Source organism: Saccostrea cucullata, unplaced genomic scaffold, assembly GCF_032062105.1.
Source record: "Saccostrea cucullata isolate Sc308-1 unplaced genomic scaffold, CSIRO_AGI_Scuc_v1 ctg454, whole genome shotgun sequence".
Classification (NCBI taxonomy): domain Eukaryota; kingdom Metazoa; phylum Mollusca; class Bivalvia; order Ostreida; family Ostreidae; genus Saccostrea; species Saccostrea cuccullata.
The window spans coordinates 296805-422062 of record NW_026933264.1 but is presented as its reverse complement, the minus strand read 5'-3'; the positions used below and the strand labels follow the sequence as shown (position 1 = coordinate 422062).

General features: G+C 33.9%; 3 protein-coding genes across 3 annotated transcripts; 2 read left to right on the top strand and 1 right to left on the bottom strand.

Annotated features, from left to right (window-relative positions):
- The first annotated feature begins 3820 nt into the window (after positions 1-3820).
- LOC134237802 (uncharacterized) lies at positions 3821-7857 on the top strand. Its single transcript, XM_062719946.1, has 2 exons — positions 3821-3992; positions 7017-7857. The coding sequence occupies exons 1-2, from the start codon at positions 3821-3823 to the stop codon at positions 7802-7804; spliced, it is 960 nt and encodes a 319-aa protein (XP_062575930.1). The 3' UTR covers positions 7805-7857.
- Positions 7858-33033: 25176 nt separating this feature from the next.
- On the top strand, positions 33034-73390 carry LOC134237809 (uncharacterized). The gene is given in 56 exon segments (XM_062719955.1): positions 33034-33159; positions 39580-39667; positions 47035-47199; positions 47595-47732; positions 48057-48179; positions 48429-48530; positions 49041-49163; positions 49411-49514; positions 49629-49795; positions 50177-50282; positions 50441-50642; positions 50975-51146; positions 51388-51514; positions 51746-51892; positions 52243-52402; positions 53414-53607; positions 53831-53969; positions 54178-54334; positions 54433-54539; positions 54725-54898; positions 55142-55239; positions 55480-55591; positions 55754-56005; positions 56269-56414; positions 56624-56834; positions 57193-57357; positions 58492-58649; positions 58782-58928; positions 59349-59526; positions 59771-59920; positions 60141-60266; positions 60818-60981; positions 61106-61248; positions 61494-61660; positions 61813-61962; positions 62251-62370; positions 62681-62806; positions 62996-63213; positions 63566-63673; positions 63878-64048; positions 64477-64653; positions 64874-65045; positions 65316-65528; positions 65661-65785; positions 65787-65868; positions 66507-66620; positions 67025-67147; positions 68284-68379; positions 68819-68877; positions 69138-69255; positions 69435-69545; positions 70030-70155; positions 70303-70467; positions 70672-70893; positions 71375-71574; positions 72511-73390. Coding segments are annotated over 55 exon segments (7935 nt in total). The 5' UTR covers positions 33034-33159; positions 39580-39606; the 3' UTR covers positions 72565-73390.
- A 4637-nt stretch (positions 73391-78027) lies between these two features.
- LOC134237827 (uncharacterized) lies at positions 78028-118094 on the bottom strand. The gene is made up of 5 exons (XM_062719973.1): positions 118026-118094; positions 117177-117330; positions 81290-81534; positions 78571-78714; positions 78028-78216 (listed from the first exon to the last, which is right to left on the bottom strand). Exons 1-5 carry the CDS (start codon positions 118087-118089, stop codon positions 78035-78037), a joined length of 789 nt encoding a protein of 262 aa, XP_062575957.1. The 5' UTR covers positions 118090-118094; the 3' UTR covers positions 78028-78034.
- Positions 118095-125258: the final 7164 nt, after the last annotated feature.

The window sequence follows — 125258 nt, the reverse complement described above, 5'->3', positions numbered from 1 at the left end:
TGCTTTAATTTAAAGTGCAAAAAATTAGCACTTTTCTATATAATATTATAGTAAATGTAACTGTTAGTAGAGACAGACCCTTAAAAATACCTGGACGGTAGATTTTCCCCAAACTTGGCCTGTACACTGAAGTCAATGATACAAAAATAAACTCTTTATTGTTCTTTTCACACAATAAAACCCTAGTCGGTCCCCTTAATGCAATGTTTCTTGTACCTCTACATTTTCTTGTGCCTTTACGAGGTTTGATCCCGGTATTTAAAGTCTTAAACTTTTTTGTCAAGTATATTTTAAGTTTCTACACACATCGTTTACTTGAAAAAAAAATCAAAAGATATAAATGAGGTCAATATGCTCCTTTTGGCGTTTCAGTACATTTAATATGACCTTTTGGCACTGAAATTTGAGTCTTAAATAACAATAAATCTTCGACATCCAAATATAAATAGGTCCAAATAAACTATTAATTTTTAGCCGGGCTTATTGAAAGCAATTGATGTGATCCTGTTCAAATGTTAACCCAATAGATTTTAAAGTTACTTACAACCGCTTTTGAGGTATATAAAACAAGTTTTATCTATATGAAATAATTTATTGTTTGAAAACTTCATATGTAATTAGCGTTTTTTGATAAATATATTCTCTACACATGTAAAACAGGAGAGGGAACCAGACTAGCCTGTTTGTTTACATTCAGCTGAGATTAATTCTGATTCTGACAAAATGGTGCATTAGGATTGAAAAACTCACTGTCAGTGTCTTATCATTTACATGTATATTGTAAAAATAATTTTTTCATCAGAATATAAACGTGATTCATGTAAGAAATCCATTCTACTCTATAAATGAGCCCGGCTCTCTGTACTTCTGAGTACTTTGATTTTTTTATGACACTTTAATATTGCCATCAGCGAAAAGTTTTAAATTGCTTCGCATAATCAATTAATTGACCTTTTTCAGTCAAAAATGTCATTTTTCTGACATCGAAAATGTAACAAGCAAGAAAATTATTTTAAAGTCTGAATTTAGTGAATTTAAGCAGATTGATCAAAGTTATCTAATATATTAAGAAAAGAAAAACAAAAGGGTGATTAATGGCGTAAATTTTAGATATTACTAAAAAGATGTTAACATAAACTTTATGCTAAAATTGGTTCAATTTTTTCCTGGACGATATATTCACTATATTTGTCACAATATAATGAAAAAAATGATCAGATTTAATTTATGAGATATTTCAGAAGCAATATAAAATATTTCAATGCATAAAAAAGTTCTGTGTGCATTCAGCATGGAAAAATAGGAATCTAAACTTAACAATAGTGTATATGTTTTAAAAGGGAAAAAATTGATCATCTTCTTCTAAAAAAAAATCCGCCATAAAATATTGTTGTTGGGTAGTTTTGTTGTTTTTTGTTCATTTGATGTAGTCTAATTTTCATCGTAGCAATTGCATTTTAATGCAGAACTTGAAAAATTAAAGATGATGCAATAGGTGAACCTCTTTAAGTTTAATAAGTAAATAATATAACATTTAAGCCTTTCATACATTGGTCTTGGCATTTAGACGTTGACAGAGGTGTGGCACGATGTCCCTCCTAGGCGATGCCGAGCAAAGGCCTAAATTTGCAGCCCTTCACCGGCAATGGTGACGTCTCCATATGAGTGAAATATTCTGGAGAGGGACGTTAAACAGTATACAATCAATCAATCGTACATTGGTTTAGTCATGATGAAGCCAGTCAGAGTTATGTCATTTATTGATTTAATTATATCTCTACCAACAGACAAGGTCTTTATTTGTCAAATTTTTTTTATTTCCAAAAGGAGATATATTCATAAAATTTTTTTTTAAACATGAACTGAGGAAAAAAACAAAATGAAAAGAAAATGTTGCCTGAAGAAATATATGCATTTTGTTGCTTATGTGTATATTTTTTTTGCATACTAAATGTTGGCCTTAGGCAATTCACAGGCCTAATTAAAATTTGTATTAAAGTATCTGACACTGATATACATGTATATATGTATTTGAAACTTGAGAAAATTACATCAGTCGTGACATGATTGTGACAGGATACTAAACCTTTGTTCTTTCATAATGTTTAAAAACTGTTGAACATAATTTATCAACATAATTTATCAATATATGTAATAGATAAGTCAGTCTTTATCTGGTTGTTTAAATACACTGTCCAACTTCCGTCTGTCTTCTGTCTATATACATGTATAAACTTTTCACATTTTTTCTTCTCCTGACTCCTGAATCAAATAGGTTGCATGATTTCAACCAAACTTGCCACAAAGCATCCTTGGATAAAGGGGATTCAAGTTATTTAAGTAAAGGACAATGCCCTCTTTCAAGGGGAGATTAGTGAAAACTTGGTGATGTCATCTTTTCAAGAACCACTATGTCAGCAAAAAAAGAAACTTTAGTGGAAGCATTCTCAGGTAGTCTTCAAGTTTGTTCAATTTATGATCCCCTGGTGCAGGACAGGCTTCTAGCTACACCACAATGGACAATGAACAAAGTTTTACGAAGGAATATACAGGGAAAATCTTTAAAAATCTATTCTTTGAAAACAACAGTACCATGATTGGTCATATTTATATGGAAACATCCCCAGGGAGTGTAGACTATTGCAGCTTTTTATTTAAAAGTCAATTCTACTTCTGTACCAAATCATACTTAAACCAGACCATACTATATGAAGAAAAGAGGTTTAAAAGTACGGGGGTATTTAGCAGTAAATTATATTTCTCACAATCAAGGCCATGACGTTCAATGAAATAAAAAAATGTTTATCATGTTTATATAAAAGTTATGTATCTAAGTGTAATCTACCTTTTTGTTAAGTTTTATTTTTCACATTAGAACAAAACTGAAGGAGGAGTAGAGTTATGAATTTATTTTACTGAATTTTCTAATTGAAAATAGATGAAAACTTTAAGCAATGTTGCATATTATAAGGATATTTAAAAGAGGCATCTTTTTTAGTAACTTTGACGATATCATTTATTGGCCCTCACTGTCGTTAAAGGGAGGGGACATTAAATCTCATTTGCCTGTCCCTCAATGAGTCTGTCACTAAAACTTTTATTAACCTTGGTCATTTACTTTTGAATGAGAGGAGATCGGGCTTTCATATTTCACATATATGTACATTACCTGTGTCAAAACCTTTCCAAATGTACAATTTATTTTGACCTCTTGACCTTGAAGTTTGGCCTACTTTCAACAATTTTAACATTACTTTAAATTGGTCATTACTTTTAAAAGAGAAAAGATAGGGCTTTCTTATTAAATATGTATATTGCCTGTGACAAGACCTTTCTGAATATACAAATACTATGATTATTTTTTTATCCTTTTTTTACCTTATCCTTCATGTTTGACATAATTCTTAACAACTTTTAAATGACATATGATAAGGCGTTCATATGTGAACAATATGCTATAAATACTGGCATCCCATCCAATAAGATTATACTCAATGTGGGGGACCACAATTCTTTGAATTTGCTTGTTGAAATTAAAAACTAATGTTAGGAACCGTTCATTGAAATTATAAACTGATACATTGTATACAGAGTTACGTACTAGTATCTTAGTATAGCTTAGTGCCAAATCATGCTAAGAGCAGATAAAAATGAAAGAATTTTTTAATTTTTTGTTCAGTTTACAGACAGATAGGCAGGCAGCTAGAAAGACAAAGGGGCTGACAACAGACACATTATTACAATTGTTTTACTAGCTCTCTTCAGTAGCACTAAATATATTTAGTTATATTTACTGATAAATCCTCTATAAACATACCTTATGTACAGTGGAGAGTTTGAAAAAAGTCCTATAAAATGCACAGTAGTTCTGACTCCATTTATGTATAATTTTAGATTAGCTGAACAGCTGAATGTACACAGAAAAATAACTGGAGGTCAATGTATACTGGAGTTTCCTGGTGGATATCCTCATGCAGTTTCTCTGACAGATGGTGAGGTGTAAAATAGCCATGCATTTTAAAATACTGTCGATTAATGAACTATGGCAAAATCTTAGCAACTACTTTGATTTTCATAAAATGAATCAGATTTTTTTTAAAAAAATTTTGTAGTTTGAATGTTCTAATAGAGGATATTCAATGTTTTGTAGCTAGATTTGGAATTTATTTCACGAATCGAACAGGATTTGATGCATTCTGTTTTTATTTGTGTGATATGAGTAAATATATTTTTAAAATGTGATGTTCCCATATGATAGCATTTGGAGAAAGTTGAAATTTCTTAAATGCAAGTCAAACTCCAACGTCAAAAATTAAAAAATGTTGTAACCCGTAGAGGACTTTTTCTCAATGACAGTGGCAGATCCAGGAATTTCGTAACAGGTGGGATGGGGGGGGGGGAGTCCGGAGGGCTGCACTGCAGGAATCAATGCTAACTAAACATAGTTGCCAGCAGGACTAGCAAGTTCTTATTTCTACTGCAACCCTCTTCATGTATTAGTTGTCCAGCAGCCAGAGGCTGCTGGCCGAGTCACGAAACGACAATGTTGACAAATTCTTACAAATAAGAGATATTTTTTCCTTCATTTTAGGATAATGGACATATAAATTTTATAAACAAAAAAATTCAAAGGGGGGGGGGGGGGGGGGTGGGGCATGCCCGGTGCGCCGGCCCTGGATCCGCCTTCCAATGAATATATCTTTAGAATATACAAATCCAAACATTAACCATTAAAAAGTTATGGTGAAGGATTAATTTCTTTTTTTTACAAAAATGTGGTCCAAACTTAGATGTCAAGGTCAAAGGGTCAAATTAAAGATACCCATGGGAAGACCTTGTCATAAGAAATAGTTACATATCTGTCAAATATTAAAGCCCTAGCACCACTATAATAAGTTATGGTCAAGGTTAAATTTCTTCAAGAGTAGATCCAACTCCATTGTAAGAATCAAAAGTTCTAAATTGTTGATATCCAAATTTAAGAAGGCCTTATCTTGTCATATAGGAATACCCCTGTATAATATGATGACCCTTGCACTGACTGCGTAAAGTTATATTAAATGTTTGAGTTTTTTTTTAAAAATGGGTCAAATTCCTAGGTCAAAGGTACCCCTGTTCATTACCTTTTGATTTCACATTTGTCTATGTCATTTCTTAATGGAGTAACAAAGATTATATCTATGACATCTTTGAATGGGTATGAAATGCTATTGCTCAGTCATTTTGAGAATGAAAATTTTACAAATAGGAAATTTAGACCTACTTGAGAAAGAGCAGCTTATGTGAATAAATAAATGTACCACTCATAGCTACTATTCACACAAAGTTTATGTTGTGAGTTCAATTCTTAATAAGCTGGAAGTCCACTTTTACTTGTGAATTCTAAGCACTTCAAGTTACTCTTTCATGAAATATATGGAGATAACAAACACTATACAAAATCATAGAGATTCAAGATTTTTTGAGACTTAAAACTGTATTCACTATTTTATACATTAGTGTAGAGATTTAGCGGTGAACAATGTAAGCAATATAAACAATATAAATATTATAATGTTATGACCCCATTTTAGCAGTAGTATTTGTTTATTGATTTATTTATTGTTGACATTGTTTAAATATTGAATGCAAATATTTATGGGAATAATAATGGTTAATAATTATTCCTGAGATATATGGGAGATTCATATTTGTCATATGTATTGACATTTACTTTAGTGCAGTACTGTACTAAAGTAAATGTCAATACATATGACAAATATAAATCTCCCATATATCTCAGGAATAATTATTATACAAATATGGACTCAATGTAGGTCAATATGCATTTACAATGACCCAGGATGACAGATATTGACCGAAGATACATGTAGTATATCGACCGAGGGCGCTAGCCCGAGGTCGATATACTTCATGTATCTGAGGTCAATATCTGTCATCCTGGGTCATTATAAATGCATATTGACCGTGCATTGAGTCCATATTTATTATATTATATAAATAATAATTTCCCAAATTTATTAGTGCAGTGTATATCATCCTATTATTTACAGAGATAGTATTAACCATAAATAAGTTGAATGTAAATGTTTCAGAATTCATTGAATATTACTCAGAGGAAATTGTTTCTGCAATAAATTTCCCATATCATAATAATGACACAAGATATCTATCTCCGAATAACCGCGACACAGAGTAACCCCTCCCCCAGATTGAGAATCGCTCTCGTTTACACTTGCAGACGAAATGCACTGACAAAATAGATATCCTATGTCTTCTAAGAACAGATACAATCTTACATGGCATGCTTGTCAATATTTTCTTTAGTCTTCGTAATCGCGTAAACAGCGTTAAAACTCTGCTCGCCGAGTTGAAATGTCGAACTCAATCATGAAATGGTATGCGCGTACTATTCCCGAAAAATATTCACAAATATCCTAGTAATTGTTTTGTATTATCAGTCTCAAGTTCTGTATATGTTTTAAATTTTCCTCATCTACAACTTGCGAACTTCCATGTTTGTCTAAAGCGAAAGTGAAAACGAGGCAGCTCGTGCGAGTCATTATTCGCTTTCAGCGGTCGTTATTAAAAAATAAGTACTTCGTATTGACCAATCAGATTACCGGATTTCACAAAGTTATATAATATTAACCATTATTATTCCCATAAATATTTGCATTCAATATTTAAACAATGTCAACAATAAATAAATCAATAAACAAATACTACTGCTAAAATGGGGTCATAACAATAATGAAATGGTTAATATTCAAGTGCACAGGCATTTGAAACATACATTTTATTTTTTTTAAGTTCTCAATAAATATCAAGATCTGAAATTTCTTTCTTTCTTGTCTGAGAAGTCAGGCTTGACCTTAATATATGAGCCTAAACTGTTGTCTAGCTTCAAATTTAACCTTTCTCTTTAAAAAGATTTTGAACATGGACCAATTTCCGTCTCTTAAAGCATTATGGTCTTTCGTACCCCTGTTTTTGTTGATTGATTACTTTTTTAGATTGGAATCATACAATCCTACAATTGTTGAGGTTCATCGAGTTCACTGGAATGGTCAGTATTAATCCTTGGCCAGAAGACAATGCCTCTTTTATAGACTATCATATAATATTTGATAGCTTGTATGTTTTCATTGGATCATTAAAATTGGTAGTTGACCAATCGTTCTACCTGGAAGAAAATATAAAAAAGTCTCTCACAGTGTTAGCTACATTAGATTACGTGGGTAAAACTTCATATTGTGAATCGAAAATACTTCAGTCTAGGGGTATTGATAAAGAAGTGGTCAAATACTCACATCAAAGCGTAAGGGTGGATCCAAAAACAAGACAACCATTGGAGTTTCCATCTTTTTGGAGGGAAAAGTACAAAAAATATGCCACAGGATTGCCATTCATTATGAAAAAAATAACTAGGCCAGAAATCTGTGTTATAGAGTACCATTATAAGATTCAAACTTGTGATATAGATGAACAGAACCATACAAATAATCTTGCTTATCTAAGAATTTGCTTTGAGAGCTGCAAAAGAGGGGCCATGAAAAGAAGGTATAAATGCTTTTCACCTGAAATGTTTAAAAATGGATTAAAGGAACTCCAAATAAGATACGAAAACGAGGCTCTTTTGGGTGAGGAGATCATAGTTTATGTTTGGGAAGCAACAGGAAGAATTGATCAACTGTTCTTCGAAATTGTTAAAGGTTTGGATGTGTGCATTCAAGCAAGCATAACATTTCATGAAACACCAATAAACAATCCAACTGAGGTAGTAAACAAATGTAACTTATGATGAGAATATGTCATATTTATTGTATTGTAATTCTTTTACATTAAAGTAATGAAAAAATCTTCAATGAGTTATGTCTGTTTAACATTTCACGATTTTAAATCTTTAGAGCCATTGAATGAAATGCAGGTATATGGAGACAAAGAACAGCTTGAATACTGTTCTTATTCTTAAAAGTCCATTTAACAATACGAAATAGGAGCAGAGCAAACACGGGCCTCCAAAATATCAGAGGTGGGATCAGGTTCCATGGAGGAGTAATGAAAAAATCTTCAATGAGTTATGTCTGTTTAACATTTCACGATTTTAAATCTTTAGAGGCATTGAATGAAATGCCGGTATATGGAGATAAAGAACAGCTTGAATACTGTTCTTATTCTTAAAAGTCCATTTAACAATACAAAATAGGAGCAGAGCAAACACGGGCCTCCAAAAGAGGTGGGCTCAGGTTCCATGGAGGAGTGAGCATCCACTGCTGACCGGTCACACCTGCCGCATGCTCCTTTTCATGATCGGGAAATAACGGAAAAATCAGTAGACAATTCAATGTGTATATAATGGCTCAACAATTAGCATGAAAAACGACAATCAGCATTTTATATAATGATAAATGTATTTGCCTACAAGGTCATTGTATCGAATATAAAATTTACGCAATTAAACGAGACTGCTGATATTCTTGTTACAGCAACTTGTTCGTCAATAACTGACTTCTTCTTAAAAATTGTTCATATGCAGAGCATACTCTTGCATATCAAATCAACTAAGAGATCAAACACCTTATGCAGGTGATTAAGGTATATTGCTGCATAAATAAGGCAAGTTCACGATTGAAAGTTAAAGTCACCTCGTTTTTCATAAAACTTGGTTGTTACATTAGGTTAGCGCGCCGGCCCTGGATCCGCTTTTGAATGAATATATCTTTAGAATACACAAATCCAAACATTAACCATTAAAAAGTTATGATGAAGGGTTAATTTCTTCTTTTTTTAAAAAAATGTGGTCCAAACTTAGATGTCAAGGTCAAAGGGTCAAATTAAAGATACATGTACCCATTAGAAGACCTCGTCATAAGAAATAGTTACATATATGTAAAATATTAAGGCCTTAGCACCACTGTAAAAAGTTATGGTCTAGGTTAAATTTCTTCGAGAGTAGATCCAGCTCCATTGTAAGAATCAAAAGTTCTAAATTGTTGATATCCAAATGTAGGAAGGCCTTATCTTGTCATCTAGGAATACACCTTTATAATATGATGACCCTTGCACTGACTGCTTAAAGTTATATTAAATGCTTGAGTTTCGTTTTTTTTTTGAACGGGTCAAATTCCAAGGTCAAATGTAACCCTGTTCATTACCTTTGATTTCACCTTTGTCTATGTCATTTCTTAATGGAGTGTGAAAGGTTGTATATGACGTCGTTGAATGGGTATGAAACGCTGTTGCTCAGTCATTTTGAGAATGAAAATTGTACAAATAGGAAGTTAAGACGTACCTGAGAAAAAGCAGCTTATGTAAATAAATAAATGTACCACGCATAGCTATTATTCGCGCACACTTTATGTTGTGAGTTCAATTCTTAATAACCTGGAAGACCACTTTTACTTGTGAATTATAAGCACTTCAATATCTTTCATGAAATATATGGAGATAACTAACACTATTCAAAATCATGGAGTTTCAGGATTTTTTTTAGTTTTAACACTGTTCACTATTTCATACATGAGTGTAGAGATTTAGCGGTGAACAATGCAAGCAACATAAACAAAATAAATATTATAATGAAATTTTTAATACTCAAGTGCACGGGCATTTGATATTTATGTAGAACTTTTTTTTTTAAAAATCATATGCATTTTTTTTTTAAAGTTCTAGATAAATATCAAGATCTGAAATTGATTTCTTTTTTGTCTGAGTAGTAAGGCTTGACCTTAATATACGAGCCTAAACTGTTGTCTGGCTTCAAATTTAACCTTCCTTTTAAAAAAAAAAGATTGAATACGAGGGACGTTCAATAAATAATGTCATGGGATTCGGAAAAAACAAAAAAAGTTTTTTTTCTATGTCTTCATGAATTAACTAAAATATTCTCTTTTGATTAAAATGCATGTCCGTAACATTTTTATTCAATTTTTAATTGTTTTTAGAACTCATTTTTTGAGCATGACCCTTCGTATACTGGGATATGGCATACCCTATGATTTGCTGTACTTGGTTTTTTAGCTCTACTGGTCAGAGACCAGAAGAGCTTATGCGATAGTAATGCGTCCGGCGTCCGTCCGTCTGTCTGTCTGTCTGTCTGTTCGTCTGTCTGTAAACAATTTTTAAAAACGCTACTCCTCCTACAATTTTAGTCTGATTTCAATATTAATTTCACACAATGTAGACTAATTCTTTTAAATAGTGGAATTCATCGGTTTTTGATTTCGATGAACGGTGTTGCCATGGTTACTAAAAATAGAATTTTCTGTGAAATTCCTTTAAAACGCTACTCCTTCTACAATTTTGGTACTGATTTCAATATAACTTGGCACACAAGTAGACTAAAAACTAATATTTTCATAGAATAGTGCATCGGTTTTTGATTTCGGTGAACGTTGTTGCCATGGTTACTAAAAATAGAATTTTCTGTGAAATTCCTTTAAAACGCTACTTTCTACAATTTTGGTCTGATTTCAATATAACTTGGCACACAAGTAGACTACACTAAGATACATAGAATAGTGCATCGGTTTTTGATTACGGTGAACGGTGTTGCCATGGTTACTAAAAATAGAATTTTCTGTGTAATTCCTTTAAAACACTACTTCTACAGTTTTGGTCTGATTTCAAAATAAATTGGCACACAAGTAGACTACACAAAGATACATAAAATAGTGCATCGGTTTTTGATTTTGGTGAATTTTGTTGCCATGGTTACTAAAAATAGAATTTTGTAAAATTCCTTTAAAACACAACTCCATCTACAGTTTTGGTCTGATTTCAATATTACTTGGCACACAAGTAGACTACACTAAGATACATAGAATAGTGCATCGGTTTTTAATTTAGATGAACGGTGTTGCCATGGTTAGTGAAAATAGAATTTTCTGTGAAATTCCTTTAAAACGCTACTCCTTCTACAATTTTGGTCTGATTTCAATATAACTTGTCACAAAAGTAGACTACACTAAGATACATAGAATAGTGCATCGGTTTTTGATTTCGATAAACGGTGTTGCCATGGTTACTAAAAATAGAATTTTCAATGAAATTCCTTTAAAATGCTACTCCTTCTACAGTTTTGGTCCGATTTCAATATAACTTGGCACACAAGTAGACTACACTAAGATACATAGAATAGTGCATCGGTTTTTGGTTTCGATGAACGGTGTTATCAGAATTACTAAAAATAGAATTTTCTGTGAAATTCCTTTAAAACGCTACTCATTCTACAGTTTTAGTTTGATTTCAAAATAAGTTGGCACACAAGTAGACTACACCAAGATACATAAAATAGTGCAATGGTTTTTGATAAGTACAAACCAGTAGAGCTACAGTCTCGACAGAGACTTCTGGTTTTCTTTCTGATGGTTGTTTTTTAAGTTTGGAAAAAGTTTGGAAAATGAAACAAATCAAAGGTTGAAAGATCTGGCAAATTCTGTTGGTGTGACGTAACATTGACCCTCTGTTTATCCCCAAAACTCCTTTACTCTTCATGGCCTGTGGATTTGGACGCTGTCCTGAAGAAATTTATAATGTAGAATGACTCCTCATTCTGTTTCCTTCCTCTCATGAATCTTTCAATTTTTTTGCAAAAATTTCCTTGATAGACTCCTCCAGAAAGTGAACTTCCTCCCCGAATATGAGTTTGAACAACAAGACAGCTAATATTTAAGAAAATAGCATATAAAACTATTGTTGTGCTCTTACAAGTCTTTGTTCTTCTTACGCCTTTTCATTTTTGTCAAGTACATCTTATTGTAAATTTGTTTTGAGGGTTTAAAGCAAAATAGATTCAAGTTTCATTATCTATTTGAATTTCAGAAAAACGTGGATAGGTACATTTTTTGATATTTTAAAAATAATTGTTTAGGTATTCCTAGACGCTGTCGTTTTCACTCATTTTCAAAAGATAGGGTGACCTTTGAGTATTAAACTTTTTTACTATCAATTGTTTCTTTAAAACAGTGTGAACTACCCCAAACTGATGTCAATCAATCTTACTATGTGTCTAAAAGTCAATAAAACATAATCAGTGATAATTAGGGCCCCGCAAGGATTTGCGGGTGCCCTATAGTAATCACTCTGTCTGTCTGTCTGTCTGTCCGTCTGTCTGTCCGTCTGTCATTCTTCCGTCCACAAATTTTCTGTTTTTTCCTAATAACATTTTTTATGGTGGCCCAATTAAGTTCAAATTTGGTATGGTAGTTCAGTAGGCAAAAAGACATATTTTGATGCTAAGTTTGTCTCTCTATGTCCTCTGGTTTGAAGCTAGGGTGGTGGGGTAGATTCCTTAACTATGCATAAGAATGAATGGGCAACTTTTTTTTATGGTTGCCCAATCAAAGAAATTTGGTATGGTAGTTCAGTAGGCAGAAATACATATTTTGATGCTAAGTTTGGTTCTCTATGTCCCCTGGTTTGGAGCTGGGGTGGTGGGGTAGATTCCTTAACTTTATATAAGAATGCATTGGCAAAGAGAGTTAACTGCTGAAGATGTTCCCATTGTAAACTGAATGCTGCTATGAGTCCCTTGGGATTAATTAGCTTTCCTCCTGAAGAAAATCCAGAGCATTATCTTTATCTGTCACATTGAGATGAATTACCACCTCTGTCTGCAAATGAAGTTTGTTTTGAAGTTAAGTCAATTTGGAATGCTATGAACACTCTGAAATGTGGATTTAAATATAAATTTTTATAATTTATTTTTGTTTAATAGTTATGATTTCATTGAATTCTAAAAACAAGAAATAGATTAAAGAAGAGTTTTTGATTTACTTTTTTTCACTTTATGTTAATTCAAGAATATTATTAATTTTTAAGGTAGTTGTATAAAAACCCCATTTTATCATTAATACTGAAAAAGTTCTTATTGTAACTTTAGAAGAAAATGATGAGAGATTAATTATCTAGCCTGCTGCAGAAAATTTAGTAGGCTTTTCTTTATCTGTCACTTTAAGATTAATGAAAACCTTTGTCTGCAACTGCTGTTTGTTTGAAGTTAAGGTCGAGCCTTCATGAGGCCTAGAAAAAAAATATGTTTGTTTCTGCTTTCGGGCTGAAAAAATATAGGGTAGGTAGGTAGGCAATTTTTTTTTTTTTTTTTTGAAATTTTTTTTTTTTTTTTTTTTTTGCTTCTTTAATCAAAACGTGTATAGAAGTAGCATTAATTACAAAAAAAAATCAAGTTTTTAAGCATCTCTGTGACTTAAACTTATAATAGAAAGTTGACCCAAACTTCTTTCTGTCTTGAAAAGCTTGCAAAGTTGAAATCTATAATACCCTGGGTGAAATATTGCACATCATGGGACAAAAGCATTAAAAAAATAATTTAGGGTCGGCACTATAAATTAGGGTCGGTCGGGAAAGCGGAAACAAACATATTTTTTTCTAGGCCTGATATTTGCATTCATTGAAGGCTGGCATTTTATATAACACAAGCTCCATAATTGTTTAAATATACATTCAATGTTAAGTTGTTCTTTACTGCCTAATGTAAATACAAGGATATTATTTTCAGGTTTTTGAATATTCAGGAATTATCTTGAAATTTTAATAATACAGTTGCTGTTGCTTATTTTTCGTACATTTTTTAATCATTCTGTAAGCTGCACCCTTTTAATTCTACCCCATGGCGGGGCCCTTGCTGACTGGTCAGTTTTCTAGTTTGTTGAATTTTTGCAAATATACATTGGTTGTTGTATGTCCTTGTTGCCAAGGACGGTACGCAGTTTTGAAGCCCATTGTATAATTTTTGTTCATTGAAATCCACCTGTTCATGTGTGTATAAAACAGACATTGGTTGCTGTAATTTTCACATATTTCATTTAATATATTTTTGGGATATTAACATGTTTTACAGTTGCTTAAATGGATTGTTTAATTTTACTCTAGTTTACTGATTCTTGACCATTCATTTTTAATGCAGTGTCTCGACTAGCCCTTGTTTTCCAGCTTCCAGCAATGAAATAATGCGATGAAAAGTGGTCACACAAACTGTTATCAATTCATTAAAGATTTAATAATGAGAGAACGTCAAGCTTAATGTCATATGATTTCTATTATTGTATGTCATCGAGCTAATGACATTATATTTATTGAACATCCCTCGTATGGACCAATTTCCGTCTCATTAAGCATCATTGACTTTTGTACGCATGATTTTTGTAGGTTGTTTATTTTTTTAGATTGGAATCATGCAATCCTACAATTGCTGAGGTTCCTCGAGTTGGCTGGACGTGTCGGTAATAATCCTTGGCCAGGAGACAATGCCTCTTTTATTGACTTTCATATAATATTTGATAGTGTGTATAATGTCATTGGATCATTGAAATTAGTAGTTGATCAATCGTTCTACATGTACTTTAAAGAAAACATGAAACAATCTCTCACAGTGTTGAGTACATTAAATTACGTAGGTAAAAGTTCGTATTGTTTGTCGAAAATACTTCACTCTAGGGGTATTGATAAAGAAGTGGTTCGATACTCACATCAAAGCATAAGGGTGGATCCAAAAACAAGACAACCATTGGAGTTTCCATCGTTTTGGAGCGAAAAGTACAAAAAATATGCCACAGGGTTGCCATTCATTATAAAAAAAAATAACTAGGCCCGAAATCTGTGTTTCAGATTGCCATTATAACATTCAAGCTTGTGATATAGATGAACAGAGCCATACAAATAATCTTGCTTATCTAAGAATATGCTTTGAGAGCTGCAAGAAATGGGCAATGGAAAGGAGGTATAAATGCATCTCACCTGAAATGTTTAAAAATGGATTAAAGGAACTCCAAATAAGATACGAAAACGAGGCTCTTTTAGGTGAGGAGATCATGGTTTATGTTTGGGGAGCAACAGGAAGAATTGATCAATTGTTCTTCGAAATTGTTAAAGGTTTGGATGTGTGCATTCAAGCAAGCATAACATTTCATGAAACACCAATAAACAATCCAACTGAGGTAGTAAACAAATGTAAATTATGATGGAGATTTGTCACATTTATTGTATTGTATTTCTTTATCATTTAAGTAATGGACAAAATCTTCAATGAGTCATGTCCGATATTCAACAATTCTTGATTTTAGATCCTTAGAGCCATTGAATGAAATGCCGGTATTTAAGAATACAAAATAGGAGCAGAGCAAACACGGGCCCCTAAAACATCAGAGGTGGCCACGATCAGGTTCCATGGAGGAGTGAGCATCCCCTGCCGACTGGTCACACCCGCCGTGTGCTCCTTGTCATGATCGGGAAATAACGAAAAATCGGTAGACAATTCAATGTGTATATTATGGCTCAACAATTAGTATGAAAAACGTCAGTCAGCATTTGACTCAGTAATAAATTGTATTTGCTGACCATTGTTTCGACCATAAAGCTTACGATATGATGACTTGAAACGAGACTGCTGATATTCTTCTTTCATCGACTTGTTTTATGTTCTTGCGTATCAAATCAACTGAGATATATAAACTGCGTATGCAGGTTATGAAAGTGTATTGCTGCATAGGTAAGAGAAGTTGACGATAAAAAAGTTAAAGTCATCACGTTTATCAAACTGCTTGGTTGTTAGATTACCATTAACGTCTTTTTCAAGTAAAATATCCAAGTATGAAAGAGATGTGTCAGGTTCTGTGATATCTATTATCTAAAGCTTACCAAGATATCGTATCGACATAGGAATGGAAATTACGATTGAGTTGAAGGCCACAGCAAGTGTTTTCTTCTTTTCAGGCATAAGATTCTGCACATATTCTGCTTCATATGAATACAAAAATAGGTCTGCTAATTACGGAGCGCAATTGGTACCCATTGGAATTCCAAAAGATAATGCAAATGACCAATGACAAGGGACGTATATTTTTATTGAAAAAGCAGCGGCCAATGATATCAAAATGCCTGGTCTTTAATTTATCGTGAGGAATGGCGGTACAGCTCCAAGCACTTTTTAAATTCACATCGTTTTTCGCACAAATTAAGGTCACAATTAAGGAGGCAACAGAATATATCTTAAAAGAGATTTATAATTTAATTTTATTTCACCAACTTAAAAATATATTTCACACATAATAATAGGTAGGATTTTGATTTGCTGTTGCTGAAAATTATGACTTTTTCAAACGGTTTTTCATGGTTTCACGTCAAATGAAGCCGTCTTTATATCTGCTCATTTGAAAACAGCCCTTTCCCTTCCCTAGACGCAGAAGCAATGCAGCTCAGGTAACTTCTGTATTCTCTTTACATTAATATGTAAAATATGTAAAATTTGCTAAATTTGAACGTTTCAGACCGTAAATGTAAAAGAATATGTACATTGACAGGTGAAATTCAATACTTAATGGGGTAATCTCTCTTACCAAAATTCGAAAATGAAACGTTGCAAAAAAGAATGTGACCTTAATTTGTGCAAAAAAAAAACAACACGTGAGCTTAAAAAGTGCGCGGAGCTATCTACACATGTATGAAGTTGGAAATTCCATCCGTTAAAATTCTGTTGATTTTGATAAAAAAAAGAATTGTGATTTCAAATTTTCTTAAAATTCCTTGGAATTTTTAAGTATCCACATTTTGTAACATCACTTCTGGAATACTTCTAGAACATATTGTTGCATAGTACTTTTGAAGTTTCTCATTCACTATTTTTGATATTTTAGTAAGGAGTAAAGAAGGGTGCTTGCTAGAACATTTACTGGACCCCGCTATGTAACTTTCCTTGTAAGGATCTTAATGAAGTTTTGAATAAAATATAGATATGGTTATTCAGTTTTATTCTTGTTGTTAGGAATAAAAAAGATAATGAAAACTGACTTATGATTTTGAAGAATTCCTCTTTAGAAAAGGAGCTATGGATATAAGCTGGATTACCACTAGAAGAATTTAATTCACATTCTACAAATTGAACTAAATTGCCACACAATATCTTTGTTTGTTTAATTGAAGAATTATTTTATTCAGTTCATGGTCCTAGAAAACTAGGACGAGGCTACAAACAAATTACAGCATTTTGCAAGAACAATAAGAATCTTTGGAATTTTTAGCTCACCAAAGGCTCAAGAGAGCCTTTCTGATAAAATTTTTTTCGTTATCTGTCGTCGTCGTTGTTTGTGTCGTTGTTGTAAACTTTTCACATTTTCATCTTGTTCTCAAGAATCCCTTGGCCAATTTTAACAGAACTTGCCAAAAAGTATCATTAGGTGAAGGGGATTCAATTTTTTTTTCAAATGAAGGGCCATGCCCTCTTCCAAGGGGAGATAATTATGAATTAGTGAAAATTGATGTCTTTTTTTAAACATCTTCTTTCAAGAACCCCTTGGCCAGGAAAGATGGTCATGTGGAAGCATCCTCAGGTAGTGTAGATTCAAGCTTCTTCAAGACATGACTTCCAGGGGTAGGGTGGGTCCATAGGAATATATAGGACAAATATTTTAAAATTTCTCAAGAACCACAGGCTCAGGAAAGATGAAACTCATGTGGAAGCATCCTTGGGTAGTGTAGATTCTTCTTCTTAAAAACAGCAAAGACATGATTGTTCATATTTATATGGAAGCATCCCCAGGAAGTGTAGATTCAAGTTTGTTCAAATCAAGACCCCCAGGGGTAGGGTTCCACATTGGGTGATCAAAGTTTAACATAGGAATACATAGTGAAAATCTTTAATACTTTTTCTTCTCAAGAACAACATAGCCATGATTGATCATAGTTATACATGTATTAAAGCATCGTCCTGTAGTGTAGATTCAAGTTTGTTCAAATCATGACCCCTGGGGCAAGCTTTAAGTGTAGGGCCAGTATGGGTGATCAAAGTGTTAAGAAGGATTGTATAGAAAAGTGTTTTTAATCCTTCTTCTCAAGAACAGGAAAATGTTCACTTGTCGTGTTCTCCTTGGCATGATCAGGTAATTGGGAAATCTGTTAACAAATCTGAGTGAAAAGAATTATCTAACAATTTGAATGAAAACGTTTATCAGCATTCGACTTAAATAATTATATTTGTAGATTAGGCCATTGTATCGCCTTAGAAGTTTGGAATTGCAACGAAACTTTTTCACTTCGTCAAAAGCTATTGTTTATATTTGCAAGTACTTTATTTAACCTTATCTATACATCCTTCTGACCAACATGACCATTTTAAGCATGGATAGAGACGTTGAATTTAAGGATAAAGATAAGGCATTTTCTTCAAAAATCAGCATATCTCATAGAAAAATATTCAAAAAGGTAAAAGGAATTTTATGTTCAATATATGGTGGTAGGAAATGTAGTAAGATTTCGTCACAATGTAAAAAAAATGTGCAAAATTTTTGTAAAGAATTAAATAGTTAAACAGAAAACGACACAAAGTCGCATATCAGAGCACCAAAGAAAGCTTACCATTTCTTTCTGTGTAATGTTTGGATTATATGTTATTTACATTCAAAATCAGTTAAAAATATATGCATCAATCCATGCATCCATTTTTGTTAAACCTTAATTCCTTTTCTAAAAATTTGCTTAATGTTTTGATAAATCATCCATAAGGAAATATATTTTTAAGAGATAATGCTCCTAAAAATATCAATCATCATTTTTAAAGGTGTGGGTTTTTAAAAAAAAAATATCCTTATAATATAAATCTTTAAACAAGGGCCTGGTAAATACACAGATATTATATGAAATTGAAGTCCTTAGGCGAAAATCAAAGAAAAATATAATTTGTACTTTATGTCGACCACACTTTAAGACACCGTTTGTTTTGAACTTTTAATATCGATAGAAGTTTGAGTATAATTAAGGGCAACTTAGATATACTTGATGATGTTTGCACAACCTCATTTGTCAGCATCTGTTGCTTCTGGTGCCTTTATGTCGTCACCATGGGGCTTTTAAAGTCCACATGGACATAACACAAATTGATTAATAACCTTTTTAAAAGTTAGCATAAAACAATTAAATATGTGGATGATCAATAAGGAGCAAGAACATGAAGTGAAGCAATTAATAATTTCAAGATGAGGAATTGCAGTTTAAAATCACACTCAATAAAAAGAATTTCACTATATGCAAAATGATAAAATTTAGAACTGTTTCTCAAATCAAATCTATTTCCTTAATCCTAATGAGTAATTTTATTTATGTCCCACCATAAAATCAATAAAGAGTTTGTCATGTCCGTCTTCCGTTAGAATGTTAGCTCTTTTACGACATTCTTTCATTTCATTTTCATCAAGTAATCTCATTGAAAAACTTTCTTTACTTTTATCTAAAATAAAGAAACCTTAATTGTTACGATCATTTACATTTACATATGAAGTAAATGGCTATATTTCAAAAAATTTACTCTGCATTCAATTTTTTTTTTTAATTTCGGAAAATTGAGTAATTATCAAATTAAGGAAAATTTGCTATACTTAATGAATAAGGGAAAAAAATCCTTTAAAAGCCAGCATTATTTGAAATTTGAAATAATTGAAAATTCTGAAAATATTTTTTTTTAATCTAGCCAAATTATATCATTCCCAAATTTTTAAGATTGTTTAACATTACATGTACGTCTGATTTTAATTGCTTTTAACATCATGAAAAAATAATGAATTCAATACAAGCTGACAATTATAAACTTTAAATACGTACATGTATATAATGCACAGTTTCAATACCCTGCATGATAACTAACAGTAATCAACCTTAAAATACAATGAAATAAATCGAAAGCTAAGCAAAAACAAACTTCTAAGAGATCAGGAGTGGGATTATTGCCTGGGAGGAGTAAGCACCACCTGTCGATCGCTCACATCCACCGTATGCTCATTGTCACATGATCGGGCAAAAGAAAAAATCTGTGTAAAAAAAAGCCCTAACAATTAGAATGAAAAAATATATTAGTCAGCATTTAACTAAATGAGAGATTATGTTTGCAGACAAGGCCATTTTATCGACCAAATAACTTTGTGAATGTTTTTATTTTTTTTTTAATGAGACTGTTGATATCTTTGTTACAGCGATTTGTTTGTTTTGTTTTAAAGAAAATATTCCAATGTGCACGTAGAGAATGCCGAATGAACTAGGGAACATAAGCTTTATGCTGGTGATAAGGGTATAATGATAATTTTCAGTAGGCCTAAATTAGCAGGAGTTATTTACCGTTGACTCTCATATTAAAGGTCGACATAATCCTGAATTATTCTACTAACTTTAATTTTTCATACTGACCATTGTTTTATGGGAAGCATAGATTTTCTGAAATATTTTTCATTTAATTTTATTCGATTAAGATTTTCTTCCAAATATTCTACTACTACCTATCAACTTTGGTAAGTAAATGAAGATAAATTTCCAAGTTGACCACCAAGATCTCGAACAATTCATGCAAGGGAATGGCCCCTGGATCAAGAGTGCTGGTATTAGGGTAGGGCTCTATTGATTATTTGGTGTAAATGTATGAATTCTTTGAAAAGCTTCTATGCTTTGGGTTATTATTAAGTTAAAGGAAGTGCATGATTATGATAAGCAAGAATGCCTCTATCAAAATTTCGGAATTCATGGCCCCGATGTTAGTAGTTTTGATGAGGAGGAGGGCTCTTATTGTTTTTAGTCTTTGAGGGCGGATGGGGGGAATCACAGAAAAATATAAAGTAATCTAAATATGAAAGGTTAGATTTTTTCCTGGGAGGAAAACACTTGCGAATTTTCGTTCTTTTTCTTAGATTGCTTTCAAAAAGTATCAAGAAATATGTTTGCTTGTAAAATCAAACTCAATTGTTATATTTTACAATTAACAAAATGAGTCACATTAAAAATACCTGAAAGTCTTTAATTAATTATAAATTTAAACTAAATTCTAAATTTTGAGAAAAAAGGGATATTTACGTATACGTTCCTTGCTCCAAAATTAATGTGCTTGCTTGATTTCAAACTCAGTTTAATTTTTCTATTGAAGGTTGTACAAAGTACAAATAAGAGGTGGTGAGATAGATCGATCTTTTAAGGAACCCCCTACGTTTTAATATATATTGACTTATAAGCTTTACTTTTTTATATTCTTTGAATATTTCATTTAGCTATACATCAAAATATTTATTATTTTAAATATTTTTAAACGTTAAGTTTTTCACACCACATTCTCACATATACGCAGCGCTAGTATAGTAATTAAAGGCATTAAATAATACATAACCCTGGTTACATAAATATGAAACATATGGAGATAACGATCAGTATTCAATATCAAAGTCCATAAAACAATACAAAATAGGAGCAGAGCGAACACAGACCTCCAAAACATCAGAGGTGGGATCAGGTGCCATGGAGGAGTAAGCATCCCCAGTCGACTGGTCACACTCGCCGCATGCTCCTTGTCATGATCGGGAAATAATAATAATATGATTAATCATTAAAATTTATGTAATAATCGTCAACTTTAGAATGCAGAGGAAGTGGACAAACCAGGAACAAATTTATAAATTTGATTAAAAGTTTTCGAATATTTTCTTAAAGCTTAATTTGGCGTATGAAGCCTAATGCAAAACCGAATGAGATTATTACTGATGCTTTTTATATCAGTTATTAGATGAAAGGAATATTTTTAATGCATACAAAATTTGTCTTTTATGATGACAACTGGTATGTAGTTTTTCAAATAGCTATACAACCGGGTAAATTATCATTTTTTTTTACAGAATTATAATCTGCGGTTGCCTACGGTGTATACCATATGAGAGACGATGCAAAAAGAGGAAATTAAAACTACTGTTGTATTTGGTGAAAAAAAAACGTAAATTAAATGGCATTGACTGAGAAGCAGAAGGTAGCGTTGCATTTGCTCACGTGCAAAAGATCACATTTGGAGGCATAAGACACTGATTGATTCCGGTTCACCTATAAATGAGATTTGTATTTTTAAACAAGCTGATATCGTTTGTAAATTACGAATATTATGTATTGCCTGATTTTTATTTATATTTTTATTTATATTTACTCATTGATGGCCAATAGTGAAATATTACCAATCACCCTTGGCAGTGTCATTTTAGACTCACTATATCTGTCAGTCATTTGGACACCATATTTGAGTTTCTTCATTAATTTTTGGTTCCTACAACGAATATTAGGCTAAATTCAATAATCATCTCGACAATATCTTCAAGTGTTAAAAATTTTTATCTATTTAAACAAAATTAATTACATTTAATAATTAATGGAAATAATTTAGTTTTCAAAACAAATTTTTTTTTTAATCTTGCATTGATAACAACTTCAATGTATATGTTTGCTTTGCAAATCATAATTATCTTTGCACAGATAGGATAAAATCAACTTTGAAATGATAAATCATCTACTTTCATTGTACATATGGCAAATATAAACACGTGTTCGATACTTCTTTCATATTTAAACATTATTGTAATAGTTCAGATGGATACACTAGTAATGTGTCATTATATCTAACCAAACATATCAAGCCTGAATCAAATCCTATTATCTACTTTGCACCAACTGGCAACATTGAATAAAACCTTGCGCACTTTTTTATACTTTCTTAATCAAAGTTTTGGTGCCTACTTAGATATACGAGTATTATAATTTTATAACGAGATACTAAGGCTTCTCTTGACATTGAAAAAAAAAATTCTCAATGGAGGTTGAAATTTCAAACTTTCGAAATAATATTCAGGACTGTGTGTAATAGCAAAAACAAAACATAAACAAAAGAAGATTTAATACTTGACTTGGACTTGAAAATTCTTGAAGCTACAAAGAAATAGCTGAACGATGGAGTATTGAAAAAGTGAGTATGAAAATAAATAAAATCAATTATTAAATATAAAATGTTGAACTGTCATGCTCGTTATTGCTAATAAGGGTGAAGTTTATGGTTATTTGTTTCGTGGATCAATGCTTTTCAATATGTCTTGTGTCATATATACAATATGTCGAGGTTTTGAACAAGAGTTGTCGATAACGAAGTACAAAGATGATACTACACAGCTTGTGTGGTGTCAAGATGAAACGATATGCTTATGTAATTAGAAAGATTGATGGTTCTTGTATAAGACAAACTGCAGTTTAAAGCTTGTCCAGATCATTGATAAACAATCTGTTTTAAAGAACACATGCACTGGGCAATGGGACCTATGCATGAAAAGAATATGTGCAGTTGAAAAGATAAAAATAAACATTCAAATTAACCCAATTATAATTTTTCAGATTGATTTCTTTTTTCCATTTAACTTTAAAATTGACCTTTGATATACGTTAATAAAAATACTAATAACTGCAATTTTGAATAAAATCTATTGGTAGATGAGATCCGAAGAGATGTATATGAAATATATGGAAATTATGAACAGTATTCAAGCTCAAAAGTCAATGAAACAAAACACGGACAACCAAGCATGAGAGATTGGATAAGGTGCCATGGAGGAGTGAGCATCCCCTTCTGACCAGTCAAACCCACCGTGTGCTTTATGATCGGGAAATGAAAAGGAAATCCGTCGACAATTCAGTGTGTATATACGGGCCTTACAATTATGAAAAAATTTGACTTTTTCAAGTTAAAGGGCGATGTTTTGAGTAACATAAGTTTAAAGCAGGCATATGTTGTGACAATGTTTATCTTTAACTGATCAGGAATTACTTCGTTATTTGTTCTCTATTGTCAGAACTATTGGTGAATCATATGCAACAGTTGTTGCTTGGAACTCTAGACGGGGGTGTTACTGGTCAATAGATGATCTGTTTTCTTATTCTTCTGTTCTTTTTTTGTTGCTATGATACAAACCTGATCATTGGCATTTTGTATTTTGAAGGTCAAAAATAAATCCATTTGTATCTTTTTCATGGCTTTTTTTTTTTTTAAAAAGATACAAATGTAAATTTTTTTAAAAAATATTTATCACATGCAATCTGATGTATATTCGCATAAAAATTTAACCAAAGACACATTTTATGCTTGACAAAAGCAACCAAACAACCATTATAAAACTTAGTAATTTTGCACGTTTAATAAATTTGATTTAATTTGCAATTGGCAATGCACATTTTTCCTCGTATTTTTCGGAAAGACTTTCATTGCTAACTGACGGGAAGTCATGTAATTTTCATCAATTTCTTCATTTGATATCTTTTTGTTGATAATGTATCGATCGGATAGTCACAGATGCTGCATTCTGATAAAGGATGGACAATGTATCGCTCCTTAACTCTATAAGATGATAATCAACATAACGGTATTGTATGTCATGATTTCTACGTAGTGTTAGTGATTTCCTTTATTGGAGATATTACGTAGGTGGAGTGAGGTCTAACCCGGAAACAATCAGATGAAAGGACCACAGTTTAAAGTGAAATTTGCATAAGGTGAAGACAGATTTGTATCGAGGTGATAAAGACGTATTTCAATTTAAGAAATTATTGACTGGTGTTTTTTTTCTTACATCTGGTCCTTTATCTCATCACAAATGCATATTTGATAACCATCTTATCTCTCAAAACATTTACATAAGGATAGGTAGCAATTATTCAAATATTATGATTTGTAAGGAAGCAAAACTGTTTTTGGCAAATATCGAAAATCTTTAAAAAGGTTTGAACTTATATCCTTAGCATGTCTAATCTATTTAGTTTTTTTAATTGTCCTTTCCATCATACAGTAATTCATGTCAGGTTTACATTAAATAATTAGATAAGAAAGGTTATATAAAACACATTAAATAACATTTGTTCACTAAAATTAATATCCCATTCAATACTTTCTTAAAAAAAGAATAAGATTATCTTGAAATAAATGCCCAACTCACATGCAAATATTAGATGTGTAAAATTCAAAGAAAATGAAAATAACTATGGGTTGAAATGGCAAAAATGATTAATTTATTTAAAACAATTGCTTTTGATTTCTAAAGTAAGCTGCTGTAGACCAAAATACTTAAACTGTATGGATTGGTGATCTCTGACAAGCGAAGTACTGAAAGAATTTAAAACAAATCCACTGCTGGTAAAGTGCGAATCGAGAAAATCTTGGTTTCGGACACCAGCTACTATTGGTGTACATCAATGAGGCAGTTTATATCAACTAAACGATCAGAAATGATATAATATTTGATTAAGACGTAATTATTAATGTTCAGTATGATTTTATGCAGTAGAATTGCTTGTTAGTTGAATACATGTAAGGAGCAATCCAATAACAGCTTCAGAGTACACCCGTTCAATGTGTATTTCACTAGATCTATGCATATTTTCTTTTTACATGTTAAAAATTGCACGATTTACACTGCTTTACTTGTGTTAAAAGTGATATGAATATGTATTGTTTGAGTCATTTATAATTTCCCATGCCTTTAATGTTTCACAAGATTAAAACTTTTGATGCAATATAAAGTTTTCTGATATACAGCGCGAGTATGGTTGCTGTATGTGCGACTTTCGGCGCCTGTAATTGCTACGTTTGGCTTCTGTTCTGTTTCATAAGGCGCGACGTTTTACTGCTGTATCATTGTTTTCCTAGTAAAGCATCTAAAGACTTTATTTTCGAACATTAGATAGTGCAATGTCCTTGAATACGTCCCAAAAACATATACCTCCAGTCCTTGACTAGTTGTTTCATAAATAAAGCTTCTATCAAATATTTCATGTGTATTGCATATACCAACCCCCCCCCCCCCCCCAACATAAATTGTTCGATTATGTGATTAAAGTTAAAGGATAAAAAATGCAGAATTCACTCTGTTTAGTATACTTTGGATATCATTCTTTAAAAATAATCTTTTTCACTAAAATATGTTATATGTCCATTAAAGCTCTATCCCATAGTTCAATTTAATAATTCCACTTTCATCTTGTTAGTAATCTTCAATTGACTACCTATGTTTTAAGGGTTACTAACTTTCAATGTAGAAGAAACGAAAAAAGACCTTGGACCCTCCCCCCCCCCCCCGGAATAAGAGATATATATATAAGTATTAGAAGGAAATAGACGTTGAAACATGAAAGTGTGTTATATCTTTTTTATTCACCTCCTGAATAATTTTTTAACCTTTGACTTGGAAATATGGATGGACAGGCATTAAGTATATCCGATATTCAACTTGTATGGAATATTTTAATATTCAACAAGATATTCTCATATTTGAATGACATAAATAGACCTATCTATTTATTAAACAAGCAGACCCGTGATTTTTTTTAAATGTATATGGAAGAAGAATGAGAGTCGCAGGTGATTGACAAGCCAACAAAAATAAACAGCCCAGTCTCGGAAGAACACATCTGCAGAACTGTAGTGTTATGGTTTTATGTTTTAATCCTTGACTATCAAGACCAATAAAACCATAACGCTACATAAAGTTCTGCAGCTAGGAAAAACAGTCTATTTCTTGGTGTGTGGGAGACCTTTCCTCAAATATTCCATTTTTCCCAACGGCTGGATTTGCCAGAGTTAAACCTTACGGTTAGCTGCAGAACTGTAGCTCTCCAAAAAATATATTGACAGACGGGCGAGCTGCAGTGCCACCAACTGGAATAAAAGTGTATGTTTACTGTGCATAAAAAATGCACTGTTTCTCGGTTTCAAACTGTCATATATTCTCAAACTATTTCTAATTGGATGTTCCAAATACAAGTAAATTCCTTTACAATATCCACAGCCCTCCTTGACATGAAATTGAGACCATCGAATTTCGCATTTTTACTTCCATTTTTAAAGAAAAATCATTTCAATTGCAACGCGATTCGTGAACAAGTCAACTACAAGAGTTGTTGCTAGAGGTCTTAGGATTATGTTTTTTAGCTTTTGTGCAGTTGAGATAAGAATCTGGAGAAATTAATTTAGCACCAAGCACAGCTTTTGTGCGTAATAATTTTTTTAAACAGATTTTTGTATGAGTGGCATTTTGGTCGTCTATCTCATTTTTTTAGACCAGCGATTTACAGGAAGGCAGCTACTTTAAGATTACTAAAAAAGGGGGGGGGGGGGGCAAGCATATCTGCATAAAAAAATCATGAACGTGATTTAAAAGAAAATCAAAATACTATTTTCAGAAAAAAGTATACCTCAACTTGCATACTACGATCCTGAGATGTTACTGGATAATTTTAGACTATATGCAACTCAACTCTAAAGATACTCACATCGCGTAAACATATACTGCAAGGAAAATATTTCCATTATGCATTCGTTTCTTGCTTTAAAAAAGCATATTCGCTTGATCACAACACTCGTATATGTATACCTTGTGCAGTTTTGGATTATTTGGTGTCATCGTCTTACTCATTCACACCATATCACTCTATTTAAAAGTAACAACATAATTTAACCAAAAACAAAATATCCGTAAAAAAGAATTGATGGAACACTGTATTGATTCAATCAATAGTCAAAAATTACTTTAAACTATAAAAACAATTATTCTTTTCAGGTAAATTTGAATAATTTCATATTATTCACGTTAAGGAACATAAACCAACAGTCTCAGAGACGTAAACCAGTAGTCGCATTTACACAAATAAAAAGTCGCCTGTGTCAAAATTTAACAGAAACCAGTTGTAGCACCTATAAAATGGATTTGCTAGTTATTGCCAAATCCCATGGAAGTAATTCATTTAAAGCACATTGTTTGTGTCCATAGCATAGAAAAAAGTTGGATTAAAGTTAATTTTATCAACTTAACTGTCCAATTAGTCCTGTAGTACTTTATGTACTTTGCAAATGCGAGTACGTGAAAAACACGATGTAAACAGTCATTTACAAGTAATATTTCGATAAAAGCAATCCAGTCGCTTAACTATTTAATGAATTTGCTTTCTAGAGAGTGATTTTTATTGTGTTTTATAAAAAAAATATGTATTAAACTAGATAATTCACAGGTGTCAATAGTAGCTGGTGTCCGAAACCAAGATTTTCTCGATTCGCACTTTACCAGCAGTGAAATCGCTGAAATCGGTGGCCAAAAATAAATTTAAAAAGTCGTAGTTTTCGTAAAAATGTTTCCATAAAACTCATGTTCGATAAATAAAATTAACAATCAGAAATCATTTTTATAAGCATAATCAAAAAAATCCCTGATAAAACGGTGTATAATTGAATTGTAAACGAAGTAATTTTCATAGAAAATAAGTCAATTTGGATGAAAATTGAGTTTTATTGATGAGATGATGAGCTAATCAGAAGACAATTATCAAAAAATAGGTTTAACTTTAACGGATATGCAATAATAGAAAATTTCAAAATCTAATGGTCAAAACCTTCGTAAAAATTGGTCAATTTACACACTAAACAATATAAAGTAACATACCAAAATCAGATTCTTATCTCCAGGCATGGCAAAAGAAGTCCAGAAAACAGTGAATTATAAGAATTTTGAAGAAGACAAATGTCATTATCTTTTAGGAAAATGGGTATTCATTACAAAACAAAAAAAATACGAAAGTCAAACAGTTTCTTTGCCATCAATATACCATAAAAAATACCATAAAAACAACAAGTTGCTCCGAGTACGGCCTGATCCCACCTCTGTTGTTTTGGAGGTCCGTGTTTGCTCTGCTCCTATTTTGCATTGTTTTATAGACTTTTGATCTTGAATACTGTTCGTTATCTCCGTATATTTTATTTGTGACTTTTATATTTGTTATCAATGAAGAAATATTTCACCGACGCAATAAAAATATAACGCCTCAATTCCCAATGTGCACATTGTAGCACAATCAACACTTCATGATCTGACATTTGTTTCGGGTGTCAAAGAGCAAAACATAAATTTATTCATTCAGCTGAGGTAAGTATTTTGACCAATAGGTCCATTTATTTATTCGTTTTTTTTTTTTTTTTTTTTTTTTTGCCTCTTAAAATTTAAACTTTAATCCACATGGGAGTCATTATTCTAGGTTATTTTTCTTCACGTGGGTTACGCAAATTTTTAGGGTGAGGACACTTTTCCTACGGGCAAAAGGGCCATTTTTCGACGTCGAATAATGACCGGGGGTCATTTTTCGCCGAAGAATAATGACCGGGAGTCATTTTTCGACGTCGAAAAATGACCCCGGTCAATATTCTATGGGGGTCATTATTCGTCTTTACACGGGAATGGGATGTCATAAGTGGATACTCAATCCTCCTAGGCGCCTGACGGTAGCGGTTCTTTGAGATATGAGGCGTTAAAAATTAAAGTCCCGTGTCACGGTAGGTATTGTCACGATGAAGGAAGCTCCCTGTTAAATGGACCCAAGTACCCAGCAAATTTTTAGATTGATGTCCTCAGTAGTTTATGACGACGTCTCTATATGAGTGGAATGGGATTTTAAACAATCTAAAATCAATCAGTCATTGCTGTGCGAGAAAAAGTAGAGAAATAGAAGTCAAAGAATTAGCCGTCTGTTTCAAGGAATTTTTCAGTAATGACGTATAATTTGATTTTTAACATGTAATAGATTACGTGTTCTCAAAGAAAAATAACGAAAGATGATGGATTTGATAAAAAGATTGTCTTTGTTTTTAAGGCTAATTGCATTTTAGAAGAACTGGGACTTAATTCTACTAGTGGTAATGTAATCCAAATTACATCCACAGGATGCATATCTATATTGGATTCCTTAAAATCAAATATACATGACGGGTTCCAGTAAATGTTTTACAACGCCTGTTTCTTTAATCCTCACTAAAATATTAACATTAGTACGAGGGTTGATCCAAAAGTAATGTCACAGTGTCCATATCTTTTATATTTGGCGTCATATTATAAAATATTTTATACCAAAAGATGCACAAATATAAATTTAAATAAATTTTAATTTTTCATTCAATAATGTTTAACTGAATTTACGTTATAGATGTTTAAAACATATAAGGTAGGGGGTGTCGCCACGTCAAAACTGAACGTCACAAATTAAAGTGTACTTTTTCAGTATAAAAAAGACAAACACTTAAAAAGCATCTTTTAAAAGCGCCTAAACGCAAAATACTTTAAAAAACAAAAATTTACATCATTTTCCAGTCTTAAATTGAAAATTATGTGACATCACTGCTATTTTTTATGAAAAACATCGTTGATTTATTCCGGTGCATTGAAAAAAGGAAATGTCAAAATGGACAAAAAAGCCAGAACAAACTGTAATGCATTTTTGCTTCAAAATGGAGAAATCGCCAGTAGAGACAGTTACGTTGATTAACCAGACTTTCGATGGAAAGAATGTAAATAAGAGACTTGTTTAGATGGTTTCAGCGACTTTCGGTGGGTGATGGGTCATTAAATGCTCAGTAGATGACAAGAAAACCGAAAGATGGGAGGGCGGATGGAAATGTTCAAAGGTGTGTGACGTTGTCAAAAAGACAGACGGATAGAGCGATATGTGAAATTTTAAGTTGGTCTTTTACTACTGTTCAATGAATTTTGACAAAATTAATTATGAAAAGAATGAGTGTACGATGGGTACTAACGGTAAGAAAGTGAAATTTGTGAACGTGTTCGTGAATATCAAATCTCAAATATTTTTTAATGAAACGAAGGGAAGCGTTTAAATGTATAACGGCGCGTATCCGTCATATGACGTTATTTAGCTGCGGCGAATACCATAATCGCATGTTGTATATAATCCGATATTTTGAAAAGTATAAATCATGTTGAATTGAAATTTTCAGATCTGATTTGAAATAATTGTAGCTTTCATCAATTATAATTTTGTTGTTTTACGTTGACGGATAGCGATTCTATCGAAGTTGTGACATTACTTTTGGATCAACCCTCGTACAAGATATTTTAGGAGTATTTAGGAGTACTTTGCAATAATATATTCATGAAGTGGTGTAAATCAGATGTGGATACTTAAAAATTCAAAGGAACTATTACGCTAGAAAATTTGAAATCATAAAACTATACCAAAATCAACGGCATAAAAACTTAAGACTTTTCAACTAAATACACAACCATTCCCCACGATAAATTAATGTCTAGGCCTTTTTGATATCATTGACAGCTGCTTTGTTCAATAAAAATGGAAGTCGTTTGGTCATTTGCAAAATTAGTTTGTTAAAAAAAACATTCTGATTGTACACACAAGTACTCTGAAGGTGATATTAAAAAGACGCTGGAGTTTCTGATTAACAAAATATGTCTTTGTGGCTTTTAGAGACCAGGACTTCTACAAATCTGTTGGAATTCCCATTGGATCAATTTCGCCACGTCTTTAGCAGACTTATTTTAAATTCATATGAAGCAGATTTTGTACAAATTCTTTACATGAAAAGAAGGAAACAATTTCTGTCCCTTTCATCACGACATTTAGATATATCGACGACGTATTGTCAATTAGTAATAGTTATATGTCAATTCTTATGTCAATACGACATATCCCGGTGAGTTTGAGATAAAAGATACCAGAGAGTCTGACACATCTGTTTCGTATTTGGATATTTTACTAGAAAAAGATGTTGTTGGTTATCTAACTACCAATCTTTATGATACGAGTGATGACTTCAACTTTTCAATTGTCAACTTTCCTTACTAAGGCAGCAATATGTCTTCATTACCTGCATACAGATTTTATATCTCTCAGTTTATTCTATACGCGAGAGCATACTCTTCGTATGAACAATTTTTAAAACGAGGTAAATTATTGACAAACAAGTCGATTAAACAAAAATATCAGCAGTTTCATTTAAAGTCATCAAGTTCTTATGTTCGCTACAATGACCTTGTCAGGAGATACAATTCATCACTAAGTCATATGCTGACTAAAGTTTTTCATAGTTATTGTTAGGCCATTATATACAAACTGAATTGTCTACGGATTTTTTTTCTTTTTTTTTCCCGATAATCACAAGGAGCACACGGCGGGTGTGACCATTTGGCACGGTATCCTCACTCCTCCATTGCACCTGATCTCACCTCTTATGTTTTGGAGGTCCGTGTTTTCTCTGATCCAATTTTGTATAGTTTAAGGTCAGACGAGACGTTCCTAAAAATCTATTTTGTATATCTTCATAATGTATATGAAAAATATTCAAAATCTTAATAACATTCTGATTTCTAAACCAGTTTCTAAACGTTTTTAAAAAATCCAAACACTTAGACATTTGAAATCGGAAAATTATTTTCCTTCCCCAAAGGATTATATAATCAAAAACTGATTTGCATGGCCAATTTTTTGTGACCATGTTTAAGTAGCAATACTTCAATGACAAACTCTTAGAAAAAATTAATATAAAAGGAACGTATGTTTCCTTAATGGACTTTCTGTTCGTTTCTTCATGCGTTACGAGTAATTTTGTTTCTTTATAATCTTTTACCAGTCTCTGTTTTTGTTTCGATATAAATCAACTGATTTTATGGCTATAAGCTTGGATGCTAAACCCAGTAAATATAAGAGCGTATGTTTAAAATTTCCTTGTGGTATCTTGTATTGACTTGTAATTTTGCTTTGTCATTATAAACTTGGTTTTTCTACCTATCTTTTTTCTTTTTTTCTGTGTTATATATGTATACCAATAAAAGCCCAAATTGTATACATATATTGAACAAAATTGAAAGCAAACTTTTTAGATGAGGAAGTTTTACCTTCATACTTGCTGTTTTATCCCATTTTTTAAAAATAGAATTATCCAAAATTGTTTTCCTCGAATAATTCGAATTATTGTACTTAGAGATGCCAATATTTTCTTGATTTTGTCTATATTTCCTCAATTCAAAGAAAAGCAGCACAGCTGTAGCAAACATGTACACGAAAAACGCCGTGATTTCATTGAAATGAGTTATATATACGTAACAAGTAGTAACTTTCAGATGAGTCGATGTGATTTCAATCGTGAAATATCACCATGAACCAATGACAAATCTTTGTCTGTAGGACCAAAGGTTAAGTTTATCAATATCAAAATTTTCAACAAGTTTTACAAAATACATTGAACACAAATTTTAGGGATTTCTTATTTTCTGCTAATGGATTAGGTAAGTATGATTTTAGCGCATCGACCACTCGGTAAGGACGGGCCATTCGTCCTCAACATCTGTCGTCTAATTTGTTTCCCCGTATTGATCCCCCTTAACTTTGCCTGTGTCGGTATGTATATAAAACATAATAGATAATATCGTATCTTTTTGGATGACCAAAGCATTAGACTAGGATATACTACAGGTCTTCCAAAATCACTGCAAATTCCGAAACATTCCGAAGGAATTATTGGACCTCAAGGTATATTGTATTATTCTGTTTATCTCTACATTGACAGCATAGGTATACGCCTTGCATCATCTTTGAATATTCCTTTTTGAAAAAGAAAGATTCATTTACTTTTTTTAATTTCCACTTTTCTTCATTTTAACAAAATATCAAAAATGAAAAAAAAATGACTACAAATTTTTAATCTACATTATCTGCATTTGTGATTATTGTTTAATATATACAATTTTTCCTTTCTTAGTAGTTGCCATCGATATCGGTTGAAATATGTGTTTCGTATTTTGTATTCAATTATTACGCCAACACATGCTTGTTTATAATACATCTTGATGCACTCTTTGAAGATATTCACTGCTGTGAAAGAAATCCCTATTTCTTTGTTATGCATAAAACCTTTATATTCCTCTGTGTCATTCTCTTAAGAATGATTCCTATTTGATTACAAATAAAACAAATTAATTTGGAAAAAGAAGAAGTATAGTACCAATGTGCATTAAGCGTACAACAAAAATGCACACAGCCAAGAAATAAAAAATATATAGTGCATGTATATTTTTTCAATCTTTTTTTTTTTATTTTTGGAGACCCAGGGGAATACGACTAGTATACTCATAAAATCTGCAGCAGATTTAATGGTGTATTTTTCATCTGTACTCATGCAAACAAAGAGCAGTTACTCTGAATTTACAGTATTTCATTTTTTTTATCCTAGAAAAAGTTCTACTCTTTACTAAAATTTATAATTTTTTGCAAAACCTGCATCGTAAACAAATGTGGGAATGTGTTATGTACGTAAGCCAACAGGGTTTTTTGTTGTGAATTATTTTTTCTTCTGGATTTATTTTTTTTTATTAAACAGCTGAAAAATGTTTAAACATAATTTTGGTATATAACGTATCCAAAATTTATAGAAACTGGTTTTGTTTGAAATTCATTTTAAACAGAACTAAAACAACCTGCATGTAGAACCAGTTTTATTATTTTTTTAAAATATTCAAAAATTTACTCTTCACAAAACAAGATTTACCGACGAACGAAAAAACTCAATAAGCATGCAAAATATGTCATTGAACTCATTTTCCAAAAACAAATAAAAGTATCGGGCTAAATAATTAAATATTTAAAACAAAATATCCTCTAACTCAGAGCAACGCAATCATTTGAATGTATATACTTATATACGAACAAAGTTTAATCATTCTTTTCATTTTTGTAAGAGGAAATCATCCCTTTCACTTTCCATTCGCTTCCAAAGATCTTTTACATGCAAAATTCTAGTATTATTTATAATATTTTTTTTTCTTTCCTTTGTCCTTTCACATTCCAGATACGTTACATTTACATATTAACGTCTAAATTTTGATTCCAATTTTCCATGTTTCCTAATTTTTTGTTGGATATCCAGAATTCTCAACACAATTTCTAACTTGATGAAAGAGGTGAAGAAACGAACAGCGATCTGTCTCAAACAACTCAACACAATACAGTTCTTTAAACAGGACTTAATCACAGAGCCTCTGAAATTTCAGAGGTGGGATCAGTTGCCTTTCAGTGCAAAAACAGAGGCTAACAATTAATATGAAACAAGTCAAGCAAAATACCAAGTGATAGGTTTTTGCTAATAAAATCATTATAACGGTTGTAAAACTTACAAACTTTGATTTTTTAACGAGGTCGTTGATATCCCGGTAACATCAACATTTGTGTGGGTAGCCTACCCCGGTTATAAATTGATCGTACTCCGAGAATGCTTTTGAGTAGCAAATAAGTTGCAAGACACAAACATCAAGCTACACAAATAAGGAAAGTTCACGATGGAAAAGATAAAGTAATCTCGTTGTCATAAAATTTGTTATTTGACTATTTTTAATTCTCATTATCCATATTTCTTCTCTTTTCTTCAAGTGTTATGTGTTTCTGCATATATCATTATTTGGTTCAGATCATTAAAAATCATGTTGCTTTCTTAAATGCAGTACGATGTATGTGGAGATAATGTATAGTATTCGAGCTCAAAAGTTCATTAAACATTACAAAATGGGAGCAGCTAGAGCAAACACTGATCTCCAAAACAGCAGAGGTGGGATCTTTTGTAACTTAAAAAATGTTGGATAGATTCATATCTTTATATTCTAGTCATTTTTCAAGAAACATAGCGAAATCTTAATTTACTTTAAGCCCACAATACACAGAAGTCTTTTCCCCCTTAAAATTTACTTGCCCTGTACACACTAGACACATGTTCTTAAACACTGTCACTGATTTGTAACCCCGTATGCATTGTCAAAATTGTATCTTTACTGCTTTGATGTTCGTAAAGAATGTGCTGGACTTATCGAAAAGACTACTGCAGTAGACAACATCATACATAAATTTACGAAATTCAAACCCTATTTTCTATCGTGACCTGTACATGATATACACGGGTGTGACCGATCGGCAGGGGAAGCTCACTCCTCCATGGCATCTGATCCCAACTATAATGTTTCGTAGCTTCGTGTTTGCAATTTCAATAGTTTATTCTCTTAAACTGCACTACAGTACTAGTATAGAGAAGATACAAACATTAAATATGTACAATGCAATACAATACAGCATGCGTGAGAAAAATTAAAAAACGATGAAAATGACAATGTCATAAATCAAGCAACCAACTCTCTCAATAATAAACCTATTAGATTTACATAGTTTAACAAGTTGATTTAATGTTTCAGATTGAATAATGTTCTAACTCAAAACTTTAGGATTTGTATGATATACATTATCCTGGAAGGGTAACTCTTTTATTAATTTACAAAGGTTATTGATAACGGATACTTTTTTTACATGAAAATAAATTTGAAAACTTGCAACACTTAGTCGAATTGTATATGTTGACGGGATTAACAATTTTCTACTATTATTTAGAGCTGGACACGACATAATATAATGGAATTTGCTCTGCTCCTATTTTGTATTGTTGAATGGACTTTTGAGCTTGAATACTATTCGTTATCTTCATATATTTCATACATGCATGTCTATAAGCACATTTAATCCCAATACAAACAAAGCAGACCTTCCCACCACCAACAACAGATCCATAATTATAACACAATCGACAATATATTATTATATATACTTAGTTCGAATTCTCACAGTACCCTTGCACTTCAAATCTTGATTTATTCAGACTATGGAAAGAACCTACATTCATATATACTCTAGTAATCGGTCACTGGCCTTTTCCCAGCATGAGGGGAAAAATCTTTTTTTATAAAGCGTCCTATAATTCGACATTTCTTAATTATTACACCCTTTATAACCTCCATAAATAACATTCATGGCAAATAAAGTGTTATGGAAGATGTGAATCTAAAATACTGCTTTGTCTGCGTTAATTACTGCGGCAACATCTGGATGGCTTTTTTGTTAAGTGTCCAAAGATTTCATCGACCTGTGGACATAAAAAGTTATCCTCATAATCCCCACTTCTTCTTATAAAACCTACAAAATAAGTCACTAAATAAGGACAGTTATTCTTATCTCTTTTTTCGCTTTTTATAAAATATCACTATGTACTTAAAAGCGTAGGTTATGAAAAAGAAAGCAAATTAAATATTAATTAAACTTATATATTAACTTTAAAAAACTGCATGAAAAAACCATGTCAAATGCTCTTTTTCTTTTGAGAAATTGAATATCAATTCATCAACACCCGGTCTTTTTCTCTACTAGATTGTCCTTGGCTGTTTTTCCATATTTTCCATGTTCATTGTAACTTATCGAAATCTTTTGATGCAAAGTACAAGATGTTTCTATTAAATTTGAATTTGAATTCATCATAAAAATTCATTAAAGATTCAACAAAAGCTTTTTCTATTGCCCTTTTATCTACAACATATGCTTTGATCATTAATTCGAGGAATTATTTGGAAGCAATTTATTATTCTGTAGGTTTTTTTTATGTCAGTTAAAAGAATTGAGGAAAAATCAAAGAAACACATACTAAAGAATAAATAAGAAAAAATATAAGGAAATGAAATAGATAAAAAGAGGGCATTTTTTTTTTATTTAAAAGATCTAATTCTAAATTGGAAACAGTTGGTATGGGGCAGGAAACTAAAGTTTATATGCCAAGTCTGCACGACATATAATCAACACTTAACTTAAAAAAAAAGAATGACACTTCAATTTGCAGACAAAAATCATTTGTAGAATATACGTATATGCATTTTCAACGTTGAAAATAGATTCCTGATTTATAAGATTGAAATAGATGGAGATCACGAAGAGTATTCAAGCTCAAAAGTCCGTAAAGAAGGATATGGAGATAACGAACAGTATTCAATAAAGTCCATAAAACAATACAAAATAGAAGCAGAGCAAACACGGACCTCCGAAACATCAGAGGTGGGATTAGGTGCCATGGAGGAGTGAGCATCCCTTGCTGACCAGTCACACCCGCCGTGTGCTCCTTGTCTTGATCGGGAAATAACGGAAAAAATCCGTCGTCATTTCAGTGTATAAGTAATGGACTAACAATTAGTATGAAAAACGTCAGTCAGCATTTGACTCAATGATAAATTGTATTTGCTGACAAAGTCATTGTATCGACCAAAGAACTTACGAAATGATTACTTTAAACGAGACTGCTGATAGCCTTGTTTCATCAACTTGCTTGTCAATAATTTTACTCGTTTTAGAAATTGTTCAAACAAGCAAAATAATACAAATTTTGGAACAGAGAAAACACAGACCTCCAAAACATCAGACGTGGGATCAGGTGCTATGAAAATGCATTTCTCGATGAAATATACAAATTCCTAGAGAAAAGCAGTCGTATTTTTTTTTTACACATTGTGTTTACAAACATTTTAAGAAATTTATTTCTTTAATCAATTTTGGTATTTGCAAGCAAGGAAAAATAGCATTTAGATTGGTGATCATTGTATTATATTCTTTAATTTTATCGTTATATTTTTCAATCTGAAGTTGTAAATGATTGCATAAAAAAATTATCATTTTCAATTTCGGAAAAAAGAAGAGTTTTAGCATCTTTTATCAAAAGTATCAAAAGATCCCGATAGACACAAATGAGAACTTTTTTGGCAAAAATAAGTAAATTTTCATATTGCATAAAACCTGATAATAATTTATATAAATTTTACTATTAATTAAGAAGAAATCGTACTAAATAATTGCTATAAAAGACTCAACGTAAAAAGTTGAGATAACGAACAATGATCGATCGCATAAAATCTATAAAATAATATAAATATGTGATTGTGGTATAAAAACATGGACCCCTGAAAAATTCCACACGTGGGATCAGGTGTCATTTAGAAGTAAACATCCCCTGTTGACCGGTCACTCCCGCTGTGAGCCCTTTGTGTTGATAAGGTAGACAGAACCTTTCTTAGCCTATTCAGTATGGAAAAAGGCCTCACAATTTGTATGAAATAAGTCTGTCAAAATACAACCCATCCAGTGATAGGATTTATTTGCGTACAAGGTCTTTATAACGTCTATACATTTACAAAACGTTCGACTTTAAACGGGGTAGCTGAAATCCCTGTGACATCAACTTATCTATGAATAGCATGTCTCGCTTTAAAAATTGATCGTACCTAGAGCAACCTCTTGAATAGCGAATAAGCTGGGAGACAAAAATACCATAAGCAGGTGATAGTGGAATAACCGAAGTGTAATGCTCGACCTCAATCAAGAAAATGATGATAAAAATGATTTTTTTTTAATGATAACATTTATTTATTTATTATTCAAACAATGTCATAAGTGTGTCAAATATTGATTTTTGTATTTAACCCCAACCTCCATTAGAATAAATGCAATGTACACGTTGTTACAATCCAGAGTGAAATAGTTTTTTTTTTGTATTTGAAATTAAGATGTTACCATTATCTTTAAATTGATGGACAAAATTTGCTAGATAAAGTGACATTCTTGCAATATATGCTGTCGAATTGACCATGGTTTCATTCAGACGTGACAAAAAACATGTAGGATGAAAAAGAGAATGCAATTTGATTACTTCAAGTACATATTTTTTTTTATTGAAATGTTAAATGTCGGTTGTTTGCTTGTCCAGAAAAAAAACAAAATTCAAAGAAAGAAAATGATTAAAACGTATATAAAGATCAGGGTGAAAAATGTGTGTGCAATATATGTGCATATATATTAAATACACTTTTTTATTCTTCAAACTAATATTTTGCTTCTATAGTGATTATAAAATAGAGTTCTGTTCTTGCATTTTAACTACTCGGAACAAACCTTATAACATAACTTATACGTGCATCTTTTCTTCCATCATTCAATTTTAGAATGCACACTATTATAAATTAATAAATGTTTTAACCGTGATTCTGTTCTTTATCATATTTTGATCAGTTTTTTTATATATCTGACAGTATTTTTTTTCTAATTCAGTGTAAGTAGAGGTCCCGAGGAACTGCTATGAACACAGTCCAGATTCTCACTGCGGCAGTGTGGATATCCGCCCTAGTATCTGTGAGAGGTAAGCAAGATCTTTACAAAACAAGCAATTACTGTTATAAAAGCAGGTAAACAACGACACAGAGAGTTAAAATTCTTGTGTATAAATATACAAGTACATAAAACTACAATGCAACAACGACATAGAGGGTAAACACTATAACAAACAGGAAAATAATACGATAGAACAAGTAAAATACAAACTTAGAGTATTACAAAGTAACAGGCAAAACAACGCTTTTGCAGGTAAAAAATATAACAAAGCATACTATGCTATTCGATTTAGCAGGTAAAATACTATAATATTGTCTATTTCAAAGGTAATATATACACTATAAATAAGCAGCAAAAACACTTCATATAAACAATTTAAATACTATTTCAAAAAAAAAAAAAAAAAAAAAAAAGACAAGTTAAATATTATCAGATGTCAGGTAAAATACTACGATACATCGGATAATACACTAGTACATAGTAACATAGCGGTTAAAGGAAATCCTACTATCAAAAATGGAGATAGCGAAGAATAATCAAGATCAAAAGTCAATGGAAACAATACAAATTGGAAGCAGAGCAAACATGATCGTATCTCTAAAACAGCAGAGGTGGGATCAGATGCCGTAGAGGACTAACCATCGATTGTAATCGTGTGTCATTAACTTAGAGCGTCTGCTCTAGAAGGAGTTGATCCTTACGTCGCGGGTTTGAATCCCACTGTGGCACGTGTGTGGCAACGCATTTTAAAAAAAATTACGCATTTTGAAAAAAATTTTCAAAGTGCGTTAAAATTGGGACAAAATCAAAGCACTTTGAAAATGTTTTTGAAAGTGCGTTAAATTTGGGACATACTCAACGCACTTTGAAAAAAGTTTTCAAAGTGCATTAAGAGTTTACATCAATATATTTTACCATGGATACACTTAACGCACTTTGAAAAAAAAAATGTAAAAACAAAAATTCTGATTTTAGATTTAGTAATGGAAGGATTCTATTTCAGTGTTATTTATCTTTCAGTAAACTTATGAATTGATTTACTCCCGTCGAGAAGAGGAGAAGATAGGTAGAAGATCTCTCTCTTAAGAATAACGCTTTCTCTTTCAATAGAAAGGCGTCGATAACAAATAAAACGGGGGAGGGGAGTAATGAACCCAAAAAGAGTAATCCGCATTTTCAATGCCTACATGATGTATATCTAATCAAAAATAAGTGGGTCTAAGCCCCCCTCCCCTTGCCCTTCGCCCGGTTATGATGCCTATGCTATACCCAAACAATGGATATGTATTTAGATTACCGGTAGACGTTGAAAACTATCAACAATTGAATTAACTTAAAACAGTTGAAAACAAGAATTTTACAGGTACAGTAAAACGTATGAGAGAGAAAGAATTTTTATAGTCTTGGAAAATCAAATTGCCCCTTTTTCTTAAGATAAATCTATTCGTTCACTTTTAGCCCCCCCCCCCCCCCCCCCCCACATCTACTTACTGCAGACTAGAAATTTTAAAAAGTAACGAAATAATGATATTAAACAATCATCTCTATTTCCCTTTTACAATATTTATCAAAACCTAAAATATTTAAAACGTCAATATCTCAGGTCCTGAAGTGACCTTATCACCAAAATGTTATCCAACCAGGGTCAATTATTACTTATTATACCGATTATTTGTAAATATATTTGAAAAGAAATTTAATTTTTTCAAAGTGTGTTAGCTTGGTCCCAAGTCTAACGCACTTTGAAAAAAATTTTCAAAGTGCGTAATTTTTCAAAGTGCGTTGTAACAGACGTGGAGACCGGCCTTAGGATGAGACCGTATAAACTGAGGTCCCGTGTCTCAGTAGGTGTTGGCAAGAAAAAGATCCCTCCCTGCTCAATGGCCCTGAGTGCCGAGTATAGGACAAAATTAGTAGCTCTCCACCCGCAAGTGGTGGCGTCTCCATATGAGTGAAAAATTCTCGAGAGGGACGTTAAACAACATACAATCAATCATTAACTTACCCATCTCAACACACACATTGCAAGATCTTTTTCACATCGATGCATTAAAATGTGTTGTAGAAAGTTCTTTTTCTCTAAGAATTATCAACACCACAAATTTCGGAAGGGTTTTGTTGTCATACATCTTTAATTTGTGCCTTGTCGTATACACTTTACTAGTATCCTGTCAAACATTTTAAATTAAGGAAAAATCATAAATGTGACTGTATGGTTTTTGTTACTTTAAAAATTAGAATACAAATGTAGGAAAGCAAATTCAACACCTAAGTGTTGGTAGTTTGGGTCCAGTGACATTTGTAGTGTTATCACATCAAACTTAAACATCAAGCATTCTGAGAGTATGGCATAAGAATAACGTTCCTACCCCCTATTAATCATTTGCAAAATTGTTTTGTACATACAAGTACTCCGAAGTTAATATCAAAATAATGCTTTCAAGAATATCTGATTGACAATATTAATGTCTTTGTTATTGCTAATTGCGACGTAATTTTGCATTTATATGACTGTATTAGGCTAACAGAATTTTAAAACTTCTACGTGAAAATTAGTCCCCTGCTGTGACCTTCAATTTGATATATCGACGATGTTTTATTTATTAACAATAATTAAATATCTATTAGATATACTAATTTTCATTTCCTACACATTGATTCTATATATCACATTGAACTCGAAATAACAAAGATAGCTCAGAGTCTGACACATCTGTTTCATATTTGGATATTTCACAAGGAAAAGAAGTTAATAGTAACCTTACAAAAACTTTTCTATCGTCAACCTCCTTTATTTGTGTAGCAATATACATGTACCATTATCAATTAATTCAAATTGTGTATAGAAATTACAATCCTAACTGATTGATACACAACAGCATGCATTCTTTTTGTATGAAAAATTTCTGAAATAAGGTAATTATTTACAATAAGTTGATGAAACAAGGATAGCAACAGTCTCAGCTCGTTTGAAGTCGACATCGTTCAATATAATGACCTTATTAGTAAGTTTTTACACGTCTATCATTAAGCCGAATGTTGACTAATCTTTTCTCATATAAAGTTGTTAGGCCAATATTTTCATACCGAATTGCAATTGTATTCAGATTTTATCTTTAATCGGATCACAAAGAGCACGCATGTCACTGGTCAACAGGGAGATGTTTACTCCTCCATTGCACCCGACCCCAGGTCTAAGGCTTTTAGGGGACCTTGACAACTTCGTTCAGGCAGGGTGGTCTGGAGGGCCTTGGTTTTCATGTATTTAAGAGTAAAACCAAGCATGATAATAGTGGTATTTGCTTAGTTATCTTCCAAAGTATGGTATTGTTAACATAAGTCTTATCATACTTTGTATGAAGGGGGCAAAGGGGGCGAAGCCTCATGAAGCTTCTAGGTTTTGTGTATTTAAGAGTAAAATCGGGCATAATAATAGTGGTATTGGTTAGTTATGAACCAAAGTATATTATAGCATTGTTAATATAAGTCACACACTGTATCATATTTTGAAAATTTTAGGGGGCGTGCGCCCCCACCCCCTCCCCCCTTAAATCCGCCAGTGACTTCTCTTCGGTGCGTGGGGAATAATCACAGAACTATGTAGAACCATGTTTAAATAATAAACAGAGATTTTGGTAAAAATTCTTTTCAAAAAAAAATCTTTCTAAAAGATATCATTCTTATTGTTAAAAGATGTACATGTTTCTTGAAAAAAGAGATATCTGTTTTATGATGCATTGCACCAAAATGTTTCTTTTCACTCTTTATTTGAATCAAACATTCCCATCGGCGTAAAGCAACACCTTGTTCCACTGGCTGAACTCTTTAAAGCTGATTGTCTGGGGCGGAGTCAAATTAAAGACACAAAGCACGTGCAAGTTTTCTGTAAACTTTTTAATTTGTTCTACATCACAAAAAGCTAAACCGAGTCAAATCAAACTGGCTCCGTCTACTACGATTTAATTGGACAGCGATTATCAATTCAATTGCGTAATACTTAGTAACCCGTTGTCAAGTATATGTGATTTTGGTTTTAACTAATCAGCAATCAGAAAGACAGCCAACGAACATTTTTTAATGGAGCAAAGAAGAGCTCAGTTCTCACGTAATGCGAAAAGAAACACTGGTGCAATGCATAATAATAGGTATCTCTTTAAGAAAGAGATAAACGTAGCTACATGTACATACAGTATAATTTTAGTGAGAATTTTCCCCAAACAGTAAACATTGTTTGCAAGTGTTTGGAATTTAACAATTTTAAAAGGTCTTTTACACGTTTTGTTTTGTTTGTATGTTGTTTAACGTACGTCCCTCTTGAGAAATTTTCATTCATATAAAGATGCTCTTCAACGCGTTCAACACGTATGAGTAGAATATGTCTTTTCCAAGTTACTTCCAACATTTACAAGTCGTTATAGGTTCATCGTTGGATGAAACATATTGAGATAACGAACAGTATTCAAGATCAAAAGTCCATTAAACAATACAAAATAGGAGCAGAGCAAACACGGACCTCCAATTAAATCATTCAGTTGGAGATGGGATCAAGTGCCATGGAGGAGTGACTATCCCCTGCCGACCGTTCAGACCTGCCGTGTGCTCCTTGTCAGATCGGAAAATAACGGGAAAAAAACAGTGTATAAATAATGGACATACAATTAGTATGAAAAAGGTCAGTCAGGATTTGACTCAATGATAAATTGTATTTGTATCGACCAAACAACTTAAGAAATGATGACTTTAGACGAGATTGCTGATATTCTTGTTTCATCAACTTGTTTGTCAATAATTTACCTCGTTGTAGAAGCTGTTCATACGTAGAGCATGCTTTTGCGTATCTAATCAACTGAGATACGTAACTGAACTACTTATGCAGGTGATGAAGGTATATATTGCTGCATAAGTAAGGGAAGTTGAATATAGAAAAATTAAAGTCATCGCGTTTATCATAATTAGCTTTGTTGTTAGATAACCATGAACGTCTTTTTCAAGTAAAAAGCAATTTAAAACAACATAGATATTGTCAATCAGAAACTCAAGCATCTTTTTGATGTCAATTTCAGAGTACTTGTGTGCACAATCAGAATGTTTTAACAAAATAATTTTGCAAATGACCAATGACCAAGGTACGTATGTAAAAATATGATTTCCATTTTTATTGAAAAAGCAGCTGTCAGTGATATCAAAAAGCTTGGACTTTAATTTATCGTCAAGGTGGGAAATGGTTGTATATAAAGTTGAAAAGTCGTAAGATTTTAAGCTGTTGATTTTTGGTAAAATCTTCAGTGGGGAATGGTTATGGCACGCCAAATTCACAAAAATGAGATAAACATAGTTTCACAGTCGATAAACTAGGTTTATCGGTTGTAAACTATAGTTTACGAACTGTAAACTATAGTTAACAACGTTAATCTATATTTTACATCTGTAAACCATAGTTAACGCGATAATCTATGTTTCACAATCGTAAACTATACTTAACACTGAAAACAATCATTTGCGATTGCAAAACATAGATTATCTGATAAATACAGTTTCACGATTTGTAAACTATAGTTTACAAACCGTTAACTATAATTAACGATCTGATAAATATAGTTTCACGATTTGTGAAACTATGATTAACAACTCTTAACTATAGTTTACGATTGTAAACTATAGTTTACAAACGTGAATCTAAGTTTATCAACAAAATCTATTGTTAACGCTTATTACAGACACTCAGATAAACTTAGATTATCATTCGTAAAGTATAGTTAACAACCGTTAAATATAGTTTTACAGATGAAAACTATACTTAACGAATCGTTAACTATACTTAACGAATTGTTAACTATAGTTTACGGTTTGTAAACTATAGTTTACAGTCGATAAACCTAGTTTATCAAATGTGAAACTAGGTTTATCTCAATTTTGTGAATTTGGCGTGCCATAAATGGTTGTTTATAGCGAGCGCAGCGAGCTCAATAGACTAACGTGTAAGAACAGAGGAAATTCGGATTGAAATCTGTACATACGTCAGCCAAATTTCTCTGTGCAACATTCCCAGAATTCCCGCACTACCCAATGTCCTTTGCGCAAATAAATAAATAAAATAATAACGTAAAACATAAATGGCTAGATCAGTTTGTAGAAATCTTTCAAAGAAACAAAAAATAACTCTACAATGTTTTTCAACCAAAATTGCACTAGATCTATAGTTTCAAACAGACGCTCGGTTGTCTCTGGTTTTTATATTTCTCCGTAAGCTCCGACGAGCTCCGTGACGTCGTGTGACGTCACAGTTAGTCGAGATATCTCGTGCGGCTTGATATTTGAAGTGGATTTAGAGTGTTTTTGATGGTACAACTGCGCTCACCCCAACGGTCACACCGTAAAACATATTAAAGTTGAAAAGTCGTAAGATTTTAAGCTGGTTTTTTTTTGGGGGGGGGGGTGTTAAAATCTTCAGATTTCAAATTGTCCAAAAGTTCCGTGGAATTTTTAAGTATCCATATCTGCATGATTTACACCACTTCTTGAATATATTGTTGTACAGTACCAGGGACCTATTATATACTATGGTTAGTATATAGGTCCCTGTCAATACTCTTGAAGATTCTCCTTCACTACTGTTAATATCTTAGTGAAGAGTAAAAAAGAGACTTGGTTGAACATTTACTGGAACATCCTGTGTATCTTTGTAAGGATTCTTTTGAAGTTTCAGAATCCAATATAGATATGGTAGGCCTATAGTTCAAACTGTTCACTTTTGGTTCTTTTTAATTGGTATATTCAGTAAAAAATATTCAAAATTGACAAATAATTATAATAATTTTGTTTGGAGTAAGGATTTTTTTGTCAAAATCATGAAATAGTTTCAATAAAAAAGCAAAATTTTATGGAGCATTTTCTTGGCAAACTTTGCTGTGTGTATTTGTGTGTTGCGTATTAGCTTGACCGAATGAGTCATTGTACGATCTAACATACCCATACGCGCGAAATTCGGATGCAGAGAAAGACAAGAACGTATCTTTCTAAAATTCTTGTAAATGTAGGTGTTCGAAAACCAAACTAAAAGGAGTTAGTTTAAATAATGCAACAGTTTTCAAGTAGAAACAATATCGTAAAAATTGAAATGCTAATGATGTAGAGAAAATATATAACGGTATCCATGGTATCTGGGTATGTATTGTGAGGGCATTTTCAGAATAAACATAGCACTCCAATCTTTACACTCTAACTTTAATATTGCTTATGAATTAATAACAAATGAGTATTACAAAAAATGGATCCGTAATTCTTCCTTTAATAAATATATAACAAATTTGATTAAACAGTGATGGTAATATTAGAATTTATTTAGGCCTAGCTATTAATATTTTCTATCATCATCAGTTTCTTTTTGATATTTAGGTGTAACAGTGAATTCAGAAGATGGATGTTCAGTAGATAAGTACGTAGTCTGTGATGAGAATGCTGACTGTGAGGACACTTCCAACGGCACGGTAACCTGTACGTGTAAGGGGGAGTACCAGGGGGACGGACTGAAGGGGGACAACCACACGGGCTGCAGACTCCGTAAGGAACAAATCCACAATTGTATCAAAAAATAGACTATCAGGCTTTTTTTGTTGTTGAATACAGCTAATATTATGATTGACTGTTAGGCTACAACTTCAATTTACTAAGTTACTAAGTATATATACATGCAGGTATAACATTTAAATTCAAAGGATTTATGAATGATGTTTTATTATCTATATTGTTAACAAATAATCTATACACCGCCTGATAAATATTTTCTAACAAACTTGAACACAATGCTCATTTAGCCACTAATAGATAAATACAGAGTTTATCTGAAAATTAACCAATTTAAGTTACAAAGAAAGTATGTGTAATATATACACACTAAGAATCCCTTATAATTTAATTAAACTATTGTTACCCCAGATTTCTATTATCATGCACAGCGGGTGACCACCATCCCTGTACAAATGAGACAGCAGCTGAGGAGTGTCATTCTTATGCTGTGTGTTCCCCCGGCGGATACTGCGAGTGTAAATCTGGAAATAGATATAAATTTTAACATTGTGCCACGTCCATGTGTAGGTCACACATATGAATGTGTGCATAAATTTTATTACAGGCAGTGTAAATATAAATTTTTTTATGCAAAAACAAACTGTCTGAAAAAAAAAATACATTGTACATTATAATTGTCATTAGATTGTGGGCATGTCATTTCAATATTTAGAGTCTAAAATTACTTAAAACTGTTCATTTAGAATGTGAATAGTAAACTGATTTCAGATGATATACACTTATACATCATATACATGCTGAAAATATGTTAATTCCCAACAATATTGTATAATTTGGAAATACATATACACAGATATTTTTTGATTTTACGTAATAACTTTCCTTTTTTTAAGATATTGATGAATGTGCCACACTTCATCCCTGTCATGTTCATGCCAACTGTCAGAACCAGTTAGGGACATTCCAGTGTGTCTGTAAAGCAGGATACAGAGGGGATGGCTTCAATTGTTCATGTAAGTGTAGTTTTTTTTAGAGTTACTGTATAAGCATATTATTTTCATTGATTTGTCATCTAAAAAGGTTTTGAAGGCATTATATCAAGTTTTAATAAACAAAATTTTATCCCCAATGGATATTTCTGCTTTTACAGTATTTCTCTGTGTGCTTTTTAGAATTATTTAGCACACTGCTTTCCTGTGTTGAGATTATTGAGCTTGCTGCTTTTCTGTGGTGAGTTTTTCAGCTGATGTTGTTTGTTTTAGTTTATTGTAAGCAGAATGAAGACTGCCACAATGATGCTGTCTGTGTTGACAAAGAGTGTGTTTGTAAGGGAGGTTACTCTGGCAATGGAACACATTGTACAGGTACGGATTATAGATTGTGTTAAATGTCCAGAGTACAGAGAGTGACTTTTATTTTATTACATGTACGTTCAACAACAACAACAAAAATCATTTAATTGTTAAATCCAAAAAATTGGATAACATTACATGACATTTTGTCCACCAAATGATGAGAAAAATTTTATATTGTAATACATCTGGTACAAGCATAAGCTAACATTTTTAGTTTATAAGTTATACAACAACAAAAATTTAATGTTCTTAAAAGTTATAAATTGTTAAATCCATTTGTAAACTATATTGATATGTATTAATTCCTGTATCCACATAACATTTTGTCTTAATATTTCACCAAATGATGAGCTAAAAATTTGAATATATTGAGTGTGATACATCATATATCTGACAAGCATAAGCTGCTTAACATTTTTAGTTTATAAGTTATAAATTTAAAAAAAAAAAATCACAAAATTTTGCAGATGTTGCAAACAGAGTCATATGGAATAAAAATTTATTTTATTGTAATTGTAGATATTAATGAATGTGACTTAAAAACCTACACCTGTGACCCAAATGCAAATTGTGAAAATATTGTGGGTAGTTATTTTTGTGTGTGTAAGCCAGGGTATACTGGTAATGGAAAAACTTGTACAGGTAAGTCATTATACATGTATATAGAAAGCCCAGTACGTGTATATGATAAACCTCTTTATTTTTAGAACAAAGTCATTAAAGACAAATAAATGGAATTATGCACAATCTTCACCAGTCTTATATATGTCAAGTCTTAGGTACACTTGCTTCATGTTAACTTGTTTTGAAAAAAAGAAAATTTTGAAGTCTCTTTGAAGCTTTTAAGACAAAAATACTATTAATACTGTGCATGCTTGTATGATTGCAGTATTACCAAAGAACTGTGATGAAATTTTACAAAAGGATAAAAACTCAAAGGATGGAGTATATACTATAGATGCAGATGGGACTGGTCCTTTATTGGAGTTTCAGGTATATGCTTATTAGACACCTTGTGCAGGATTATTTACATTGTCAGAAGAATAAAAATTGCTGCTGCTACTGTATTTACAAATTTTCGACACAATAAGATTTTTCTCATTTAAGGTTTACTGTGACATGCGGCCTGATATAGGAATCACCATTATGAACACCACCGCCCCCACCACTGTCATTACTCAAGGTCAGCCAGAGGTCAACATTACCTACAATGCCACACTGCCACAGATCACCAAGGTCACAGAGATCTCCAATTTCTGCTATCAATACATGGGGTAAGATATGTCGGAAGATATTTGAACATTGTATTTGCCTTAAGTTTACCGTATTTGAATGTCTGTTTTCACAATATCTGACACCTGTGTATATACAGTAAGTATGTAACATTGATATAAAAAGGTAACTTAAGAATTGATTATAAATTCTAATACACTGTGTCATTACATAATGCTAATCTGAATAATCCATTGACTCCTTGCTATGATATAACATACACAGCTATGTCACAGGTGTTGGTTGCATCATTTCATCATTTGATAGCATGATCAATTGTCAGCTTTCTAAGGGAATGGAAGTGTTGATATAATACTATTACTAGCAATGTAATAAAAAGCTAAATTAATGTATTAAAACCATTTGTTATGTTTTTCATACAGAACAACCTGCAGAAACAATGCCAAAACTCTAGATGGTAATGATTACTGGGTAGATGGTAAGGGGAACCAGCACAAAACATGGGGAGGAGCAGTTTTTGAGGGCAAGGTTAGATGGCACATGCACTATGTCATAAGATAAATTTTATATAAACTATATATAATTCAGTATCCGTGGAATGCACATCATTAAATAAAACAATTTTAAAACAATGCTACATATTGTTCAGTATTTTTAATTTTAAATTTTGTTAAATTTTATTATAGTGCTCCTGCGGGCAGCTGCGTTATTGTGAAACAAGACAAGCCAACTGTAACTGTGATGGTACTCGCTCGGGAGCTAAGGACGAGGGGAAGATTCTGGACAAGAACCAGCTCCCCATACAGACAGTAAGATTCGGTCTGGATACCTCATCCCAGAAAATGGAGGTAGAGATCGGGAATGTGGTTTGTGGCCCCAAACCATTTGGTAAGTCTGTAAATACATTCATACAGTACAGTGTATGTAGAATCAGTTCTTATTCAGTGTTAATTAAAATTCTATTGGACTGTGTCACATGTAAAAAAAAGTTCATGTTTTTAAGAAGAATCTCAAGCATACACACATGTATTTTAAGTACATTTTTGGTACAATAGAATCAGGGACTTTGAGGAGAGTTTCAAAATATAAATTGTTTCTTGTAAACCTGTACATGTATTTCCAGGCCCTCAGTTTATATTAGACTGTTCTGATAACAACAATAAGCTATCTACCATCTACATCAGTAACAACTCTGTACTGACTTTGTTTATGTTTTTCAGATTTCCCAATAGACTGTGATGATGCCAAGTTTAACAATCTGTATAAAGTGAAGAAAGACGGAGCCCAGATTATTGACATTGACGGCCCTGACGGTCCTACAAACCCCGTCCTTGTCCACTGTGACATGGAGTCCTACCCACACGTGGGGATCACAGTTATCCCCCATGACAAGTAAGGAAATGACCACCTCTCTCTTGTACACAGTTATTTTGTTGACTTTCATTTGCTTGCTTCTTTTTAAAGCATTCTTGTGACTTTATTTCTTTGTTTTCACAGTTTGAAATTTAAATCTGACTGTTCAATATTACCTGTGAGCTTCATGTTTCTTTTTTTATCTACTGCATAATCCAATAAGTTTTATAAAAACATATATGTATGGTTAATTACATGTATATAAGATCTGTACTTGTAGCTATGACCCAGTGTCACCTACCACTCCAGGACAACACAACCTGACCTACGTAATAGACAAACCCTCCATCCTGAAGATCATAGAGGAATCACCATTCTGTAGACAGGATGTGGAATACTCCTGCACAGTATGTATAGTTATAGAGGTCATAGCTATTATTAACCTTTTCAAAAGAATGCTAAAAGTAGAAAACAACGTATTGAAGTGGTGGATATCAGTTTAAATGTTTGATGAAAATAAATATAGTTTTCCCATCTTTACTATGGAAGTGCTTGAAAATGTAGGACAGAAGAATAATTTAGTACATCAAACATACATTTAGTCTTTGATATACATTGTACTTGTATAATTTTTGTAGGATTCCAGACTGATGAATGGTGGGGACAAGAAGGGCTATTTTACAGACATTAATGGTGTGATGAAGGACTACTGGCCTGGGGGGATGGGGATAGCTGGAATGTGTGGGTGTGGCCTGACCAAGTCATGTGCTGAACCAGACAAAAATGTAAGTAATAATAACAGTCAAACCTCGTTATCTCAAGCTCAATGGAACTAATAGTAAATATCCTGATATCCAAAGATTTGAGATATCCAGGGTCAAAAACTAAAAGGTGTTAGAACTTCCAAATAACTCTGCCATATCCATGGTATTCGAGGTCTTCATGTCTGAGATACCAAAGTTCAACTACATGTACCGTAAATGTATTTTGAAAAATAAAGAATGTGTGATGTTAAAAAAGCAAATAAGAGCTGTACATGTAACATGTTTGGTATCTTAATTAAATGGGGGATTGATTATTTTAAATCATATTATTAAAAATTGGCTATTCATGTAATGTTCTTTTTTTTGTGAAGTGTAACTGCGACACAATAGATGGAACACCCAGGAAAGATATTGGTGTGGTCAGTAATAAAGGGGATCTCCCTATAGGCTCCGTGTCCTTCAGTGACATTGGGGGGAGCAAAGCGGGAGAGTATTATGTGGCAGCCCTCAAGTGTAGTCGACAAGAATTTGGTAATTATTAAATGATTTTGATTTATATTCTTTAGGACTTAAGGGGGCCTACTGTAGTTTCCATTGCGCAATATTTCAAACATCATACAAAAATTAAGAGTATTTACTGTTTTAAAGCAATTTTTTTTGCTTGATTAATAAAATTAAACAAAATTAAGAAATTACAGGTTCAAAAATGTAATAACAATTTTATATAACTGAATTTTTAACCAAGTTTGCAACTGATAGGTAGGTTGATGTCGTAATAGTGTGTTTTTGACGTTATGATAAACTGAAGCTCTTAAAGAAAGGGATAATAAAAATGTTATTAAATAAAAAGTATAAAAGATACACTCTTAAAATTTAAAACATAGAAATTTGATAATTTCTCCATTATTTTTATAATTTTTTCATATAATACCTTTGTGCCCACCATATTTTGTAGTACTCTATAAAAATAGGAAAATTCGTTAATTTTTGGCCTTTTGAGATGCCCTTTCTGGTAACAAGGCGGTAGAATTTTGTGTTTCTTACACATAATGTACAATATAGTATTACTCATCATATATTATAGTTTGAACAAAAAGTCTTTTGTAGTATTTGTATAATTTGCTTTAAAGTGCTAAAACTGGCACTTTCCTATATAATCCTATAGTAAATGTACCTATATTTTGAGATAGTCCCTTAAAATACCTGGACGGTAGATTTCGCCCAAACTTTGCATGTACACAAAAGTTAATGTAAGTTATTTATGGCATAAAAATGAAGAGTTTCGCTATTGTAGTTTTCACACAATAAAACCATAGTCGGCTCTCTTAATATTAGATGAATTTTTGATCATGTATAACTCTTTTAAGCGTTTTATCTGAAATTCAATGTGAAAATTTATGTATTGAGGAAATGTATGACAAAAGTACCATAAATCAAAAAAAAAATAGTTATAATTCTCACTGACATCAATAAAGAATATTCTTTTGAACTGTGAAAAAAAAATTGTGCATGAATAATCATTATACAATGTTTTATCACCAGGATTTGAGGTCAATTGTCAAGGCTACCTGAACCAAGGTCAAAACTACAGTTACACCTACATGGTAGATCCTGATGGTCCAGTTCCTAGGGACAAATCAGACCCCACCAATGTGGCCCCCCTCCCAGTGGAGTGTAAGATGAAGGTGCAGCCACCACATGCAATAACAATAGTCCATCACGAATCAGAATCGGAGGTAAACCTAAAAAAAACATTGAAAGATCCATTGGAAAAAAACTCTACCCAATGGTTTGCATTCTAATAGAAGTCTGAAAACCTAATTATTGCTAATTAAATTTGATTTCTTAACAAAGAGAAAAAGTTGAAGACTTTCATCAATGATCACATAATTAAACTATGCTATGCACATAATACAGAAAGAAGATGGAAAGTTGATTTTTTATGTCTATATTTTACAGCAAACTATAATAGGAGGAAGTATAGTCTTCAAGTATCGCTATGCAACTGATGAACAACTTATAAAGCTGCGGGAACGTTCTGTGTATTGCTCACAGTCGGTTGTCCATAAGTGTATAAAATCCCCAGTGTTTGCACAAGGTCAGTCAGGTTTTACATGTATATAATATTAATTAAAATGTAATCAAATCTTATTTTTCTATCTGTTCCTTGAGCTTTGATAGTGAAAGGAAAAACATGCCAAAAAATGTTTTTATAAAATAAAACAACCATCTTTATTTGTGGGTCATGCAGTATAAAGATGTCATACAATTATCCTAATTGCTATGCCATGACTCTAATTTTACAGATGGTTCCTCCATTGGTTACTGGGAGGATGTGAGTGGATCCAAGCATTACTACTACACAGGCAAGGAAGGGGAGGGGTGTGCCTGTAAACTCACCCAGAGCTGTGCGGGGGGATCTGATGACAAATGTAACTGTGACATCAATGACCTCACCCCCAGGTCAGGAAACTCAATAATTAAGAGGGGCATGCTTATTTTCTATCAAGTCTGAATATCTGAGACATTTTATCTAATTCTTTTGTTTTCTTTGCGTGAAGGAATGACTCAGGAACACTTCTTAACAAGGAGGACCTTCCAGTTAAGAGCATGTTCTTCAGTCCCACTGGAACTTCATCTGTTGACATTGGGCCATTGGAATGTCTTGGTAGAATTTCATCATTTTTTGCTAGCATGCATACTTTCTTTTTGACTTTATTTCCTATGATATGAATAGATTTTAGTCAATGATAAGATATAATTTCAATGAAATAAAGGAAATTATTTTCTGACACACATAAAAAAATCAAAGGAAAAAAAATTATATGTTTTCATGTATACTTGTATCTGTAGAGGTGTTCCCTACCTGTGCTGATCTGTACTTCTTTATGGCGGGTAAGCGCTTGAAGAGCGAGAACATGGTCAAGAGTAATCAGGACTACACGGTAGATCCAGATGGACCAGGAGGAGTGGCACCGTTTGCTGTCAGCTGTCATTTCCCAATGACTGTCGTCAAAATTGGTCCTGGTGAGTTTCTGATAGGCAATGTTTTGTTGTGCTTTATATAAAACATTTGTGCAGGAATTTAAAGAAGACTTTGAAATCAGTGGGGTAAAAGGAGATGTTTTAAAGTTCTGATAAAATTGAAATGACACAATATTGTGTCCAGTAGAAAGACTTTGATTTCAAGAAAAGAAGAGTACATTTCTATCATTCTATGTAAAGTTTGTATGTATGAAAAGTAAAGTATTTTCTTATTCTACAACTAAGGTTACTTTAACTACACATTTGGCAAACCTGGAGACTCCCCAGTCACTAAATGCTTTAACATCGAGTATAAACCAGATGTCTCAGCAGAACAGATAACGGTGGGTTTTCTTTACTGACTTTTAGATAAATTTATTTTATGTTCGAACCTTACTGGCAGGCCAAGGCAACATAGCAGCTCTGTTTGTTTCCAAAATTCATAACAGAAGACATGTTAAGTGTAAAAAACTTGTCATTTAAATGAAATCCATAAAAACAATTCTTGACTTATTTCCAACACAAATTAAAGCTTTGAAAATTAATGCAGTAGCTTATTTTAAAGCAAAATTTAATGTTTTTAGGCTTTGGTTGCACAATCCACTCACTGTACACAGCACCTCAGATACACCTGTACAAATGCTCCGAAGACAGACAAAGTCACCTTCAGCACCTGTGATGGAAAAAAACAGCCAGGTAAATCTAAGAATCGCCTTTTCTCACAAAACCTATAAATTTTGCCCGCAATTTATGCCCACACAAAAAAGTTCACTTTGTTTACAAGGAAGATTAGATCTTACATGTATGTTTTGTAGAAAATAAGGAATGATAGGATTTGATATTTGTATATTCCCTAAGGTTGGGGTGGATCCGGGGGTATGGACATGTGTGCCTGTGGGACCAGTGGAACGTGTGCTGGAGAAGCAGGGGCCAAGTGTAACTGTGACCTGGAGGACGGACAGTCCCGGGGTGATGACGGGTGGATCTATGACAAGACTCGCCTCCCTGTGTGTGAAGTCTGTCTCACCCTGGACCCCACCAACCCAGAGGCACCGAGCAGGACAGCAGCCTATGTAGTCTCCAACCTCCACTGTAACAGTGGACCTATAGGTGAGAGGTTACAGCTAATAGTAAGAGCAAGGTGTATTTTTTTTTCAACTTTTATAAAACTTTAACTTGTAAATGTTTTGCTGCAATGCAAGACATATGTGTATTTTCTTTTGCAAAATTCCCTTTCTGAAAGTCATATCAAAATGCACATTTACATTTGTATACTTTATAGATTATACTTTTTGATAATTATATATAAATTAGAAATACATCTACATAGACCACTTTCAATATTTTTAATAAATGAAGGTAATTTTTCAAAGGGATGTATGGTTCCTGCCAGGCAAGAAGAAATGCTGGAGAGTATAAGAATGCCACCACTTATGTGGACCCTGATGGTCTGTGGTCTGGAGAACAGGGATTCCCTGTGTACTGCTCCTACGTTCCTCATCCACCTCTAGGGTTCACTGTAAGTTAATAAATTCTACTCTTAGCTTTTATTTTCATCTCAAGATGTAAATATATGCTATGTACATGATGTATGTTAATAAAATTGCTATATTTCAGTAAACATTCTTATTCAGGGAGAGTATTTGAATAATAATACATTCTTTCCATCTCAAAACTGAACAGAGGTTCAATATATATGTAACAGAGTTGCTTTCTCTTTACTAATAGGAAATTCGACCTAAGGAACCAGTGATTACAATAGAGTTCATTGGAGGAGATATTGAGATCTTGTACTATGTATTTAATCTCAGTCTAGTACACATGCTGGTTAACAAATCAGTGTACTGTGAACAAGAAATCTACGTTCTTTGTAATGGTGCACCAGAGCCAAGCGAAGACCAGGGACGCAAAATGACCGACTGGGAGGTACAGGCTGAAGGTAGGTGCATTGAACTTAACTTGTTTTAAGGCTGCTGTGACCACTCATATAGTATATATGTGATTTACATAGAGAAATGAAATTTATGAAAACACTTGCGAAATGCACAAAATTTCATTTATGGTGGGCAATATTTAACAAAAATAGACTTTAGAATGGAAAGTTTTAGACAGGAATACTATAGATATTTTTTTATCCTAGTGGGAGTTGTCTCTCTTGTAGGAGGGTCAGTGAACCTTAAGAATGCTTTCTTTTATATGTATTTGTGGTGGGGGGAATCCAGTGTAAGGCAGGTAGTTGTATCTGTACAAATGATGGGACAGAGGTTTTTAATGTTTTCATTATATTTCTGTTGTAGGTGGTGGAATTCAGTGTAAGGCAGGCAGTTGTCTCTGTACACACGATGGGACAGAGGTTTATGGAGGAATTATTGGTGTTCAGGATCTCCTGCCAGTGAGCAAGATTAATCTCCCCCAGTCTACACAGCGAAGAAAACTCAGCACAGGGGCCATGAAGTGCTATGGTAAGGGAAACTCAAGGAATTTTTAATGAATGATGTCCGTTGTGGTATGTAAAATCACATGTGACATGTAAAATCATAATACTATAATATTACCAATTTCTAAGAAAACTGCTTTTGATATTATATATCTGTTAACTTTTTATTAACAAACAAGATACCCTATAATCCCTATTAACCGCCCCTGCCCCTATAAGCGCCCCCTTAAGTATTTTTCAATTGTCAGGAAATAAGGGGCCCTGTACAGTTATTAAAATCAACTAGAACAGGGTTCGAAATTAACTTTTTTTAGAACTAGTCCGCACAGACTAGTGGCTTCTAACTTCCACTCGACCGCAAAGTATTCCACTAGTCCGCCCACTAGTATGTAAAAAGAATAACACAAATTTTAAATTTTTATCAATTTATTCAATGAAATATGTGTCCACATATCAGTTAGAAACACTTTATCGCGGTTGTGTTTCTCATTTATTTTCAAACGCCTGAGAGACTCGGAAATAAAATGAAAGACTTCTAACCAGATATTCACTAGTCCGCACGGACTAGTACCTTACAAAGTCTGCTAGTCCGACACAATTTTTACTAGTCTCGGACTTACGGACATGAGTTAATTTCGAACCCTGTAGAATCATATACAAAAATTGAAGAAAGTGAAAATAAAACTTGTCTAGTATTAACCAATTTCTCAGTGGAAAATGAATAATTTAGCATAATTTGGGTGGATTATCTTCACTTTCAGTAAAGTTAGAAATTATTTTAGTGGTTCCTTGTATTTATTTTTTTTTTTCAAGATTTTTTGAAGTTAAAATATGACATTAAATATCACAAAGAGAATACCAAAATAACCACCCCCTTTTTGCAATTTTCTAAGCGCCCTGGGCGGTTAATAGGGATTTTACGGTAATCTTTAGTACATGTATTTACTAACATCAGTAATATTTTATTTGAAAGAACATGTTTATTGATTGCATATAACTTGAATACACTGTATATAAAAGGATTTTATGAATATTATGAACATGACAATTCATTTGTATTGCACAGCATGTACCTTGATATTGTTAATTGCATTATGTGGGTATACGCGTATTTTTACTCACTACATGTATAACCAAAAAGAATATTTTCTTGTTACAGATGTGTATCCTGATTGTAATGAGATCAAGATAGCCAAAATGAACAAGAACCCACTAGGAAACAACCTCTATGCTATTGACCCAGATGGTGCTGGGGGTGAAAAACTTTTCCCAGCTTTCTGCGACTTTAAAACCAACGAGAAGATAGGAATCACTGAGGTACTTTATTTATTACCTTCCAAATTGAAGATCTTATGAATACTGATATCTAAATATGAATACTCATCTGAATTTGTTTTTATGTTGTTGGAATGAGAGAAAAAGTTTTAAACTTTGTATTTCATTTGTCAGATTCCTATTCAAGAGCCAGGTGTGCCATTTAAGCTGACAATAACTGGACAGCCAGACCCTGAAAAGAACAGACACGCCATCCTGTATCCTGATGCCACACCTGAACAGATTCATCAGCTGACCACCAGATCCTCATTCTGTCACCAGGTAAACATCAAATTTCTTTGAGGCAATGAAAATATTGTTGATTGAAGTTTTTTTATCAGCAAAATTTTATTTTAAACTATGAAATCTATAATACTGCTCAGCTTTGAAGTAAGTAGGAAAAAAGACAGTCTTCTCCTATCATCATTTAAATGTAAGTATAATATAAGCACACTAGTATACCAATGAAAAGTGTTAGTGGAAAACGGTTGAACTTAACATATATGTCATTGAGTACATGTACCTCAGGGATACTAGTATGTTGAAGTTAATATTTGGTTTTAATTTTACCATTAGTTCAACTGTCATTTGTTGAACACTTAAAATATTCAAAATATTTGTACCTCAACATACTAAATGTATCAAGTTTAAGTATTATTTATGAATAAAAGTTTACAATGTTAAGATTCTTTCTGTTGACAGGGTATCCAGTATGAGTGTGTAGAGAGTCCCCTCTCCCCTAACTACGGTTACTATGACATCTACAATGGGACGAAGGTGTCCAGTTTTGGTACAGGATATGCTTCCTCTACTGATGGCTGTGCCTGCACACTGACCGGCACCTGTCCTGCAGGAAAACTCTGTCACTGTGATGCTAAAGGTGAGACTTCACAAGAAAACCAATCTGTCTAGCACATTATCTATCTGACACTAAAGTGTAAAAAAGCGGCATTACTTGAATTTATTACTTTGACTTCTCTAATGCAGCTGGCTTACCCCAGTAGATAATTTAGATTTTGGTTATAATTTACAATTGCTTCGTGTATATTGGCCAAATTTTCAACTTTTTAAAATCAATTAATGGCAAATTGCATTGTGAATCAGAATCTCATTCCTTTACCCAGGTAGTATGGTGTCTTATGATGTGGGGGAGGTGACAGATGGGACTGTCATGCCGGTGACGGAGCTCAGTTTTGGAGGACAGACGAGTAGCACTGCCACCGCTACTGCCACCCTGACCAACGTCAGGTGTGGTCCTCCCGGGGAGACTTTTGGTAAATAATATAGTGTATTAAAAGTAGAAGCATATGTATATTGCATTTTCTATTGCAAGTGAAAAGAGAATTGGATAACAAACATACATGGTATAGTATAATGTTGAAGGAATTTATGACAATTATAGTCATAATATTTTTATGAACGATGAAAAGATCATAGAAAATAATGCATGTAATATTTGGACAAATAATGCATTTGATTTTTCACCATTTGCAGACTTACCAAAGGATTGTGAAGAGGCCTATAAAATGAAATACAAGACAGGGGAAGTCATGATTTGGCCAACCGCCACAGTCAAACCGTTCTTTGTGTACTGTGATATGGAGCTGGTACCCAACCATGGTGAGAATTAGATCTCTTAGAAAACTTTAAAATTCAATTATAGATTAGGCCATATAAAATTGAAATCTTGGTTCTCAGGCGCGCGCGCATCCGTTTTGAGGTAGCCGCATTGCCGATTTTTTTGTATTTTTGATAAAATAAAAAGTTGGTGTTTCGGAGACCAATCTGGGAAAAAAAATTCCGACCTCATTTGTTTCGTAGTTTAGTATTCAAATATCACTTCCGGTAGTCATTTTCAATGAGATTTAGGCTACTTCGTTTGAAAATACATTCGAGGACATTACCTACGATGTTGACACGCTGTTAAGCAATGGATAAAGCAGAAATTTTGACCAGAAATGGAGAGTATATCTCTTTATGTAAAGAAAATTCTTAGAAAAAAAAATACCTCATCTACTTTATAATAAAATGAAAAATAAAATGCCGCCCTCCCCCATCTGTTTTGGAGAAAATTGGCCTGAGAACCAAGGAATGAAATTTAGATAGCCTTAGTTCATAACAAATGTTTGTCTAATATCAGGCTCATTGATAAAACAAAATTTCTTTGTAAGGTGTGACAATCATTGGTAATGACAGAGAGGTCCCTACTCCAGTGGATGGAACCAAGGTGGTTACTGTGACCTACAACAACGTCACAGAGAAACAAGTGGAATCACTGACACACATCTCCTCCTTCTGTTTCCAACCGGCCAAATATGACTGCTACAACACACTGGTAAATAAAATCTCCATGCTCTCTTTCTCTTTCATTAGTGAAGAAAGAAATTGAAAGTTGTCTGTGATTCATATTGTACTTGTACACTTTGTTCTGTTAACATTTTTAATGTTCTCTTTTGTAGTTCATTGGAAGCAACTTGTTTTCCTGGGTTGGAGGCAATATTCAGGATAATAGTTTCCTGGGTATTGGAGGAGAGGGACAGTGCACATGTGCCAAATCTCAGCAGTGTGGAGGGAATGTCAGTGAGGCAGTGCTCAGAACCAGGTTAGTGATAGAGACAACACAGTAAAACAGTGCTTACTGATTCAGAATCAGATCATATATGGAGACGACACTTTGAAGCAGTCCTTAGAATCAGGTGACATGTAGGCAATTTCACCATGAAGACATAAGCCTCAGTTTCAGTAAACCATGTTAAGATTTTGGTGTATATCCATTTCTTTGGTTATGTTAAGATCATTTTCATTGAGTCATATGACATAGCATTAATAAATTATTTAACATTACAGGAAATGTAACTGTGATGCGGCTGAGCTCCAGTGGAGGAGAGATGGGGGAGTTATTAACAGTACCAGTAAACTTCCCATGAAAACCCTCAACTTCCTGGACAGTCAGAGAGAGGGTGCCAAGGGGGTCATCACTCTGGGAAAACTCTATTGCTCACAAATAGACTTCGGTAAGATTAACCCCAAGCTAAGGTGTATTTTTATTAAAATTGTATTTAAAATTTCCAAATGTTTGAGATCAGTGCCTTATGCCTGTTGGCATTATTGATAGAAATGAATTCTGCACTGTATTTGTGACTGCACAAGCACCTTTTTTTGTCAGATCTGGATGAATGTAAGATGGACTTTGATGACTGTGATACCAATGCTGTTTGCATCAACAAATATGGATCATTTGGCTGTAAATGTAAAGCGGGCTACAATGGTTACCCAGAGCAACCAGGCAGATGGGCAAATGGGCGCAATTGTTATGGTAATGGATAAAATTGATTGTGAAAATTATATACATGAGTATGTCTTCACTTTAACCTTTAATAGACATACATGTAACTCAATCTGGACATGTACTAGTCAAATAAAATAGATGTTACATTTATAGTAAAAAAAAAAATATAGATAGTTGTAAATGAAGTTTTATGCATAGATATATCGCATGTAATTAGGTACATGAGCTACAAAATTAGTTCTTTTCTGGACAATCTAATTGATGACAGCTTGACTTGTTGTGAAGCTAAGTGACAAAAGATTTTCTTGTTTTCAGATGACAATGAATGTGACCTCCTGAGATGCCCCCACTCTGCGATCTGTACTAACACCATTGGGTCCTTTAAGTGTACCTGTAAGCCTGGCTATATACAGACATCTCCCACCACCTGTCAGGGTAGGTAATCCAAGATCAAGGGCGATAATTCAGGCTTAAGTGTATTCTGCAATACTTATAGTATATTATCAGGCAATGCAACACTTGTGGAGCAGTTGACCTCTCCCATATTTTCATTTGCATAATTACAAAGTAAACTGCATTAACTCTCGGTAATAGAAATTTATTATGAGAAGAGTCTTCCAGGAAAATTTTAAACATGGAACTTGACATAAAGTATGACTAAGGTTCTAACAGTATGTTTCATCTAGAACCATATTTATCATATCCATATACATTTTTGAGTTGTTAAATTTTCTCAATTTTTCAGACATCAATGAGTGTGCAGACCCCAATCTCAATGACTGTGACCCCAACGCCAAGTGTTATAACCTGGAGGGAACTTTTGAGTGCCGCTGTAAGCGTGGATTCAGAGGAGATGGCAAAACGTGTGAATGTAAGTACCAGTAATTGAGACACTTCCACATATTAATTGACAAATACCCAATGAAAAAGGAAATTTTTTTATAATTTCAAAAATGAAACAATAGAAAATGCATATCCATATTCTGAAATTTGACAATGTAAGGTTTTAGATATCTTGGATTTAGCAATGTTCACCAATATCAGTATTTCCCTACTTTAGCTGTTGGTCTGTGCTCCTGTTTTGGTGACCCCCACTGTATCTCCTTTGATCAGAAGTGGCTCCATTTCCAGGGAGACTGCCAGTACGTCATGTCACAGGACGGTTGTCACGGGACCAGCCCCACCTACCAGGTCCTGACCACCCACTGGAACCAGGACCGCCCCGGAGTCAATCACGTCTCCTGGGTCAAATCTGTCACCGTCAAACTACCGGGATATGTAAGAAATTACATTATATGTGTATTTTTGTCTTACTGTCAAATCACAAACCAATAACTTAAACGTATCCACTAAAAATACCTCTCACAAGTAATAATCAAAGCACTATAGTAAGATCTTTTGCTTAATAAAATAAAATTTTAGCACATGTACTACAAAATATTTTGAACAAATTTATATTGAAAAAAAAGAGTGAAAGGTTTACCGTGTGCAAAAATAAGGCTTCTTTATTTCCTAAGAATATGACAAATCATCATGATCATAGCAATTACATAAAGATGTTGAACTTGTACTGGCAGAACCAAGCGAAATCTTTTACAGATTTTACATTGAGTAAATTTATATCTTTCAGACAGTAGAGCTGTTACAGAACCATGAAGTGAGAGTAAATCAGCTGAAGAGAACACTGCCTTATAAACCAGAAGGGAGGTTACTCATCAGACGTTATGGAAGCTGGGTGGTAAGCTACCTTAATGCATCAATTCCAATAATCCTTTATTAGAATGAGGAGAAATATGATGATATTGTTAAGTATTTTCCTTTTCAGACATATGAAGAGTAACTGTATATCATTTATATACTTCATGCAAATTGATTTCAGACATTATCTAAGAAATTTATTGAGAGCTATGTAAATATGTACAAGTTAATGGTTGTATAACAGGAGGTGTACAGTGAGCTAGGAGTGCAGGTGAACTGGGATGGATTCCAGGCCGTGGAGATCCAGGTTACCAAGAGTTACCAGAACCAGACCTGTGGACTGTGTGGAGACTACAACCAGAATCCGGACGATGACTGGAGGCTCGGACCAGCCTGTGATGTCACAGGAGATATTGTAAGTAGTCAGTGGAGGGACTGTGGGGAGGTGTCATCTCTTTTAAAAGAAGAACATGTACTAAGGACATATTGAAATAATTTAACAGCAGTTTGATATTGTTAGATTTTATGAGGGAAACAGTTACATGCAGTCATAAAGAAATACATGGTACAAGTTAAGAAATGTATTACAGGATCTAATGTTGTTGGGAATGTCATTATTTCTTTCTTGGCTTATAATCTTTAAGTAATATTCTGCAAAGTAAAAGACAATTTTAAGGGCATTAGAAAATTATATACATTGTGTTTCCTTAAAAAAAATTATCAATCTATTGTGCAAAGCTAAAAATAAACTCATAATAATATCAGTTGTTTTTTGAAGAAGAAAAAAGTATTCATATGACATTAATATAAAGTATTAACAACAGTTTTGTTCCATTATTGTAGACAACTAACTTTAATAAGTTTGGTAACTCCTACGTGGTGAAGAGTTACGCTGACAGTAATCCACAGTGTACGTTTGACTGCTACTCCCCACCAGAAGAACCCGAGTGTCAGGAAACGGACCGACAAATCGCCGAGTACTACTGTAACCAAGTGTTTGATCTCAATGGAAAACTGAAGGTATGGAGGAAGAAATAATTGATTAAAGTATAATCTTCAAGCAAGGAAATACTCAATGGTGGAAAATTGGTGTAAAATTAATTGTACAAAAAATTATTAAGTATTATTGATCAAGAGAATTAAGGTGAAAATTTTATTCAAACTGAAGTTGTACATTTATGGTCCAGAAAATCATGATGCTGTGTATATTGACAACTGATAAACCTGTATACATTTGCAGTCCTGTTTAACAAGAATGGAGACAGCTGATTTTGAGCAGTACAAAACTTCCTGTGTTTATGATGTATGCTGGGTCAAGGACAGTATCTGTATGATTGCCAGTCAGCTGGTCAAGGATTGTCAGAACAACTACGGCCTTAACCTCACCGACTGGAGATCACCTAAACTCTGTGGTAAGTTGGTTAGAAACACACCTTACTGGTTAATCAGTAAATTTGAATTTATTAAAATTAATTAGAACAAATTGATGAAATTTTAAAAGTAAGGGTTGTAGCAGATTTTTATTTGCATTTGATGGTTATAAACTAATTGGATATTTTTTATTGCATAAAATACTTTCATTTTAGTTGAGTCTTTAATTTTTTACGGTAATCCTTAGTTTAGAAATCCATTTATTTAGGTTAGCCGTCTTAATTTTACACAATAATTTTTTTTTTCTTCAGAGAAATCTTGTGAGGAGAACATGGAGTATTTGACATGTGCCAAGTCAGATCGTATGAAGACCTGCGCAGATGTGATGGGGTCCGTATCTATCCCCACCCAGGATCTGTGTCAGGAGGGGTGCTACTGTAAGGAGGGGATGGTGCTGGACGGGGACAGGTGTGTGGAGGAGAAAGACTGTGGCTGTAACTACAAAGGGGAATACTACACAGTGGGTGGATCTAAGTTCTTTTTTTTATAATCTACAATTCTTTTACTTTTTTTTAGTTTGCCTAGATGGTACACTACAAAATTGCTCTTGCAATGCAACATTTTAATCTTGTGTTTTTGTTGATGGAAATGCTAAGTACCTATAGAAATTGATGGTGCTGAGGGCTGTACTGTTACCATGGTGTGTAATGAGGAAACTATGTTACTTTGTTCATTTTTGTTTGTGTTTTTTTTTCTCTCTTCCCTCTTTTACTGTCACACTTGTTGCCTCCTGTAAATGTAGGAGAGGTATCTACGGCTGTCACTGTAACTACATGTACCGCGGAGACGGACAGAACTGTACTTGTGAGTAGGATTCAGTTATACAAGGGAAATTACTTCTCTAGTTCCTTGAATTGTTGAAAAAGAGATTACAGTCACAGGATGAAAAGCCAGGTTTCCCTGTGGAAACATATGGCAATCGTGACATCAGTAGTTTCCATATAGTTTCCATTTTATGGAAACCACAGAGTGGTTTCCACATAGATTCCAGACATGGAAACAATTAACCTGTGGTTTCCTGCAAGTTTCCTAGTATCAAACATGTTATGATAAGTGAAGTGTTTCTGGTTTTGTGTGATTTTTGCTGATATTATAATGAAATTGTCATTTGAGACATTGCTGCCTGACACTAGATTGCTCTGTACAAATTCTCGTTAATTTAAAAACTTGTATGGATAATTATTTACAATGTGGAAACGCAAAGAAGCAAGATTAATTTTTTTTATTTTATACAATTGACAGATGACCCGTGTGGTAACAATCCGTGCGGTGCTGATCTGACCTGTTTTTTTTATCTACTGTTTTTTATAATGATTTTGTGGTAACAATCCGTGAGAGATTTGACCTGTTTTTTTTATCTACTGTTTTTTACAGATGACCCGTGTGGTAACAATCCGTGTGGTGCTAATCTGACCTGTTTTTTTATCTACTGTTTTTTACAGATGACCCATGTGGTAACAATCCTTGTGGTGCTGATCAGGCATGCGTGGTGACTGACACTGGTTTTGTGTGTGAGTGTAAGATGGGTTACCAAGGAGACTGCAACAACTGTGAAGGTCAGTAGTTTTAACTCTTAAAAAGACTACAAAATACAGACTAAATTACCAGAGAACTGCTTACTTGTATGTAAAAGGGTATTAGTGTAAAGGTGGAAACAATAATGGCATTGAATCATTGATGAATGAATAATAATCATTTGAGTATCTAATCATCTTTTTTATACTTGCTGAAGAGCCTTTTAAATATTAATTAGTAAAGTATCAAAGTTGCTTTTGCCAAATTTTTAAGATAAGGAATCAGGAAAATTCAATTTAACAACATAAATCAAATTAGCACGCATCGTGAAGAAATGAATAACGTGTCCGTAGTGTCAAAAAAAAAAAAAATTTTTAAAAAAGAGCCATGAGTGCATTATTTTCTATGTTTTAGGATATAATTTAATATTGATATCTCCTTTCAGATATTGATGAATGTGCTACACGTACAGACAAATGTCCAGATAATTCCCGCTGTATCAACACCCCAGGGTCCTACAGATGTGAGTGCTGGTCAGGATTTACCAAGACTGGGGACATCTGTGAAGGTATACATCTACCTCTACTGACATTTTAAACTTTTTTTCATTTTGGTCTATATGTACATGTATTATATGATCAACTTGGCTGTTTTCTAGGCTGTTAAGATCAATACAGTATAAAGGGGAGATAGGATTAATTAATTGGTGTATGACTGTTGACTAAAGACTCATTTCACTGTTATGGTTCATGTGCCACTTGTTCGGAATGCATTTTGGAAAATTTGAAAATCTCTCTTTGTCAAAGGTCAATCTTACTTCTTGTATGAAATATTTTTGAGGAATCTGAAGACATGTTATGTTTTCTTATTGATTAAAGTGAACAATTGCATAAACCTTTTAAATTTTACTTCATTGTATACTTATTGTAGAAGTACTTTTTTCCGCATGGTATTAATTTACGCTATGTACGCGGTCACAAACTTTCCGCAGAAATTTGTCCAAGCATACTTAATATAAATATAAGGCATATAGTGACAATCTAGAAAATCCGCATAATTTTCTACCCACGGATTAAACAGATATTGAGATTCCGCGGAATTATGACCCTGTGGAAAAAAGTACATCTACAGTATATTGATATATAAATAATATTAATATCTTCAATAAAATCTTTTAAGAGAAATAAAAATAAAATAAATTTCTTTTATTGAAATTATTAAGGCCATAATAGATAAATTGCTAGATTCTCATCCGAATTTTTTTAAAAATCGAGGCGGGGGTTTTATTTTTTCAATTTTGCAGATTTTTTATTGACCTGGTCAATCGGTGTAATTTTATCTACAATACCCGAATAAAAGTCATAGTAAAGGTTCAATTATCTCTTACTTCACATCATCACCAATCTTTTTCAACCAATGACCCTTGTTTAAAATATATACGCATGTATTACAGCAATTGCAATATCTTTTCAGCTGTCAAAATCATGTCGACTTTCACAGGATTTAAAACGAAAGTAGAATGGTAGATAAATATCCATCCCGATCAGAATTAAGACGAAGAAAAACAGAAATTAAAAAAATCGAGGCGGGGGTATAAAATCGGGGCGGGCGGGGATGAGAATCTAGGAATATCTTTATTATGGCCTAAACAGAGTTTTAATTACATGTAACATTTACCATCTGTGAATTTAAATATCATTACAGATATAGATGAATGCAAGATTTCCAGCCTGAATAAGTGTAACTCCTCCACTAAGTGCTTCAACCGTCCAGGAGGCTATCACTGTGAACCATGTGATGGTAAGACTGCATGTGGGTTAGTTAGATAGCCCATGGTATGGGAAGACTGGTCATTTTATAAGATTGCCAGGGTAATAGTAAAATTGACCCTGAGATGGTAAGATTGCACATCTGATGGTGTGGAAGTCAAGGTGATGGAAGCCCATCTAATATCGATGTTTCCCAGAAGGTTTCTTAATATTTTAATATATTTTAATTTATAGCTCTATAATTGACATCAAACATTTATAAGTTGTAAATTAGAATTGTTGAAGTAATGGACTTTAATATGGAGAGGACAGAAACTATATCTTCAGGTATATAATTATCAGGTGAGAATGGTGACTAAAAAGAGTTTTGTGGCTCATGGTCCTCTTAATTTCAATACCAGACATGTATTTTACATGTATATATCACTTTTTATTAAATCTTATTTCACTGTATTTTCATTCTTTTTCAGATACATCAGCTGTTAAATGCTGTGCCTGTTACGGATATAGATGTAATAAACCAGGGAAAGTAGGTTTACTTGTAATTTTACATGGATTTAATTGCTGAAAACATCAGTGTATTTCATAATCTTTGTCAAAAAATTCTCTCAAACTGGAAAAAAATTGTCTCCTTGATGAATGAATGGTTCGTCAGAATCAAGACTGAAGTATTGATGACACTTTAAAATAGAATCATTTTGTATCAACTGTGATACTGATTTTATAATTCTTTTCTGTTTACATGTACATGTATATAGAGGAAAATTTACATGTATTATTTTATCCCAGGTATGTGGTACGGATGGTAAGACTTACAATTCAGAGAAGGACCTAATTGTGGAGGCCTGCGAAACTGGACAGAGTGGATATAATGGACTGAGAGTGGACTACAAAGGACCATGTATAGGTATAAACAAACATGAATCTGCTCAATAGTTGTTTTGTTAAAATATTGTGGTAGATCTGATTCACACATTTTTTTTCTAAGCTTATTTTCTAAAGAGAAATGAGATACCTGTAAGTAAGAGTACATGTAATAATGATAGACACAGTGATATGAATTAATTTTGTGCTGTTAACTTTTAGATGCATGTCAGGACCAGTGTCCTGAATGGCAGAACTGTCGTATGGATGAGAACGGTAGACCAACCTGTGAATGTGAGCCGTGCAGTGCTGAGGAAACACAGCCAGAGAGTCGTAAGTACATTGTAGTGGATTATGTAGAGAGTTTGTAATGTAGCTGTTAAAATTTGTCTTTTCTGGGCACCAATTGGCACATACATCGGACACCAAAAAATGTGTTGAATGCAAAGGTTTAAAACTGAACAGACAGTAGTAAAAGTACATATACATAACAGTAGTATACGTCCTGAAAGCATTTAATTAATGCATAAAAAGATTTATGATATATGGGTCACAAGAAATTGCTATTTTTAATCAAAGTAGAAGATATTGTATGCTTGTTTATTAATTCTTGTCTGATTTATAATACAGACTTCAATTTAAAAATTTACTATAAATAATGTTAAATTCTGACTTGCTGTAAGACTAAACTTCAGGGTTGGTTATCTAATTATTTGCTGATAAATACAAAAAAAACCATAAAGATTTAAAACAAAAAAAAACAGTTCTGTACAATTTCTGTCAACACAGTAGAGTAATTTGTGTTTTGTGTTTGCAGCAAAAGTCTGCAGCAATATGCTGGATTTATACCCCAACATGTGTGTGTTTAAGAAGGTCATGTGTATGCTGGACTTGGAACATGTGTCTCTGAATTCAACAACTCCATGCTATGACAAATCTGGAGGTATACTGAATTTTCAAAATTAAAAAAAATATTTCTGTTTTGTTTTTATAAAGGTCCTAAATAACAATCAATTATAGTATTTCTGTTTATTGGCAGGTAAAATGTTGTACTTTATTTATATACTAATGTGAACTTTTTTGTTTGCAGAACCAATGACCTCAGACTGGTCCCCATGGAGTCCCTGCAGTGTGACCTGTGGGAGGGGGACCCAGATCAGAACTCGTAAACCAAACCGTGATTTTGATGCTTTCCTTGCTGGCAAATATCCACTGGAGGACGTCAAAAAATGCTACAAAGACCCATGTCCTGATGGTTAGTCTAAAGTGAAATCTTAATTATTTTTGAAGCTTTTTTTCTATTTGTTTCATGAATATTTATCATTAAACATGTTAAATATTTTCGCAATTTAGGAATTTACATGTGTGAAAATATCTCAGAATGACATTAAATTGAAGAAGCAAGATAAGAGCATAATAACTATAAGGCACTTGTTTATTTAATTTTTTCCTTATTTAGGACCTTGTTATGACTTCAACTGTACGCTGTCATCGGAGGAGTGTGTAGTGATTGCCGACGCAGCTAAATGTCAGTGTCCCGAGTGTAGTGATATGGAGGAAGATGAAGTGTGTGCCACCGTGGGAACCAATAAAACAACGTACAAGAACCCATGTGAGGCCCAGCAAGACGCCTGTAATAAGAGTGTTCCTCTGGACATACTCAATGTAGGAGAATGTGGAGGTAAAAAAAAAAATCAAGAAAAACGAAGCATTAATGATTTATTTACCAACTATATAGAATAATCACCTGATCAGTTATTGCAACAACAGTGTTTGTTAAGTTATTCTTTTAAACTGCTAATCTGACAATTATTTGTCTAATACTGTAAATGTTGAGTTTATAGATTAATGATTTGAAAATATTGACATAACAGATTAATGACTAATTGTTTCCACTTTTGGCTCACCAATTTCCTCACCGATGTGAAGGGGAAATAAAAAATACTTCTTTAGAATATACAGTAAAAGTCATTTAGTACGAACTTGGATATTGCAAATTCAGGTATATAGCGAAAAAATCTTGAATCCCCTATAAATTTAATGGATCCTTATACAGATATAACAAATTACGGATATAGCAAAGTAATTTCATAGGTCCCAGTGACTGCATTATACATGTAACCGAGTTTAAATTATCCTTCATTATTTTTTTGTCATTATAGTGGAGCCTCTAAACTGTACACGAATGCCACACCTGATTACAATTACCAGTGATGATGGCTGTGTCTCCAGTTCCAAGATAAACGTAGCCAAGTGTGATGGTGGCTGTGGGAAATATTCCACCCTGTGTTGTGACAAGGCAGTCACCAGTAAAGAGGATGTAGCTCTCATCTGTCCAGACAACAGTGTCAAACATCAAAAGGTAGGACAGTAGGGCTGTCACGGTTCCAAAATTTTTCGGGTTGGGTCGGTTCTGATTTTTTTAGGTTCGGTTTCGGGTTTGTCGGGTCGGGTAGGTAATGGAAGAAAAGCTCATGATTTGTATTATTTTCAACAACAAAAAGAATATTTTCATTTAATCTTAGAAATTGCAACATTATAACCAGTTTAAAGTAGCCTCCTGACTAGACAACAATTGTACCAAATTATTGAAATCACCTTATAATGACAATGTACTAACCAATCTCTTGTTCTTGGTGCCATTTTTATAGTAAAATCTACTCTATTATACAAATCGGAACCGAACCGAATTCTGGAAAAACGGAACCATACCCGACCCGAATTTGAAATTGTTCCGCAGTTCAGGGTCATTTCGGGTACCCGTGATAGCCCTATAGGACAGGTCTATTTGTTCATCCATCAGGTGCCCTATTGAATCCCTAGGCCAGTCTGTCCCTCCATCCATCAGGTGCCCTATTGAATCCCTGGGCCAGTCTGTCCCTCCGTCCATCAGGTGCCTTATACAATCACTGGGTTAGTCTGTCACTTCATTCATCACATGCCTTATAGGATTTAATTTTTGAGTATTAACTCAACTCCTCCTAAGCCCTTTGAATGAAATTCAGTGGAACTTCCAGAGAATCCTATTTACATACTGCCAAGCAATGCACTTTGCCATTACCATATGGGAGCAGGGGGTATCTTTTTTTTTAAGCTTAGTGCTTGCCGTGCCTCTAGTTATTTTCAAAACAAGTACTGAGTATACTGCAGTTTGGAGTATGTTAAACAAGACCAGATAAGAACGTTGAAAGTCAATTTTATTGAAATCATGATTTTTTTTAATTATACTTAATGAAAATCCTTTTTAGCATCAGATATGTCTTTGTAAAATTCTATGAATATGAATATTTTTTTATAGGTGGATGTCATAGTGGAATGCAAGTGTAAACCAGCCCCTAAACCAGCACCTTAACATGGAGGATACATGAATTCACCTTCATTTTACCTTTTTGTCACAAAACTTTTTCTGTGCTATAAAATTTACCTAAAACACTCTAAATTATAAATATTTTAGTTGACTGTGTTTTGCACAAAAAAGGTTTAAATCCTTTCACCAGAACTTGTAAATTATTTTATGGTTGACTTATCAGCTGTTCTGTTCCTGTGTATATTTTTTTTTTTACATGAGATTCAGCCATTTATTGGTGACTTGAAATTCAAAAGCATTTTTTTTTATTTCTCTTTCTGTTGGTGGTATACAGAAATTAAGATTATAGAACTTTGGTTGAAGGGAAAGATCAAGTAATTATAAATTTGGTTGTTTTTTTGTACTTAAGTCCATTGCAACTTTATTATGAAAATTCAGTTTATCAAAAAATTACATTATGTTAATAACTTTTCTATTTTTCATACAAAAAAAAAATGGAATCAGAATTTTTTAAACCATCAGATATGGAATTCTGCTTTTAAAAAACAGTACATTCAGCATAATGGAAAGTTATCATAATCCTGCAATTACTGTTATTTTCTTTTATCTCTTATTCCTTTATTTCTATGAAAAGAATACAATGTACCAGAAAAGTGCCAGAGTAGTATTTGAATCTGTGATTAATGAGTGCTGAGTACTTACATGTGTCTATTTCAATGTATTTCAAGGGCAACTAAATTGTTTTCATTCTGTTACGAAATGATGTTACGATACTACATTGTAGCTAGATGTTAATTGTTAAATATTGCTTTACGAATTTCACTGTCCTATTTCTATATTTGTTATTACAAATAAACAAAATCTTAGAGTATTTTAGTTGTTTATACTGCATTTTGATTTTCAGGAAGGAGCAAGGTTTTCAATTTTTGGTAGTTCTTTTTATATGGGATCTTAAGTATTTTAGTACAATTTTTTAAAACAACATTTTTTTGATAAATGGGATGACTTTGATTTTCAGTCATCAACCTCCCCTTCTTATGCAGCAATACATGTATACCTTTACCACCTGCATAAGGGGCTTATATCTCTCAGTTTATTTGATATAAAAGAGCTTGCTCTACATACTTGTATGAGTAATTTCTAAAGTGAGTTAAGTTAGTGACAAATAAGATGATGAAACAAAAATATTAACAGTTTCATCTTTAGTTATTTTGTAAGTTCTATGACTGACACAATGATCTTGTCAGCAAATACAATCTATCATCAAGTCAAATGCTGTGACATTTTTCATTTTAATTGTTAGGCCATTATTTACACACTGACTTTTCAGAGGATTTTTCTGTTTTTCCCCAATCATGACAAGAAGCACATGGCAGATGTGACTGGTCCACAGGGGATGCTCACTCCTCCATGCGATGGCACCTGATCCCACCTGTAATGTTTCAGAGGTCCATGTTTGCTTTGCTCCCTATTTGTTTTGTTTAATGGATTTTTTAGGTTGAACACTGTTCGTTATCTCCATATATTTCATTTGAATGAAAGTATTCAATGTGCATTGACCATATTTTGTACCTAATTGAATTGTCCGATATTTTAATTATAGGAAGTTCAAGGTGTTATCAAATCAAAATACTCTGCCCAGGCAAGTAATTTATAAAATACCATCATGCCTTGTCTGTTTTTAGACAATTTTCATAAGTTTTTTCCCCCTTTTTATACGCCCGTCTTAAGACGGGACGTATTATGTTATAGGCTTCATGTCCGTCCGTCTGTCCATTCCTGTCCATTCCTGTCCAGCTCATAACTTGAATACTATTAGGCCTAGGATTATGAAACTTTGTCAACTTATACTTCTTGGGTAGACGGTGTGTCGCGCACAAAAAGTAGGTCGCTGTGACCTTTAATAAAGATGCTATAGCCAAATATGGAAAAATCCTGTCCGGCTCATAACTAGAAAACTATTAGACCTAGAGCTTTCAAACTTGGCAAACGTATACATCTAAAGTAGAAGGTGTGTCGCGGCCTATTTCAAGGTCACTGTGACCTTTAATTAAAGTGAATTTTTTTAAAAAACTAAGTCTTTTAAATTCTAAATTTCATAATCCTAAAAAATGTAAAAATATAGTTGTATGCTTATTAAAAAACGTTAAATTAAGTAAAAACTTATTTTTTCATTATATACTTTACAGCAATCTGTAACAAATGTTTATGCTTTGAGAGGAATTCAGTTTGTCCCATGGGCTTAATTATCAAGCACTGGTCAAGAAGAATTTTGATAGCAGAAATTTGCATGTCAAATTAGAGAGAAATTAATGAGTTTATTGTCAGGAGCTAAGAGCATCTCTAGATTTGATGCAGATGTTATCTTAATTTATCTCTTGGGAGTTGGGCAAAAAGAAATGGCCTCATAGTTGCTTGTGCTAATTAAGAGTTCTTGATGGCTAGTCCAGATAAAGATCTTTCAATTGATGTAATGTAATTAAAACAAATTGATGTTTTAGAGTATGATTAAAACTAAATTAGTATTGTATAATATGATTAAAACTAATTATATATGTGTTCATTGAAAAAAAAAATTATATTTCAATTTTTATATATTTGCAACAAAGATGCTATAGCAAAATATGGAAAAATCTTGTCTGGCTCATAACTAGAAAACTATTAGACCTAGAGCTTTCAAACTTGGCAAAAGTATACATCTAAAGTAGAAGGTGTGTCACGGCCTATTTCAAGGTCACTGTGACTTTTAATTAAAGTGAATTTTAAAAAAAACTATGTCTTTTAAATTCTAAATTTTATAATCCTAAAAAATGTAAAAATAAAGTTGTATCCTTATTAAAAAACGTTAAATTAAGTAAAAACTTATTTTTTCATTAGAATTTTGATAGCAGAAACTTGCATGTCAAATTAGAGAGAAATTAATGAGTTTATTGTCAGGAGCTAAGAGCGTCTCTAGATCTGATGCAGCTGTTGTCTTAATTTATCTCTTGGGAGTTGGGCAAAAAGATGCTTGTGTTAATTAAGAGTTCTTGATGGCTAGTCCAGATAAATATCTTTCAATTGATGTTCTAGTGTATGATTAAAACTAAATTAGTATTGTATAATATGATTAAAAGTTTAAAACTAATTATACATGTGTTCATTGAAAAAAAAAAATTATATTTCAATTTTTATATAGTTGCGACAAATTGCAGTCATGTCTCACTAGTATTATTTGTTATAATCAATCCCTACACTGTAAGTCTCTTAGAGATGTATAATAAGAAATGGAAATTAGATAATTGAAATCTGTGTCAATCTGTTAATCAAGGCTACCTGATTTTCTTGCATCCTAACCAATGTATGATTATTGAACAATATTTGACGGGCGTATCATGCTGTGGCGGGGCACTTTATTTTCTCATGTAAAGCTTTGTCCCCTATTGTTGCCCTCTACATTTTAAACATATGTGACTGCTGGAGAGCATGATTTGAATGAACTACATGTAGATTTATTGTAGAATATACACCATGTATCCAAGGATGCTTCCATATCATGGCAAATCACGGCTTTGCTGTTCTTTAAAAGAATTAAGACTTTATCAGAATTTTCTATGGTGTCCCGAAAGGGCCATTGCAAAAGTGTATTAGCGCGTTAGAAACAACACGCAAATGCATTAATGACAATGCGCTAGCACGTTAATGTCAACGCGCTAGCGCGTTATGACAAAGAGTTGTGTGTTAGCGTGAAGAAGTTATGAACAACGCGCTAGCGCGTTGTCATTAACGTGCTAGCGCGTTGACATTAATTCGCTTGCGTGTTGTATTCTAACAACACGCAAGCGCATTAATGACAACACGCTAGCGCGTTAATAAAAATAGCCTATGGTTGTATTCTTGTTTTGTTGTATTCTTGTATTTTTGTATTCGTGTATTGTTGTATTATTACAACACGCAAGCACGTTAATGACAACACGCTAGCGCATTGTTCACATTAACGCGCTAGCGTGTTGTTGTTAATGTGCTATCGCGTTGACATTAACGCGCTAGCGTATTGTCAATAATGCGCTTGCGTGTTGTTTCTAACGCGCTAACACACTTCTGCAATGGCCCTATCAGGACACCATACTTTTCTCTATATATATTCCTATGTAAAATGTAATCCCCTTCGGTACTCTAGATCTTATCTGCCCGCTTTGAATTTGACCTAGGAGTTTAGCACTTAAAAACAAGAAATGTTTGTAAAACATGCCTTATGCCCCCTCCCCCAAACTATTGGGATTTTTCTAAGTCCAAGTTGCATAACACTATCCAAAATTGCTCGATCGTACCCAAAACCGAACTTTACCTATTCTTATTTATCTGTATACCATATTTCATTTCAATGTGTGCAACCTCTGCGAAGGAAATGAACGGAAACTGATAGTGTATCGACAGACAGCAGCAAGTCAATATGCCCTCCCTTCTTCAAAGGTGGGGGGGGGGGGGATAAAAATTCACCTTGTCACATCTGTTGAACAGTTGTTGCCTGCAGGGCATTCATATGGTACAGGTATAATGCATTGAGATAGTTCCTTTGATTTTTTGGGGTAAAACATTTTTGATCTCTCGACCTTCAGTTTGAATTGTATTTGAACCATTCTATACTTCACAATTTCAGCTGCAATAAGAAAGGGGGGGGGGTATGTTGTATAAACATATCTCGTTATATACCATCGCCTTCCTTGCTCCAAAAACCTAAGCCTGTGGAAAGTCCTTTTTTCCTAAATCTTTATTCCATGCGATTCATTTCCCTTTTCTATTTAGTGTCACTATGCAATAGCAGATTAGCAAACATCAAAAATTGAAATATATGTAACTGAAAAACGATGAAGTGAAGTTTGGAAATGCATATGTTTTATTGATAAGTGTTTGATCCTGCGGAATATAAATTGATTATTAATTTATTATATATAATTATTGAAAATTAAAGATATATGGCTTAGCTGAGCTAAAAAAAAAAATAAAAATAAAAATACGAGATCGAGTGTACAGATTTACATGATGTGTGCAATATTTATGTTCAAATTAAAGTTTTCGCCGATTTTGAAATTAAATATCTCCACGTTTCTATGGTTAAATTGGCATTATAAACTGTGTCTGATATTTAATTCCGAGTCGGAAATAAATCGGTTATAATTGTTTTAAATTTCGGATATCTATGAAAAGCGATTGATTTATACTGTGTTATTTACAGGAAAGTACTATCTTTATTTTAAAAAAAAGTATCAAAACAAATAGATTCTAATTTTTTTAATAATCAATAATACGCTATATAATGATTTTAAATTGCTCCACAGAGAAGTAATAGTGATGCTAAATAAGAAAAAGAAAATATATTTTTTAATTAAAGAGGGTTGGAGAAAGAGGAATGAAAATGTTTGTAAGATGTTAGGTATTCCTGTAAAGTCTAAATATAAGTTTAATGAAAATGCAAAGCAAATGTACGTAGAACTTTAACACTTTTTTTATTATTAATCTAAATTCATGAAATAATTTATGATGAAAATATTCGAACAGTACAGCTTTCAATAACCATAAACACCTCGGCCACAATACAAGCAATCATTGCAAGGACAGCAAAGGCAAAAGACACGTGTAAATGGCCGCCTGGTACAACTGTTTGGATTAGAGACAAACCTCCGGCGACTCCAGCTATTATCATAAGAAGGAAACAGACTGTAAAAAAAGAAAGAATTTCTTATAAATCAAGAGGGAAAACAGAACATAATCCTCGCAAAAGAAAAAAGTGAAATATTATATACCCCCCCCCCCCCAAAGCAATTATAATATATATAGTGAGAAACACAAGTTTTACCAAAATTATACAATAATCTCTCTTTGATTTCCCAAACTAAGTACATGTAATGTTTTATGAAATCATACAAATATCTATTTAAAAAATATGAAAAATCATTCGAATCTGTTAACTTTTGAAAATCGACTTGGAAGTAGGCGGGAGAACAATACTATCGTTCGTAGCTCATGGTCTTGAATTTTAGAATTTCTTCAGCTGACAAGCTTGTCACATACCTGCAGCAGCATTGGCAATCATGCTCGCTCTTAATGGGAATTTCTTATCTTTTAGCCGGAACATTTTCAGTCCCAGTGTAACAACTGCTGTGATTAATAGAAGCAGCACAGTGACCACAATAGCTTGTAAAAACCGCAACAAGCCTGGAAGACAACGGAAAGAACGAAGTTAGGAGATTTATAATTCTAAGAGGAAAAATACAACTCAAAGATCGCATGGTTTTCATTAATACGATGGCACAGCTTTTTAAATAGTTCAGTACAACTCGGTTAAACAGAAAAGTCATGTTGACCTTTGGAATAACTTTGCTATGCCCGTAACTCGCTTTATCCGTATATATATATATATTTTAGTTTCATTGTGCGTGATAAAACTTCAAAAAGTAAACAAGCAAATTCAGAGAATTGTGGTCCCCCGCTTTCGGTGTCTTTGTGGGTGAGATGTCATTTTTTAGGACACATTGTCTCAAATATGAACGCCCTATCATATGTCATTTAGACATTATCACTTAAGTTGATTTTTTTTAAAAATAAGGTCAGTCGTGAAGGTCAAGGTCAATGGGTCACAAATCATAGCATGCTTGGAATTATATTGTCACAGGTAATGCACGTGTCAAATATGAAAGCCATATTTGTTATCAATATAAGGAACAAGATGTGTTTGTGAAACACTGTATGGCAACATAGCGAAGATTAAACTTTTCTTAAATGCAAATTAAATAAAAGTTTTTGATATCCAATGATATCGAAGGTCAAGGTCAATAGGTCAAGGTTATTGGTATCCAATGAAAGGTCTTGCTACAAAAAATACATATGTGAAATATAAAAGTCCTAGTATCTACCATTCAAAAGTTATGGCCACAAAGTAAAAGTTTGGATTTTTGTGCAAAAGTGGGTCAAACTCCAAGGTCAAGGTCAAAAGGTCAAATCTGGTGGTACCAAAAGAAAGGTCTTTTAACAAGAAATACACCTATGAAATATGAAAGTCATAGCTCCACTTAAGGTACACCAATCCCCAGGTTCTGAAAATCAAACATTGACTGATTGAATATGCTCACAAAAATGTCTCTGAATTTTCAAAGTACAGTGTAATGTGTTTCTACCCACAATAATTCTTCAAAATTCATCTTTCAAGTTAATCATATTGTATAGAAAAAATTAGTAAATCTCAAATATATTTTCAAAAAATGCGAATAAAACACTTGCTATGCATTTTCCAATTCAAATTTGATCAATTAACACATTTTAAAAATAAAAATTATAGGTATCCAGGCTTTTGAAGAAATTCCACAATTTTTATACATATAATGTACTTTATTTTCTTTTATTTACTTCGATCATTTTACAATGCAAACTGTATAAAGATTCTCCTGTCATTGTGAAGCACCATAAATCACTTCTAATTTCATATCATGTTGATAAACATTGGTATCTATGGTTAGATTAAAATGAACATCAATTTCTTGATGTATGTAATTTTAAAATGCTTTTACGGGGTAAAAATTTCGAATTTTTATTAGACCTTTCTGAGAACTTCAAAGAACCTTGCAGCACGTTGAGAGGTATATAATGAAAATTGTTGCATGAAAAGATTAATTTTTAAGTTTCATTTTTAGACTTTTTGAATTAAATTATAAATTAAAGACTTGTCCTTCCTGGCTGAGGGTCGGAGTCCCTTAATCGAAAGTTATGGGCAAGGTTAAAGTTTTTTGTGACGGACGGACAGACTAACAGACCGAGGGACAGACGAATGAGATTTAATGTCCCCTCGCTTTCGCGAAAGCGGGGGACAAACAAAATATCTGATTTTAAAATAAAGCTTAAGTGGTGCATCGATAGGCGTGGTTAAAAGAATTAAATATGGTGCGAGATAGAGAGAGACAGGAGTACCTAGTAGATAGGGCTTCTAGTACATGTGTACGTAAATCTACGGAATCAAGAGCCTGAATGTGTCAGATTTCTTTTGATTTCATAATCACGCAATTGGCTTGCGTAATGATTATATGCATGAATACCTTTTGTGTTTATGCAAATTATCAGGCAAGCCATTAATTGCAAAATTTTCGTAAGGATTTGTTATTAAGAATTCTAAATTTTATAATGCACATCAACGTTTCGTGAGTCTATATATTATAAAGTAGAGTAAAATTAGATTATAGTTTTATGTAGACTTCCAAAAACACTGTTACCATTTGTCGATAAAAGACATGGATATGTATACTCATATTCGGCCTTCAAACAAAGGCAAACAAAGTTATTTATTTATTTTCAAAACCTTTTTTTTAAACATTCAATGGAGATACTATATGATTTTACATATTTTTCGAGTTGGATCCTCTTGGTTTCTCCAACCAAATAACATACCATATTGCTAAGAATGATCTCGCGTTTCTTTTCCATTTTCATCGTATTTTTTCTGCCGCTCCTGCTAAAGCATGTTGAAAATTCAAGATATATATGCGAAGCATTTCTTGCCCTATACAGTCCGCTTTTTCCCCAAAATAATTAAAGCCATTACCCAAAGCTGCTATAAAACTGTTTGCAAGATTTTATTGAAAGAATTTATATCCAAAATGACGATAAAAATACCGAATACCAATGCAATCATACCTTTTTGTAATAGGCAGAATAAGTTCTACTAGTGGAGTCTGTTCTTGATTAATTTAGATCGTTTTTAGTAAAGCACGAAATATCAATGTTATAACTTTAAGTTTCTTACCTAAATTAAGCACCGTCAGGTAGGAGTAACTCAGGACGCTCGCACACCAGGTTTGATAATCAACGTCCCTGTACACATTTAGTTTGTTATCACAATAATTCCAGATACCAAGGCTGGTAAATTGATCTCCCTCAGATGCATATACCCAGTATGGGGATGCTAAAGCAATGAAGAATAACAAAAGAGCAACCGACAAAAATACGAATCCTGCCAGTAAATTTTTCGAGATGCCCGAAGAAGAAAGTCTGCAATGAAAATCAGAGAAAGTGAACATTTAGTAATAAGATGCATACAAACGTAAACAAACTTTAACTTAAAAAAAAAATTGCTACATTATACACGTATATTGAACCAGTCCCTCGGATGAGACCGTATAAGCTCTCCACCGGCAAGTGGTGGCGTCTCTCGAGACACGGAGGGACGTTGAACTCCATAAAAAAACGTATAATATATATATTGCTGTAACTAAAGACATATCGCCCTCGGTGCAAGATTTTAAAACAATGAAACTATATGCATATTTTTATTTGGTTGTCGGAGAGGTAGTCCGAAATATCTGACGTTTTCCAGGCCTTTTTACGATTTTGATATTTTTCAAGTGCGAGGAAAACGTCAGAGCCGGTGCCATTACCTGGCACGTAAAATATCAAAATCGTAAAAAAGCCTTGAAAACGTAAGATATTTCGGAGACTATTATTAGTTGAAATGTATCATAAATACCAGTGTTAACAAGATACGAAAAGGGCCAAAAATAGATCAAATACTTATCCAAATTTATTTTCATATCAGTAGCTATATGATATTTTGTGATTGGATAAATGTCTGCTTTACCTGTCCGGATTATTGGTTTGCATATTTATCATCTGTTCATCGATAAAAATTTTTTTTAACCTTTTTTTTTCTCCAGTGATTATAGCTCGGATATGTCAGGAATATCTAACGGTGGAAAAACACTAAGTGGAAACACCATGCAAAGTCCTATTTTTACATGTATAGGATAATTAATAAACAAAACACGTACACTTCTTTATTTAAAAGAATTATTACGCAATACCAAGCAACTCTCATAAGGGTAAAAACACGGTTAACTGCCCATGATTGATCGCTTAAAGGAGGATCTGTGACAATTTAAACTGATGAAGGGAATACCCCGGTACCCCTGGCATAATGCAGTCACAAGGTATCGATACGATCTGCATGATTTGCTTTGCTGGTCTGTAAAAATTCTCAAAGACTGGGTTTTAAAAAACGTACATTTTGGAGAGGCATGGAAAAATACATAGGGAAAAACTACACGAAAGGTTGGAAGGAACTGTCAAAACACTTTCATCATAGCTCTTTTCAAATATAGGAATTTTCAAGTAAAGGAAATTATAAAGATAATTAAAAGTACTTATGCACAGCCTCAAAAAGAGCTAGCCTCATTCCTGTCACAGGAATGAGGCTAGCTCTTTTTGAGAAGCATAATATATAAAAACTAAGAAACATTTTCAACAAAAAAAAATGTTTTATCCCGAGTTGCAAAAAGTATAATGCTATTATTATTTATATTAATAACATATACACAATAGAATGCGAAAGATTAATTGATTTATCATCTTGTGTATGTAAGAGGTTGGTTCTGCTAAAAAGGTTTGCTTTTCTCGTGATAACAAAGTTATTATAATATTCCTTTAATTGTTTATCACTTGAAGTATAAGTTACAACAAGAATCATCAACGCTTTTTTCTGATGTGCACAGCTCTCCATCGGCAAGTGATGGCATAGACCTCCATATGAGTGAAAAATTCTCGAGAGGGACGGTAAACTGTATACAAACAAACAAAGTTAACGCATATTGTTTGAAACTAGAGACAAATCGCTCCCAGTGCAAGACTTTAAAATCAATGAAACAATGCATCTTTTTATTTGATTGTCGTCGAAGTTGAAGCATAGAAAAAATATCATTGTTAAAAAGATACAAAAAGGTCCAAAAATACTCCATATACTATATCCAGATTTATTGCAGCCCGGAGGACCGGGCTGCTCTATACATATAAGTTTAAGTGTTGGTATATGGGGATTGAGGTGGGAGTAGTTATTCAGTATTAAAGATTTTCTAAACATTGAAAAGATGGTTAAACAGAAAGTTCTTTCCCTTTATAAATTACGAGATACATAATATATTTACTTCCATAATGTGAATCTGTAAAAATATATGTTTTTTCATATTTAATATATAAAGTTGTTTATCATTTATTATCGAAAAAACGACAGGTCCCTTTTTTAAGAACATCGAATTTTACTTCTCGCATAAAAACGTACTATGCACAGTTCAAGTTTTATATTCTAAAATTGAAAATTAAATACATTTTTGAATATAGGTGATGCATGTGTCTAACTAAATTTTATATTTTATGCAGCCAACATTTACTCGAGGAATTGAAGTTTAAAATGATATCGTTTTTGTTTGATAAGTTTTCCAAATATTCGCGACTATCGTCTCCATCAATTAGACGCATGCCTTTTCACGCATATCGAAGCAGTTTGATGATCAAGACTCATTTCCATAGTTTACTTTATACAATGAAGCGCATTGAAGTGGTAAAATTTCCCGTTTGAATGGAACGTTTTGAGCTATCTTTAGAACGTTGATTGTCATACAATGACACGCCCATTTCTTTAGAAAGTAAAAATCGGTCGAATGGTTCATTGGAATACCTGTAGAACAGGTATTCTAAAAATATAATATCCAATCAAATTCACGGCCTACATAAACACAGAGTACGCACGTGTTCGACCAATACATGTGTAAGGGAAACTCCAATAAACATGATAAATTCATAATTATGTACAAATTCGTTGCAATACGTGTTTTATAGAAGCTGGAACTCTCTAAATCTCTCTTATAACTTTAAAAATCTCCATTTCAGTGAAACTCATGTTGCTTTTCGCAAAGAGTGGGGTGTCCTAAAACATTACGACGAATATTTCTTGTACGTTTCTAAAGAAATGGGCGTGTCATTCTGTAATATTGACGTTTAAAACATGACTCAGAACGTTTCATCCAAACAGAAAATTTTACCACTTCAATGTGCTTCATTGTATATTTCCCGGGCGACAATTGATGGTAACATCAATGTTTTCTTGTTTTCATAGCAGTAGCTATAATATCTAATGAGTGGGTAAGCCTCTACGTTACCTGCCCGGATTATTGGTCTGCATATTTATCCTATGTTCATCAATAAAATTTATGTTTATATTTTTTTCTCCAGTGATCATATAGCCTAATGGTAGGGGATACGTCAGGAATATCTAATAGTGGAAAAACACGGTGTGGAAATGCCGAAATCCTATTTTTACATTTATAGGGTAATTAATAAAGAAAACATATACACTTCATTTAATTTACTACACAAGATCAAGCTATGCTCTATTAGGGCAAGATACCCCGGAACAAAAACACGGTCTACTGCCTATGTATCGATCGCTAGAAGGATGATCTGGGTCAATTTAAACTGATGAGGGGAATACCCAGGTACCGCGCGTATAGAGGAGTCAGAAGATATCGATACGATCTGCATGATTGCTTTGCTGGTCTGGAAAAATTCTCGAAGACTGGGATAAAAAAAAAAACCTGTAGGTCTACTCTTGAGAGACGCATGGAAAAATACAGATGGAAAAATTACACAAAAGGTTGGAGGGAAATGTTTGCAAAACATTTTCATCACTGGTGTGTTCAAATAGAGGACATTTCAAATAAAGAAAATTGCCAAAATAACTAAAAGTACTTATATCATATGAATGAGGATCTTTTTGAAAGGCCTTATACTGTATATGATAGCTGAGGAATATTTATAAAAAAGAATGTTTTATCCTTATTTAATAAAAAAAAAAAGGCAAATACTGTATTACTAACACTCCTCGTTGTATATATTCACTGTAGAATGCACGGAAGCGTAAAGATTTCTACACTTGATTACTATATTGAAATGAATGAATATCTTGCTTTTATCGATATTTTAAAATCAATATTTTTAACGTCAATATAGTACTTATAGCAATAAAATCAATCAAACAAAATAAGGTGCCTAAAATTATGTTAAAACATCTAAATACAATTCAAAATATGTGTATAAAAAGGAGTTATAACACTTTTTATGTTGATAAAATAATAAAATTAAAGACGATATACAAGTTATAGCTCAACAAGTGTAGAGACCTTTTCGCTTCCCTAAGAATATTAATACGACATATTTATTGATTTATCATTTTGTTGATGTCAAAGATTGCTTCTCTTTAAAGAGAGTTTTGCTGTTGATATGATAACCCAGTTACCGGTATTCATTCAACTGTACATCTATTGTGGTAAGATACAAAACAAAGCATCAACGCTTTCTTTCTGGTGATATCACAGGTTAAGAAAAGTATCGTAATTCTAGCTTTTATAATTATTTTATATAATCTTCATGTACATTGAAGAGTACGAAAATGAAAATTAATTTTATAGATTTACATTGATTAAGAAATTTTGGGTTTACAGCAACAGTAGGCATTTTTTAAGGGGGATGTACAAGCCATATTGGATCTAGTCTGGTGTAAAATAAGAAATACCAAGAATGAGCTTAATTCTCTACTAAACTAGCCCAAAGTTACTCAGAGTGCTAATGCACTAATTACCTACTGTTAGAGACCAAAATCAGTTAATAATTAAGTTTATTTTGTTTTAATTAGGAGGAAATTAATCATGTTAGAACTGCGCAGCTACAGCATTCACGAGATGAAAAATGCATTGAATATAGCGTTAGTTTGATTCATTAATAATATGGCTACAACCATTTGTTTCGCTTTTTTCTTGTCATTATCCATAATTCTTGAAAATTTGATTTTTCATATGGGTGTCTTCCTGAGGCCATGTGTTTATTTCGTCCGCCATTCCTCTGTCACACAGAGTTCGAATAGCATTGGTTTTAGAATAAATGTCACCATAATAACATCAAGACAAGAAATTACTAAGTAATAATCATTAGATTATATTACTCACTACTTTTATTTGTTGCACTGCATCGTCTGATTAATGAAAAAAAGCGATTTTAACCCCACTCCAGCAAATCGGGAAAATCTGTTCTGTTTACAGCTCGAGTTTCCTCGATAATATCATTCCACTGAGCACGTGGTTGGCATGTGCATATATCTGCTGTGGATAGATGCGTTTATTACCATGATGATATTTAATTTTTCATGGAACAAGTCTTGATGATTTGTTGGTTTCTTTAAAACTCAAGAAAAAAGATAAAACATGTCCTAAACATATGTGATTACGGCGGGTCTTTTTTCTGTGGCGATAGAAGTTATTTTCAAATGGGGCACTGCAAGGAGGATGCTTAGCATTTAATTTGAAAATGTTAAACAATATGCGGTGCATGAAAAACAAATTGTAATTACATGTCTTACATTCGAAAAGTTGGTACATGTGTCTATTTTGTTTAGCAGTTAGATAGAAAAAATAGGCAGTTATAGGATTTCCTTCAGGCACCTCACATAAATAGCTAGATTGTTTGCAATGAACCACACATTGTATGGAGTAATGTTTGGACATAAAAACACATCACGTCTCATTATGTTGACAACATTCTCGCTCACTGAACATACGAAGCTTGATAAAACATACTGAGTTGTTTCTTTGAAATTTAGAAGCAAGCACAATATTTGCAAAGAAAAGTCCATTGCATATGCTATGTCTATCACGCAAAAAAAATGAGAGGCTACCCCCATCCCCACCCCCACCCCCCCCCCCACCCCAAAAAAAAAAATCCTATGTTTGTTTTTCAAAATAGTGCCAAAGATTCAAAAATTTTGCATTACTAAGTATGTGATGGAACATGTACTAGCCTTATAAGACAATTTGTTATAAAAATATTTGGTTGCCCTCTCTCCCGATCTACTGCCTAGAAATGGCCCGACTCAATTTTTTTTACATCCTATTACATGTTGTTTTTTTTTCTTCCGTCAACGAATATGTTTAAAATTTTAGGAATTTTTTTTCTCACCTATAAATACGGACCCAATAATTTTTCCCTGAGTTGGGAGGACCACCAAACATCATTTTAAAGATGGTATAAAATATTTATTAATGTTGATTTTTTTCCTTTACTCTGTAAAATTGTGATTTTGACAAAAAGGGCAAATAGAAAAAGTTTTTTTATTCATTAAATCTCCTAACCCACTCTGAATGATTTCATTCCTTTTCAAATGTTGCTCCGCTAAAATCAAAATTGTAAATGTTTATTTGACAGAGTATACGAGGGATAATCAAAAAGTAAACGATATATCTTAGGTACATGTATTTGATAGTTATATTATTGTTGAAATATTCAAGTATTTTTCTAAGTGTAAATTGGAGGTCTTTGATAGCATATTGCTTAATTAAAAACACATTCCTTTTCAAACTTGCTAATATATCACTGGGCAATATAACAAGTATCATATTTAACCGTCTGCCTTCCTTCACTAAAACGATCTATTTAATCATTGATTGAATTTGTAGGAAGTCATTTGTCTTAATAAACTATGAACAAATTCTTATATGCTACTTCAAAGGCATTTTTAAGATATACTAGTACCATAAATATTTTAGTCGTTTGTTAAACGAGTTCCACTGAGGCAACCATTTTTCGTCACAAGAACCTGCATAATGACGTCATTATGAGCAAAACTTTATTCAGCATGTGCTATTTTATAGAATTTGTGTTTGGCTATGTGTGCACCAAATTTGTTTCTAATCTGAATTGTGGTTTTGTAGATATAAAGATAGTTCGCGAACTTTTTGATCACCCCTCGTACTAGTAGGTCATTCATATCGATTTTATGTGTTTAATTTCTTTTTGTTTCATTGGTGATAATTAAAATTTTGATATATATTATAAGTTATCTGTGGCAAACTTACAAACTCTTAATTCTTAACTTTAATGGTGCTCATTTTTCCTTACCTGGAATCAAAGAGTTTAAGATTTTTTTTCTTTGATATCAATAAGTACATTATTTAACAACTGTTCGATAATAATACTAAATAAATTACTTCAAGCCATACTATAACACATTTCCTCTTTTAAAAGTGTTCATACTATTTGAAATATTTTGCAACTGTAATTCTCTTTTACATTTAAAGATTGTTATGTCCCTCCATATTAAGAAGAGGTCTGGAAAACAAAATTCTGTGCTAAAAATAAACCACGTGCTGCTATCCATGAACTACTTTCATGGTTCTTTACACTCTTTTTGAAGACAACGATACCTTGTTTTGAACTTGAAATTATCATTTAAAAGTGCAAAATTTAGACATTTTCTCAACAAATGGTTGTAGAGAGAACATTGATGCACAGTTTGCATATTTTTTTTGATTTTTTAAGGCTCTGCTGAATTCTGTAGCTGCGCAGTTCTAAAGAGCATATCAAAAGCATTTTTCTGCAAAAGTATAGATTATATATGCACAACATGCATTCAGTCATGAATATTTATTTTATCTTTATCATAAGGACTTAAGATTTGATCAAAATATGATGTATTTTAGCCATTTGAAGAAATGTTTACATTTTGTTCTCACAGCACTAAAGGTGGCCGTACATCCCCCTTAAACGAGTTTCATTCAAGCAGTCCATGGACAATTCTGTCGTTACTCTCAATTGATTATATGACTAATATATAATCAAGGCCATACCATTAAACGGATTTTTTATGCCCCCTAAATCGAAGATAGTTTTTGCCCTTGTCACTCGTAACCTTGCCCATACCTTTTGAACAGTTAGGAAAGGGGCCTTCATATTTCACTGATGTATTTTTGTGACAAAACGTTTGTTTGCATACCAATAATTTTTACCTTTCGACGTTGACCTACCTTTGAAAAATCTAAGCCCTGGCCGTAGTTTTGAACTGTTGGTGCTAGGGCATTAATATTTCAAGCCCTTCCCATAGGCACCATAAATGTGACCCTTGTCCTTGCAGTTTGATTTGCATTTGAGAAACTTTAAACGTCCCCAAAAGATGACATACGGTGGTATCAGTGTTTTACAAACGCATCTTGTTTCTTATGTATATGCATGCAGCCATTGAAGGCCTTGATCGTTTTTAAGAAAATTCCAGATGTGAGAGATATTGATCAGACTCTTATAGGAATTTTATGGGCGTCTTGAAAAATTATCGCTTTTTTCAGAGGGTCTGAATGTTCCTATTGACAATCTGCAGCTAAAGATAATGATTATTTTTATCATATTGTAATACGAAATGAGAGGACCTAAAGGACAGAAAATACTCTATCTTTCATGGTTTATTAATCGTATGTTTTATGTTAAGAAAAAGATATTCAAGGAAAGAATCTTTACATCGCGGATTTGAATCCCACTGCGGGACGTAGAAACCGGTGTCTCGGGATGAGACCGTATACACTAAGGTTTCGTTTCTCAGTTGGTGTTTATACGGGAAAAGATCTCTTACTGCTCATTGAACCTCGGTGTTGAGTGCAGGGGTAAATTTACAGCCCTTCACCGGCAAACGGTAGCTCTCCATATGAAGGGAAAAATCTCGAAAGGGACGTTAAACAAACAAATTCAATCAAAAACACATATGCATTTAGAAATAAATCAGTGAATTTTATTTTATTGATTATAGCGGAGCGGATGGTGGGGAAAATATTTCACTTGCAGATACAAGCATCAAATTTTGCACGAAGGTTCTTTGACTATTACTGGAATAGGAAATAGTGTTGGCCATTCAAGTTTCGGCCATTTTCAAGATGGCCGCCCTTTTTTTCAAAATGGCGTCTGTTTTCATAATTTTTCCTGATATTTTGAATGTTTCTTGGTAATACTTTTATTTTTCCTGAAATAATAAAAGGAAACTTGGTATATGATATGATTTGAACTCCATTTTATATATATATATATATACACTCTGCGTGCGCTTCAATACAAACAAAAGCTGTTTTAATAACATAATTGACTTAATCTTCTGGAAGTGAACAGCTGTATAAAGCAGTGCAAGGAAATCCGGACCTGAAGCAGTTGAAGTTATTTTACACCCACATTTTAGTGCTCTTTGCATGATGCAGCAATTGGTGGCAAGAATGTCCAGTTTGGGACCCAAATTCTTATTCCAAACCCCACTAGGAAGAAGATGGTAAAGTTAGCCACTTGCATAGTGACTGACCCCATAAATGTCTATCCTGCAATTCAGTTCTCCTAATATGCTCTACAGGAGCATCTTGAAGGGAATCAAGGCTCGCCTCATTTACTTTGTTGGCATTGCTGATCGTACATGATGACAACAAATTCTTCTAGTACAAGGATTATAGGTTCTGTCTAAAAGTCACGAGGAGTGCTTCAGAATTGAAATACCGGTATTTCTGTAGCGTTCTCAAACATATTCATGTCCAGCCATGCTGTCTTTTTACCTTTCCCAACAAAGGTCGAGACTGTATCACAACCCGTGAATGCATAAAAGAATTGCAATACCTTTGATCTGGGCCCTATTGATCTAACAACATACATGTAAATTGGTATACCTCGCAAATCCTCGCCCTTTCAAAATGTCATCCATAACTGATTCATCAAAATGAGTTACACTTATAACAACAACGTCTGTATCCCAGCTTACTATGTTGATAGATCTGCTACCACCCAGTGCTGCAGTTTTACATGTAGGAACATACGGATGTCAGCTTCTTCATGGTTGCAATGTGGTATAAAGTCGGTATCTATTACAATAGATTTCTTAATACTGACAACATTTTCTTCCTTTACTACAATGAAAGTTGCCCCTGTAATCGCAAATATAATTGTGCCTGCTAAAAACGCAAATAGTTCAGTTTTGTTCTCGTCACGCTGAAGGAAATTATTACTCCATGACTTTGGTGGGCTAGTGTTTCCAGTAACTTTTCGTCTAGACCCTATGCCACACTTCTTCTCAGTTTCTGCCTTAAGTCTAGCGTCTTTCTCAACATCGAAGACAGTTTCTACCCTCAAATGACCTTTTGCAAGAGCATTAATGTTCCGAAGGATAATGACATTGGCATATTAGTTAATTACCAGTGAATCAACTGTCGGTACATTATCTGGAAACTCTTGATCTGCTTCCAAAATAGGCATCAACTGAGACTTAACACCTGTATTTAACAAACAATTTTGTAAAAGAGAGGAGGTGTTCTTGGTTTTCTCGAAAAATCTTGTAGATCGCATTGCCTACTCTGACAAAAATTTTAAAAAAAAACTAGAAAAACGGCTACAGTCATCTTCAAAATTTGCCAACTTTGAGTTTAAAGTATCAGAGTTTTGTTTGGGATTAAATAGGCGAAATGTATTTTTCAGAACAGGTTCATAAAGCATGGATTATCACCTTCACATATTCTTAAAAGGAATTCCCTATATTGTTCTTTTCCAATGTCTCCTATTTTCAATATTTCATCTGCAGTTTCAGTTTCAACAACAACTATACAGATCCAACGACTCCTCTTCAAATGGATTTCCCATTTCCAAAAACATTTCCAAAAAAATCTTTCTAAGCAGCATGGGTTTCTTCGTGATGTTTTCCTTCTTCTCGTGAACATTTCCACATATTGATGTGAAATGTTCAGTAAGTCTGCTGATTTCTGGCCCAGCTATCACCCAGCACAGCTAGATCTTCAGTTAACCATCACCTTTTACAATTAAGAATTGTTCTGTTCTGGGCTTGACAAATGACAATGTTTGAAAACTAACTATTAGTCTTTCTAAAGGTAAAGATTCCTTTTTCAAATTCTAAGTACCGGTATATGTCCGTGTGCTTTGTTTGAACCCGAAAGTGAAATGGTAGCCATCGAGCATAATTGATGTGAACAAGGACCAAAATATGGAATCAGATATGATAGAGATTCTTTGTAAAACCTGAAATCTGATTCTCTGCAAGACCTTACAAAAGAGAAGACATTACAAGTTCCAAAAGAATTCTTGGCCAAAATTTAAATTGTAAAATCTTTTTATCTTGTTCTGAACTCCAAGAAAAATAGGTCATCTATTTCAATTTCGTGGCAATTATCGAGTTCCTTTGCATTTTGGTGTGCCTTTTCATCAAGTTATACAGACAGCAGGCAGTAATCTGATGATCTTGCCTTGTTTTAACAAGATTAAAAACTGTTACGAAAGACTCAGCAGTTCCAGAATATGCAACTTATTTCTGCTTGAGTTAATGTTGTAATCCAGCCGCTTCCTTTCAACAAATCACCAAGCAGTTTGAAAGCTGCCATTTCAATATGCAACCCATCAAACAAAATAACAACAAATTTATCTTCACTATAAATTTTCGGTCATTCTCATTGTATCTTTTGGCAAGAACAAATAAAGGTTGGTTACATTCCACAACAGGCGTTTGTCTTGGATTCAAAAAGGTTGGTTCTACCTTCACTTTATCCATGGCATGCTTCATTGTGGATAGCGAGTGATTACCTGTTGTTTTCTGTCATAAATACAAAAGTGATTGGTTACCTTTTGTATAACGTACCTTGAAGGATTTTTTCACTCATTTAGATTAAACGTTGCTTGAAAGAATATTTCACTCAACAAGATTTTACGTTCCCTGAAGGATTATTTCATTTATTGAGATTTTACGTGCCTTGAAGACTGAAGTCTTTCACTCCATGAGATTTTACGTTCCTTGAAGGATTATTTCACTTATTGAGGGTTTTCAGATATAAAATACTTTTACTTTTACCACTGAAACGCTTGCGATGCTTTTGAAAAACATCTGCTACAAGTCTTTAAAAAGGCTTCTCGCTACTTATTCTTTGTATATGTAAATTCTATAATAGGGAACGATATAATGCGTAATGAGAAAATCATTTTGTCTTTATTTATAGCATTCAAGTTGGAATATGATTTACATAGTCTTTTTAAACGTCAAAGATATCTTTAAGGGGTCAAAGTATAATTAATTTGGTTGTAAAAGACTGTATGTGATGCAAAACTGCATGAAAATGCCACCATTTTGTTTAAGTGTCAGCCATCTTAAAAATGGCAAAAATTGCGGTGGCCAACGACGTTTTTAGATTTATAAGTATCAGATAAATATTTGTGCCAAATTTCATGCTTGTATCCACAAGTGAACTATTTTGCTGAATTTTTTATCTAAGCCGCTACACTATTACATTTAGGTGTTCGTTCGTTTGTTTGTCTGTTTAACATATCTTTGGCAAGGTTTAGTTTTGTATATTATTTGATTATCCTGTTCCTGTGCAATTATGTTTGAAATGAAATTGTACAATAATAATTTAATTTTAGTTGTAACACGTCATTTGATTGGTTAAACGCTTTTATCCATTTTGTATAACATAACTTGCCTACGTCACAATATGAGTTACGTCAAAAACGTGTTACTCCGCTTGACGTTAAGTTTGAAAATATGCGATATTTGAAGCCTTTTTCCGAAGGAAAAACTGGAGAAATTGTCTCATTGTCTACATTGAAATTAAATTATAAGGAATGAAGCTTATTTCAACTTATGTTGTACGATACAACATAACTTGGGACAGTTTACGCTTTTTTATAATAAAGCGTTAACTGCCCTAAGTTATGTTATATCGTACAACAAAAGCTGAAATAAGCTTCATTCCTTAAATAACTTAAGTATAATGGCATCTCAGGAGTAAACAAAGTCGGGGACAGAATAGAGGTTTGATGTTTAATGAATGAATTAATGAATTTTTAAATATGTATATTTTTTTCCAAGAACAGCATTGGAATATTTTTCTGATAAATGTGTAGTAGTTGGGCATTCAGCCACTACTGATGTTTAAGTTTTGTACTTCGCGTTGTGTTTTATTTAATATAGATGTTCCCTTCAATAATGTTTCAACCTTTTGATAAACCTTTTATATTTTCTTTCCAGGTAAGTTTGAGCCCGCCTGTAATGAGGCTTGTAGTTAAATAATAAATAGATAATAAAGTTTTAAATCTTTAATAAATTTAACAATTGTATATGAAAATTTCCAAACAACAAATAAATATTCCCGGGGAATGAATGTGGCTTTCGAGAAAAATAACTAAATGAAAAATATAAAGAACTAAGTTAGAAAAATAAAGAATTATTAATCGAAATTAAGTAGGGAAAATAGGGTGAGGCAACTCCTGATAATTACCTTGATGCAAGGCTTGGCTCAGCAGAAGCCCAGAGCACGGCGGTGCTCGGGTTTAAATACTGTTGTTAACAATAGAATAAAAGTAAAAGTCAGCCGTAATGTGATTTGATAATAAATTTAGAAGTAACCAATGAAAAGTCTCGAAATAATATACGCTTGGAAATAAAAGATAACTCTCTTCCGGTTTCATGAATAAACAAATCGAATACGAAGATAAAGAAATTACGTAAAGAAGTAAGTAAACCTTAAGTTAAATAAATAATGTAATGGAAATAATTTATAAAGGATCGATACTACCACATTCTTCCCCCCTTAGACAATTATTATATTTTTATTTATAAAAATATATAATTGAAGATACAAAATATAAATCATAACAAAATATAAATAGGTATAGTGATCAATAATCAATACATTGTCAATCAATAATCACCGATTTTAAGGTCCATATAGATACACTGTGCACAATTCCTTAAAAGTCTGGAATAAGGCAGGTTTCCTCCATTATTTCACAATCGATTCTCTTATTGTTGCGGCCCAGGAGACTTTTGATTACTAATGTTGTGCTGTCCATTTCCCCAGGGAAAATGTCGATCTCTTCATCCCTCGAGTTTGTTCTTTGTTCTTCTTCCAGTGGGAATGGAGCAAATAGATCCTTTACCTGTTCCCGTCTCTTCCTCTGTGATTCCAGTTTAGCTTTTTCAATTTGTTGTTTTCGCTCATCCCTTGAACCGAGTCGATATGGAATATGTCCTCTTGGGTCTATGAAGAATCGATTAGGTACCTCTTTCACTTCAAGGACTCCTCTTTGTTGGCCGTGCGACCTTAGATGGCTCTTCCCTTTGGATTGTATTGGAAATTTCTTATTGCACAACGTGCATCTGTAGAGCTGAACTTTCGACCGATGGACCTTAGTCCAGTGATTCATATATTTCCTAAAGGTTAGGAATCTACCCAGGGATTGACATGCTTCTACCTGACACAGCATACCAGTCGGGCTCCATTGTTCCCTGGTGTCTGAGAACTGTTGCAGTTCTTTGGTTTCTTCTTCTGTCTGAAACTGATACAGTTCCTTTTCATCTGCCAATAAGTCCAAAACATCCATCTACAATGATGATAAAAAATTAAGTTACAAAATGCATTACTTTGACTATTATAACAAGAGCATGTTGACATGCCTCACAAACATATAAATCATTATGACTATTTACACATGTTTAATTAACAAATTTATATTTTATTTACATTTCAGGGAAAATTTTAACCGAAATTTACAGGTCAAGTATTTGTTTTGGTTTGACCACACGACCAGACTTGGTTGTTAACTGGGGAACAGGTCCTACTGGTGAACTGGTATGAGAGACTTGAGATAATTCATTATCAAGGTCACTAAGGTCAGATTCAGACAAGTCATTGTTCTCATTAACAAGCAACCAATTTTCCGGTGGATTACTACCCTGATAGTGTTTGAGATGATCTTTATGTACAGTGATAATCGGAGATGTTGCATCTCTCTGCACTCTACAAACAGACTGTGAAATGTTTTCAATAACTAGGTAGGGGCCTGTCCATCCCAAACCCAATTTTTTATTTGCTTCAGGAGGGTACCAGCGCCAGACCCAATCACCTTGACTAATTTCTCTTTTTTTAAGATGAGCATCATAGTCTCGCTTTTGTCTTTTAGCAGATGAATTGATATTTTCATGAGCAAATTGAAAAACATTTTCCATAGTTTGCCTCAACCATTCTACGTACTGTATTTCACACATTTCATTTTTCTGGTCAGGGGGTAATCCTACCATTAAATCAATGGGGAAACTGTTCTCCCTTCCAAACATCATTAAATTTGGTGAACACCCAGTAGACTTATGTTCTGTGGCCCTGTACGCCATCATTAAACAGGGTAAAAGGTCATCCCAATCTTGAGGATTAAAATGAGTAAATATTGAGAGCATTTGTTTCAGGGTGCGGTTGAACCGCTCAACCATCCCGTCTGATTGGGGCCTATAGGGCGTGGTCCTAGTTTTATTTATCCCTAATTTATAGCAAACTGCCTGAAATAGGTCGGATTCAAATTCACGACCTTGATCCGTGTGTATTTGTTCAGGGCACCCGAACCTACAAATAAACTCATTAACAAGGCGATCTGCGACAGTGAGGGCAGTATGATTTTCAATTGCAAAGGCTTCCTTCCATTTGGTGAAATAGTCCCCAATTACCATGATATATTGGTTACCGTTATTTGACACAGGTAGGGGGCCAAAGATATCTATAGCAATACACTGTAAGGGGGCAGTGATTTTGAACTGTTGCAGTTCATTTCTTCCCAACCCGGGGCCAGGTTTACTACGAGCACACAATTCACAAGATTTGCACCACCTCTCTATATCCTCTCGCATGTCAGGCCAATAGAACCGACGTTTAATAACATCTACCGTCCTATCTCTACCAAAATGACCCGCAGTTTGACTAGAATGCAAGTGTTTGAATATTTCCGTTCGCATGTTAGCGGGTGCTTCTAATCGAAGTTCATAGGAATTCCTACAATGTGACTTTTTGTACAAAAGTTCATCGCGAATTTCTAAAAATTCCCACTGCGACCATAAAGATTTTGAACCCTTTGTTAGATTTTCGACCTCGGACTTCGGATTTTGATTAGTGTACGTCTTCAGCAAATTAATGATGGGAGCTATGATTTCGTCTTCATTTTGAAATTTGCGCAAATCGTCATGTGACCATGTATCTAGCCAGTTTACGCGATTAGATTCAGTTGCATCTGAACACGCGCCATTTTCCAAAACTGGATGTAATTGAATTTTGTCAGAACTCTGATCAGTGGTACTGTGATCGACACAGTCAGGACAATCTGATCGTTTACACCGAAGACGCGATAAACCATCCGCGTTCTTGTGTTTAGAACCAGGTCTGTGCTCAAGATCAAAATCATAACACTCTATTACACTCAACCAACGAGCAAGCATCCCCTCAACATCCTTAAAATTCCGCAACCATTTTAAGGGAGCATGATCGCTTCGCACAACAAATTTTCTGCCCAGCAAGTAATACCGAAAATGTCTCAGAAAGAAAACGAGTGCCAAGAGTTCTCTCTTTGTCGTGCAGTAATTTTGCTGAGTATGACTCAGCGTTTTACTGCCGTACGCGATTACACGCTCTTCGCCTTCTTGTACTTGGGAGAGAACACCACCCAGGGCATATCCACTTGCGTCTACGTCAAGTACAAAAGGTCCATTACTATATGGAAATGCCAAAATTGGGGAGGTAATTAGCTTTTGTTTTAAAGAGTGGAAAGATTTCTCACATTCTGAATCCCACTTGAAAATTACTTTCTTTGCGGTGAGTCTTGTTAAGGGTATTGCAATTTCAGAAAAGTTTTCAATAAATCTGCGGTAATAACCGACAAAACCTAAGAAACTTTTTACATCCCTTTTGTTTTCTGGACGGGGCCAATTCTCAACAACTTTCGTTTTATCTGGGTCATACTGTATGCCCTGATTCGAAACCAAATGACCTAAGTAAGTGACCTCCTCTTGAAACAATGAACATTTCTTTGGTTTGAGTTTCAAACCTGCTTCCCGAAGTTTACAAAATACAAAACGCAGATTTTCAAGAGCTGTTGCAAAATCTTTACCAAAAACGATTATATCGTCGAGGTAACATAAGCATTTTTCAAGACAGAGATTCCCTAATACTTTCTCCATTAAACGTTGAAACGTCGCGGGAGCATTACATAGGCCAAATGCCATGACATTGAACTGAAACAAACCACGGTGAGTTGTAAATGCCGTTTTAATTTTATCTTTTTCGTCCATTTTTATCTGCCAATATCCACTGGCTAGATCTAGCGTTGAGAACCATTTATTTCCTGACAATTTGTCTAACGTGTCGTCAATTCTTGGGAGCGGAAACGCATCTTTTTTCGTGACCGAGTTTAATTTACGAAAGTCCAGACAAAACCTGGATGTACCGTCTTTTTTGGTTACTAAGCATACAGGGGCTCGCCAAGGACTGTCGCTGGGCTCGATTACTTTATTTTCAAGCATTTTGTCTAACTCAGTGTCAACGATTTCTCTTTGCTGTAGAGCCATTCGTCGCGGGGGTAGGCGGATTGGAGCACTATCACCCGTGTCTATTTTGTGCGTTACTAGGTCAGTCTGACCAACCTTACCGTCAGGTCCCACAAAAATATCTTGGAACTCGCGTATAAGTTCAACAACTTTTTCTTTCTCTTCGTGTTTTAAATTATCTGACATGTTTTCTATAAGCAAAGACAAATGTTCCGGTAATGTACCAGATTCATTTTCTCGCGACGAAACATCATGAACAATTTCTGAAACTTGTCCAACTGTAGCTAGGACATCATCGCGTTTTAATTTCACTGGTTTTTCGGCAAGGTTTAGAAGTGAGATAACTTGACATTTGTTTTCCGTTTTTACAATTGATTTCGCGACTAAGAGACCTTTGTTTCTTACAAACTTTGACGTCTCGATTATGCCCTGTTGATCAGGACTATAACCCGCGATGTAACCCTCGACTATCATCTCAGAATTTCCAGGAATTGTAACATTCTCGGCGGCTTTTAGAAAAGCAACTCTAGAATTCATGTTTTGGAACAGTTTAATTGAACTGTTTTTTAACTTTAATTTTCTTTTTCGGATGAAAATATCTATTTCATTTTTCTCAAGAAAATCTGTCCCAAGGAGACCATCAATTCCTTCTAAGTCCCCAACAATAAAATTGTGTTCAAATGCATGATTTCCGACTGAAAGTTTAATAACTTGTTTTCCAAACACAACCAATTTATTTCCGTTTGCGGTTTGTAGTACTGTGTCAGTACTTTGAAGCGCGGTTTCTAATTTCAATTGATCATAAAGACTTTTCTTTAGAACTGAAACAGGCGCTCCTGTGTCTATAAGTAGCTGACAATGTTTACCGCCTATGTTTGCTTTGACATATAAACATGCAGTGTTTTTCTCGATGTTCATTGACTTTTGAGAATTGACATTATTCAGATTGTTTGATTCAGTTTCACTTGTTAACGGGCTATTTGTTTCAGACTTGAAAACATGATTTTGGTTTTCATTAGAAAACTCTTTCAACGCGCTGAGATCAGTTACTGTACTTGGATCCGCGCCCGTTTTTGTCTCAGTTGAAACTGGGTCACCAGTGCGTTCTTTTGATTTTGCAGTTGGTCGTTTGTCACTTTTAAAGGCTGACGTTCCGACCTCAATGTCAGCCGAAATTAGTTTAAAGTGTTTGGAGTTTGCACGGGTTTTGAAAATGCCGGTCTTAGATCGGGAAATTTCTTGTAACAACGGCTTTCAATGTGCCCTACACCTTTACAATAATTGCAAATGATTTCCGGTCTGGTTTTATGCTCCTGTGCGGAAGCCTGAGTACCTTTTAATAAATCTTTAATTTCCAATTTAAATTTCTCTAGTTTGCGATCAATTATTTTCTCAATTTCTTCGCGTGTTACAGCAGTTTCTCTTTTCTGAAGCGTGTGCATGGATAACATGCCCTGATCGCGTTCGATCTCTGACTCGCTACACGGTTTTTTGACATGATCAAGAGAACCGTCAAATGCCTCATATTCCATTGCGTATGCGATTGCTTGATCTAATGACAGAGGATGGTGAAATTGAACATGTTTTTTGAGTTCATAATGACCTAAACCATGAATAAAATGGTCTATGATCTGCGCTTCTAAAGCAGAGTATGTGACATGGGGGTATGCTTTTAGTGCTAATCTGCGTAAGGCATAACCGAATTCTGCTGCAGATTCTTGTTTCTCGCGTTTTCTGTTTTTAAATTCGCACCTAAACGCTACCTCTCTCTCAACAGGATTAAACCGCCTGCCTAAAACAGATTTTAGTCTAGCGTAATCTTGTAAGTCAGATCGCGTGCATTCACTGAGTAGTTTTTGTGCATGGCCTTTTAAAGACATGATGAGCTGTTGAGCACGTTCGCGTTCATTCCAGCCATTCCAGTCTGCGACTTGTTCAAAGCTAATGATATAGTCTTGCCAGTCTGTCGACCTGCCGTCAAATTTCTCGGGTTCTTTTTCTTTAAATATTTTGTCATTGCTGAGTGAATGACCCGGTGAATAACTAGTATGCAGAGTTCGCATGGGAGTGTACAACTCCTCGTCTCTATAACGCGGCGGATCTACAAATCTATTGCGGTCATTTAAAAGTGTTCGATTTGTATGCATTGGAGTATTAAACTCCACGTGCCGATCAATACTGTGTCGGAGCGGATCTACAAAATTGTTATCATTGAACAATGTTCGACTTGTTTGTCTTGGAGTATTGTACTCCTCGTGCCGATATCTATCTGAAAGAATACCACGCTGTGGCGGATCTACAAAACGGCTATTGTCATTGAACCGGAATCGATCTGATTGACTGTTAAACCTGTTAGACAGGTCTCTGTTCTCGGGCGTATATGAAGGCGTGTCTTCAGTTTTCGACCGATCACTGCTTGCTGATTTGTAATCACTATCAAACTGAGATTTTCTGTCGCTTTTGCCTTTATATTGTTTTAATACGTCATCAATATAGTTCTCAAAATCGCGATTGGATTCATTAAATGAACCTTTACCTGAAAGACCAGGTGCACTCGTAGCCATTTTTAAACAAAAGTTAGAACTGAAAGTTTAACATTGAAACATTGAAAATTGACTCAAATCCTGGTTCAAACGGCACCACTGTAGTAGTTGGGCATTCAGCCACTACTGATGTTTAAGTTTTGTACTTCGCGTTGTGTTTTATTTAATATAGATGTTCCCTTCAATAATGTTTCAACCTTTTGATAAACCTTTTATATTTTCTTTCCAGGTAAGTTTGAGCCCGTCTGTAATGAGGCTTGTAGTTAAATAATAAATAGATAATAAAGTTTTAAATCTTTAATAAATTTAACAATTGTATATGAAAATTTCCAAACAACAAATAAATATTCCCGGGGAATGAATGTGGCTTTCGAGAAAAATAACTAAATGAAAAATATAAAGAACTAAGTTAGAAAAATAAAGAATTATTAATCGAAATTAAGTAGGGAAAATAGGGTGAGGCAACTCCTGATAATTACCTTGATGCAAGGCTTGGCTCAGCAGAAGCCCAGAGCACGGCGGTGCTCGGGTTTAAATACTGTTGTTAACAATAGAATAAAAGTAAAAGTCAGCCGTAATGTGATTTGATAATAAATTTAGAAGTAACCAATGAAAAGTCTCGAAATAATATACGCTTGGAAATAAAAGATAACTCTCTTCCGGTTTCATGAATAAACAAATCGAATACGAAGATAAAGAAATTACGTAAAGAAATAAGTAAACCTTAAGTTAAATAAATAATGTAATGGAAATAATTTATAAAGGATCGATACTACCACATTCTTCCCCCCTTAGACAATTATTATATTTTTATTTATAAAAATATATAATTGAAGATACAAAATATAAATCATAACAAAATATAAATAGGTATAGTGATCAATAATCAATACATTGTCAATCAATAATCACCGATTTTAAGGTCCATATAGATACACTGTGCACAATTCCTTAAAAGTCTGGAATAAGGCAGGTTTCCTCCATTATTTCACAATCGATTCTCTTATTGTTGCGGCCCAGGAGACTTTTGATTACTAATGTTGTGCTGTCCATTTCCCCAGGGAAAATGTCGATCTCTTCATCCCTCGAGTTTGTTCTTTGTTCTTCTTCCAGTGGGAATGGAGCAAATAGATCCTTTACCTGTTCCCGTCTCTTCCTCTGTGATTCCAGTTTAGCTTTTTCAATTTGTTGTTTTCGCTCATCCCTTGAACCGAGTCGATATGGAATATGTCCTCTTGGGTCTATGAAGAATCGATTAGGTACCTCTTTCACTTCAAGGACTCCTCTTTGTTGGCCGTGCGACCTTAGATGGCTCTTCCCTTTGGATTGTATTGGAAATTTCTTATTGCACAACGTGCATCTGTAGAGCTGAACTTTCGACCGATGGACCTTAGTCCAGTGATTCATATATTTCCTAAAGGTTAGGAATCTACCCAGGGATTGACATGCTTCTACCTGACACAGCATACCAGTCGGGCTCCATTGTTCCCTGGTGTCTGAGAACTGTTGCAGTTCTTTGGTTTCTTCTTCTGTCTGAAACTGATACAGTTCCTTTTCATCTGCCAATAAGTCCAAAACATCCATCTACAATGATGATAAAAAATTAAGTTACAAAATGCATTACTTTGACTATTATAACAAGAGCATGTTGACATGCCTCACAAACATATAAATCATTATGACTATTTACACATGTTTAATTAACAAATTTATATTTTATTTACATTTCAGGGAAAATTTTAACCGAAATTTACAGGTCAAGTATTTGTTTTGGTTTGACCACACGACCAGACTTGGTTGTTAACTGGGGAACAGGTCCTACTGGTGAACTGGTATGAGAGACTTGAGATAATTCATTATCAAGGTCACTAAGGTCAGATTCAGACAAGTCATTGTTCTCATTAACAAGCAACCAATTTTCCGGTGGATTACTACCCTGATAGTGTTTGAGATGATCTTTATGTACAGTGATAATCGGAGATGTTGCATCTCTCTGCACTCTACAAACAGACTGTGAAATGTTTTCAATAACTAGGTAGGGGCCTGTCCATCCCAAACCCAATTTTTTATTTGCTTCAGGAGGGTACCAGCGCCAGACCCAATCACCTTGACTAATTTCTCTTTTTTTAAGATGAGCATCATAGTCTCGCTTTTGTCTTTTAGCAGATGAATTGATATTTTCATGAGCAAATTGAAAAACATTTTCCATAGTTTGCCTCAACCATTCTACGTACTGTATTTCACACATTTCATTTTTCTGGTCAGGGGGTAATCCTACCATTAAATCAATGGGGAAACTGTTCTCCCTCCCAAACATCATTAAATTTGGTGAACACCCAGTAGACTTATGTTCTGTGGCCCTGTACGCCATCATTAAACAGGGTAAAAGGTCATCCCAATCTTGAGGATTATCATGAGTAAATATTGAGAGCATTTGTTTCAGGGTGCGGTTGAACCGCTCAACCATCCCGTCTGATTGGGGCCTATAGGGCGTGGTCCTAGTTTTATTTATCCCTAATTTATAGCAAACTGCCTGAAATAGGTCGGATTCAAATTCACGACCTTGATCCGTGTGTATTTGTTCAGGGCACCCGAACCTACAAATAAACTCATTAACAAGGCGATCTGCGACAGTGAGGGCAGTATGATTTTCAATTGCAAAGGCTTCCTTCCATTTGGTGAAATAGTCCCCAATTACCATGATATATTGGTTGCCGTTATTTGACACAGGTAGGGGGCCAAAGATATCTATAGCAATACACTGTAAGGGGGCAGTGATTTTGAACTGTTGCAGTTCATTTCTTCCCAACCCGGGGCCAGGTTTACTACGAGCACACAATTCACAAGATTTGCACCACCTCTCTATATCCTCTCGCATGTCAGGCCAATAGAACCGACGTTTAATAACATCTACCGTCCTATCTCTACCAAAATGACCCGCAGTTTGACTAGAATGCAAGTGTTTGAATATTTCCGTTCGCATGTTAGCGGGTGCTTCTAATCGAAGTTCATAGGAATTCCTACAATGTGACTTTTTGTACAAAAGTTCATCGCGAATTTCTAAAAATTCCCACTGCGACCATAAAGATTTTGAACCCTTTGTTAGATTTTCGACCTCGGACTTCGGATTTTGATTAGTGTACGTCTTCAGCAAATTAATGATGGGAGCTATGATTTCGTCTTCATTTTGAAATTTGCGCAAATCGTCATGTGACCATGTATCTAGCCAGTTTACGCGATTAGATTCAGTTGCATCTGAACACGCGCCATTTTCCAAAACTGGATGTAATTGAATTTTGTCAGAACTCTGATCAGTGGTACTGTGATCGACACAGTCAGGACAATCTGATCGTTTACACCGAAGACGCGATAAACCATCCGCGTTCTTGTGTTTAGAACCAGGTCTGTGCTCAAGATCAAAATCATAACACTCTATTACACTCAACCAACGAGCAAGCATCCCCTCAACATCCTTAAAATTCCGCAACCATTTTAAGGGAGCATGATCGCTTCGCACAACAAATTTTCTGCCCAGCAAGTAATACCGAAAATGTCTCAGAAAGAAAACGAGTGCCAAGAGTTCTCTCTTTGTCGTGCAGTAATTTTGCTGAGTATGACTCAGCGTTTTACTGCCGTACGCGATTACACGCTCTTCGCCTTCTTGTACTTGGGAGAGAACACCACCCAGGGCATATCCACTTGCGTCTACGTCAAGTACAAAAGGTCCATTACTATATGGAAATGCCAAAATTGGGGAGGTAATTAGCTTTTGTTTTAAAGAGTGGAAAGATTTCTCACATTCTGAATCCCACTTGAAAATTACTTTCTTTGCGGTGAGTCTTGTTAAGGGTATTGCAATTTCAGAAAAGTTTTCAATAAATCTGCGGTAATAACCGACAAAACCTAAGAAACTTTTTACATCCCTTTTGTTTTCTGGACGGGGCCAATTCTCAACAACTTTCGTTTTATCTGGGTCATACTGTATGCCCTGATTCGAAACCAAATGACCTAAGTAAGTGACCTCCTCTTGAAACAATGAACATTTCTTTGGTTTGAGTTTCAAACCTGCTTCCCGAAGTTTACAAAATACAAAACGCAGATTTTCAAGAGCTGTTGCAAAATCTTTACCAAAAACGATTATATCGTCGAGGTAACATAAGCATTTTTCAAGACAGAGATTCCCTAATACTTTCTCCATTAAACGTTGAAACGTCGCGGGAGCATTACATAGGCCAAATGCCATGACATTGAACTGAAACAAACCACGGTGAGTTGTAAATGCCGTTTTAATTTTATCTTTTTCGTCCATTTTTATCTGCCAATATCCACTGGCTAGATCTAGCGTTGAGAACCATTTATTTCCTGACAATTTGTCTAACGTGTCGTCAATTCTTGGGAGCGGAAACGCATCTTTTTTCGTGACCGAGTTTAATTTACGAAAGTCCAGACAAAACCTGGATGTACCGTCTTTTTTGGTTACTAAACATACAGGGGCTCGCCAAGGACTGTCGCTGGGCTCGATTACTTTATTTTCAAGCATTTTGTCTAACTCAGTGTCAACGATTTCTCTTTGCTGTAGAGCCATTCGTCGCGGGGGTAGGCGGATTGGAGCACTATCACCCGTGTCTATTTTGTGCGTTACTAGGTCAGTCTGACCAACCTTACCGTCAGGTCCCACAAAAATATCTTGGAACTCGCGTATAAGTTCAACAACTTTTTCTTTCTCTTCGTGTTTTAAATTATCTGACATGTTTTCTATAAGCAAAGACAAATGTTCCGGTAATGTACCAGATTCATTTTCTCGCGACGAAACATCATGAACAATTTCTGAAACTTGTCCAACTGTAGCTAGGACATCATCGCGTTTTAATTTCACTGGTTTTTCGGCAAGGTTTAGAAGTGAGATAACTTGACATTTGTTTTCCGTTTTTACAATTGATTTCGCGACTAAGAGACCTTTGTTTCTTACAAACTTTGACGTCTCGATTATGCCCTGTTGATCAGGACTATAACCCGCGATGTAACCCTCGACTATCATCTCAGAATTTCCAGGAATTGTAACATTCTCGGCGGCTTTTAGAAAAGCAACTCTAGAATTCATGTTTTGGAACAGTTTAATTGAACTGTTTTTTAACTTTAATTTTCTTTTTCGGATGAAAATATCTATTTCATTTTTCTCAAGAAAATCTGTCCCAAGGAGACCATCAATTCCTTCTAAGTCCCCAACAATAAAATTGTGTTCAAATGCATGATTTCCGACTGAAAGTTTAATAACTTGTTTTCCAAACACAACCAATTTATTTCCGTTTGCGGTTTGTAGTACTGTGTCAGTACTTTGAAGCGCGGTTTCTAATTTCAATTGATCATAAAGACTTTTCTTTAGAACTGAAACAGGCGCTCCTGTGTCTATAAGTAGCTGACAATGTTTACCGCCTATGTTTGCTTTGACATATAAACATGCAGTGTTTTTCTCGATGTTCATTGACTTTTGAGAATTGACATTATTCAGATTGTTTGATTCAGTTTCACTTGTTAACGGGCTATTTGTTTCAGACTTGAAAACATGATTTTGGTTTTCATTAGAAAACTCTTTCAACGCGCTGAGATCAGTTACTGTACTTGGATCCGCGCCCGTTTTTGTCTCAGTTGAAACTGGGTCACCAGTGCGTTCTTTTGATTTTGCAGTTGGTCGTTTGTCACTTTTAAAGGCTGACGTTCCGACCTCAATGTCAGCCGAAATTAGTTTAAAGTGTTTGGAGTTTGCACGGGTTTTGAAAATGCCGGTCTTAGATCGGGAAATTTCTTGTAACAACGGCTTTCAATGTGCCCTACACCTTTACAATAATTGCAAATGATTTCCGGTCTGGTTTTATGCTCCTGTGCGGAAGCCTGAGTACCTTTTAATAAATCTTTAATTTCCAATTTAAATTTCTCTAGTTTGCGATCAATTATTTTCTCAATTTCTTCGCGTGTTACAGCAGTTTCTCTTTTCTGAAGCGTGTGCATGGATAACATGCCCTGATCGCGTTCGATCTCTGACTCGCTACACGGTTTTTTGACATGATCAAGAGAACCGTCAAATGCCTCATATTCCATTGCGTATGCGATTGCTTGATCTAATGACAGAGGATGGTGAAATTGAACATGTTTTTTGAGTTCATAATGACCTAAACCATGAATAAAATTGTCTATGATCTGCGCTTCTAAAGCAGAGTATGTGACATGGGGGTATGATTTTAGTGCTAATCTGCGTAAGGCATAACCGAATTCTGCTGCAGATTCTTGTTTCTCGCGTTTTCTGTTTTTAAATTCGCACCTAAACGCTACCTCTCTCTCAACAGGATTAAACCGCCTGCCTAAAACAGATTTTAGTCTAGCGTAATCTTGTAAGTCAGATCGCGTGCATTCACTGAGTAGTTTTTGTGCATGGCCTTTTAAAGACATGATGAGCTGTTGAGCACGTTTGCGTTCATTCCAGCCATTCCAGTCTGCGACTTGTTCAAAGCTAATGATATAGTCTTGCCAGTCTGTCGACCTGCCGTCAAATTTCTCGGGTTCTTTTTCTTTAAATATTTTGTCATTGCTGAGTGAATGACCCGGTGAATAACTAGTATGCAGAGTTCGCATGGGAGTGTACAACTCCTCGTCTCTATAACGCGGCGGATCTACAAATCTATTGCGGTCATTTAAAAGTGTTCGATTTGTATGCATTGGAGTATTAAACTCCACGTGCCGATCAATACTGTGTCGGAGCGGATCTACAAAATTGTTATCATTGAACAATGTTCGACTTGTTTGTCTTGGAGTATTGTACTCCTCGTGCCGATATCTATCTGAAAGAATACCACGCTGTGGCGGATCTACAAAACGGCTATTGTCATTGAACCGGAATCGATCTGATTGACTGTTAAACCTGTTAGACAGGTCTCTGTTCTCGGGCGTATATGAAGGCGTGTCTTCAGTTTTCGACCGATCACTGCTTGCTGATTTGTAATCACTATCAAACTGAGATTTTCTGTCGCTTTTGCCTTTATATTGTTTTAATACGTCATCAATATAGTTCTCAAAATCGCGATTGGATTCATTAAATGAACCTTTACCTGAAAGACCAGGTGCACTCGTAGCCATTTTTAAACAAAAGTTAGAACTGAAAGTTTAACATTGAAACATTGAAAATTGACTCAAATCCTGGTTCAAACGGCACCACTGTAGTAGTTGGGTTCAGCCACTACTGATGTTTAAGTTTTGTACTTCGCGTTGTGTTTTATTTAATATAGATGTTCCCTTCAATAATGTTTCAACCTTTTGATAAACCTTTTATATTTTCTTTCCAGGTAAGTTTGAGCCCGCCTGTAATGAGGCCTGTAGTTAAATAATAAATAGATAATAAAGTTTTAAATCTTTAATAAATTTAACAATTGTATATGAAAATTTCCAAACAACAAATAAATATTCCCGGGGAATGAATGTGGCTTTCGAGAAAAATAACTAAATGAAAAATATAAAGAACTAAGTTAGAAAAATAAAGAATTATTAATCGAAATTAAGTAGGGAAAATAGGGTGAGGCAACTCCTGATAATTACCTTGATGCAAGGCTTGGCTCAGCAGAAGCCCAGAGCACGGCGGTGCTCGGGTTTAAATACTGTTGTTAACAATAGAATAAAAGTAAAAGTCAGCCGTAATGTGATTTGATAATAAATTTAGAAGTAACCAATGAAAAGTCTCGAAATAATATACGCTTGGAAATAAAAGATAACTCTCTTCCGGTTTCATGAATAAACAAATCGAATACGAAGATAAAGAAATTACGTAAAGAAGTAAGTAAACCTTAAGTTAAATAAATAATGTAATGGAAATAATTTATAAAGGATCGATACTACCACATTCTTCCCCCCTTAGACAATTATTATATTTTTATTTATAAAAATATATAATTGAAGATACAAAATATAAATCATAACAAAATATAAATAGGTATAGTGATCAATAATCAATACATTGTCAATCAATAATCACCGATTTTAAGGTCCATATAGATACACTGTGCACAATTCCTTAAAAGTCTGGAATAAGGCAGGTTTCCTCCATTATTTCACAATCGATTCTCTTATTGTTGCGGCCCAGGAGACTTTTGATTACTAATGTTGTGCTGTCCATTTCCCCAGGGAAAATGTCGATCTCTTCATCCCTCGAGTTTGTTCTTTGTTCTTCTTCCAGTGGGAATGGAGCAAATAGATCCTTTACCTGTTCCCGTCTCTTCCTCTGTGATTCCAGTTTAGCTTTTTCAATTTGTTGTTTTCGCTCATCCCTTGAACCGAGTCGATATGGAATATGTCCTCTTGGGTCTATGAAGAATCGATTAGGTACCTCTTTCACTTCAAGGACTCCTCTTTGTTGGCCGTGCGACCTTAGATGGCTCTTCCCTTTGGATTGTATTGGAAATTTCTTATTGCACAACGTGCATCTGTAGAGCTGAACTTTCGACCGATGGACCTTAGTCCAGTGATTCATATATTTCCTAAAGGTTAGGAATCTACCCAGGGATTGACATGCTTCTACCTGACACAGCATACCAGTCGGGCTCCATTGTTCCCTGGTGTCTGAGAACTGTTGCAGTTCTTTGGTTTCTTCTTCTGTCTGAAACTGATACAGTTCCTTTTCATCTGCCAATAAGTCCAAAACATCCATCTACAATGATGATAAAAAATTAAGTTACAAAATGCATTACTTTGACTATTATAACAAGAGCATGTTGACATGCCTCACAAACATATAAATCATTATGACTATTTACACATGTTTAATTAACAAATTTATATTTTATTTACATTTCAGGGAAAATTTTAACCGAAATTTACAGGTCAAGTATTTGTTTTGGTTTGACCACACGACCAGACTTGGTTGTTAACTGGGGAACAGGTCCTACTGGTGAACTGGTATGAGAGACTTGAGATAATTCATTATCAAGGTCACTAAGGTCAGATTCAGACAAGTCATTGTTCTCATTAACAAGCAACCAATTTTCCGGTGGATTACTACCCTGATAGTGTTTGAGATGATCTTTATGTACAGTGATAATCGGAGATGTTGCATCTCTCTGCACTCTACAAACAGACTGTGAAATGTTTTCAATAACTAGGTAGGGGCCTGTCCATCCCAAACCCAATTTTTTATTTGCTTCAGGAGGGTACCAGCGCCAGACCCAATCACCTTGACTAATTTCTCTTTTTTTAAGATGAGCATCATAGTCTCGCTTTTGTCTTTTAGCAGATGAATTGATATTTTCATGAGCAAATTGAAAAACATTTTCCATAGTTTGCCTCAACCATTCTACGTACTGTATTTCACACATTTCATTTTTCTGGTCAGGGGGTAATCCTACCATTAAATCAATGGGGAAACTGTTCTCCCTTCCAAACATCATTAAATTTGGTGAACACCCAGTAGACTTATGTTCTGTGGCCCTGTACGCCATCATTAAACAGGGTAAAAGGTCATCCCAATCTTGAGGATTATCATGAGTAAATATTGAGAGCATTTGTTTCAGGGTGCGGTTGAACCGCTCAACCATCCCGTCTGATTGGGGCCTATAGGGCGTGGTCCTAGTTTTATTTATCCCTAATTTATAGCAAACTGCCTGAAATAGGTCGGATTCAAATTCACGACCTTGATCCGTGTGTATTTGTTCAGGGCACCCGAACCTACAAATAAACTCATTAACAAGGCGATCTGCGACAGTGAGGGCAGTATGATTTTCAATTGCAAAGGCTTCCTTCCATTTGGTGAAATAGTCCCCAATTACCATGATATATTGGTTACCGTTATTTGACACAGGTAGGGGGCCAAAGATATCTATAGCAATACACTGTAAGGGGGCAGTGATTTTGAACTGTTGCAGTTCATTTCTTCCCAACCCGGGGCCAGGTTTACTACGAGCACACAATTCACAAGATTTGCACCACCTCTCTATATCCTCTCGCATGTCAGGCCAATAGAACCGACGTTTAATAACATCTACCGTCCTATCTCTACCAAAATGACCCGCAGTTTGACTAGAATGCAAGTGTTTGAATATTTCCGTTCGCATGTTAGCGGGTGCTTCTAATCGAAGTTCATAGGAATTCCTACAATGTGACTTTTTGTACAAAAGTTCATCGCGAATTTCTAAAAATTCCCACTGCGACCATAAAGATTTTGAACCCTTTGTTAGATTTTCGACCTCGGACTTCGGATTTTGATTAGTGTACGTCTTCAGCAAATTAATGATGGGAGCTATGATTTCGTCTTCATTTTGAAATTTGCGCAAATCGTCATGTGACCATGTATCTAGCCAGTTTACGCGATTAGATTCAGTTGCATCTGAACACGCGCCATTTTCCAAAACTGGATGTAATTGAATTTTGTCAGAACTCTGATCAGTGGTACTGTGATCGACACAGTCAGGACAATCTGATCGTTTACACCGAAGACGCGATAAACCATCCGCGTTCTTGTGTTTAGAACCAGGTCTGTGCTCAAGATCAAAATCATAACACTCTATTACACTCAACCAACGAGCAAGCATCCCCTCAACATCCTTAAAATTCCGCAACCATTTTAAGGGAGCATGATCGCTTCGCACAACAAATTTTCTGCCCAGCAAGTAATACCGAAAATGTCTCAGAAAGAAAACGAGTGCCAAGAGTTCTCTCTTTGTCGTGCAGTAATTTTGCTGAGTATGACTCAGCGTTTTACTGCCGTACGCGATTACACGCTCTTCGCCTTCTTGTACTTGGGAGAGAACACCACCCAGGGCATATCCACTTGCGTCTACGTCAAGTACAAAAGGTCCATTACTATATGGAAATGCCAAAATTGGGGAGGTAATTAGCTTTTGTTTTAAAGAGTGGAAAGATTTCTCACATTCTGAATCCCACTTGAAAATTACTTTCTTTGCGGTGAGTCTTGTTAAGGGTATTGCAATTTCAGAAAAGTTTTCAATAAATCTGCGGTAATAACCGACAAAACCTAAGAAACTTTTTACATCCCTTTTGTTTTCTGGACGGGGCCAATTCTCAACAACTTTCGTTTTATCTGGGTCATACTGTATGCCCTGATTCGAAACCAAATGACCTAAGTAAGTGACCTCCTCTTGAAACAATGAACATTTCTTTGGTTTGAGTTTCAAACCTGCTTCCCGAAGTTTACAAAATACAAAACGCAGATTTTCAAGAGCTGTTGCAAAATCTTTACCAAAAACGATTATATCGTCGAGGTAACATAAGCATTTTTCAAGACAGAGATTCCCTAATACTTTCTCCATTAAACGTTGAAACGTCGCGGGAGCATTACATAGGCCAAATGCCATGACATTGAACTGAAACAAACCACGGTGAGTTGTAAATGCCGTTTTAATTTTATCTTTTTCGTCCATTTTTATCTGCCAATATCCACTGGCTAGATCTAGCGTTGAGAACCATTTATTTCCTGACAATTTGTCTAACGTGTCGTCAATTCTTGGGAGCGGAAACGCATCTTTTTTCGTGACCGAGTTTAATTTACGAAAGTCCAGACAAAACCTGGATGTACCGTCTTTTTTGGTTACTAAACATACAGGGGCTCGCCAAGGACTGTCGCTGGGCTCGATTACTTTATTTTCAAGCATTTTGTCTAACTCAGTGTCAACGATTTCTCTTTGCTGTAGAGCCATTCGTCGCGGGGGTAGGCGGATTGGAGCACTATCACCCGTGTCTATTTTGTGCGTTACTAGGTCAGTCTGACCAACCTTACCGTCAGGTCCCACAAAAATATCTTGGAACTCGCGTATAAGTTCAACAACTTTTTCTTTCTCTTCGTGTTTTAAATTATCTGACATGTTTTCTATAAGCAAAGACAAATGTTCCGGTAATGTACCAGATTCATTTTCTCGCGACGAAACATCATGAACAATTTCTGAAACTTGTCCAACTGTAGCTAGGACATCATCGCGTTTTAATTTCACTGGTTTTTCGGCAAGGTTTAGAAGTGAGATAACTTGACATTTGTTTTCCGTTTTTACAATTGATTTCGCGACTAAGAGACCTTTGTTTCTTACAAACTTTGACGTCTCGATTATGCCCTGTTGATCAGGACTATAACCCGCGATGTAACCCTCGACTATCATCTCAGAATTTCCAGGAATTGTAACATTCTCGGCGGCTTTTAGAAAAGCAACTCTAGAATTCATGTTTTGGAACAGTTTAATTGAACTGTTTTTTAACTTTAATTTTCTTTTTCGGATGAAAATATCTATTTCATTTTTCTCAAGAAAATCTGTCCCAAGGAGACCATCAATTCCTTCTAAGTCCCCAACAATAAAATTGTGTTCAAATGCATGATTTCCGACTGAAAGTTTAATAACTTGTTTTCCAAACACAACCAATTTATTTCCGTTTGCGGTTTGTAGTACTGTGTCAGTACTTTGAAGCGCGGTTTCTAATTTCAATTGATCATAAAGACTTTTCTTTAGAACTGAAACAGGCGCTCCTGTGTCTATAAGTAGCTGACAATGTTTACCGCCTATGTTTGCTTTGACATATAAACATGCAGTGTTTTTCTCGATGTTCATTGACTTTTGAGAATTGACATTATTCAGATTGTTTGATTCAGTTTCACTTGTTAACGGGCTATTTGTTTCAGACTTGAAAACATAATTTTGGTTTTCATTAGAAAACTCTTTCAACGCGCTGAGATCAGTTACTGTACTTGGATCCGCGCCCGTTTTTGTCTCAGTTGAAACTGGGTCACCAGTGCGTTCTTTTGATTTTGCAGTTGGTCGTTTGTCACTTTTAAAGGCTGACGTTCCGACCTCAATGTCAGCCGAAATTAGTTTAAAGTGTTTGGAGTTTGCACGGGTTTTGAAAATGCCGGTCTTAGATCGGGAAATTTCTTGTAACAACGGCTTTCAATGTGCCCTACACCTTTACAATAATTGCAAATGATTTCCGGTCTGGTTTTATGCTCCTGTGCGGAAGCCTGAGTACCTTTTAATAAATCTTTAATTTCCAATTTAAATTTCTCTAGTTTGCGATCAATTATTTTCTCAATTTCTTCGCGTGTTACAGCAGTTTCTCTTTTCTGAAGCGTGTGCATGGATAACATGCCCTGATCGCGTTCGATCTCTGACTCGCTACACGGTTTTTTGACATGATCAAGAGAACCGTCAAATGCCTCATATTCCATTGCGTATGCGATTGCTTGATCTAATGACAGAGGATGGTGAAATTGAACATGTTTTTTGAGTTCATAATGACCTAAACCATGAATAAAATGGTCTATGATCTGCGCTTCTAAAGCAGAGTATGTGACATGGGGGTATGCTTTTAGTGCTAATCTGCGTAAGGCATAACCGAATTCTGCTGCAGATTCTTGTTTCTCGCGTTTTCTGTTTTTAAATTCGCACCTAAACGCTACCTCTCTCTCATCAGGATTAAACCGCCTGCCTAAAACAGATTTTAGTCTAGCGTAATCTTGTAAGTCAGATCGCGTGCATTCACTGAGTAGTTTTTGTGCATGGCCTTTTAAAGACATGATGAGCTGTTGAGCACGTTCGCGTTCATTCCAGCCATTCCAGTCTGCGACTTGTTCAAAGCTAATGATATAGTCTTGCCAGTCTGTCGACCTGCCGTCAAATTTCTCGGGTTCTTTTTCTTTAAATATTTTGTCATTGCTGAGTGAATGACCCGGTGAATAACTAGTATGCAGAGTTCGCATGGGAGTGTACAACTCCTCGTCTCTATAACGCGGCGGATCTACAAATCTATTGCGGTCATTTAAAAGTGTTCGATTTGTATGCATTGGAGTATTAAACTCCACGTGCCGATCAATACTGTGTCGGAGCGGATCTACAAAATTGTTATCATTGAACAATGTTCGACTTGTTTGTCTTGGAGTATTGTACTCCTCGTGCCGATATCTATCTGAAAGAATACCACGCTGTGGCGGATCTACAAAACGGCTATTGTCATTGAACCGGAATCGATCTGATTGACTGTTAAACCTGTTAGACAGGTCTCTGTTCTCGGGCGTATATGAAGGCGTGTCTTCAGTTTTCGACCGATCACTGCTTGCTGATTTGTAATCACTATCAAACTGAGATTTTCTGTCGCTTTTGCCTTTATATTGTTTTAATACGTCATCAATATAGTTCTCAAAATCGCGATTGGATTCATTAAATGAACCTTTACCTGAAAGACCAGGTGCACTCGTAGCCATTTTTAAACAAAAGTTAGAACTGAAAGTTTAACATTGAAACATTGAAAATTGACTCAAATCCTGGTTCAAACGGCACCACTGTAGTAGTTGGGCATTCAGCCACTACTGATGTTTAAGTTTTGTACTTCGCGTTGTGTTTTATTTAATATAGATGTTCCCTTCAATAATGTTTCAACCTTTTGATAAACCTTTTATATTTTCTTTCCAGGTAAGTTTGAGCCCGCCTGTAATGAGGCTTGTAGTTAAATAATAAATAGATAATAAAGTTTTAAATCTTTAATAAATTTAACAATTGTATATGAAAATTTCCAAACAACAAATAAATATTCCCGGGGAATGAATGTGGCTTTCGAGAAAAATAACTAAATGAAAAATATAAAGAACTAAGTTAGAAAAATAAAGAATTATTAATCGAAATTAAGTAGGGAAAATAGGGTGAGGCAACTCCTGATAATTACCTTGATGCAAGGCTTGGCTCAGCAGAAGCCCAGAGCACGGCGGTGCTCGGGTTTAAATACTGTTGTTAACAATAGAATAAAAGTAAAAGTCAGCCGTAATGTGATTTGATAATAAATTTAGAAGTAACCAATGAAAAGTCTCGAAATAATATACGCTTGGAAATAAAAGATAACTCTCTTCCGGTTTCATGAATAAACAAATCGAATACGAAGATAAAGAAATTACGTAAAGAAGTAAGTAAACCTTAAGTTAAATAAATAATGTAATGGAAATAATTTATAAAGGATCGATACTACCACAAATGAATAAGAGATTAAAATCCTTTATTTTTTGATAACTGTTTGAAAATCTAGGTTCTCTGAATTTAAAACTGACTAACAAAAAGATTGTTATTTAAAATTCAAAATTGAACCAGTAATTTTTTTGTAACTCTACTCATGGCTATAAGAAAGATGCGCTTATATATGTACTGGGGTGGGTGTTTGAAACACTATAATCAAAACTAACATTCCATTTGGTTTTTAATAATAAAATTAAATTTCCTTAATAAACAAGTGAATCCTATCGTTAGTTTGACGTTTTTAACCTTTCTTTTCATAGATAAAAAAATCCCTCCATTATTATAGTATGGGGAAATTTTTATCTATGAAAAGAAAGGTTAAAAACGTCAATCGCCTGTGGTTCATGTGTCAAAATGTATGAAATACTTCAGGAAATATATCTAGCAATATAGGGAATTTGCGGCAACTGTAGTACGTAGTTTTTATTCATTCACACAAGTATTTGTAAAGAAAAGGGATGAAATGTTGAATATTAAATGCGTTTAATTGGCGATTGCTTTCAACGACCTTATTTTATATATCATGATGAAGCAAAACTTTAGTTCTGAGGAAAATCTGGCTTTATGAGTTCTATAACAGAGAGAAGAATACACATGAAATATAAAAAATGGTAAGAAAATTGCGTTAAAATGTTTGTTAGATGTATTGTTTCATAAAAACATGCAAAAATAGGACAAGACAAAAATTAAAGATTGTTTACATTGCATACGTATGATCAATGTATTGTTTTCATGTTGGCATATTGTGCCTGTCTGAGTCTTTGGACTAATACTAGTTAGATCCTGCTTCTCTCTCTTTTTTAAGTAATTTTTTTTTCACAATATTTTCACAATTTACTACTAAATACTTAAGCACTGATGACATCTGTTTTCTTTTCTTCTTCTTTTTTTAATCGACATAAACTAATCATGGAACTATTTTTGAATTCCGTACATAGAAACAAGAATCAACAATACATTCATTTTCGAGGCTTTGTTTTTTTTGTTTGTTTGTTTTTTTTGTTAATGACTGATGAAATATCTTGCTTGTGTCAAAAATTTTTGAATAAAATTAATTTCTAATAGACGTATTGGTTTCGAACAGTGTACCTTTCGATACACATGAGCACTTCTCCAACGATACAAGCAACCTCTGCAAGGACAGCAAAGACAAAAGACACATGTAAATGGCCGCCAGGTACGACTGTCCGGATCAGAGACAAAGCTCCGGAGACTCCAGCTATTATAACGAAGAGGAAAAAGACTGAAAAAGAGAAAAAAATACTTTGAATACTTCTTTATTTTGCACATTTCCTTTAAAGAAGTGAATATGCATATTTAACACTTGCCAGGCTAAGTTAAATCTCTAAATTAAAAGAAAATTTAAACACTACAAAAGAATCACAGAATTCATCCCAATAAGAAATTTTGACAAAGTTTTCCATGACGCCAATTTTAACTTGTTTTTATATGTTTAATTTTATCTCTAAATCATAAATACATCGCATGAACATAAACGAGACCGAGGGGGAGGTGTATTTTTTGAAACAATCATCAAAATGAAAAGTAAAATGCGTAGGTTTACTAATTTTCTTCTTTTTGTTAACCATTTAAAACTTTTTACGCTGGCGATAGGGGTTGGGGTGGGGGTCATCCATTAAGTCGAATGCTAATTGTTAGGCCATTAATTAAACACAGAAATGTTGAAAAAACTTTTTTTCCTTTAGCCTGATCTTGACAATGAGCACACTGCGCTTATGACCGATCTACAGGGGATGCTTACTCCTCCATGACACTTAATCCCACCTCTGATGTTTTTGGAGGCCTGTGTTTGCTCTCCATCTGGTCTGCATCGTTGCAATGGACCTTTGAGCTTCGTAGATGTTTGTTTTATCTCCATTTTTCATTGCAAGTTCCCTGTAAGACTTAAATATTGTGACACATTGGTCTATCACATACCTGCAACAGCATTGGCAATCATGCTCACTGCCAATAAGATGGTTTTGTCTTTAAGCCGAAACATGTTTAGACCCAAGGTGACTACTGTTATTATAAATAAATCCAACACTATGACTGCCGCTGCTTGTAGCGTCCGCAACAAAGCTAACAGACAAATGAAATTCATGAAAATATAATTATGTTTCATATATCAATATTATTTTTCTCTCAGAAGAGCAGAAGATTAATACAAGTAAAATACTGCCTTCTCGAAGCTATTTGTTTAAAAGTCGGCTTTTTACGATTTTTAATTTTAAAAAATGAAAGTAAAATCTGATTTATAGCATAAAACCTTCATGTTTTTAACAGTGAATGAGACTATGTGAACTAAAGTGAGATATAGGGTGTTGCTTTTTGCTGATTATTTTATTTAAGCACTAAGGATCTATGTTCTTTCTTAAAGCATTCTACCTTTACTTTCTTACCAAAATTAAGCGGCGTCAGGAATGGATAAATAAGGACGCTCGCACACCAGGTTTGATAATCAACGTCCCTGTACACATTTAGTTTGTTATCACAATAATTCCAGATACCAAGGCTGGTAAATCGGTCTCCCTCAGATTTGTAAACCCAGTATGGGGATGCTAAAGCAATGAAGTAAAATAAAATGGCAGCGAACAGCAGAACAAAGCATCCCCGAAGAATCTTGGATGTACCTGAGGGCCTGCAAAAAGACTTAATTCTAGCAAATTGATAATGGTAAGCTTAAGGATAACGAACAACGATCGATCTCAAAAAATTTCATACACTATAAAAATATGTGAATTTTAAGAGGGCATAAACACGGACCCCTGGAAATACCAGAGGTGGATCAGGGTACGTATGAGGAGTAAGCATCCCCTGTTGACCTTTAATACCCCTCGTGACTCCTATGTATTGTTTAGGAAGACGAAACTTTCGGTAGTTAATTCAGTATAAAAAAAACCTAAGGACTAATAATTCTATGAAACATTTCAGCCAAAAATACGACCCAATGTCAGGTTAAATTGCGAACAAGGTCATTATAGGACCATAAAATTTACCAAATGTCGACTTTAAACGTGGTTGTTGAAATTCAGGTAACATCAATTTATCAATGAGTAGCATGAGTCGAATCAAAAATTGATAGTTCTCAGGGCAAATTAAACTCTGAGTGAGAAGAATGAATGAGTGAGTGAATGTTTAACAAAAATCTACAATGGAATGATACAAAATTGAAGTACACTCATGTTTAAAAAAATAATAAAATAAAACAAAACAAAACAAAAAAAGACATTGAGTAGCGAATAAGTTGGAGGATTAAACACTATAAGCAGGTGATAGTGTAATGATACCGCATAAATAAGGAAAGTTGATAATAAAAATTAATGGCTGAATTCAACTAGTTTTCATACATTTTAGTTGTTAGTTTGCTTTTTGGATATATGGAGTTGACATACGAGTGGCAATAACTATCAGATAATTTGACTCTCTTCATTTAGATAATGTAATGCAAAGTAAAATATAAATTTTAACATTACAGAATTGGTTTTAGTGAGCTAACATTTTGCTTAAAGGTGCATGGACACAGATTTGAAGTGGACATTTTAATAGCATTTCACACAAAAATATATTTAAAATTTTATTTCATCCTAAAGGTGCATGGACACATATTTATAGTTCATATTTTCTGTATAATATTACGGCTTATATATTTTAATCTTATTTCATCTTAAAGTTATTGAAACTTCAAATTTTTTGAATGGGTTTAATTGACACATTCTTGCACTCTCACAAATTTTACTTTTATACTTAATACTTAGGAAAAGTGGCAATCTTGTAAAATATATTTTCATGATTGATTTGTACGTCAAATCTATATATGTTAAAAATTTGTTTATCTTAACAAGCTACATATTTTGACAGTAAGTTCTGGACAGTTGTGCATAATGCCTTGTATATTGACTTATTAAATCTTTTTCACGATTCTTTTTTTATTATTTTAAAAAAAATGAATTAATTCAGGAAGTAAAATTATGACATTTTATATGATTGATTTTCCTTATAAAATCGATAGCAGTTTTGTTCTTTTATGAGGAATGGTTTTATAAAAGGTTGAAAATTCATAACTATACTATCGAGATTGAAAAGTTTTGTGATTTTAACAAATTCTTTAAAAACTTTTGAAAACAAAAAAAATTCAATTAGGAGACAATACAAAATAGGAGCAGAGCAAACAATGACCTCTTAAACATCAGAGGTGAGATCAGGTGCCAAAGAGGAGTGAGCATCCCCAGCCGACCGGTCACACCCGTTGTGTGCTCCTTGTCATGATCGGGAAGTAACGGACAAAAATCCGTCGTCAACTCAGTGTATAAATAATGGACTTACAATTAGTACGAAAAACGCCAGTCAACATTTGACTCAGTGATAAATCGTATTAAAGTATTACGTTTTATTTTAGAATTCCTGATCGAAAGGAAAGCGATTATAAGTTTGCTACTTTACCTTTCTGAAACACTGTTCTTCATGACTGCCTTCTTTATGAATACTAAGATCTCTTGTATACATTAATTATATACACACCCTATGAATGTTTTGAGACACGTGAGACACGTGATCTCTCTTGACCTATTCAAAGGTCGATGCTGAAAAACATTTTTAGAGAGGAAACTCGGCAGTAAACGTTATTATTTTTTTCTACTAAATATCATAAAAAAATGTACTGTGCGGAAACTCAACATTGCAAACTAAAACTATAAACCCTAAAAACTAAACTATAAATAAACTTTAGATTACAAAATAAAAAAGTAAAAAGAAAAGATTTCGGAATGAGCATTGTCAGGAAGTTAGTTAAAAGAAATCTTTGTCTCGGGACAAGTTAAATTGGGTTCCTAGGACGATATCAGTTTAAAGAGTACGTTCTTTCTATAAGGACGTGAAATCATGAGTCCTTTCACAAAGTGCAAGCGTGTGAAAGCTTCAGCGCAGTCCAGTAGCAAAAAGCCACATCGTGTATACTATTTAAGGAGAATATAATTATCTTGTGAAATTAAGAAGTCTTATACAAATGTGGGACCTTGTTTGATCAAACCTGACATATGATTCTGCATATCTGAGTTTGCCATCATCAAAGCTGTTATTGATTTGTCGGCAGTTACCTCTTCCAAATCCATGATTTGTCTCACTGGACCCGCTTTAGTCAGAGTTAATGATAACTACCAAGGTTTTATGCTTTGCTGAATTTAGAAAAAAGATTCCAAAAATATATGTGTGCAGAGATGCATAGCTGAAGAGTAGAGGATTTGTTTTGAATACATGCATATTTTGTAGTGTGGATTTGCTCCTTTTACCCATACATCGGTCGAACTGTTTCAAATTTATTTAAATTGCGATAAAATAATAGATATAAGATATACCGGAAGAAATGCAAACGTAACATTGAGCGTAAGCATTTATTATGGACCTGCGTTATTTCAAAATAATAAGGGAAATGCCCCTGGATAAAGGGAAACCAAGATATCGTTACAATATGCGTAATTAAAAATGATATCTCCAGTCAAATGGTGAACAAAGATTGCATAAAACTGAAATATTATCTAATTTACTTAAAAAAATTATTAGCATTTAACTGCAATAAATATATCAGATAATAAAAATACACTTTCACTGTTACACAGAGATCATATTACCTGTTAACATTTAAAACACCAAGATGTATTCAACTTTTTTATATAAAAATTACTCCGAAGACTACATAAATGCTGTCAATAAAAAAACTCCAGCATCATTTGAATGTCAACTTATTAGTGTAATTGTGTTTAAAATCAGAGTGATTTTTAAAGAGATAGTTTTGTCTATGACTAGTCACAAAATGTGAAAATAACCGAGTACCGTTTTTATTAAAGAAGCAGCTGTCTATGATATCAAAAAGTTTTGTCAAGAATCATAAGTTTACGAATATAATTAGCAATAATTATAGCAAGTTTTCGAATCACAGACTGATGAACGCATCATATGTCGAGAAGTACATGTATATTAGATGAAGGGCTAAATATAAATATAAAGGGGAAGTCTTGCATGTTGTAAGAATGGATAAAGAGTTTTAGATATGCTACAATGAATATCATGCAGGCTCCATTAAATGCTCAACCATGTCAATCAAGATCATTTTGTTATACTTCTCGCCAAAATATACATGAAACATATGGAGATAACAAACTGTATTCAAAATAAAAAGTCCATAAACCTATACAGAATAGGAGCAGAGCAAACACGGATCTCCAAGACATCAAAGGTGGGATCAGGTGTCATTGAGCAGTGAGTATCCCCTGTTGACCGGTCACACCCGCTGTGTACTTCTTGTCATGATCGGAAAATAACAGAAAAATCGGTCGTCAATTCAGTGTATAAATAATGGACTATCAATTAGTATGTAAAACGTCAGTCAGCATTTGACTCAATGATAAAGTGTATGTGCTGACAAGGTTATTGTATTGACCACAGAACCTACAAAATGATGATTTTAAACGAGACTGCTTTTATTCTTGTTTCATCAATTTGTTTGTTAATAAATAACCTCGTTTTTGAAATGTCCATACATGGAGCATGCTCTTGCATATCGAATCAACTGAGACATAAAAACTCCGTATGCAGGTGACTAAGGTTTATTGCTTCATAAGTAAGAGAACTTGATTAGAAAGTTTAAGTCATCACGTTTATCACAGAGTTTGGTTCTTAGATTACAATTAACGTCTTTTTCAAGTAAAATATCTAAATATGAAACAGAAGTGTCATACTCTATGGTATCTTTTATCTCATATTCACCGGGATATATCGTATCGACATAAGAACGGAAATTACCATTGTTAATTGACAATGCGTCATCGACATATCTAAATGTCGTAAATTTATGCAAATTTATTTTCTTCTTTTCACATACAAGATTTTGGACGAATTCTGCTTCATATAAATATAAAAAGAAATGTCTGCTAATAACGGGGCGCACTTGGTACCCATGGAAATTCCAATGGATTGTTGGAAGATCTGGTCTCCAAAAACCACATAGATATTGTCAATCAGAAACTCAAGCATTTTTTTATATCAACTTCAGAGCACTTGTGAGGACAATAAGAGTATTTTCTTAACAAAATAATTTTGTAAATGATTAATGACAAGGTAAGTAAATTTATGAGTTCCATTTATTATTTAAAAAGCAGCTGTCGATGATATAAAAAAAATGGATTTTTATTTATCGTGGGGAATGACTGTATATAAAGTTGAAAAGTCGTAAATTTTTAAGCTATTGATTTTGATAAAATCTTGTGATTTTAAATTGTCCAAAAGTTCGTGGAATTTTTAATCTTCCACATATGATTAACACCACTTTTTGAATATATTGTTGCACAGTACTCTTGAAGTTTCTCCTTCACTGCTGTTAATATCTTAGTGAGGAGTAAAGAAGGGGACTTGATTGAGCACTTACTGGAACCCGCTATGTATCTTGTTTGTAAGGATATTTTTAAGTATTGGAATCAAATATAGATATGGTAGTTCAAGTTCATTTTGGTCCTTTGGGATCTTAAAATATTCAATTTCTTCCTCAGAAAGGGAACTTTGAGTATTAGTTGGATTACCACGTGTAGAATTAATCCAAGTTCTTCTAAAATACAATTTAAATAATGAGCTTTACAAACGAAGATAATTTTGTTACCTGCTTTGTCAGCAGGGACCAGTACGTACGGATCATGTAATCTATCTAATTCCTTTTTTTACTTCTCCATTGTTGAATACAAGAGCAAGAGCAAGATTTTCCAGAAAATTAAGCAGATCATAGTCGTAAAAAGTTTTTTTCAGTGCGTTACATATTACATATTATTTATATCTACCTACGTCAGAGTACTTGATAGGGAGGGATTTATTCATCTCAAGAACAAGTCATTATTAACAAAAACAAACAACACACTGTAATTTTTTTTAGCGTGCGAGAAATATTCGCGAGTTTTGCGACCTACTTTAAGTCGCAAATTTTCATGGCCGCGAACCGATTATTTCGCTTTGTTATTGTAGAAAATGTTTCCTTATTCGTGCAAAATATTCGTAGCAGATTGATTTCAAACTGACGAATCGCGAATAAAAGATGACTTGAATAATAGTCAAAATAGCTGAATACAAAACAAAATAAATACAAAAAGTGTATGTTAATTTTAACACTGTTTATTCGAAAAATCAAAATATTTTTAAAATTGAATCAATTCAAACACACCATGTATTCCTCTATGAAATATCATTTTACCAACAATTTAAATTATTCTCAAATAGAGACGTACTCAAAAAAAGATAAGTTAGAAAAACAATTATGTAAGAGAAACCAGCATGATGTCATTGCCGGAAAATATTCCCAATGCTAGGGAAAAACTATGTACAGGGAATTTTTTGCTCCTGTTTAATTTTGGCCCACTTCTCCCTCGTCGAAAATGGGCGAAATTAAAACGAGGCGAATTCAAAGTAAACAGTATAAAATCTTAAACAAAAATCTTTCTAGGCGAATTTAAAACGGGGATAATTACTTGTCTCCAAATGTAAAAGGGCGAAAATAACACGGGGCGAAAATAAATCTGTATACAGTAACTTTACAAACAATATATGAATAATATTGGAATTGGAATTCATTTATAAATGTATAATGAAATGATGAAGATTAAAAAAACAGTGACCAAGCTGAAAAAAATCTATTAACTATACTAATCAGTGACGAGGGCATCTGAAAATTCGACAGGTGGGATCAGGAGCCTGAGAAGAATAAGCATCCCCTTTTGAACAAGAAAGTGTTCATTGAACAGAGAAAAAATCAGAATGAAAATTTTTGAAATAATGTCCAAATACAGTACATGATACAGGGAACAAATTAAATTGCTATATATTATTATACGTAAATTAAAAAGAAAGAAGTAGTAAATACAATTGTCTTTGAACCACGTAATGCAGTAGTAACAATTCCTATAACGCTCTTTAAAATATTTAGAGCTTAATCTCACCTGAAAAGTCAAAGCACAATACATTCAAGTTTTATTGTCACAGAGAAATAAATTAAGTGGGAGTCACGCGAACGCCGACATGTTCTTTAATCATCAGAACTTCTGCAACAATAGAGACAACCATCACACCAATACTTAATCCATAGGCAAAGTCCAGCTGGGCCCCGGGGACGTAGAACTGGACATGGTGGAAATTCCC

Bases quoted from the DNA above. Each gene is read 5' to 3' on its own strand.
- LOC134237802 (XM_062719946.1), top strand. From the start codon at position 3,821: ATGTACAGTGGAGAGTTTGAAAAAAGTCCTATAAAATGCACAGTAGTT. The intron at 3,993-7,016 runs GTGAGGTGTAAA...TTACTTTTTTAG, and splicing joins TGCAGTTTCTCTGACAGATG to ATTGGAATCATACAATCCTA.
- LOC134237827 (XM_062719973.1), bottom strand. From the start codon at position 118,089: ATGTTTCGGCTTAAAGACAAAACCATCTTATTGGCAGTGAGCATGATT. The intron at 117,331-118,025 runs GTATGTGATAGA...TCTCTTTTTCAG, and splicing joins GATTGCCAATGCTGTTGCAG to TCTTTTTCCTCTTCGTTATA. The intron at 78,217-78,570 runs GTATGTGACAAG...CTTTTTTTACAG, and splicing joins GATTGCCAATGCTGCTGCAG to TCTGTTTCCTTCTTATGATA.